Consider the following 144179-nt stretch of genomic DNA (forward strand, 5'->3'; position numbering starts at 1 on the left):
GGGCACTAATCCCATTTATGAGGACTCTACCATCATGACTTAATCACCTCCTAAGGGCCCCACCTTCAAATACCCTCACACTGGGGATTAGGTTTCAATATGTAAACTTGGGGAGGACACGAACATTTAGTCTATAGCAGGTAATACGAGATTGAGTCTCTTCATGGTTAGAAAAGCTTTCCCTACAGCCGGATTATAAAGTAACGACTCCCTTAGTATTTGTCTAATATTTTTATAGTTTCCTTTTAAATTTACATCTCTGGTCTATTTGGAAATTATTTTGATGTACGGTGTGAGATATGGATCCAATTTTATCTTTTTCCATTTATCTATTTTTCCAAATAGATATCCAGTCATTCAAGATCATTTATTTAAAAGTCCATCTTTTCCCAAGTGATCTTAGATGCTATATAGTAATTCCCACAAGTATTTGAGTCTATTTCTGGGCTTACTATTCTCTTCCACTCTATCTATTCATTTGCCAGTACCACAGTGTTTTCATCAGAGGGGCCTTGGAGTCTGTTGTAATGTTTATTAGAGCTAGTCCTCCCTATTGCTTTTATTTTTCAGGATTTTCCTTCATATTATTGTATGCTTATTTTTCCATATGAACTTCAGAATTAGCTTGCATTGCTCCAGGAAAAACAATTTACTTTTATTTTAATTGGAATCACATTACATTTATATATTACTTGGGGAGACTTGACAACTATACGGCATTGAATTGTCCTATATGAAAACCAAATGATGTCTTTCTATTTGTTCAAGGCTGCCTTTTTGGCTTACAGGAGTGTTTCACGGTTTTCCTAATACAGTATTGGCCTACTTCCTGTTAAGTATTTTATTTTTTTGTTTGTTTGTTTCTATGTTAAATGATGTTATATCTTTTAAATGGTTACTGTTTGTATTTTTGTATATGTGTTTTTAGGTAAATTGTATACCATGCTACCTTATAGAACTTGTTAGTTGTTATTCTTGGTACTGATTGTGTTTTCTAGGTGTAGTATTATGTAATAGACATAGAGATATAATTTAATTCTTTCTCAATTCTTATGCATCTAAAAGCTCATGATTATTAGCTTTTATGTCCAATACTATGCTATATAGTAGTGGAGATAGAGGACATACTTTATTTGGCCTTGATCTTAATGGGAATGACTTTAATGTTTCTCCATTAAGTATGATGCTAATTTTTGAGCTGAGGTATAAAATATCTCATCATGTTAAGGAAGTATTTACTAATTTTTATTTTATTTTTATGAAATTAAGCATGAGTGCTGAAATTTGTCAGAGGTTGTGTTACATTTTATTATTTGCCCACAGTTCTTTCTTTTTTCCCTTCTATCATGATTCAGTGTGGAGGGAGCATACCTCACCTGCACTTTGATGTGGGGTTTGACCATGTGACTTCTTTTGAACAATGGAATTTTATCAAATGTGGCAGTGTGTCAGTTCTGAGCCCAAAGCATTCTAAGTTTCTTCTCACTTCTCTTGTGTTTCTGCCTCTACCATCAGAAAGACATGCCTTGGGTAGTTGCTGATCCCAGATAGAGAGACATATAGAGCAGACCTGAATCTATCCTGCAGCCTGAAGCACAACCATTCTTGCCAACCAACAGGCTAGTGAGTGAGAAAAAAAAGATATTTGCTGTTGTAAGCCATTGAGATATTGGGAATGTTTGTGATTCATTATTTTCACAGTATAGCTGACTAATGCAAAGTCCTTTTTAATCATCTATAGATCTAATCATATGACATCTTTCTCCTTAGACATAACTTTATGGTGGATTACAGGAATGAATTTACTGATATTGAAGCATCACTGTCCTGGGATAAAGCCCCCTAGATTATGATGCATTCTGAACTTGATTTCAGATTCTGCTTGCTGGTATTTTATTTAGGATTTTTTCATTGTTAGTCATGAGTGAGATTGGTTTATAGTTTTGTGTGTGTGTTTGCAATCTTTACTAGGTTTGCATGTCACAGTTATGCTTGTTTCATAGAGATCGTTTTCTTTCTTTGTTACAATTTAAATGGTATTGGGATTAGCTGATCTCTGAAGGTTTGATAGAATTCCCCTGCAAAATCATTTGGGTCTAGTTTTTATAGTTCTTTGATAACTTTTTCTCTTTCCTCTACAGAAATTTCTCTATTTATGCTTTCTATGTATAGCAAGGTCAATTTTGGCAAATTGCATTTTCCTAAAGAATAATCTGATTCATCTAGTTTTTTTGTTTGATTTGTATTGAGTTGTGCAAAGTAGTCTCTTTTGATTTTTAAAATTTCCTCAGTTTCCTTGATTATCTCCTTTTTTTATTACTTGTGTTTTCTACCTGTTTTCCTTTATTGGGTTAGCTAATGGTTTATCTATTTTGTTGATTTTTTTTTACAAAGAACCAGCATTTTGATTTATTAGTTTCTACTCCTTATTTGTTCTCTACCTCATTACTTTTGCTTTTAACTTTACAATTTCCTTCTTTACGGTTTCTTTTGCTTTACTTTGTTGCTTTTTTCTAATTTGGAAGATGAGAGCTCAATTTATTTTAATGTTTTTATTTTTTTGTTGCTGCAGCAATTTAAAGCTATGGATTTTCTGTAAACACTAGTTTAACTATCCTCTATTGATTTTATGTTTTCATTATGATTCTTTTTTAGACATTCCGCAATTTTATTTTTTTCCTCTTTTGTCCCAAGAGTTGTTTAATAGAGAAGTTTTAAATTTCCAAATGAAATTTCTAGTTTTAGAAAGAGCAGACGAGCAAGACCTGGAAATAAAGATGCTTGCTCTACTTCAGGTTTCCAGAACTTTTAGTTTAGAATGAAACTAAAAGTTTGGTTATTGCCTGAAACAGCATTTAAAAATTTTCCAGTACAAAGAGAATATTTATTTATTATCTACAAGTGATCAGGATATCTATGGGACCTACCAAGTTTTCATCTAAGGGCAAGAAAGCAATACATTTACTCAGCAAATTAGTGAAGAGTGATGAGAAACAATAAAATTGATTTGTGATTGCATCTAGCCTTTCAATAGCTTTCTTATCAGCTTTGTGAAAATTACAAAAAGGTGCTCCCACTGGGCGGAAGTGGCCTATACAGCCCTGCATGGTTGGAGGATTTTTGGCTGAATATCAACCCCAACTTGGCTTCTGTTTCCTTGACTGGGAACTTTAGCTCAGCCAGAAACTGGATGGCTGATGCAGCAGGCCCTAGAAGGCTCTCTACTCAGACCAGTACGTTCATTAAAATGGTTACCATTGTTAATTGCTGGGCAACTACGGGACAACAACCAAAAAAAGCAATTGACACCACCAAACTTCATTACATTTGAGATATAAGATTTATTCACACAAACAAAAATAATCACAACAAAATATACACTAAAGAAACAAAAGATTATAGTGACATAAAATTTAATATTTTCTCAAGTGTGTAAAAGTATTTTGTTTACTCATACAAAAAGTATTTTGTCTGCTTCTACATAAGATTTCTATTCATAAAAGAAGAGCAAACATTAAAATGCAGCGATAGTTTGCATTTCTTATATGGAAAGAATGTAGGCCAAACCCTGAAGCTTTTAGTTTACAAGTCTGTTACCGTGAAGCCACACACTAAACTAATGATCAAAAACATTATCTGCTTCCAGATCCACGTACGTATACATTCACCAACTGAGCTGAGAAATAAGCATTTCATATTCTCTCCCACCCCGCTATTATTTTTCTACAAGCAAAAGTAAGAAATCATATTTTTCTCCTTTTAATTGACCTCAGAAGATGCACTCTCTGATTCATGAAAAGTGCGAAATTTCAGGTATTTGTCTTCGTCTTCACTCTTACGGTCTCGGACTAGCTTGCCTTCACTGCTGTGGAATTCTTGGCTGGGGAATTCCTGGCTGACTTTGGAATTTTCACGACTATCAATCACATCGGAATGCTCACTGGTCTCATCATTTGCCTTCAGCTGATATTCTTTGGAATGCTCCCGGCTGTGGGTTTCCACACTGTGGTCGTCCAGCTGACTTGTTTCCTGACTGTCCTTCCCACGGCTGTCCCAATCAGAAGCCACGTGCAAGCCCTGGGCAACAAGGACGGCCTTGTGTACATCATCTATGTCCTTGCTTTCCACAGGTGATGTGAGGTCCTCTTCCGTAGCATCAGGATACTGAATCACAGCACAAATGCAAGAAGGAATAAATGGTCAGGGATAAGAACATTGTAATTCTTTCCTGTGCTCTAACTTTTACTCCAGTTTACACTGAACATCGTCTAAGTTTGGCTGAAATAAAAAATAATACTAGCATGTTACTTTGTATTTTCTCAAGCCCTTTCACCTGTCATCTTTTGTTTAATAAGTACTTCAATTAAGTATGCGATGAAACCTATGAGGTAGGTCTCATTATCTTTGTTTCACACAAAGGGAAAGTGAATTGAAAGTTAAACTGTAAAGTGAATAGTAAATGGCAAGGCTATGTGTCAAATCCAGATCCTTTGACTACAGATTCAGTATAATTTGCAACTCTACAATTCCTCTTAGGTATTTAACTTCAAAACCTGACCGTTACATTGTGAAAATAATTGCTGTTTTCTAAAATCTTATTTTAATCTAAAAAAGTGAATAGAATAAATGCTCTAAAGCGAGGATTTGGAGAAATAGCACTGTGATTGAGAGATAAAATTAAAGAGAAATTACATGGACTTAAACATAAAAATCAGCAAGTGGCAAAAGGTTTTGTATTCAATAGTCATAAAGTGATGCTTGCTGAATGAAAGAATGAATGAATAAGTGAACATGCAGACTCTGGTTTCCTAGAACTGGGCTCTATGATAACCGTCTGATGTGTCTGTTAAAGAGTTTACCTGGTCTTCAGATCTGCGAAACTTCCTGGATTTTGACTTCAGGCCATAACTCAAACTATCACCTCGGCCATCATACGTGTCTCTTGTGGGCACAGCTGGTGTAAAAACTGGGGTTGCTGGAACGTCAGTGGAAAAATCAGTGACCAGTTCATCAGATTCATCAGAATGGTGAGACTCATCAGAATTGTCAGGGTCATCAGTAGGATCAGTTTCATCTGAGTCATTTGAGTCAATGGAGTCCTGGTCATCCTCATGGTCTCCATCATCATTGTCATCCACATCATCTGTGTGGTCATGGCTTTCGTTGGACTGACTTGGGAGGGTCTAAGAATCAAGATGGCAGGAAAATTAATGCAACAGGTTTTATTTTCCCTTAGCCTTTACTGTGCATTAGTCCTTTACTAGCTTTCTTTTATTTAGTTTCAGAATCTTTGCGTTCACAACAATATGCTCAATGGCTTTTAGGAACCAAGGTGAGCATCTTGTAATTTTTCTTTTAACATCAGGATAAATAGAATCTCAGTCTGAGGTATTTTTTTTTGCTTTCCCATAAATAAAACATTTTCATAGACATTTTCAAGCCAAATATGCAAGTATAACATTTATATCGATAACTTTGTTTTTCCTTAATTTTAGACATTATTTAATTTGCCAAATTCAAGGATGCAATAAATACAGATACATTATAGTGAGATTTTTTTCTATTTGAAATGAGAATTCTCAGGCGATCAGAGTGCCCATATATTAATGCATGCACCAAAACCTAAAACCACCTCCCTATTAGCTCAGATAATCAAAAGATGACTGCTATGCATGTTTAGTATAAACTGCAGCTCAAATCTGTCAATTGAATTAACCAGTTAATTCTATTAAACTTCTGCATAGCAAATATACTGGGTCACTTATCTAACTTTCCTTATTAGAGATTCTTAGTGTATTCAAACAGAATCTTATGGAAAACAAATTTAACTTATCTCTTTGCTTAGCAAATATGTCGATCTTGGCTTTGGTAGCCAATAGTTAGATATTTATCAGATATAAAGACAGCTTACAAAATACGTTATATAAATTGTAAAAGGCTTAGACAAAGTGTCTAATAACAGACATTAGTAAACATTTCCTGCCACACTAAATTTATCTGAAGAAACCTGGTATCTCTGACATCTAGTAAATACCTGCTTTCTTTCTGATCAAGTCTTAGACTGGCAATTTACTGGAAAATTGGCTAATGGAATTTTGTCAGAATTGAGCCCCGGCAATGTCATGGGGAGAAAGAGCAGCTTCTTTCTTCTCTCCTAGACATGGTGGGCCTCTGATTCAAAGTGGGAACTCACCTCTTGTTTGAGGTTGTCAGTTTCTTCAGAAGACACGGTCTTTGGAAGAAGGAAGGGCACATGTCAGTGTACATCATACATGCTTAACTTTTTAATTCAAAAGTTAGCCTGATCTATCCAAAGCAGATCTTATTTTTCAGGCTTGTGGGTGGATAGCTTAAAGCGGGAAGAAGCCAACACAGCAGATCAGTTGGTGGCCCAAGATCACATTTACCACTGGGCAGGCAGGATCCATCTAACCAGCCCAAATGGCCTGCATGTGGCTATTTTTCTGTTGTGTTGTTCTTTAATTGCGAGAAATGTAATTTTTAAAATTAATTAAAATTAAAAATACCTGTGGTGCTAGGAGATTCTGCTTCTGAGACGGATCAGGCTTGAGCCATATGCTTACAGCATCTGAGTGTTTGTTGTAAAGCTACAAAAAAATTTGCATATTGTCATTATGAAAAAAGAAAAAAGAAGGGGGCCGCCGCGTGGCTGAGTGGTTAAGTTCTTCCGCTCTGCTTCGGTGGCCCAGGGTTTCGCTGGTTCGGATCCTGGGCACTGACATGGCACTGCTCATCAGGCTATGCTGGGGCGGTGTCCCACATGCCACAGCTGGAAGGACCCACAACTGAAAATACACAACTATGTACCGGGGGGCTTTGGGGAGAAAAAGGAAAAATAAAATCTTTTAAAAAAGAAAGAAGCATAGAGATCTCTAGTGGGTAAGCTGAAAAATATACTCCACCGACCTTGCTGGATAAGCATAATATGCATGTGTATAGTCAAGCAGAGCTTTGGAGTCCCCTCTTATGATTTATTTTTTCTTGCAAACTCATTTAATAAATGCTTACATAGCACTTCCTGTGGGCCAGGCACCCTTTCAAAGTGATTTAAATATGATTGAATCCTTTGAATCCACTTAATCCTCTTAACCCCCTGAGATAGGTATCATTGTTATTCCTATTTTACAGATCAGGAAAAACTCAGCCACAGTGAAGTTAAGTGGTAGTAAGTGGCAGAGCCAGGGTTCAACTCCAGGCAGACTGGCTCTTCACACCCATCTTGACACTGTGCCTCCCTGTTCTACGTTTGCTCGCTGAAATTTCCTCTCAGACAAAGCACATCTAAAGCCCAGGCACCTTAAGTGGTGTTGATCATCACTGTTTCCTCTCTCTGTGGAACAAGGAGAACTTTCCAAGGTCGTGCTGTCTAACGTGGTACCCTCTAACCACAAAACATGTGGCTGTTTAGATTTAGTTAATTCAGTTCCTCAGTGGCACCAGCTACATTTTCAGTATTCAGTACTACATTTTGAGTATTCAATGGCTAGTGGCTGAGTGGACAGTGCAGAAATAAAATATTAACTTCATCCCACAAAAGTTCTATTGCTCTAAGTTGCCAAAGAAGTGAATGGAATGGCCTTTCCTTTAGCCAACTTATTTATCTGGAAAGTGATTACAATATGCTAGTGCAGAGTAGGGGAAATGCCCTGTATATGTGTCATCTGATGGGCTGTGTCACCCCGTGCCAGTCACTTCACATCCCTGTCCTTAAGCATGAGAGCCCTGGGGGTTCCGCAGAGTTCCTTCCATAGCCAGCCACCAAAGAGGGGCTTCTCTGAAAGTTTTTGCTGGAAGAAGAGGTTCCTTGCCTAAAAAAGGTACAAAAACTACTGGTCTAGATGAGTTCAAAGTTTCTTTCTTTATATATTTACATAAATGTTATAGTTTACATATATTTAAATAAGTATAGATATATATTTCCTGATGACGCATGCACTCTAGGCTCAGGGAGAAGGTATTTATAGACTTTCCCATATTTCCTACTAGCTCTAAATTTCCAGGGTTCTAGTAGGTTAGCTCTTCACTTATCTCCTAAATGCCGTTTAATAACTTATACTGCCATGGCTTCTTGTGCTATATTTTATTCTATGAAAAAGGCACTAATTCTTGCCTCAAAGAGTATGACCCCTATCTTCTCTGGAAATGTTCATTTTTCTGGCTTATTATTGTGATTCAATATTTGTGTTCTTAAATCAGTTGGAAAACAGACACATCTACACCCCCCCCACCCAAACACACGCAGCAACACCCCTCCAAACGTCTTCAGTAAGCCGTCTAACGGCAGCGAGCCCAGGCAGCTCTCTGCTGGCCTTTGTTCTGTTCGTCTGGAATCGAACTCTGTGTGCCTTTTTGTCCAAGCTCCTCAGGACAATGCCCGTTTGTTGCTGGCTGGCACCATTTCACCTATTGTGGAGGGGCAGGTACATCTATGGCGCTGGTCAAATAATTCTCATGAAGAATCTGATTTGGTCATATGTTTGGTTAGAAAAATGTGATCTAAAGTCAGCTGACAAGCACAATCAATGCAAACAGCATAAACAGACCTTCTTTTTATAGTGGGCTTCTTAGCAAACATCTTAGGAGATGTTGTGAATATGACAGTCATACAAACTGTCCAATATGTGAAGTGAATTGTAAATTTAGCCTTCCACTAAGGAAAACAAAAGATGGAATTTTCTACTTCTAGAACAGTATATTGACTCATGGAAAGAAAAAGCCATGCAACTTCATACAACTCATTTTACGTAAGTGATAATGGCCTAGAGCATTATTTGATTATATTAAAAAAATCTAGTTCAGTGTTGAGTAAATACTTATTAAAAACCATACTGTGCTTGCTACTGGCCTAGATTGAAAGCAGGCAGTCAATATATAGTTTTATAAATGAACAGGCTTGACTATGAAAATAAATAAAGTTGGAGCAGATATGTCTGTGTTGCTTCTTGAAGCAGTCACATAAATAACTATATGATGAACCTAAGAAATGCTTACCTGCTTTTCCTCAGAGCTGCCAGAGTCGGCCTGATTAACCTTAGAAACAGAGAGGGGGAAGAAAGATTACAATGTGAATGTGTTCCTAGCACACGGGAGCATACAATTCCTTTATTTTGAGAAATTTTTTTAAGATTCAGCTGTACTCACTGGAAGGGCATAGGCGATGCCTAAGAGGCATAAGCAAATCACGGCAATTCTCATGGCAGCGATTTTTCCTGCAAAATATTTTGTACAGAATATTTGATCTCTTCATAGCTTACAACACTGATACCTTTTAATGCCACCATATCACAACATAATCACAAGTGAAATATATTTTCTGTAGAATATTTTCTCTTGTTTAGAGAAAGCTTTTCTTTTTAATATTGTGGTCTTTTGAGTTAATATTTGTAATGCCACCTCTATTCTCCATCTCTTACTATTAGGCAAGGATGGGAGGAATTTGACAAGTCTATATTTATTCAACTTTAAAACTGAGAATTCCAGGGATTATACCATTACTATCTGATATCTCTAGCTTTCTAAACCTAAAAACACATCAACAGTAATTTAATTAAAATAACAAGCTAGTGTGGGAATATTTATTTTTCAGAGAAGAAAAACACAAAGGGAGAGAAAATAAAGCTACGAAAGAAATTTGCTGTCTACATTTTTCCAGCATGCATTTCAAGCGTGATTTTTATCTCAAATTATTAAAAAGATGCTAATTAGGTGAAGCAAGGCTATCTCTAAGTTAGTTATTTAAGTAAGGTATTCTAGATATTTGAAACGAAAATGAAAACACTGAAAACAATCAACAGCTTTTTTATTTGTGATAATAAGTCTACTGAGTGTCACACAGGTATTTTGGTGAAGATTTTAGCAAATAAATACAGAAGTAAAATATTCAGAAAGGGTTTTTTCCCCTGAAAACAGGATAAATCAAATCATTAAAAAATAGCATTATCATTGGCTTACGTTAGCACCAAAGATCCTTTTCCTGTGAAATGCCCCATAATCATCTATCCATTTAAAATGATGTAGATAGAATTATTCCAAAGAGGCATAGAATTTAATTTTTTTCTCATTGGAAGAGCTGGTTTCAGTTCTTTGGACGACTCATGGAAGTATTTCTAGGTTTTACGTTCAACTGGCTTATAAAATAGCTGGTCACCTTTCCTCCAGGAGATCTGCAATGTATCTGGCACGCTTATTCAAAAGACTAGAACAGTTTTAGTCTGCTTCACAGCAGTACATTTAAACTCTTTTCCTTACCAGTTCACCTTCCCCCTGAGATGAAACTGAATGCATAGGACAGCAACAAACTGCAGGCTTACCTGGGGCTGCCCTGCTTAGAAGCGAGTCAGTCCGAGATGCTGCTGCTCTCCTCGCCTCCTCTCCTTGCTGCTGACAGCCGGGACCTCCCCGAATTTAAATGCTGCTCCAGACGTTCTCCACCAACACAGGGAGGAGAGATGTGTCATGAGGTTTTTTGCCACCTCCCAGCCCACTTGCTCCCACACTTCCCCCTCTGGTTTTGCGGTTAAGAAACAAACAAACACAGACTACTCTACAGTTTAAAACATTACTTAGGTACAATATCATTAGCCTTTTCATTTAGGGGTTGGACATCAGCATCATGGAAGGGCAGGGGTCCCATAAAAAAAGGGGGAAAATGACTAGTTCTTCCAAAGACTTTATAATTACTGAATCAGAAGAAAAAACGTTGTGTCAGTCCTGAATAAGATTAAATAGAATGGATTTTTCTTTCTTTTGGTTTAAACAGCAGATTAAAGTCATATATATATGCACCCAAATTTGCCTCACAATTATACTTATTTAAGGGTTACAAGGCTATTGTTAGGCGTACAAAGAGTTCAGAGACGCTCCCTCCATCCTTAACTACTCCAGCTCCGTTTCTGATGTCAAGTCTGCAGCAGCTTGTCATTTAGATCAACGGCATTAGCAACATTAAAATCCACGCTCATGCCCATTAAGTTGCATTTACAATGACCTTTCAAGGACATGGATTTTTGTCGCACTGTTTGCATTGTTTGGAGGAGATGAATCCGATACTTGCTGTATAAAATAAAAGAATGGTAGTTTACTGCAGAGGCTGCCGCAGTGAAGCAGTTTGAAACTGAGAGCAGGGCTGCGGCTGGAGCGCCGCCTCAGGAGCCGGAGCGCGGCTTTCAATCCGCTCTGCGGCTGATTAGCTGTGTGACCTTGGGCAATCGCTGAGCCCACCTGTGCTTGTTCCTTCGCCTGTCAAATGCACGTACTGTTACCTAACTCATGGAGTCTTGAGAGGTTTAAATGAATTAGCATGTGTAAAACTAACAATGTGTGGCTCATATATATGCATATTTTAAGCACTGTGTGTGTGTTAACTATTATTAAAGTTTTTAGAAGGTAGTCATGATTTGTAAAGTCTTTAAATGGTATAGGTTGTTAGAATGAGACTAGATGTAACATTATTAAACTGTGTATGTCAATAGTGGAATTGCACACCTCTAAAGGAATGGATTAGATTTCTGAATTGTCTTTTTCTGGTTTTCTCCCAGGATATTCAAAGTTGGTTACTTAATAAGAAAACTTTAAAAAATTCTATATTTAAAAACCTTTACTGGGTATTTAAAAGCTATCTGAAGGAAAGAAAATTACAGATGAAGTTTGAATATTGGAACAGAAATTAGGGGTAGCAGAGCTCTGGCTCCATCTTAAACATTTAATATTGTCTTGAGATTACTTGACCTCTTCACCTGCCTTTCTTAGTTGTCAAATGGAGATTCACTCATTTACCTCAGAGCCCCATTGTAAGAAGTGTGAAGTGAGAGTAAAGTTAAATGGCCCCATTTATTATTAGTTCTATCAAAAGTGTCAGTTCCTATTGACCAAATACTGCTTTAATATAAATATAGACTAAACAATTTCTTGCCGTGTTAGTAGTGTAACTAATGCGTAGGTTTTATGGACATCTGGTAGGGGAAATATGTCTCTTTTAAATTGGGTGCATTCCAAATGAATTGATATAATTGATTTCTGGGTTCTAAGCATTCATTTTAATAATTCAAATGGCAGCTATCTCAATAAAATATAAAGGACACAGGTTATAAAGTTGCAAAACAAACTTCTTATTTGCTTTTAAAAGCTGTATTTTTTTCTCTTTAAACACATTACTCACTCACATAAGTTTGTCATGTTGTCAATTTAGTGGAGGGAAGTTCACAAATTCTAAAAACAACAAGATTTCCACAGAATTCACTATGGTTTACTCTGTGCCCACGGGAATGATTTAATATGAACTTAGGGAGTTATAGGAATAGATTTCACTGGAGCTCAGCCATCTTGAGATGAACCATATGACCCACCCCGCGCCTCTTCCGGTTATAGCTCCAAAGGGCCACACGATGGCAGCGTTTCTGAAAAGGATTTCAAACTACAATCTGGTTCTGTCAGTTTTCTTATTCTGACAGAATAGAACATTCACGTATTTAAGGACAGAACTATAAAACAGCCGTGGGGCCCTCCATTTCTTGGAATGCCAGGTGAGGAAATATTTCCCAACAATGACGTGCTACACAATAGCAGGGAACACAGAGGCCTAGAGAACCAAAGCATTCTTGTTCTGCTCTGTCTGGGCCTTCAGCAATGCCAGGTGGATGCTACTGTCTCTGTCCCCACTTCCCACATTCACTCAAAAGGTTACTGATCCTGAGGTCTCACTCAGAGTGAAGGCTTGTGAATTCATGGCTAAGGAATGTGTCTGGGATGCTTCAGAGATGAGAAGATAAGTGATTTGTAATGGAGACAGTGCTGTAAAACTTGAAATGCTTAGCGTGTCATTCTGGGCTTTGAAGAGGCTCATGCTTCTTGCTTTTTGTAATCAAACGTGCTGCTCTGAGAAAAGATTTCCAGTCGTCATAATTAATGTGTTAAAAGATTAAATCAGAAGGGCTAGATCTGTAGTGTTTCCACACTAGTTTCATTCTTGATTAGGCTAATGCTTGGTTGTTAGAATCAAAAGGTCAAATGGTCAAATTCCTTGTAAATCTTGCATGTGAAAGGAGAAAAGCTTAGCTATTAAACCGGGATGAAGAGTAGTCTGCAGTCATAAAATATAGACACTATACGAGGATATATGGAAATATACAAAGAATTTTAGATTTTTTCTTGAATTACATGAAAATTCCCATATAATAGGAAAATTAAGTCACTGAAAAGATCTCACCATTTTGGTGGACCTTATTATACTGGCTTCTAGTTTATTTGGATATTTCTAATTATATTCTACTTAGTAAAGTATATTCAACTGTTTCAACTCTTTCAGCTCTGTCATTAATTATTTTTCCCCTGAGTCAAGGTGCAGATAAAAATCTACTATCTTGGCACCATCACCAATCTGTCATAGAGAAGTTGGGAATTATAGCTAATCAGAAGCCTACCACAGTATTCATCATCTGTCCTCTAGGGAAGAGGGCATTATTGATTACAGAGGGAAGCAAGGGAGGAAGATAAGAGGGTGATTCTTTTTTAAAGTTCAGACATGAAATTAGAACGTTTCAGAAATACAAAGAAGAAACACAATAAAACTTTTTATCCCAGTGCTCAATAACTTAACAAAATTCAGCTCCTAAAAAAGTAGTCCTACTGTTGGGAAATAGTAGTTTCCTTTAAAACAAAAGAAAAAATTTTCGTTTTGGACCCATAGAATTGTTGTAGAGTAAATAAGTATACAATAACTGTTAATGATTAATCTCTCAGCTCCTTGTCCATAACGACTAATTCTGAGCATATAGGTCTTGCTTATCAACACAATGCATGGGCGCTATGCTAGAATCCATGTATCATACGTTGACAGCTAACATTTGCCAGGACTCAAGAATCCAGCAGTATTTCTTTACCAAAATATTATCACTAACTCCAAGAACATTCTAACACTCTTTAAAAGATAGATTCTTTAAAGTGGACTTAGATTATTAATATTTTTTTTCTTAAAATGGCGCCTTTCTTATCCTCATGGAGCCTATGTATTCATGAAAATCAACTAAGAAATTCGGAACTTGTGTAGCCAATGAGGTGAAGCGGGTGTGGTTAAACAGTAAACTCACTGGGCTGTGCGTAGAGAAGGCATAGGGTGGAGACCCTGTGTCTACAGTGAAGTTGAGGGGTGCGTATTTTGGGATTGGGCTCAGACAGGAAGTCTCTTTGCCCATCCACCATCAATCCAGCAGCATAGAGCTCTATATCTGCAGCAAGGAGGGTGAAGATAGATACAGGACCTGTAATCAGAGAGGACCTGAAGAGGGGGAGGTGGGAAGTGGCAGAGATGTACAGATAGAAAGCCCAGCGGCCACGGGCCCTTGTTAGTACGGAAGAGACATTTTGCTGTGCTGAGCAACCTCTGACTGACATTTTGCAGAATGTATTTGAGGGGAGAAAAGCATTCTTTGAAATCAGTTTATGAGAATTCTCATTTCAAATCTGATATTTGAGTGATTTTCGGTAGAGAGTCCATTATAAGGCTGATATGAAAAAGTGACCATTTCAGTGCAGAACAGAAGAAAATCAGAAGAAAGAGGACAAAAATGGGACAGCAAAAGAAGCAAGTGAATCAGATATTTTTGTAGCCACAGATGGCTAAGGGTTTTTGTTTGTTTTGCCAATTCCAATTAAGGAATACCTCACATTAATGTCTCTATTCCATAGTATAATGTTTATGTTTTAAAAAAATATTATTTAAAATAATTAGTAACTAAAGTTTGAGTTCTTCTTTAATGTTTGAAGTCCTCAATAGAATGTAAATTCTAAGACATGCTCATCCCTTGGCAGTTTACATGCCAACGGATATTTATGCAGTGAATGAAAAAATTTAACTCTATAATAAAATGTACATAATTCTTATGTAAGTTGAGTCATTCCCTATGATTGTTTTTTGTTGCTTTTATAAAGCCTCAAGGTGAACTTCTTCTTTAGGTCCTATTAGGAGTTGCTCTCAGGCAGAATGGATTACACCTGAGAACTTCAGGCACGATTCCTGTGCCCAGAGAGGGCTGGCCAGGTGGATGCCATTTTTTACAGACCATGAGCTCCTATGAGGTTTGGCCTCCTTCTGTCTCTCAGCCTTATCTTTCACCAGCTCTCCTCCTTCTACTCCCTGAAACAAGCACACATAGCCACTTGGAGTTCCCCAATGTGCCACGCAATTTCAAGTCTCCACGCTTTCTCTCACATTGCATGACCCCCATGTCTAGAATGTTCCTCTAGTCCCGTCCACACCTGCCTGTGAAATATTTTCACAACTTTCCAAACTTAGTTCCCATCAAGCATTAAGGCATCCCCTACAGAGCTCTTTGTGACCTAAGTAGAAATAACCACTCCCACCTTCAGGCCCGTAATGCACCTGCCCAGGATCCAGCGCAGCACCTAGGATACTTTATTATCCTTACATGCTTGTCCCTTTACACTGAGGAGTAAACTCCCTCCAGGTGGGGACTGGGTCTTGCTCAAGATTGCATCCAGTCTCTGCTGGGCTCTCAGGAAATGTTCCAGGAACAAGTGAATGACTGAGTGCAACTGTAATAACGCTTCATCCCAAGGGCGCTGCATGTAATTCTGCATTTAGTATCTGCTCCAGGGAGCTGGAGCCACTGCTGGGTTCTCAGAACAACTAGATAGACCTTTAAAAAATGCCATTGCAGAATTTGAAGAGCCAGGATCTTCTCCTCTTATCTGGGGGGCCCTGGCAAGCCCTTTAACGTGTCTGAATCTCAGGTTTCCTGATAGAGTTAATCTGGATTATTTTTAATGCCAGTTTCACCTCTAAAATTCTGTGATTTTGAGTTTCATTTTTAAATTTATGAGAAGTAAAATATTGACATTACAATGGGAAGAGCAAACAAGTTGTGAAATATAGATGGCATTGAGATTGTAAGAGAAATTCAGATTAAAAACCAGAAAGGGAAGATTTTGACACAAAGAATCTCTGATAGTCCAGCAGACAGGTGAAAGTTGAAGAGTCTTTAAGATGTTTTTAAGCAAAATATCATGTGTTTTTGCTATATTTTAAATCAGATAAAAAATTAATGAACATTATTATAATAATATTGATAAAAATAAAACTTTTTTTTAAAAAAGGAGGGAAGTCACTCTCAACATATGACTCTAATAAGTCAATCTTTGATGTTCTGTGAATTTTTTATCTGTACCTCTCCAAATGTGGGTTTTTAGAGGCATTTTCTCAATATGGGTCACATGAATTTCTTTCAGATTGTGTTACATCAAGAGTGGGAGATTGAGGAGAAAGTGACTGAGGAGGTTGGCTTGTTTCTTTCCTGGAAAACGCTGCCTGTGGTTTTAGGAGGCAATTTTGTTGCCAAACAGATCTAGAATATCAGGTTTCTCCGTAATCTGGAGATGTTTTTAGATTTTCCTTTCCCACATGCACATCCTCTTCATTTCCAAGCATCTCTGTCTGTGAGTGCTCTAGACAACCTATTAATTTCACTTCGTATGTGACGAAGTCGCTCGAGTTATCCAGAATCAAAATTTGCAAGCGAATCTGTCCTCTTTTTACCCATTTCATGCTTAACAAATTTCTATTGCTTGTTTTTTCCTCTAAGAAATTTCTTGTAATTATGATGCCCTCAGCATTTACCTTTTCTTCTATAACAGAGTAAGTCCAGAACTTCTGCTTTTGCTTGTTGACAGGAGAGATATTCAAAACAACAACAATAATGATAATTATATATGTTTTTATGGAACACGTATAATGTACTAGATTTTAAAATCTATATTATGTCTAATATTTCTAACAACTATATGAACTCAATTTTTCAGCTAATTATAATAGAAGCCATTCACTGTGCCAGTCCTTCCATGTACATAATTTCATTCATTCCTTACAAAACCTTTGAGTATATACTTACAGGGTCAGTAGAGGCCCAGAGGAGGGAATGGCTAGTTCTGCCTGTCTGGGTAGGAAAAGCTTCTGAGAGGAAGCTGGGATGCAGTACAGAGGGGGTTCTAATGTGCAGAGACTGACTTCTAAGATGTGAATCAAAATTATAACCAAATTTGGTTGAAATAAAAAAACAAATAAACATACAACAAAAGCTATAAGTTACAATTATATGGATGAGAAATCTTATAAAGAGAGTGCATAATCTTGTCTCTAATAGGCTCAAATCTAATAAAAATGAAAGCTCTATTTTTCCACATACGCCACCCAGCTAATGTCATGCTGTGGTCCTGAACCATACAGTGTGAGAGAATTTTGATACATCTCTGCTAAATCCAAACTGCTATGAATCATCAATTCAAAATACGTGATTGCCAACTGGGGGTTAATGTCATTAGCTTCATTCTTTGTGTATGTGTGTATGTGTGTATATGTATAATATATATATAATGTATATATAATATATATTGTATATATACACAATATGTATATATTTATATATATACAAAATGTATATATTGTATATATAAAATATACAATGTATATACAATATATATATATATATAATGACCTTAGATATTAGTTGTCTTGATTCTCTAAACTTTGAGTGAATTGCTTATTATGTTTTAACAAGTACCATGTATCTAAACAAAGGCACATTTCACAGTTAGCCTTCTGTCTTACTACATTTGAATTCCTTATAGCACCCACCATAATAATTATGGCAGGTGCTGCTGGCTGTACACCGAAGTTTCATCTTTGGAGTCATGCTGAGAAGCAGCTGCCCAGCTGAAACTACATTTCCCAGCCTTGCTTGCGTTTGGGTGTGGCTACGTGACTAGCTCTTGCTAATGGAATGTGAACTAAAGTGATGTGTTTCACTTCCATGCTGAAGTACCTAAAAACTAAGTGTGCTTTCTCCATAATCTTCTTCCTTGACTTCAGCTGAATGAAGAGGACTTTGTAGCATTTTTGGGGGCCGAAACCCAAGAAGGAGATACTTTGAGCTGTCTGCTGACCAGGAGACCTGGTATTAGATATTTTATGAACCAGGAAAGTGCTCTATTGCCTTAAGTTCCTGCTATCTCTTACAATAGCAGGTGTTACCTTAATTAATGCAACCCCTTACACACAGTAATGCTCAATTTATTGTCTTTGAATGTTAGCGTATATATTCCACACGACTGGAATCATGAGACTGGATTTAACTCATGGTGCTATAACTTTATACATATAATTTCTATATTATAATCTCTACCTATATAATTTTCTATTCATTTTTGCTTCACCATTCCTAAGACCCTGAATTAGTCTGTATGAAATTACTAATATGTTAACATTGGAGTTGGTTATTTTATGCAACAAGTATGTGACTCATTTAATTCCAAAAGTTGATGGTATATCATCTCATTTAGTTATTCATATAACACTCCGAAAGGAGTATCAGTAGATATTTTAGGTGGTTGGGATAGCAGGTTTCTCTTGAGCTTCTGTTTTTGTTTTTCCCACTTTTACCAGAAGAGAATCAGCTCTGGTAGAGGTTTTAGTGGATAGTGTCCAATGTTGAGAATCAGGGAGCCTGCCTTTATTTTGACTATACCACAAGCTCCATTAAATATTGTTAGTTTGCCTCTGAGAAGAGAGAAGCTACAGCTATCTCTCAAGAAATAATAAACTCATCTTGCAACTTCTGATTGGTCACACAGCGTCATTTACTTTTACTTCTTCATTAGGCCACCTGTCTTTTGGGCTTATTCACCCAGAGGCATACAGGGCAGGTAGAGATGAAGTTAAAATCAACTTATCTAGTTATGTTTAAGAACATAAAGCTGTGTTCTCTGAAGGTTTTGGATGACTCCTCTTCTCTAGTAGGAATGTGTTTACAGATTAATTTTAGTCTTAGTTGCCTTTTAGCAGATCAAATATTATGTGGGTTGTAAGTTCTAGGAAACTTGAAGAATTTTAAAACACTCCACCGTGTTATGGAGATGACCATAATTAGAGGAAACAGTAGGTTGCGTTAGAAACCGTTCATGGTTGGGAGCTGGAGTTTTGACCCTTTCCTGTATATTCCATTGATATTCCCCAACCTGTGGTGGTCTTCTGGTCTGCGGATCATGGTGTGGCCAGGGGTTAGCCAGAGGTCTTAGTGAAGCAGTGAAAGAGGTCACGTATGGCATATCAGTGGAGCTGGTACACCCACTTGTCTGGGTTGGGGCGGAAGTGGAAGCTGGGGTCAGAGAAAAGGGCTTTTTCTACTTTTATACAGTGCCAAGGCCTCTCAGATTGGGGTTTCACTTTATTTTTGTTTATGTGGAGTCGGTTCAGACACAAGTAAAATTGTGGTGTCTTAACCTCTAGTAAGATTTCAAACATACATCTTGCTTCATCAAGCTTGGTCTCTTAAGAATCCAGTTTATACCATAGAGATGATGATATTCTGAATTTAAAGGAGAAAGGTGACACACTTTCATTTAAATCTCATGATCTTTGATTGTTTGGAGACGTAAATTAATGAAAAACACTTCATTTTTTTCTTTTTAAAAGAATACTAAGAATTCTATACACAGGAATTTGTTTTCCTAAAACATATTTTACTTTCATAGTATTTTTGTAAAATTGAGCAACTGACTTATTTCTTGTGGTTCTATCTTATCTCCTGAATTTCAACCACGTGGGAAGGAGGACCAGGACCAGGAAATAAATCAGTTAAACTTTTATCCCACTGCACCAGGTACGTGTGAACACACGGCTATCTGTGTGTGCATCTTTCTCTCACACAGAGAGTTTGAGTTTTTCTTACAAAAATCCATGAAACCTAAAAGCATATTATAATAGTCAAGAGATATGCTAAGAAATCAGTAAAATTTGTAAGTATTGGGATAAATTTAGCACAAAAATATAAAATGTCTAGTTCTATACATTGGCTTATAAATATTAATTTGGTTGCTTTGAAACAACATAAGTATCAAATACTTAAACTAATTTCAGTTAATATAATAAAAAATATGAATTGTATGTGTCTGTTTGGCTATTAAAGATAGCACTTCCCAATCTGGTAATATTTTTCTAGTCCTAGAATCTCCTGAGAAGCTGGAAGAGGGATGGTAAGAAGGCAGCACATTGGGAAAAGAAGGGGTAATTCTTGACTTGTGGCTCCATTTTACCTCTAAGACAACTCAGGTTCTAGACGGGCAGAAAATTACTAAGAATAGAGGTCAGGGAAGAAGCTTGGTTCAAATAAAAAAAGATGTCTTCAACGATAGTCAAATCAGCATATTCAGAAAGCAGCACTGGAATTGGCATTATGAGGTAGGAGATTTCTCCTTGGCATCCAGGTCTTTTAACTGGGTGCCAAACTGAAAGACTTCAGCTGTATCCATCCTTTGTTTTACTTTTCTAGATGAGGGGTCAGCAAGCTCTTGGGCCGAATCTACCCACAGTTTATTTTTGTAAGTAAAGTCTTATTGGAACATGGCCTTGCCCATTCATTTATGGTGTGTCTGTGGCTGCTTTAGGGCGCAAGAGTAGAGTTGACTAACTGGGACAGAGACCTTACGGCCTGCAAAGCCTGAAATATTTACTATTTGGCCCTTTACAGAAAAGAGCTCACATCTCTTCCAGATGAAAGATCTTTCTTATTTTAGTCTATTCTCTAACTCAAGCATCTGAGTCAGACCCTCACCCATTCTAGCTACATCAAGTCATTTTTGAGGTGTGATGAACAGTATTCCACGTGCGCTGTCAGATGCACGGACCCAGCTTTGAACTGTGCAGTACAATGCTTTCTGTTTTGTTTTCACTCATCCTGATAATGCCCTGCTTTAGAGTCAGCATAGGACACTGTATCAATGATATTAGGAATAAATGTTTAGTGATTCTCAGGTCACTTTCTCATCATAAGCAATAGCTCATTAGATACAAGCTTGTAAATGAACTTGAAATTTCTGCCAGGTGTAAATAACCCTTCTTATGTGTGCTCATCTGATATTTCTCTGTCACTTTTTCTGCCTTTTCCAAATAGTTCCTTGTGAGATAATTTTGTAATTATCCCTGTTGTCCTTACCTTCCACTAACTGAAAGACCTTAATATCATTTGTAAATATGGAAATTCTAGTATGAATAATGACATCAATAACTTTAATTTATTTATTGTCTTTTAAATGTTTACAGCGTTTTCAGATGGACGATTTAAATTGATGCATATAACTGTATTTGCCTCTGGGAAAGGGATCTCATTGGCTAGAGACAAGGATGAGAAGTAGACAAATTTTCACAGGAATAACCTTTATAACCTTTAGATTTTGTATGATGTGGGTATTAGTTATCTATTACTGTGTAGCAAAATTACTACAAACTTAGCAGTTTAAAACAATACACATTTCTTATCTCAGAGTTTCTGCGGGACAGGAATCCAGGTATGGCTTAGCTGAGTCCTCAGCCTCAGGGTTTTCACAAAGTTGTAAGTGAAGTGTTGGCCAAGGTTAGAGTCTCACATGAAGGTATGATTGTGGAAGGATCTACTTCCAAGCTTACATGGTTGTTAGCAGGATTCGGTTCCCTGAGGACTGTTGGACTGAGAGCCTCAGTTCTTAGTTGTTTGTTGGCCAAAGGCCTCCCCAGTTTCTCTCCAACACGACAGTTTGCTTCATCAGAGCATGCAAACTGAGAAGGCAATAGAAGGAGTCTTCCAGCAAAATGGAAGTCAAAATTTTATGTAACGTAATCACAGAAGTGACATTCCATCATTTTTGCCCTATTCTGTTAGAACACGTCATTAGGCCATCCCACACTTACAGGGAGGGCATTACACAGGGGCGTGAATACCAGGAGTTGGGGATCGTAGGAGGGACGTTTTAGAGTCTATTTGCCACAACGTATCTTTACGACTTATTTAGTAAAATTAAATTAAAAAAGTGTTTTTTAGACATCCAAGACTTTTAAATGAAAATGAATGTCTCAATGTAATGTGTGAAATATGATTCCACTTTTGTAAATAAAAAATAACACGTGCATATATACACACATATATGTGTCTAAGTGGGTACAAAATGATGGGAATGACACAGGTCAAATGGTTAGTGTCTCTGTCCTTTGTCCAACTGCTATAGCAGACTGCCATAGACTGGATGGCTTATAAACCACAAACATTTATTTCTCACGGTTCTGGAGGCTGAGAAGTCTAAGATCAGGGCATTGGCAGATTTGATGTCTGTGAGAGCCCCTTTCCGTGTTCATAAATGGTCATCTTCTTGCTATACCCTCGTATGACAGAAGGGGTGAAGGAGCCCTCTAGGGTCTCCTTTATATGGGCACTAATCCCATTCATGAGGGCTCCACCCTTATGACCTAGTTGCTACCCAAAGACCCCACTTCCAAATACCCTCACACTGGGGATTAGGTTTCCACATATGAATTTCGAGGGGACACAAACATTTAGCCCATAGCAGTTAGCAATGATTACTTCTGTGGAAGGGAGTGAGACTGGAATGGGTATAAAGAAACATTTATAGTTTGATCCAGCTCTTTTTTTTTCTTCTCAAGACCATAAGAAAGCAATTAGGATCACTCTATAAAGTTGTAGGGGATAAATGGCTTTCTATGTGGTCACTTAATTGTAGATCAGGACTCAAAACACAGTTCTCCGGAACATCAAAGATTTGTTTTCCTATTTATTTATTGGACTATTTATTTATTTCTAAACTAAATTGCTTTATTCAGAAAAATTATTAAAAATTTAAAAATCTATTTATAAGAATGATATAAGTTCCTCTGCTAATGCCTGGCTGACTTCGTTGAGTGGTTATCTCTACCTAGCATGTCCGGTAATTAAGGAGTTTTTTAAACTATGATAAAATAGAAAATTTGTATTTAATTTTATGTTAGGGTTGGCAGATTTAGTCAATGATAATATAGGATGCCTAGTTAACTTTGAATTTCAGATACACAAAGAACAATGTTTTAGTATAAGTCTGTCTCAAATATGCAAATATTTTGTACATAGAATATTTTGGACATACTTATACTATAAAATTGCTCATTGTTAATCTGAAACTCACATTTAACTATATGTCCTGTATTTTATTTGGAACCCTATTCTTTGGGCAATGCAAAAAGTAGTGTAGGTTCTCGAGCAGAAGGATTACGTAGTAAAGAGGGATTTTGAAAGGATCAGTCGCTACTTCATTAGCATCTATGATACCCCAAGATCCTCATTTTTCTCTTTCGGACCCAGGGACTAATCCGTTCAGCAAACACTCATGGAGCCGCGGGTGTGAGACACTGCGCCAGCTGTTGGGGTACAAAAATCAGACAAGGTTCCATCCTCGCCTGCAGGAAACTCAAAGCCTTTTTTGCTGGTACTTGTTACAGGATTTTTTTAGGTGGTGACTAAAGGTAAGAATGTACCCAATCTGGTAAAAACAGATCAAATTATTGTGATGTCTCTTCGCTCTCACACTTCAGTGTTTTTTGAGTGGTTTTAACACAGCTTAAGGGTTTTTAAATTATAAGCTATAATGGATGTTTAAGACAAGAATAGTTTGGAAAACTGGGAAATTAAAAAAATAGTTTTAAAGAGTTTAACATTGCATTATTTTCTTTGAGTCCTTGTCATCTCCTCTATTCTTCTGAAATAGTCATTGAAATATCTCTGTGGAAGTATAAAGAAGTAATATAATTTTGCAGAATGTGATTTACCAGTAAAAGTTTGCCACATTTGACTTTATGACTATATTCCAGGAAAATAGAAAAGTAAAACTCAATAAGGAAATAGTCCGCAACTAAATTTCAATAAATGTCCCAGAGATGGAGCTGTGTGTCAAGGTCCTTTGTACATTGCTTTAGTAAATTTTTCTTTTGCAGTTTTAAACACGTTATTCCTTGAGGCTTATCCCGATGATGTAATATAATTGGATAACTGACCAGTCACTGCATGAGTTCTAGAGTTCCATATTTTTAGACTGAGTAACAGCTCTCTGGCAGGGAAAGGATGACTATGTGTAGCCACAGAAAAGTGGAAGAGAGAAGGGGAGTGTGCCATCCAGGGCCTGACTGCTGTCAGATCCAGTCCTCCCATCCTCCATGCTCGGCTCTGGATCAGAGGGAATGGCCCTGTAGGCTGCATTCCCAAGCCCCAAGTCGTCTCGCCTTTGGCTAGTTTCAGTCAGTGGATGGCACTGACAGGAGAGAGGCAGGCGGGAAGAAGTGGGAAGACTGGCTATTTTTCCTTCTCTTTCTCTCCCTCTCTCTCTCTGTCACTGTGTGCATCCAGCAGCATCTCTGACTGTGCCTGTGCTTTCCTCATGGCCCCAGCTTCCACCTGGTGACCCTGGACCCTGGGCTCTAGTACCATTCTCCTTGCCTGCTCTGCTTTGGGAGGGCAATGGCTACCTAATGTTCTTGCCTCATGGAGCCTGTTTGGCTTCCCAGATCGTCCATCTTCCATGGTATCAATTGCTTCTGTTAAATTCTTTCTGTTATATGTACTTGAAATGGTTTCTAGTTTTCTGGATAGATTTTGCTCAGTATAGGGAACACGGGAATTTTTAGGAGAATATCAGGAATTCAAGGATCCATATTCCTCTCTCCTTGACATCATCTGCAGGGAGTTTCAAATAAACAAAGAAACACCTAACTGTTCCTTTAGCACTATCGCTTTCTCTGTTTCAAGGATCAGAGACCGCTTGCGGTGTTCCAGAGCAGACAATTCCTAAGAGCATTTGGCTAGTATAGCATGAACTTGCACTTTGCCTCAAACCAAGTTTTCCTTTATTTTCTCAGCGAACACAATTTCCTTTTTTTATTCAAGGGGAGGTGCTATCATTTCTAGATCAATAATTTTTAAAAGGAATATGTAAGAGAAAAGAGAATAAAGAAAGGCAGAATGAAATGGGGAAAAAAGAAGTTTAGAGATAAGGGAAGGAAAACGGAAGATGAGTTTGGATGCCAGTTGTATTATCTGATTTCACGTCAAACTTGGAATGCGAGTACCTAGCCGGCCACTTTTGGTCAGCAGAACTGGTGCTGCAGGACGAATTGGATGACCTGGATTCCAACAAGATGACACGGAATCAGATAATATAACTATCCTCTTTGAGAGCAGAGCAATAACTTTGATTAAAAGGGGATTAAGAAATCTATTTTCTCAGAAATGTTACTCATGACCCTGAATGTTAACACATTTCAAATATTTGTACGAAATCATAAACCATAGCAAATATAGGAAACAATGTTTGCTGTGTACATTGTAATTATTAATAATCACGACCTCTCAGTGAACTCTTTGTTTGCCAGCGAAGTAAAGGAAAATATTTCATTGTGAAAGCAGTGAGCTGGACGAATGGGCTGCGATAGCACAGACCGGATGGAGGCAGTCATGTTCCCTGAGTTTATGCAGGTGTACAATGGCTTATTGCAGAATATTTACTTACAACCTTGTGAGCTAAGGGCCTTGTTAGCTGATCTGTTAGGCGAAGTCAAACCTTGAATTAGGATTTGTGCAAGTCACAGATCCGCTCACTTCTTTCTGGCGTTGAATAGAAAGAAGACAAGGCCTTTCTTAAATGCCCCAAGGCATTGTTGGTGTACAGTATGCCATTACCCTTAAGAGCAAGGACTTGACCACCAGGCGACCTCAATTCAAACTCTACTTTGGTCGCTTCCTAACTGAGGCACCGTGAGCAAGTTAGTTCACCTCTCTGGGCCTCCTTTGTAAAATGGGGACAGAAACAGCGCCTCCTTCAGAATGTTGTTGTGGGGATTAAATGTGCTCATACATGTAGAGCCTAGACCGGTACCCAGAACTTAGTAAACATTCAATAAAGGTTAAATATTATTATTATTCAGAAATGATACCTGTGATTTGGAGCTTGTGTTAAATTCAAAGTCTGGGAAATACACTTTCGATAAATGCATAAAGTTATATACCATACTAAAGATAAGAAAACATGTTGGTTTATAACTTTTTCTATCTTACAAGCAAAGGAGAAGAAAAAACTGAGAGCAGGGAGATTTGCCAAATGGGAAGCAATAGAAAAACATTTAAAAATGAAATTTCTTTCTTCAGGCACATTTGCGACACTCATGTTGAAGAGAACTGTGACTGTATGTTATTGTAGCAAAGAAAGCAGTGTGACAGACTGGGGAACCTGGAGGAAAATAGTCACTAAATTTCAGTTGACTACATATGGGGAAATATTAGGTCTGAGACTGTGGTTAACATTCAGCTTTTGTTCCCTCTTTTTCCTAAGAGTTGTTAGCTTACCAAAGTCAAATGACATTTGTTTACACATGGAAAATTATGAGCTGTTTAGGGAAATAAGCACGTGTCTTAATTAGGCAACATCACCTTTTCCATGAGAAGTGTAAATGAGACTTTTAATAGTTTAGATAGAAAACAATTGATAGAAACTTTCTCTCTCTCTCTCTCTCTTACCTTTCCTCTTTTCCTCCCTCCCTCCCTTCCTCTCTTTCTCTTCCTTCTTTCTGATGGATGGTGGTCCCAATCTTCATTTTAACAAATATCAACCAGCAATAAAAGTGGTCAGCTGCATTTTGGGTGGATGTCCATTCTGTCACTATCGTTGCTGGGACACCAATTTTGTAGCAGGCTCTGACCAAGTCCTGCTATAGTGACTTTGATGGTGGGTAGGGTCCAGCAGGATTTCCCATATGACCGCTCTAGAAACAAAAGACTTAATTGGAAATAGCCAAATGGCACTATTTATAAATGCAGTCAGGTTTAGGAAAGTGTAAATAACCATACACATAATTTTAAGCAGTTTACGGTCATACTTTTCCCCTCCAGAACAAAGTTAACACTCGTTGACTCAAATAAGTTGGTGTTTCATCTCACCCGGCTCATCTGGCTGGAACAAGTTCACATGCCAGGGTGGGGATGGTCACATGATACTTCTAGGAAGAGACAGGAAGTGCATATCAGTGTGATTTTGAGTTCAAAGTGTTGAACAGAGCTGCTTCTTCACAGTGAATCTATTGATCTACCCGTGGCGCTTAATGCCAAACACAGGCAGTGTTTTAACGCCAATCTCTCCTCCTTAGAATTTGGAAACTCCTATGGCCTTCGACTAGTTTAATGCCCTTCCCTTCTCACGTGTGCAGTGGGAGCACAGAACATTTATTAAGGATGATTGTAAAGCGACGTTCACAGAACTAGAAATAAGAGCATGCTATCGTGAGTAAGAGCAATGAGAGTGGACGGTCATTACGTGCCTGGGCCTGAGGGAGATGGGGCTGCCCCCAGGGCCCCGTTTACTGTCTTTCTCCTGGTTTTACTGATACAGTCTGTGGAACTGCTACCATATCACAGCTCCTGGAGTCCATCCTACCATGGGACTCTGTACCATTTTGCAAACACTCAGAAGGATGAAGGGCTCAGAGCAGCTCAGTTAAATGTGATTAATCACCACTTCTTTATAATCACTAGTTTATGAGCAGAGGAGAGGAAAAATGAACATAGTAGAAGCAGTGAGGTGTGACAAATGGGCAGCAACAGCACAAAGCTGATAGAGGAGAGGAAGCTGGATCTAAGTGGGATCACCATTCCCTTTTTCCTGAATGCTGACACCAGTTGCTGAGCTACTTGTGCAAGAAGGAGTGCCACCTCTTCCACTGTAACGGAAGGAAGAGCATCTCTCCTGCAAAACTTTTCCAGGTCATCCCAAAAGAAGTGCTACCTGTCTCCTCTAAATTACCATAGAACTCTAAATATGCTCCTTTTTATCGTAATTAACACCTGCTCTTCCTCTCAGTTGGATGAGATGGAGAAAAGGAAAAGATAAATACAAAAATGAGTGTAAATAAACAGATTCGATAATTACAAATAAGTTATTTTGATAGTGTGGTCAAGGAAGGCCTCTGTGGGGAGGTGATGTATAAGCTGAGACCTAAAGAATGAGCAGGAACTGGCTGTAAAAGCAGTGAAGAGAACGTTGCAGAAAGACAGAACAGCATGTGCAAAGGCCCCAAGAAAAGAAAGGCCCTGGGGTGTGTGCTGAGGAACTGAATGTACGCCTGTTTGACTGGAACTCAGCAAACATCCCATAGCAGAAGAGAGGCTTAGGGAAGGCAAATCTGCATCCAGAATAAGTGTCTATTCCAGTAAGGACAAAACATTGCCCCTTGCATGATGGAAGCATTCCAGTGTAATAAACCTGCCACCAGGTAGCCAGCCTATCACCCTGGGGAATGGTGCCCTATGGGGGCTCAGTGTTGGTCTCTGCTGCTGGCAGATCAGGCACTCAGCAGCAGCCGTAGCCAGGTCGACCTTGGTGAGTGGGGGTCCATGATGCTGAGCTTATCCATAACTTCCATCCCTGCCACTGTGATCACTTTGTTCATGAGCCCATTGGGCAATGACGGGGTGGCTGAGGAAAGAGGCTGACTGGTATTCCACAGAACAGGTCATCCTATCCACTTGATTATTAAAATTCTCCTCTGCTGGCATCACCCTTTGGTGAGCATTCACATAGGACACAAACATCTTCAAGATATTTGGCCACTCAGAGGAGTCTATCCATGTACCTCTTCCCCAAATTTCTTTATCCCCAATTTTCTGTCATGTTCTTTCTTACTTCCTAACCATCCAGCCAAATCATTGGCCACGCCCCGCGAAAAAAGAAAAAAAAAGGAGCCTGACTATGACATTTAATTTCACTGGTTAAAATGGTTTAAAAAAAATCTTTTTTTTCTGGAATATATTGCTGGATCAGACACAGTAGATTTATCCATGTCATTTAGCATAATAGAGTGAACAAAACCAATGAATGCATTTCCATTTAAAAACATACTTAAAATTCAACGTAAGATAATCACTTATTTTTGAAAAATACACCCTTATGTTATCATCACCTTGAGGGAAACATGATCTTACCAATATCTTTATTTTTGTACCTTCTACTTTTTGCCTTTGTATCTGAAAATCATGGAAAACCACAACTAAGGAGAAAAGCAAGAAGTAAGTAATATACTATGCAAAGTAGTCACAACATAGTTTTTTATTTAATTCTGTTAAAATTTACAATTATGAAGGGCATAAATATTTTATATTTGTATCTTAATACTATGGTGCAATTAGTTTAATCATTTTCTAGAACAAAAGAAATATGATACATGAGCATGTCCTGGTAACTATGAGGAAGCCATCTGTTCGGTTAACAAAACTGCAGGGACCCAAACAAAGCCCCACCTTCAAGGAGTTTGAATTCTAATGGCAAGACCAAGCATCAGAAAGTTAACAAATAAATATATCATGTAACATCATGTAATGATAAATATATTAAAATAGTGAATTGTGCTCACAATGCTAATCATCAAAATATTTACATTCATATTTGACTGTTAGGAAAACTTTTATTTTTGCCTCTTTAGAAAATCTTGGAAAGCATGCTCCTTTGTAACAGACAATCAACATAGTTTGTGTCCTGTTATAAGGTTTAATTTGAAAAGTAACTTGGAGCTAAAGAGAAGGTATCAAGCAGTTATTTTTGGTTCCAGTTTATGCAATTTTTTTTCCAAATATGTGAAGTTAGGTTTGTGAGGAAAGCTCTTGTCTCTGTGACTTCCTGTTTGAGTAGTAAAACAGAAGTGTAGGAAGGGCCAGTATGACCAAACGATAATGACAGTTTATTCCTTAGAGAGACTTGTTTTTCCGCAGCCCGTAAGCACAGGCTTGGGAGGACGAAAGCCTCACCACAGCACATGTGGACATCGCGCTGAATTGACAGAAACGGCGTAATCCAAGTTCCAGTCTTAGAAGTTGGGAATTACACTGGAAAACCTAACTGAAACTGACACAGACCACAATTATAAAAAGATCAGGGTTTGAGCCCCCTGCTAGAGGCAAAATTCAATAACGTTTCAAAAATTTGTTCTTCAAAAACTGGTCACTAGATGGAAAGTTCTATTCCTGTTATGTAGAAATTCTTCTTTAGCTGGCTGGAAAAATAAAACGTTAAAATGAGTAGCTTGTTCCATAGTAATTTGTTTTGCGTATTAGATAAGACAGTTATCTAAAGAGATACTGAAATATCTAGAATGAAAGAATCTTTTCGGTCCCTTTTCAGTCTTTCCATTGTCTTTCATATTAATGTATCAGGTATTTATTCTTGATTATGTATCAGGATATTTATTATTGATTATATGGCAATCTGTGAAGACAAAGATGAGTACTGACACAGTAGTCTAATCAGGGTTACTTGCTTTTAAATTTGGGAGCACAGATGCAACACATATCACCTAAGCTCCTGTTTTCTGGTAATGTTACATGGGCACAATATTGACTATTTACTTCATTGGCCCTTTTCAGAAGGAATCTGAGCTCAGTCTCAGTGGGTCTATGGAATTGTCTTGCATTAATGTGAGATTCAGTGTAAAATAGTACACTAAGTGATTATCTATTGGACATAGTCCTTTCTTCATATCAACTTAAGATTCACTTTCCAGATGCTCCAAAATCCCTCTGAGCCCTGAGGGGCAGAAACCAACCTTCGCACAGGGCATTCGTTCAGAACTGTCTGCTTACACCAGGGACCCAGGAGCAGCTGTTTCGATATCTTCGTCTCCGTAGTCTCCTCTTGCTCTGTTTCTGTTGAAGTTTTAGTTTTTGCCTCCCTTTTGATTCTTGCAACTGCAATCCTTTTTCTAAATCACTTTGCTCCACTCTGATCACTACCCTGATTCCTTCATTGACCAAAGTATCATTAACACGAGATGTTTGTGTTTAGCAGACTATACTGAAATTTCAGAGTCGTACAGTGGAGTTACAATATTACTGACTACAAGCCAAAAGTTAAAATTTAACAATGGTCATCATGGTCGTACCATGGCCTCCATTGAGCACCCATCCGCCATTTCTCACTGGCTGTCTCTCCTCAGACTTGCTGCCTTCACTTCTGGTCACTGCCTCCCCCTCCCTCTCCTGCCCTTCCCTTGTAATCTGTTGTATTAATTTGCTTGGGCTGCCATAACAAAATGCCAGACTGAGGGGCTTAAACAGCAGAAGTCTGTCTTCCCGTTCTGGAGGCTGGAAGTCCAAGATCAAGGTGCTGGTAGGTTTGAGTTCTCCTGAGGCCTCTCTCCCTGGCTTGTGAGATGGCTGTCTTCACCTTGTGTCCAAACATGGCCTTCTCTCCATGCGTGCATCGCATTCCTGGTGTCCATCCTGTATCTTAATCTCCTCGTTTTTATGGATACTAGTCAGAGTAGATTAGGGCCCATCTTAACAGCTTCATTTTAGTTTAATTACCTCTTCAAAGGCTGTCTTGAAATGCAGTCACATTCTGAGGTACCAGGGTTTAAATCTTCAACTTATGAATTTAGGGGGGGTCACAGTCAGTCCATAACATCTCCCAAGTCTTTTCTCTTCTTCTGTCTCATTGCCAACCTCCAGCCTCCAAATTTAAGTTCCATTTTTCAAGCAGAGCAACTTTGTTTTCTGTTAAATACCTCTCTGTATGTTCAAAACAAAATGATAGCTACTTTCAGATTTTGCTTTTTAACAATACATAGCTCAGGTGAAAATTTTAAAATTATAGTTTCTCCTATAATATAAATAATTTCCGTGGTAGAATTACATAGTCTTTGTGCATAAGAGGGACAAATACCATGATTTATTCTCCTTGTTCTGAAGTTCCCTCAGGGCCACTTGATGCGTGGGACTTGGCTGTGAACATTGGATTTTTCTTGTTCAAATTCATGTATTTTCTCTTGAGTTTACTTACTTAAGTTACGATAAGAACTTGTAGAGATATTAATTCAGAAAGAAAGAAATATCTTGTCAGCTGGACTGGTCCTAGGACTTTTTTTTAAACAGAATGTATCAGTGCATAACGGTTGCCCTACATTAATAAGCCAAAGGAATATACCTGATTTTCCATACCTCTCCTTCCCCCATCTCTCCCGTCCTGACAGCCCTCCTTCAATTCCAGCTTTTGGAGACTTTCAGTTCAAGGGCACTCTCAACACACATCACTCCGGAAATCTTTATTGTCTATCTATACTGTCTACTGTCTTCAATCTTTTATTTTTTATTGAAGTAACATTAGTTTATAACATTATATAAATTTCAGGTGTACATCATTATATTCTGATTTCTTTGTAGACTAAATCATGTTTGCCATCCAAAGACTAATTACCATTATATTGCCTTTAATCTTTACAACATTCCTGCAAGGTAGGCATTATTAAACCTACAGATGAGAGGTTATAGGTCAAGGTACCAGTCTAGGTCTTATGCTATTTAGCTACAGAATCTGAATTTGACCTACATCTGCCAAGTCCTAATCTCTCTGCTCTTTTCACTGCACAGGAACAGCAGATATGAGGGACTCTCACTTTTCAAACTCTCCCAAGAGTTTGGAATTCTCAAAAGTCTTAGTCTTGTCTTCAAATATCTGGATACTGTAAGGTCTATCCGTATTTATGCTCTTTTCCCTCCCTTTTTTAAAATTAAAGAACTGTTGAGGGGAAAATTATCCCTAACCTCACAATCTCCTAAGATTACCCCTGTTAATTTTGCATTTTTCTTTCCCATCCTAGTTGAAGTCGGTTTACATATTGGCATCTCCTTGGCCTCTCCCTCCCGGTTTAGGCAGGGAGAGAAGTGAGTCACGCCAGTCAGTATCATCCAAGGCTGGAGGAGACGCTCAGCAGTTGGTGGGAGGCACTGAAGGGAGGGAGTCCTGGGTCAATGCCAAGGGAGAGTAAATTATTGAGACACTGTTCCAGGAAGCAGCAAGCTAGTGAAAGTCTCAGAAACATGCAACACTCATGAATGAAGAATTAGTTCAAAAGGTGAATCAAGATGAAAAGCCCAGCAGGAGAGGCAAGGGAACAAAACAAGTTGGCCAGGGGCCAAAGGAAATAAACATAGACAGGTTGAAGGATGGCTCGAGAACAAAACCTTTGATTGATGATATTGTCCTTTATGCATTTCTTAGCACACATGATTAAGGCCCAGTTAAAATATCACTGGGACTGGAAGTTTTGGATCTATTTCTGTATAATAAGAAATGATTGTGCTGTAGGTATCTAAGCGCTTGGTGAGTATTATTTGTTCTTCTGAATTCCTTTTTTTCTGAGTCATCATGGTGGAGAAGAGAGACACAAACATAATCAGTAGGAAATTTTTATTGAATGCTAAATCTTCCTAACAACTCAGGAGAGAATTATATTATTATTCCCATTGTACAGATGAGAAAATGGAGGCACAAAAATGCTAGGTAACTTTTCCATGGTTGCACAACAGGTAAGTGGCATAGCAAAGATTTGAACTGATTACTATGCAATGTGTTAAGAGATAAAATAATGATACAGTATAAACAAATGAGGATTGAATGAATTCTGCTTGGATGAGGATCAAGGAGAGCTCTGCTAATGAGGTGACATACCTCCTTTGGTCAACCCACAACTTGGTGCCCATGTAAATGTTGCCTCGATTGTGCTCTCACATAAATAATACCCTTGACACTGCTCTCATTACCCAGACAGACACTGAAAGTAATTCATGGGTAAGGATTCGTCCTGATTTTTCTTAAATAACCCTGAGTCTTACAGACATTCACACTCCATAGGGCTGGGTTGTCCCACTCAAGCCAATGTCTGTTTCAGAAATTCCAGATATTCATTGCTTGCACTGAAATTTTGATAAGAACTAGTCGAGTCAGATAACATCTTAAGACCCACATGACGATTTTAATACCTCAGGCAGTTTGGATAAGAGAAGAGAATACTTTCTGAACAAAATGTTTTCCTGTGACTAGTTCTTCCTGTACATATTATCCTAAGGATAAGAGTAGACTGGGTTAGAAATACTAGTTAAATTCCCTTTTTGTTGGCCGTGGTTCTTTAACAGAACTTTACATCAGAAAAGTTCAACAGAACAAGGAAATGTGATTCTCTTCCCAAAACATTTATCAGTGTGTGTGAAAGATCTAATTTCTTTCTATTTTCCAGTTATATTTATGTTTTATAGTCTTGGAGTAAAAATGTTTACAAGAGTGTCTACCACCAATGCAGGTTAGGGAAAACCATGGCTGACTCCAGTGCTCGGGACGTTGGGGGTTCTGGCTAATGCAGGCTTTTGAAAAGCAGTTTTGTCATTCTGAATACTAATAATCACTACGCCTACCGGTAGATGTAGAAAGTGAGGACATTGGAGGGATTAATTATGAGTACATTGGCTCATTTCTGGACAGAATTTTACTGAAAGGAAACAGTAAAAATATTAAAAATATAGTTATTTTTCTTATTATTTATATTTTTCTGATTATATAAAAGGAAATCTTCCTTTTTTACCAATTGGATATTTTTCATTGTGTTTTAGTTTTTTGAAGTTTTATTATATTTCAATGATATTACTATTAGAGTCGGCAGAGGCTTTCCACTACAAGTTGCGTTCATTTCTCTGAAACTTGGTTTCCTCCTTTGGAAATTGTAGCCTCTATCTCAAAGAAGTGTTGTGAAGATTAAATCAGATAAGACACATAAAACACTTAACAAGTGCTGGAAACGTGGTAAAGGCTCAATGGATGTGGTCATTTCTCAAACAGGACAGAAATGGCCTTGATATCTTGTCTCCGCGTAGCACACCCATACTGTCCTTGTGTGTTGCAGATTGAATTTTCCAGAGAAAATTCCTGAATTCCTGATGCAGAGATTGCAGGAATGTAAATAAGTATTTTGATAGTAGTTATTTGTTTTGCATTAATAGTAATGAAAGATTTTGCTTTTACCATTGGAGCTTTCCTAATGACAAAAAGAGATTCTCTGTGAAGTATGAAATCATAGAGTAGATAACTTCATGCTGAACAAAACTTAGTTTTCCTTGCAGAAAAACACTAAAATGAGAAATGTCCTTAGTTTTGGAAGGGGTTAGGGATCTCAAAAGCATGGGCCTTCCACTGAACCCCCGTATCACCCATCACAGTGTAATTGGTCATGTTTTAATACTGTTCTTCAGCTAAATTTTCTCCTCAAAAGGGGATGATTATTTATTACATTTCTATTATATTGGAGAAGTTTGAAACCTATGTGCTAATTACTAACTGAATAGGTAAAAAATTTTCAAAAATTAATAACCGTTACACCAAAAGAGAATTTAAAATACATGTCACCACTCTGCTCAACATCCTTTTAAGGCTTTCCACACAAGTTACCACTTACATGCAGAGGTGGATGAGTGTTCTCTGCTTTTCCCCGCAGCTCTGTTGCCTAGAGGTATGCTGGGAATGTTCAGGAGAATTCTGCCACACGTATAAGCAATTATTAACAAACCAAGTGTAAAAACAGTTATTCAATCTCTTTCGATTCTTTGTCCTTTTGTCACTCCACAAGATTCACTCCAATGCAGCCATGTCAATATTTCCACGTACAATGAGCCAACCTTCTTAGGATCAGGTGACAGAGTCTTTTATTAGGTGTAAGTGTGTGGATGTCTGTGTGCACCCATGACAGTGAGGGGTGGCATGGGGCAGGGAGACACAGGGTCTAATGGAACTCTTTCCGGGTCAAGACGCCCGCCCTGGAGATGCTGGACTGTTGGGCTTGCCAGATTTTTACACTGTTTCCATGCAAGGACAGTCATGCTTATACAGACCTTCTAGCTAATCATATTTATTAAATATTACTAGCTATACCAATGAATGACTATTTTTAATATCTTTAATGCTATTTTCTAAACCTTTCGATGGAGATTTCCACAGTGATATTTGAAGTGCTTGGTGAAAGCAACTCAGGAATGTGGTCTCCTGATTATGGTCTTCCAAACACTTAAAACCCCTCAGTGTGAAGTACTGCTCAGAGTCTTACAAATATGGACTAATTGCTCCGAGGGTGTTGATTAACGTTCACACACATACTCTGCTCAGGTGAAGTATTCTAAACTGTATTCCTGAAAATTTAATAGCATTGCATGCACAATATAATACCACATCCTTTCCTCAACCTTTAAATTACATTATCTGCCCCATTTTACTCTTATCTCACTTATTCTTTCCCCGATTCATATTGGGGCATACTTACTTCTTGCCGTTTCTCCAGCATTCTCTACATAATCTTGCACACACAGCACCTTTGCACTGTAGTTTGTTCTGCCTGGAATTTTCCCTCAGATATTCATACGGCAAGCTCCTTCGCTAATATTCCCTCAGACATTCACATGGCCAGCTCCTTTGCTAATATTCCCTCAGATAGTCAAATGGCTACCTCCTTCACTTCACTCAAGTATCTCGAACAGATGTTACTTCCTCAAGAGGGCTTTCCTGATCACCCTAGCACTTCTCACTCTTTATCCTCTTCCCCCTTTTTCCCTCTCATAGAACTTACCCCTACCTGACATTTCATTATACATTAATTAAGTAGTTTGTTGTCTGTCTCCCCCACTAGAACGTAAGGTCACGAGAGTAGGATATTTTCTCTTTGGTTCACTACTTTATGACTAGTGCTGCCTGGAAGACGGTAGATGCTCAAAAACTTTTTGCTGAATGAATGGATGAACCTGTATTCATTCAAACTGTAATATCTTTACTTATATTCTGTTATGATATAGCTTTCTTAATTCATTGAAACTCTGTTAGGTGATGCTTAAGTGATTTTTTCCCATTTTTGTTGAGATATAATTGACCTACATCACTGTATAATTTTAAGGCATACAGCATGATGGTTTGATTTACATACATTGTGAAATGATTACCACAATAGGTTCAGCTAACATCCATCTTCTTTTTTTTTTTTTGAGGAAGATTAGCCCTGAGCTAACATCTGCCGCCAATCCTCCTCTTTTTGCTGAGGAAGACTGGCCCTGAGCTAACATCCGTTCTCATCTTCCTCTACTTTATATGTGGGACGCCTACCACAGCATGGCTTGACAAGTGGTGCGTAGGTCTGCACCCAGGATCCGAACTGGTGAACCCTGGGCCACCAAAGCAGTGCGTACAAACTTAACTGCTGCGCCACCAGGCCGGTCCCCATCTTCTTATATACATGCAATAAATAGGAAAGAATAAAAGAAAAAAATTTTCTCCTTGTGATGAGAACACTTAGGATTTGCTCTCTTAATGACTTTCCTGTATATGATACAGCAGTGTTGGCTGTAGTCATTATGTTGTTCGTTACATCCCTAGTACAGTTATTTATCTGATAACCGGAAGTTTGTTCCTTTTGACCACCTTCCTCCAATTTCTCCTCCCTTACCACCCCCTGCCCCCAACTCTGGTAACCACAAAGCTGATCTCTTTTTCTGTGTTATTTTTTTTCTTTAGAGTCCACATGCAGGTGAGATCATACAGAGTATTTTCCTTCTCTGTCTGACTTATTTCACTTAGCATAATGCCTTCAGGCTTCATCCATGTTGTTGCAAATGGCAGGATTTCATTTTTTTTTTTATGGCTGAATAATATTTCATTGTTATCTCTCTCTCTTTCTCTCTCTCTCTATACATACCACAAATTTTAAGTGATTCTTTGAAATGGCATTCATATCACAAAGTAGGCTGGTGGCAGCTGGTGCTATAAGTGACTCAGGCTGATACCTACGACATTCGTTTCTCCATTTTGTTTTTCTATACAACACATTTTTCTGGGGCACTATGGTTCCGGCACTGTGGTAGCTCACTAGCAAGACAGAAGGAGTCTCTGTCTTCATCAGGTATAAAGTCGATAAGGAAAGACAGATTAGTTAAACAATTAAAATCGATCATGGTGAGTGCTATCATAAGATCAATTCAGGATGCTATGGACTGTGGTGTGCTGGAGCTGGCTCCTACTGGTTCAGGAAAGATGACTGTTAAATTTCTAGGAATTTTGCAAGCTGGTTATTAAACACAGCCGTTATGAAAAATTAAACTGTGTAAACCTACAATTAAATGAATTGTATTAAAAACAAAGGTAATAAATCCTCAAAATTTGTCATTTTCTAATCATCAGGCTCTTGAATTGTTATATGACAGTGTGTTACTGTGTCTTTCCCCAACTCTGCATTGAGTGACATAACATTGGTAGTTTGAGATCAACTATGGTGTGAGTATTAAACCATGGAAATTGCTACAAGTCACATTTTTCCCCTCAGAGACCCTATTGTAAACATTTACCGGCACACCATTGCTATGACAGTGCATAGCAGGGGCACCTAACCTCACCTGGGGACCACAGGCAAGAAACCTGGAAGGGGCAGCAGGAGTTAACCAGGTGAAAGTCGCATGGATGGTGGAGAGTATTCCTGTTAACAGCAAGGCCAAACGGGTGAGACAGCTCTTGTCTTTCACGTACACCGTGATTCTGCCTATGTGTCACTGCTGTACTGTAGGTTACTCTCTCTAGAATCTTAACCTTGTTCTGATTCAAAAACAGGTACACGGTGGTGGTCATGGCACACTGCGGTTAGGGAAGAGGAGTGTGTCTTGCACTCTTGCTCCCTTTCTCTCTCCCTAGACTCTCTACGCTTGTGTCCGTCTTTGTTATTGGATGTCTTCTGAAATGGTTGCTTCCTTCAATGGGATCGTAATCTGCCCCTGATTAATATTGGCTGGAATTTAATAAGAGCTAGTCTACAGAGAGACCAAATGTAGATCAGCTAGGGCGTTCTTGGGACAGTTAAGTGGGGGTGGAGGTGGACAGGTTAGGCCGTGGAAATCCTTGGAAAGCATTAACACCATGGGTTGGTAATGCCTGGGTTATTTTGTCTCTGAAGGAAGTCTTTCCTCAGAAAGTTGATGCTGGGATGAGGGAGGTTAGAGGTGGGAGTAAAACATACTTTAGTTAAGGCATGTGCTGTGAGAGAGGAGGAAAACAAGGGAAGCTGGGAGAGAACTGGATAAAGGCAGAGCGCTCCAGGCTAATCACGTGCTGGGTTAGGCCCGGAGAGGTGACCAGGAGTCTGGGCCTTATGACCTGTGCAGTCAATCAGGGCCCGGTGCTCAGAAGGCACCGCCACGTTTGGTTCAATGCTCTGCTGTCTCTACCTTGGAATCCTTAATACTCTGAACAGGGGCCTCTGCATTTTCATTCTGTACTGGACCCTGCGAATTATGCAGCCAGTCCTGCCTGGAGTTACATTTCGAAGAGGGATGGCACTCAGATGTAATCCTCACGAACAACTTGATATGTCATGCGTGGGTGAATTGACAAAATGTGATTTCTTTAAAATCTTTAATGAGTCTACAATTAAGTCATGGATAAAAGAACACTTGAAATAAACAAGGTTTGAAAAGTTTTTAACTGAAAATTTTATTTCGTGAGATTAACAAGACTGTGCCTAATTCGACATGCTTCGTGAATTGCTACCATGAGAAATACAAACTTTTCTTCTGACAAGAAACATTTTGGTAATATTCATTTGGTCAAAAAAATCGTCAAAAGAGAAATTACAAAGTTTTTTTCAACCACAAAAATGCCCCAGGCTACAATTGCTAAATGTGGAGATGACACATTGTTAGTATGTATTGTCAAGGTACATGTCAAAGGAATCACGTGCAATGGTACCATAAGTGATCAGTAACATCTCAGTTTATTCTCAAAATTTTGTTAAATTCTTATTCTTTTAGAATAGTATTATATGTTTTTCTTTGACTTCATATTCTTGAAATAAATCCAGAGCAACTTCTAACATGACTGAAAAATTTTTAACAACCTGAAAATTATTTCAATTGTGTTGGTATTAAGCACTTGTCTGGGAGAACTTCTGTTAGCGTAGTGGACTGAGCAAAAGAGGACACTTCTCTCTGGAGAAATCAATGATCTACAAAGGGAAGAGCTGGAGACACAGACGCTAAGGAGTATCCTAATGAAAAAAAGGCAGTTCAACCCTCAGCCAAGCTCCAGTAATAACATCCATCAGAAGACAAGCCTCACCCAAAGATGGAGAATGTCCAATCAGAGAGGCAGGAGAGGTACCGATTAAATGCTCAGACTCTGGAGACAACCATCTGGATTCAAATCCAGCTTCACTCACCCCCTATTTGGCCTTGGGCTAATGCTTAACGTCCCTGTGCTTCTGTTTCTTCATGTGTAAAATGGGATAATAATGGTTTCTTCCTCATGACTATTATTGTTGAGATCTGTATTTGCTAGGGCTGCCCTAACAGCGTGCCATACACTGGATGGCTTAAACCACAGGAATCTATGGTCTCACGGTTCTGGAGGCTAGAAGTCCCAGATCAAGGTGTCGGTAGGCAGGACTGATTCCCTCTGAGGCCTCCCTCCTTGGCTTGTAGATGGCCACCTTCTCTCTGTGGCCTCACACGGTCTTCCCTGGTGTGTGTGTGTCTGTGTCCTAATCCCCTTTTCTTATAAGGACACCAATCATATTGGATTAGGGCCCCTCCATATACCCTCCTTTTAATTTAATTACCTTTTAAAAAACTCTATCTCCAAATATAGTCACCTTCTGAGGTACTGGGAGTTAGAATTTCAACACAAAATTTTGAGGGGATACAATTCATCCCATAATAAGATTAAATGTGTTAATTATGCGAAGGGTTTAGGACAGTGTCTGATATATATTAAGCGCTCTGTGTAATATCCTTTTGGTGCTTCACTCTTAACGGGAACTGGTGGCCAAAAATCACCTGACAGTCTGAGGGAGGTCTCCAACGTGATGAAGTCCCACAGCTCTCTGTGCAGACTTCGCTTAGTCTCATTTTCAGTCCCGAGTGTCTCCATACTCATTCGACCCAGTGTTTCCAAATCTGGAGCCTTTCTGATTGAACGTTTCCAGGGAATATACCTTTAGTCTACACAGTTGGAGGTGTAGGTGGTGAGGAGAATGAAGCATAGTTGCCCTGATCAGCAAAGTAGAGGAAATTATCTGGTCTTTTCAATGGCTTTCTTGGTATCAGCCTCACACCTCAATCCTGCCATCAGAAACACTTAAGCCTTCACCTCCTGGGCCCTTCTAAGCCTCTGCAGGCATCTCACACCTTCTCCTCGGTGCCCTGGGGTTGCTGCTTGCTATATCAGCCATCTTGGTTACTACCACCTTCCACTTCTTATCCTCCACTGTGTTGCCATCTTTGGTCCACTGTTGTTTCCTTTTCTACTTTCTCTCTTTGAATTTACGAGCTTTCGTGTTCTTCTGTGGCCATGTTGGTGAGTTTGGGAAGAGAAAGCATAAGCCTTTACTTTGACATGTTTGCCTAGATCTTCTCACACCACCTGTTCCATGAAGTTGCTCAAGTAGTGGTTTTTGGCTTCACTTGTACTTCCTTCTGCTATTGGCTTGATTAAGTTGGTTATATTAGATGGGAAGCACGTAGCAAGGGGACGTCTTTTCGATTTAATTCAGACTTGCTTGGCCACTATTGAACTAGGATGATCATACGCATCTGTTCTTGGAACCACACAGACATGATTCTGAGAAAGGAGCGCAGAGCTCTTTCTCAAAGAAACGCTGTTCTGGTTCAAGTGGATTGCCTATACAGACCAGGCTTCCCCAACCCATAACGTTATTTGACGTTGGAAAAATATTTTATTGTCCTTTTACTAAGTCTTTTCTAGTAAAACAAACAATTCAACCAATCAGCCAACAAACACAACTTTCCAGGTCAGCTACAGAGCAGCAGGAAGAAGCACCTCTCCATCTTCCCTTCCTTCCCCCACCAGACAGACACACTGCCGAGTTTAGTTACATTTCTTCTTTATTTAACAACAGGAATCAGAAACTCCACAAGAGTGATGTGGTCAAAAATGGAAGACAAGAGCTAGCAAATCAGCATTTCTCAGTGTAGTTACCGCAGGCCAGTACGATTCCTTTGTGGGGACTAGGGGTTGCAGGCAGTTGTCAGTGATACCACGAGCAGGGTATGGTTGTGCTGAAACTGAGAAATGAAATTTTGCAGTCTGCCTTTTTTTTAAATCTCAGAGAAAAAATAAAGCCTATATGCTTTCATTTAAATCGTAAAATACTTACTAACATGGGGTTATTGTGGGTCTTACATCAAACTTGAATAGGCAGTGTTATTCATGAGGAGAAAACAGAACACTCCCCCCCAAAACTAATCATCTACTACTATCACCACTGAAGTCCTGTCCTTTGCAAAGGAGCTGTCCCCAAGCCTGCAACATCCTGCGCTTGCTAACAATAGTACAACAGAGAAGATAAACACTGAAAAGGAGGAAGGATCCTGTATCCATCTACTGATGGTACATTTGTGTTGTTAGCAACAAAGTAAACTGAGAATCTCATTTCAAGGTTAACAAGCCAGGGGCAGTGCATCCGTTGCTGATTCTGATATGTTTCACCAATTTAAGGTTCACTTAGGATAATATTTAACTAAAGCAATCATAGAAGAGCCCTCATAGGTCATATTTTACCTCGGTTCACTCAGTTCCCTTATTGCTAATAGATCCAAAAGCTCCTCTGCCAATGCTTTCCGTTGTGCCATTTTTAGTGGTACTTTTTCATTTGCAACATTAAGTGCATACAAGGTCCTTCGAATTTTGGCTGAAGGAAAGAAGAAAACTTTTAAGCATTGCCTATGGACCCTGGGAGAAATAACCTTCTGTAGCCCTGCTTATGTGCAGCTCTAATGCTTGGCGTCCCAGAGGACAAGCCCGGGTCATTGACTCCTTGCGAAAGCTATAGCAGTATTAAGAAACAAACTCTTCTTAGAGGTTCAGGACTGGACCCCTAGCTTTTCTGGAAAACACCCTAGAGAAGGCTGTTTCCAGGCATATTGAACATTTATGTTCTGCAGAAGTCACCAGAGTATATCAGTCTAAGAGTTTACATTTTTGAAAATTGTAGACCTAGAAAGTGATGAGCTCCTGCTGTATGAGACATGAGCTCATGTTGACGGAAAAACCTTCGCCTGATTTTGGTGATCATCCGGATGTATCCGGATCTTGTTACATCATAATTAGGCCACAAGTGGAAAAGTGAAAACAAATGAGAGTGTATTATAGAAAGTATGTTTTCTTTTTTGGCCTTTCCAGCCTCCTCTTTTTTCCTTTAAACCTTATCTGAACATCCCAGCAAAGTACCATGTAATGACATTAATGCCAGGTCTTTATTTTTTTGTGGAAGGCCATGGCTTTTAAATGATTTGTGGCCATGACTGAAATGTTCCTAGATTCCCATGAGTATCTTGCAGTACAATTTTTAAAAAGTACTCTTTATACAATTATTTTTCAGACAATTCTCTCTCTCTGTTTTTTTTTTCTGAGGTAGATTCACCCTGAGCTAACATCCATTGCCAATCCTCCTCTTTTTGCTTGAGGAAGATTCGCCCTGAGCTAACATCTGTTGTAAATCTTCCTCTATTTTACACATGGGCTGCTGCCACAATTGGCCACCAACTAGCAGTGAACATCCGTGCCCAGGAACCGAACCTGGGCCGCTGAAGTAGAGTGTGCCAAACTCAACCACTAGGTCACCAGGACTGGCTCTGCATTTTTTTAATATGCTCGTGCTAAGTGTTCGTTGGTCTGAAACAAGAAAAATTCTCTAGGGATTTGTATCATTTCAACTCCTAAGAGGAGAGTGTGGGCAGGCAAATTGATTTCAAGTATAGCATCTATTGAGTTAAATAAGATGCCATTTGTTTCGCCAACTAGGGAAGAATCATTGACTTGGTCAAAAAGATGTAATGTTTGAGTGTTTTTAAAATCCAGTAAAACATAGCTTTCAACTTCAGGCTGAAGAAAATTCTCTTGATAGTTTTTTTAGCGATTATGCAACTGGGAAGAGGCAAGCAGAGAATGCTTTCTTTGTGCTGGACTAGAATAATGCAGAAAGCCGCAGACCTTGGGCAAATTACTCTGCTTCTCTAAGTGAGTTGAGAAGTCTGCATTTAATTAAGAGTTGATGGGGTGAGCAGCACTATTTTTATAGCAAGGATGATTTAAAAGATGTTCCTTGTGAAAACATTACACAAAAAATTTTAGTTTTAGTTCTTGTTAAAATGAGATTGTATTGACTTTCTATCAGAAAGATACAAGGAGCAGGGCAGTAACTTCTCCTTTGAATACAGTCTCCCAACAACAGTACCTTTTAAACATTGTTTAGAAGGTGATATGTTGACATGACTGTTAAGACTGTCATGAAAAGACTTGAGAGGAAGCAGCGTGAAAGCAAGAATGACCGCCTTTCAGAGAGGGGAGTGAGGGGTATCGCCTTTGCTGTAAGCTCGCTTCTGCATTGCCCTCCACAGCTTTGCACTTATTGTTTGAATATGGTTAGGCTTCTGCCTTCTGTGTACTTTTATATCAAGGCTTCAATGTGCTTTATAAATATACACACCAGAACAAAAGTACCTTTAAGAATTTTACAGGATAAATGTAATTTGTTTCAGCTACAGGCTGCCTGAATATGGGACGTCCAAATTCAATAATTTTTCAGGGACTTTTCTTTCTTCTCTCCTGGCATGGCACAAGAACTAGCCTCTGGTTTGGGTCCATCTTAGTCTTCACTGAAATGCTGATTGTGCAAGTTCTTACGAACATTCTCAGATGGGGAACTCCACTGGTCATCAGCACCAAGTTTGGCCGTCAGCACCTTCACTGCTTGAGGTGAGGGTACTGGAGGCTTTAGTCCAGATCCAGGCTGCCACTCCATTCAGAGGTCTGGCAGTTTCCAAGGGTACTGTATAGGACACAGAACTCTGCTTCTTATGGAGACTGCCACCTATTCACCCTTTTCAACTCTGGGAATTCAACTCTCTCCTGGAGTGAGACCAGACCTCCCTTTGACCTCAAAGCCCAACATCCCCACCAAGCGCTAATAGGACAATTGACTTTATTCCTACGCTAGCCCTGACTCCACAAGCTGTTAATATCTCCCTAGACAAGAGAACCCAGCGTTCGGAAAAGAGACGCCATGGATTGTTTCTATTTGAGGAAGTGACTGTTTCATTCTTTTGCTGATGAGTCCGTTTAGCAGTGGGAGGAATTCATTAAGATTTTATTTTATTTACTATTTATTAATGGCTGTAGATTATCACAGACATAACAAGAGGTAGTTGCAGTTCCAGATGTGGTATTCACTGAAGCAGCAAATAAACATAGCCCCTGGCCCGGTATGCAGTTATTCGTCTAGTAAATGCTCTTTGACGTCTCTATCAGCTAAATTAATAAGATGCAGTTTGCTTTCAGGTAGCCAGGATGGCAGGATCCTGACTTGCGGGAGGGCTGTCTATGCCAACTCACTTCATCTCTGTTAGAATGTGGTTTGGAGGGAACTTGATCGTCTTGATACTCCACAGCATATTTTGCTAGTGTATTACTTTAACGAAACTATGCTAATTGGACCTAGTGAGCAGAAACTATCAAGCACCTACAGGCCTTTATAAGACACACATGTGCCAGAGAGTGAGCAAAAAACCCTGCCGATTTCAAGGATCTGTCACATAGGTGAAGTTTCTAGCTATCCACTCATCTAGGATATGTAGGGAATATCCTTCTAAATTGGGATATAAGCTTCTGCATCTTGCATGGCCCACTACAAAGGAGGAGGCACCACACTTTGTAAGCCTCTTTGCATCTGAGAGGCTGCACATACCACATATACGGATGCTGGTGCTATCATATGTTGGAAACCCTGTAAGGCTGCCAAGTTTGAGTGGATCTTGGAGCAAGAAAAGCAACAAAAGCTCTTCAGCAAGTCTATGCTGCTCATGCTTATGACCTGTTAGACTCAATAGTGTTAAGCATTTGTTTCAGACGGGGATGTTGTGCAGAGCTTTCTGGCAAGCTCACAGTGCAGGTCTTTAGGTGTTTGGAAAACTTGTCCTCTTCTGGAAGCTATTCCCCATTTGAAAAATATATTTTAGCTTGCTACTGGGCCTGGCAAAGATTGAAAACCTTACCTTTGAGTATAAATGAATATGTGACCTGAACTACTTGCTATGAACTGAGTGCTATGTAATCCCTTGCACCATAAATTTAGACATGTGCATACCATCCCAGTCTAAAATGAAAATGATATCCATGCGATAAGGCCAAGAAAAGTCAAAAGGCACAAATAAATGGTGTGAATGTGTGGCTTAGACTTCCATGGTGGCTGCTCTTACTGCTTTCTGACTTTCCTCAGACTACACTACAGTCTCGTGGGGAAGTTCTCTATGACCAGCTGAAGGAGGAAGAGAAAGAACAGACCTGGTTTGTGAATGGACAGCATGTGGGCATCATGGAAACGGATGGCCGCTGCACGACAGTTTCACCTAGGATCACACTGAAAGATGGTGACAAAAGAAAATTTTCTAGTGGGCAGAACTTTGGGCAGTCACCTGGTTGTCCACTTAGTGTGGAGGAGAGAGTGCCTGAAGTGTGGATTTACATAACTGGATAGCCCAGCAGATAGGGCTTTGAAAAGTAAAAAATAGGAGGATTGGTGATGAGGTCTGAGGGAGAAGTATGTGGATGCGCCTCTCAGCGTGGGCACAGAGTGGGGGGATATGAATGTTCCATGTAAATGCCCATTAGAGGGTATCTCAGTAGTGAATGAATGCTTTCAATGATTAAATGGATAAGGTTATTCCTCCTAGGGAGGTCAGTCAGCCTCTTCTCCTAGCCATTTGTATGATGGATCAATGGAAGCATATACAGTGGGCATCGCGGCAGGAATAGAGGCTATGTGTGGGCTCACCAGCATGGGCACACTCTCATCACGGCTGATTTGCCTACAGCATCATTATGTGTCCAATCTGCCTATAGCAGAGGCCATTGCTGAACTTTCAACATGACACCATTCATGATATTCAAGTCAATCTCCTGGAACTGTGGAATGGCATCTGAAGGCTCACTTTTGGTACCAACAGGAGGCAAATCCTTTGAGCCCAGGGTGCTCTCTAAAGGGTGCAGCATACACCTCAAACCAGTGGCCAATATAAGGTACCATCTTCCCTAGCTCTGGAAACCATGCAGGCAGAAGCCAAGGGCTGGCAGTGAGAATGGACTTTCCAACTATTATAACAAATACACATTTTGGGGAATTTTTTCTTTCCATTCATGCAACCTTGGTCTCAGTGGGTTTATAGTATTGGATGGAGGAACACATCCCTGAGGGAATTCAATAATAATTCCACTGAATGAGAAACAGGGACAGGCCACTGGCCATTTTAGGCTAATGAAGCAATAGACAGAGAAGAGGTTATTGTACTGGTTTGGTGATGATCCTGATTACCAAGGGGAAATTGAGTTACTGCTATATAGTAGGGGTGAGGAGGACTATTTCTGGAAACCAGGTGAGGCTCTTAGCTACTTAGAACTCTATTACCCCATGGCCCTTGGCAATAGGAAACTGTGGCAACACAATAAACATAGGACCCTCAAAGGACTCAGCTCCTATAGTACTAAAGGTTTGACTCAGGCAACCAAGTTAAGAACCCATCCAACCCATGTGCTTTAAGAGAATAAGGAAAACACGGAATGAGGATTAGAACTACCGCTAGTCGACAACATAGGTCTGTGACCAGTTACAGAAGCAGAGACTGTAACAGCTTTGTCTTTTGAAAATTGCTTCTTTTCCCCATGTTTCCTCCCATTCCTTTTATGAAGAATGCTAGTGGTGGTGAACATTTTAGGTTGCAAGTGGTGACTTGACCTAATTGACCTTGATGATATGGTAGCTGATTGGGGACCCAAATATTTCATGTAGGCAAAGGAAGGGAGTGGATGCTGAGAGGCAAAAGGAGTGGAGTGTGTTAGACACTTTCTGCTGCTCCTCCAGCTCCATCCTCCACCCTTGCCTGTGATTCTCTGTGTGGGTCTTCATCAATGGATATCTTGGCCTCTGGCTTCTGGTTGGGTTTGGCCAGTGGAGGCAGAGGAGAGTGAAGTTGTGGCTCCGTCTTTCTGTAAGGCTGCTGGTTGGCCACCTCCATTTCCCCAAGGCTACAGCTCTTTTCAGCTGGCACTCTCCACATAACTACTTTCTCTAGGTTTGGACAACCACTCACTTCAGGCTTAGAGGGTCATGGATTCCCTCTATTAACAGCCCACGGGTACTGAACTATTTCTGGTTTGTGCCCTAAAACCTACTCACAGCAAATAGTCTCTTAAAAATTCTCCTCAGATTACCTGGTCTGACTATGTCCTGCTGGCACTCTGACTGATTCATATACAGTACTTTATTTGATTTTCACAACTGCTCTTTGACATAGATTGGGTAGATCCTGTCACTTCCATGCTTGGAATTTTCCAGTGGCTTTTCATTGTACTTGAAATAAAACCCAAATAGCACGATTTGCAGATCCCTTACTTGATCTGGTTTTTGCCTCCTTTTCCAAGCTGATCTCTTCGCTCTCCTTCCCCCTTCACTGCGCTCAGCTACTTTAAGACCCCTCGCTGCTCTTTCTCCTGAGATTCTCGTTCCAAAGACCTTGCTGACTGTAATTCAAATTTCAGTTTAAACGCCACCTCCTCAGAGAGTCTTTCCCTAGCCATTCAATCAGAAGTAGTCATCCAAATGCTATCACATCATCCTCTTAACTCTTCTCATAGAACTTACCTCTTGCTGGTATTTTCTAGTCAACTTTTATATCTATAAACTCATGCTTTCTCTTTCTCCTTCCTAGAATGTAAATTTCCTGAGAACTGGCCTTTAATATTTGTTGATATGGAATGAAAAAGCAGGGATTAACTTCATCATATAGATGAAGTAACAGAAGCTCAGAGCTTTTAAATTCTTCAACGTTTCACAATTCTTAGGGGCAGAATCAACACCTGTGCCTTATGATGTTCATATACCAGATTCCATTCTCTATCTGATTTCTTGAGCATAAAAATGCCATGGGACATAGAATCCCACGAGAGAGGGAGTAGTGAGCACACCCTCAACCTGTGTCAGCCCCAAAACTCCTGGAAAAGTAATGATGGCTCTCCTATTTTCTTAGTTCATTTTGGGTTTGGAAATGAATTGTTTCTGATATTAAATTGCCATTCCCCCCCCCCCAAAATTCTGCAGAACAATTTAATAAGATGTTAGAAGTGTTCCATGATTTAGTGGCCAAAATAGCTTTGTTAAATGCTGAGTTAAGCATGTCTCTTTACTGTAGGAATTCCCAGAGCTTTTATTACGCACATTGTGATTTCCAGGAGGCAGTTGTATTATGCACCGTTACCCAAACTGGTGAGGATAGAAAATATTTTTGTGAGAATCCTATTAACATCTCATAGAATATGCATTTCTTGGAACAGAATGGGTAAACATTGAATTAAACCTTTAGCGATAAACATCATGTTGGCAGAACAATTTTATTACAAAGATAAATTTCTTAACGAATTCTTTTGTGTGTAGAAAAGGAAGAATGAGTATATTTGTATTGGCATCTTCTGAATTTTGTTCTTATGTGTGGCTTATTCAGTTTTGTGAAAATCTTATTCTTTTTTTCAGGGACATGTCTGCCAATATTTTATTTCTCTGGTCAAACCGCATATCATTTCTGACAGTCTGACTAACCTGGTAGAAGTGTTGAAACATTTTTAAGCCTATTACAGATGTCTTCTGTTCAGGTCCAGACAATTGCTAAAGAAATCCCATAGTCAGTTGTCTCGTGACTTCCGATGCAGTCTGCACTGCTGTGGGGTGTAGTCTGTTCTGCTAGGACATGAGTTATGATCCTAAGAAGCCTCAAGGTATAAAAACTTGAGTAATACACATGTTCCAATGAGAAAAGGAAACTTAGGACTGGAATGTATAAGAGTAGCAGGAATAAAGCTATTTTTCCCACAGGAATTTTATCATAAAGTGTTTCCAAGCCATAAGAAGACTTTATTATTACATGCTAAAGTCAATTGATGTATCAAAACAGACAGAAACCGACTTGGAAACATCTCCCTTACCTTTTCGTTGATACCATTAGCAGCTTCTCCACTTCCTCCAGCTTTGCCTTGCTCTTATGATTGTGCTTGCAGCATGGTTTAAAATTACTAGGAAATTTACGCAAAGGAATTAAAAAAATGCACATATAAAGAACAGGCGAGGAGCTAAATAGCGTGACTCTTGCATAGTTTTTGTATTTGAACCCCATTGCCATCCCTGTAGCCCTCAGTGTTTAAGAAAGACTCCAAAGCTCTCCTCAAGATTTCTGGGAATTCTCAGGGCCTCTTCCATTTCCTGGGCTCCCATTTTCTCACTCTCTGCCCCATGACAACCTAGATGTGAAATTTAATCCCTTTGCCAACTTACACCACCGTCCTCCATACACATCTACACCATTCATGAGTATAGTGGAATCTACTAGCACAATGAAAAAGAGGGGAATCACATAATTTTCCAAAGAACAAACAACTTTAGCTTGTATATTAAGTATTCCCCCCCTCTCTTTCTCTCTGTTTCTCTCTCTCTCTGAGGGACTTATATATTTTTTTAACCCGAGGGACTTCTATTTCTGGAAATGGCAGAATAATTAGTTTCAATCAATCTTCCCACTGAGAACAACCAGAATATCTGGACAAAGTATTAAAAAAATAAACTGAGCAGCTTGTAGGCATTCAAGACCTAAAAAGTAGTGCGGAGCTAAAATACCATTTAGGAATTCTTCTTCTACGGAGATCTGCTGATTCCTGGAGAGCCATTGAGGAGCAAAGATTCTGAGCAGCACCTTTGGCGGTATTCCAAAGCTAAGAGGACTGAAATTACATCTAGGTCCAGCTAAATGGGAGAAGAAGATGTTGCTAAAACTTACATTTTTATAAGACTCAATTAGAATATCCCCAGCTGTTTTATAATTAAGAAATTCACTTTGAAATTATTTATGGGTCAGAGAGGAATCACAATTGGAATTAAAAACTATTTTGACTGAATGACAATGAAAATATTACATATCAAAACTTGTGTGATGCCTTAATGTAAGATCTAAAACTGTAAAACTCCTAGAAGAAAACATAGGAGAAAACCTTCATGACATTGTTCTTGGCAGTGATTTCTTGGCTGCGACACCAAAGGCACAGGCAATAAAAACAAAACCAGACAAATGAGACTACATCAAACTTAAAAGCTTCTGCACAGCAAAGGAAATAATTGGCAGAGTGAAAGGTAACCTGTGGAACAGGAAAAAATATTTGCAAACCACATATCCGATTAAGGTTTTATCCAGAATATATAAAAAACTCCTACAGCTCAACAACAAAAAACCAAATAACCCTATTTTAAAAAGTGTGAAGGACTTGAATAGACATTTCTCCAAAGAAGATACACAAATGGCCAACAAGCATATGAAAAGATGCTCAACATCACTAATCATCAGGGAAATGCAAGTCAAAACCACAAGGAGACATCATCTCACACCTGTTAAGATGGTCACTGTAAAAAAACCCCAGAAAATAAAAAGTGCTAGCGAGGTTGAGAAGAAATTAGAACCCTTATGCACTAATGGTGGGAATGTAAAATGGCACAGCCACTAGTGGAAACAGTCTGAAGGTTCCCCCAAAATTAAAAATAGAATTACCAAATGGTTCAGCAATCCTACTTCCAGGTGTACATCCAAAAGAATTGAAAACCAGGATCACAAAGAGACATTTGCACACCAATGTTCAGTGCAGCATTATTCACAGTAGCTGTGAGATAGAAGTGACTTAAATGTCCATCAATAATGGATATATAAAATGTGGTCTATACATATATTGGAATATTATGCAGCCTTAAAAAATAAGGAAATCCTGTCATACGCTACAACCTGGATGGATCACGAGGACATTATGCTACGTGAAATAAGCCAGTCACAGAAAGACAATGCACAATTCCACACATATGAGATACCTAAAGTAGTCAAACTCACAGAAACAGAAAGTAGAATGTGGTTGCCATATGGTAATCATTCTGTAATATATACATATATCAAATTATTATGTTGCGCTCCTTAAACTTATACAATATTATGTGTCAATTACATCTTAATAAAACCAGGAAAAAACAAAATAAAATTTACTCTTAAAAAAAAGAATGTAGCTACCAGAGGCAAGAGAGGGGAAAGGGAATTTGTTGTTCAATGAGTATAGAGTTTCGGTTTTGCAAGATGAAACGTTCTAGAGATCCATTGAACAACAATGTGCATATGGTTAACACTACTGTACCACCCACTTAAAAATGGTTAAGACGGGGGGCTGGCCCAGTGGCACAGTCGTTGAGTTTGCATACTCTGCTTTGGCAGCCCAGGGTTTGCAGATTTGTATCCCGGGTATGGACCTGCACATCACTCATCAAGCCATGTTGTGGTGGCATCCCACGTAGAAGAAGTAGAATGACCTACAGCTAGGATATACAACTATGTACTGCGGTTTTAGGGAGAAAAAAACCCAGGAAAATTGGCAACATACATTAGCTCAGGGCCAATCTTCCTCACCAAAAAAACCCAAAAGGTTAAGATGGTAAATCTTATGTTATGTTCTTTTTACCACAATTAAAAAGAAAACCCAGTGGGATGCAGCTAAATCCATGTTTAAAGAGAAATTTATAGCATTAAATGCATATATTTAAAAAGAAGAATGACAAATTTAATAACCTATGCATCCATCTCAAGAAATTAGAAAAAGGACAGTGAAAATAAAACAAAAACAAGAACAAAAATAAAACTCCAAATAAAATAAAAGAAAGAAAATAATGATAAAAGCAGAAATTAATGAAATTGTGACAAAATAAAGAGGAGTCACAAAGGCAAACATTTTGGAAGACTAATAAAATTGATAAACTCTTAGACTGGAGACTGGTTAAGAAAAAAGAGAGAGAATATAAATAAACAATATCAGGAATAAAAATGAGGACAATACTATAATCCTGCAGACATTGATAAGGGGGGTTATGGACAATTTTATGCAAATGGATTGGAAAATGTGGATAAACTAGACAGACGCTTTCAAAAACACACATATAAAAACAAACCCAACAAGAGATAGAAAATCTGAATAGTTACGTAACTATTCAAGTACGGAACCTATAAATAGAAAGTGTTGGGAGGCGACTCTCAATGGCGTTTCTACAGCAAGGTTATCTTTTCCAGGATGTTCGCTCAGCAAACAGCGTTGGAAGCTAGGAATAATGTCCCTTGCTTGGGTAGAGGGCAGATTTATTTCCTGATCAGGAAAATAAAGATAAGGTGTCAGGTTTGCTAACAGCGCCTTTAAAAGATTGTTTCCTCAGCTCCGTATTCCTCAACAGCTGTGACACACATCAGTGTTTGCACAGTGGCCGCTTGGACTGGCCTCTGAATCACCCTCCTGGGCCTTGGGGCAAAGGGCATGCTGCCTGCTGTGCTGTGATAATAAACTGTCTAAATGCATTAGGGCTTGTTTGCTTACCAAACAATGATTTACTTACCAAACAACAATGGCTCTGTAGAAGTGTGGCCAACAGTCACTGTTGCTTAGGGACTGCTTGACTTGGCAGAAACTTTCCCACAAAGCACATGCAGGTCCAGTTGCTTTCATAGGGTGAATTCTTCCAAACATTGAAGAAAAAATTAATGCCAGGATTAACCAAAATCTTCCAAGGAATACACAGAGGGAACATTCCCTATCTTGTTTAATGAGGATGTCATAAACTTGATATCAAAGCCTGAAAGGACTTACAGAAAAGGAAAATTATAGGCCAATCACACTCTTGACCATTGATGCAAAACAATCAAATGTTATAAACTAAATCTGGTAATATACACTAATGACAATATACCACAACCAATTTGAGTTTAATTCAGAAATGCAATTTTTTTAATATTTGAAGATCAATTAATATAACTCTCCAAAATAAGATTGAAAAGAAAAGCGATATGATCATTTCACCAGATGTAGAAAAGCCATCTGATTAAATTCAAAATCCATTTAAAATAAAAATACTTAGCCTACTAAGGAAGGAAGGTCATTTCCTTAATCTGATAAAAGTTGTTTTCAAAGAGCCTATAATAAACATCAAACTATCTTTAAATGACATACTCTTTTAAACATAATCACGATAGCATCTTCTCACCTAGAAAATGAACAGTTTTCCTTATATCATCAAATCTATCAGTATTCAAATTTGTCAAATATTTCATCAATTATTTTCCATACACAGTCTGAATTAGGTCTGCGCGTTTCAACGGATCAATATTGCCAAAAAACTGTGAAGGGTCTGAGATGTTACCCTGCTTGTAAACTAACAAGGTAGCTGGCCACAGTTTCATGGATTCTGGCAGAAGATGCAAGACAAGAGTGAGCGAGAAAGAACTTTATCACTCACGGCAGAGTAAGCAGTATATACTTCCACTGACTGTTGGTTTGTTTGCTCCCCACTCCTACAAGGGTGGAGGGCAGTGGCCAGGTGGAAGCTGCACATAGCGGGTTTGTGTCACAGATGAAGAACCCCAAGCTTGGGAAACACCCGTCTTTCATAATGGACAAGCAAACCTGCCGGCCTTTGCCCTGGAGGGAGGGAGACATCTTTATTCTAGTGGACAGAAAGCAAACCTGTGATCTGCTCCGGTGCGACGCATGATCTCTAGCTTCCAAATCTGTTCACTATAAAAACATTCTTGAAAAATAGTCTGGAACCAAAAGACAGTTAATGCCTCTGCTCACAAAACGTGCAGAAACACAAGAGACCCATGGAGAATTGTCTCTCAACAGATATGTCTCGTGTCTTTTGATATATAGGTTCTCTTTATATCTCTTTTACACCCACCCATCCCAACTTATTTGTTGAAGAAATTGGTCCAGTAGAAGTTTAACAACCTGGAATTTGCTAGTTGAATCCCTGTGGTATCTTTTAACAGTCTTCTGTCTCCTGTATTTCCTGTAAATTGATAAAGTATTGAGCAAATTCAGGTTTGACCTTTCACAAGAACACTTCACGGGTGGTGACGTGTTACTGTATCAGGAGACACCCCATGCCTGGATGGGTCCTTTCTGTGATGTTAGAAGCCACTGAAGATCATTACTTCTTTAGGAGACTACAAAATGGTGATATTCTAATTCTTTAAGACTTCCTTCATTTACTAGCTGCAACACTTCTATAAAAAATTTTCATCGACTCTTTGATTACTTTGAGATACAGTTCACATAGGAAAGGTTAAATGCTTGATTCTTTCCTTTTATTTAACAGCTTTCAAAATATTGGATTGGTGTCCTAATGCCCTTTGATGATTACCAATGAATATGATTGTAAACTCATGGAATCAAACATTGCTGTTATTAGCCACATTGCTATTGTTTCCAAGAGGGTTTTTGGTAAAATTGAAAAGATGATTCTAAGATGCATATGGGAATGTTACGTGCACAGAATACACACATATGAGCAAAAATAAGGAGGAAGGATTTGCTTTACTAGATGGGAACCCCTGGCCACTGAAGTGGAGCATATGATCTTAACCACTTGGCCATGGGGCTGGACCCTAATATGGTAGAATGAAAGAGAGAGAGAGAGAGGAAAAGGAAGAAAAGAGAGAAAGAAAGAAAGAAAGAATGAAGAAAGAAGGAAGGAAAGAAGGGAAAGAAAGAAGGAAAAAAGATGGATCTAGGACAAATGCTCAAGCAGCTAGGATGCTGGGATAACAGACATGGAGAGGGACCATTCCTGGGGAAACCAGGATAGATGGTCACCCTACTTAGCTATTCTGCTCATTGGTATGTACCCAATGGAAATGTGTGCACATGTGAAACAAGAGAATTGTACAAGAACGTCTATAGCAGTATTATTTGTAACAGCCTAGAGTGGAAATACCCAAATATGCATTAACAATAGAATAAATATATAAATCATCATATTCAGATAATGGAGTACTACACAGCAATGAGAATGAATAAACTACAGCTACATGTGACAACATGGATAAATCTCAAAGTACAATATTAATCAAAAGAGGTATACACAGAAGAACACAATCTGTTTCCTTTAACATAAATTTCAAGAATGGGCAAAATTAAATTATAGCATTAGATATAAAAGTCATCCTTGAGGAGGAGGATGGAAGTACTGATTAAGATGGTTTCAAGGTGGCTTCTGTGGTGCTGTCATTATTTTATTTCTTTTCTTTAATGTGGTAAAAAACACAACAAAATGTACCAGCTTAACCATTTCTAAGTGTACAGTACTCTAATGTTAACTATATGCATATTGTTAGGCAACAGATCTCTAGAACTTTTTCATCTTACAAAACTGAAACTCTATACCCATTGAACAACAACTCCCTTTCCTCTCCTGGGAAACCACCATTCTACATTCTGTTTCTGTGAGTTTGACTGCTTTAGATATCTCATGTAAGTGGAATTGTGCATTATTTGTCTTTTTGTGATTGGCTTATTTCACTTAGTATAATGTCCTAAAGTTCATCCATGCTGTAGTGTATGACAGGATTTCCTTCTTTTTTCAGGCTGTGTAATATTCTATGGTATACCACATTTTCTTTATCCATTCATCCATTGGTAGACATTCAGGTTGCTTCTTCCTCTTAGCTGTTGTAAATAGTGCCGCAAAAATATGAGTGTGAAAATACTTCTTTGAGATCCTGCTTTTTATTCTTTGGGATATATACATAAAGTAGGATTGCTGGATCATATGGTAATTCTTTTAATTTTTTGAAGAACCTCTATATGGTTTTCCATAGCAGCTGCACCATTTTACATTCCTATCAACAGTGCACAAGGGTTTTAATTTCTCCTCAACTTCAACAGCACTTGTTCTTTTCTGGGCTTTTTGGGTAGTGGCCATCTTAATTGGTGTGAGGTGATAGCTCCTTCTTTTGGTTTTGATTTGCACTTCCCTGATGATTAGTGATGTTGAGCACCTTTTCATATGCTCATTGACCATTAGTATATTTCCTTTGGAGAAGTGTCTATTCAAGTCCTTTGCATATTTTTTTTTGAGTTTTTTTTAAATTTTTTTATTATTATTTTTTATTTTATTTTTTTAATTGAGTTATTGATAGGTTACAATCTTGTGAAATTTCAATTGTACATTAATGTTTGTCAGTCATGTTGTAGGTGCACCACTTCACCCTTTGTGCCCACCCCCCACCCCACCTTTCCCCTGGTATCCACTAAACTGTCCTTGGTCCATAGTTTTAAATTCCTCATATGAGTAGAGTCATACACAGATTATCTTTCTCTCGCTGGCTTATTTCACTTAACATAATTCTCTCAAGGTCCATCCATGTTATTGCAAATGGAATGATTTTGTTCTGTTTTGCAGCTGAGTAGTATTCCATTGTAGACATGTACCACATCTTCTTTATCCATTCGTCTGTTGATGGGCACTTAGGTTGCTTCCACGTCTTGGCTATTGTAAACAGTGCTGCAATAAACATTGGGGTGCACAGGACTTTTGGGATTGCTGACTTCAGGCTCTTTGGATAAATACCCAGTAGTGGGATGGCTGGATTGTATGGTAGTTCTATTTTTAGTTTTTTGAGGAATCTCTATACTGTTTTCCATAGTGGCTGCACCAGTTTGCATTCCCACCAGCAGTGTATGAGGGTTCCTTTTTCTCCGCAACCCCTCCAACATTTGTTGCTATTAGTTTTAGATATTTTTGTCATTCTAACAGGTGTAAGGTGATATCTTAGTGTAGTTTTGATTTGCATTTCCGGGATGATCAGCAATGATGAGCATCTTTTCATGTGCCTATTGGCCATCCGTATATCTTCTTTGGAGAAATGTCTGTTCATGTCTCCAGCCCATTTTTTGATTGGGTTGTTTGATGTTTTGTGGTTGAGTTTCCTTTGCATAGTTTTTAATGCAAGTATTTGCTTTGTTGTTGTTGTTGAACTGTCCCTTATCAGATATTGGTTTGCAAACATTTTCTCCCATTCTGTTGGTTGCCTTGTCACTCTATTGATTGTTTGCTTTGCTGTGCCAAAGCTTTTTAGTTTGACATAGTGCCATTTGTCTGTTTTCGCTTTTGTTGCCTGTGCTTTTGGTGTCAGCCAAGACCACTGTCATGTAGGTTTTCTCCTATATTTTCTTCTAGGGGTTTTATAGTTTCATGTCTTTAATCCATTTTGAATTGAGTTTTGTATATGGTATGATGTGAGGTTCCGACTTTGTTCTTTTGCATGAGGATATCCAGTTTTCATGGTACCATTTGTTGAAGAGATTATTCTTTTCTCATTTTGTAGTCCTGGCACTCTTTTCGAATGCCATTTGAGCATATATCTGAGGCTTATTTCTGGGCTCTCTATTCTTTTTTCCCCCCAGTTTTACTGAAATATAATTGACATCAGGCACTATATAAATTTAAGGTGTACAGCATAAAGACTTGACTTACATATACTGTGAAATGCTTGCCACGATAAGTTTAGATAACATCTATCATTTCATGTACATATTAAAAAAAGGCTTTTTTCCCTTGTGCTGAGAACTCTTAGGTTCTACTCTCTTAACAACTTTCAAATATGCCATCCAAGGGCTCTCTATTCTGTTGCATTGGTCTATGTGTCTGTCTTTATGCCAGTACCAGATCAGTAACAGATCATACTGTTTTGATCACTGAAAATTTTGTAAAATGATTTGAAATCATGAAATGTAAGGCCTCCAGCTTTGTTCTTCTTTATCAGGATTATTGTGGCTATTTGGGGTCCTTTGAAATTGTGTATGAATTTTAGGATTTTTTTCTATTTCTGCAAAAAGTGCCATTGGCATTCTGATAGGGATCACATTAAATTTGTAAATTGTTTAGGTAGTATGGACATTTTCACAATATTAAGACTTCCAGTCCATGAACACGGAATGTCTTCCCATCTACTTGTTTCTTCTTTAATTTCTTTCCGTAATATTTCATAGTTATTAGTGTAAATGTCTTTCACTTCCTTGGTTAAGTTTATTCCCAGGTAATCAATTTTTTGATATTATTATAAATGGGGTTGCTTTATTAATTTCCTTTTTAGATTTTTATTGTTAATGTATAGAAACACAATCGATTTTTGTGTGTTGATTTTGTATCCTACAACTTTGCTGAATTCTTTTACTAGTTCTACCAACTTTTTTGTGGAATCTGTAGGCTTTTGTACAAAGAAGATCATGTCATCTGTGAACAGAGATATTTTACTTTTTCCTTTCCAATTTGTATGCCTTCTTTCTGTTTTTCTTGCCTATTCACTTTAGCTAGGACTTTTAATACTATTTTGAATAGAAGTGGTGAGGGTGGGCATCCTTGCCTTGTTCCTGATCTTAGAGGAAAAGCTTTCAGTTTTTCACCATTGAGTACGATGTTAGTTGTGGGCTTTTCACATATGGCTATTATTATATTGAGGTAATTTCCTTCTATTCCTAATTTGTTGAGTATTTTTATCATGAAAGGATTTTGAATTTTGTCAAGTACTTTTTCTGCATCAATTGATCGTGTGTTTTTTATCCTTCTTTCTGTCAATGTAGTATATTACATTGATTAATTTTTGTTTGTTGAACCATCCTTGCATCCTAGGAACAATCCCCACTTAGTCATGGTATATAATCTTTTTAATGTGCATTTGAATTAGGTTTGCTAGTATTTTGTTGAGAATTTTTACATCTATGTTCATCAGAGATATCGGTCTGCAGTTGTCTTTTTCTGTGATATCTTTGTCTGGCTTTCGAACCATGGTAATGCTGGATTCGTAGAATGAGTTTGGAAATGGTCCCTCCTCTTCAACTTTTTGGAAGAGTTTGAGAAGGATTGGTCTTAATTCTTTTTAGATGTTTGGTAGAATTCTCCAGTGAAGTCATCTGCTTCTGGGCTTTTCTTTTCTGGTAGTTTTCACTTACAGATTCAATCCCCTTACTGGTTTAGGTCTGTTTAGATTTTTCGTATCCTCACGATTCTAGTAATTTATCCATTTCTTCTAGGTTATCCAATTTGTTCATAGTAGACACTTATGATCTTTTTATTTCTGTAATGTCTCCTCTTTTTTTCTGTCTGATTTTTGTTGTTTGAGTCTTCTCTTTTCTTCTTAGTCTGGTTAAGGGTTTGTCAATTTTGTTGATCTTTTCAAAAAACCAACTCTTAGTTTCATAATATTTTCGTAATATTTTATTTCTTGACTCAGGTGGTGGTTATATGGGAATTTATTTTGTGACAATTCATTGAGTTGTACATCTGTATTTCACATATGCTGTGTGTGTTGCAGACACAATAAAAAATGAAAGTTTAAAAAACAAGTTTCCTCTGGCTATGCTATTACCAGAGATTTTCTTCTTTTCCCCTTTCCATGCAGTATTTATTTCTTGCATTACCCCAGATAAAAATCCCAATCCCTCTTTATTATACGAGCAATTCATCTCTCCCCAGCCCCTGCTCCCAAGCTTGAATAGCCAAACCTATCAGAACAAGGTATTCAGGAATTGAGAGTCCTCCACTTAACTGGCTCCACCTTTAGAGAAGACTGTTTTAACCCTATAAGTATAAAATAAAGTCTTTCCTGTCATATGAAAAGCAACTTCCTTTTTTTGAGTGACACTTCTGCCAATTGTCTATAACAAAACGCACTTCTAAAAAACATGGACATATTGTAACAGTTTGTCTAATGAAAATTCCTGTCGTTCGAGAAATGTTTATACTTTATTTTTCTAGTTTAGCATAGACCATCGATCAAAATCAAGAAGAGAAACACAAGAACTGTCAAAGACACCCATGAAAAAAACTCAGAGCGCTAGACTGATTTTTGTTTGGCTAGTTATTTTGTTTGTTTGCAAAGCAGTGTGATGGCTTTGCAGTAATTTGTTGAGCCTCTTTCTTAGTCATTGAGATGTTATTGCATTTATCAGACTAAGAATTCACCTCTGAAAAGGAGTTGTAATAAAATTACAAGTGCAAAATAAAATAGAGAACAACTTTATCAGTCAACCTGATATTCTGTCCCATTCAAGTGGCTCCATTTCCAAAGCTGATTGAATGGAATCCATCTCCCTTTTATTAGCATCAGGGGTTGAGAACAGATGCCACAGATAGCTGAAAAAATGCAATAAAGTGTTTGCATTTCATGGCAACAAACTGATCACTGGCTTTAATGCTGTAGTGTAGGAGTAAAAAGGCAACTCTGGCCTCCCTCCAGTAAATACAGCCTAATATGTGTTATTAGTTATCTTAGAGGAGAATGACAATTGGAAGAATATTCAAATTTGATTCTCAAGATCATCTATGTAATAGGAATCACTTGGGCAGCACATTAATAAGAATGTTTGAGGGAGGGTCCAAGGAATTTGCGTTTCAACAGGCATTCAGAGTAATTGTTTCCTTTGCAGAATTTCAATGAGCTCTGGAAAAATAGATGGATTGGAAAGATTGATTCTTTTGGTTATTTGCCAGCAATTTCAGCACCTCCTTAAGTGGCGGTAACCCAGAATAAATTTCTACCACAAGAATGTCTTAATAGATTTTAAGAATCAGACATAAATTATTGGGCATATTCACTTTTGGATTCCATGTCCTAGCTATGTTGGATTCTGCTACCTCAATTTATAGCATTAATTGGTGGTATTTTGAAGAGTTTTCTGAAGGTTTTTCATATCGTGCTTACTTCCGTGCTGGAATACATGCCCCAGGAGTGCAGGAATCTTTTTCTGTTTTGTTCATTAATGCATACCAACTGCCTACAACAGTTCCCCACTCAAGGTAGGTGCTTGATAGATATTTGCTGAATGAATGAATAAATGGGGGATATCTACAGATTGAAAGTCAGTTTCTCATTTTGTTGAAGTTCTAGCTGTGTAAACAAAATTCAGAAGTGATTCCTAGGGTTTGTGCAAGGGCAATAGCTTTTCGATTCAAGATGCTAAGAGATGTACAGATGTTTCCACTTAAATTCTCTTGTATGGATTGGTTATGGCATTGAAAGGAAAAGTGAACTATTCCTGCAAAACTAATCCAGGGGAAGGGAAAACAAAAAAAGAGGTAGGCAATGTGATGATCTGCAAGAAGAAAGGAGAGAAGGAGAAAAAGGCTCAGAGAAGCAAAGATGCGCAAACTTAAGAACTTGGCTAGGGATGTTTCCATGTGACAAATGGTGGGCAGCTCAGGTCCCAAATCTCTTATCTGCCTTCTGAAACTCACTAAGAATGAAGACAAACATCTTTTCTTAACACATTTGGTGGCAAATTCTGACCTAAATTACTGTGAAATTCGTAGTCTTTCATGTGGTCAGAATATTTATTTGTTTACTATTGTAATGTTAATATGATCGATTATGGGGTTTTTCTCCATATCCTTATAGAATGATTTGTAATATATGTGTAGAATGTTATTACCTTTATAAAACTGAGAAAATTCTGAGTTCCCAAACACCTCGATCCCCAAAGGTTTCCAGATAAGGGATTGTGGACCTGCGTAACTAACATCTCACAAAGGGATGTGAAAGGGGAATACATTTGTCCAGATTTCAAGAGTGTTATGTGGATATTATGGGTTGACTAGTGGCCCCCTCAAAATTCATACATTGACGTTCCAACCCTCAATACTTCAGAATGAAGTTATTTGGAGATTATGTCTATGGAGGCAATCGAGTTAAAATGAGGTCATTAGAGTGGGCTCTAATCCAATGTCACTAGTGTATTTATAAGAACGGGGAAATCCGGATGCACAGGCAAGCATAGAAGGGAGACTATGTCAAGAGTCAGAGGGAGAAGATGGGCATCTACAAGCCAAGGAGAGAGGCTTCAACAGGTCTCTCCTGCAAAGATCTAGAAGGAACTCAACCCTGCCTGCACTTTAATTTTTGGACTTCTAGCTTCCAGAACTGTGAGACGATAAATTTCTGTTGTTTTGGCAGCCCTAGGACTGTGGGGATGTGACTACAGTGGGTACGTGAGTGCTTTACAGGAAATGCAAGGAGGGGACAGTGTAATTTCAGGTTTAAGAAGTGCTTAAGACCAGAAAGTGCCTTACAAACTAGAGCTGCAGAGCCAGCCCTGATGGCCTAGTGGTTAAAGTTCAGCGCTGTCACTCTTTTGGCAGCCAGAGTTTGTTTCCTGGTTGCAGAACCACACCACCCATCTGTCAGTTGCTATGCTGTGGTGGTGGCTCACGTAGAAGGACTTACAACTAGATATATACAACCATGCACTGGGACTTTGGGGAGGAAAAAAAAAAGAGAAATATTGGCAACAGATGTGAGCTGAGGGTTTATTTTTCCCTGCCAAAAAAAAAAAATTAGAGCTGGAGATAAAGAGTTCCAGGGTTGTTTCAGCATCTCGATGATGTCATCAAGGACCAGCCTCTGTTTTTCTTTTTGTTTTTTTACCATCTTCAGTGTGAAAGCAATGTCTGTCTTCATGGTTATAAAATGGCAGCAATTGTTCCAAGTGTTACATCTTCAAGTGACAAAGTGCAAAAGCAGGAAAGGAAGGTCCGAGGTTCTTTTTGGGGCTATCTCAGCAGAGTGCCCCTGAGTTTCGTCGGTCTGGACCAGGTCACGTGGACATTCTCAGTTGCAAGAAAGGCTGAGAGAGCGAGTCCAGGCTGTTCTGCTACACACCCATTTCCAGAAAGCGGATTAGTGCATGCACATTGGTAAATAGGGAAATGATGTCAGTCTAGCAGTGTGGCGGTTGCATTGCTATAGCAAAAGAGCGGTATATAGCAACATAGCAGGGAAGAATTAATAACTTTCAGCAGGAAAGGCAAAAGCCATTAGCTGTATAGGAAGGAGCCCTTTAACCTTTTTAAAAGAATTTAAAAATAAATGCCTGCGCCCAGTGCTCCCTCCCCAGAGAGACATCCCCTCCCCCCAGCTCGATACAGCTCTGTGCTTGTGGCAGGTTCTCCTTCTATGCCCATTTTATTAGCAGCCTCACTGGCTCTGAACTCCACAGTGCTTTCCATATTGTTTTTTCTTTCTTTTTTAAGTAATTTTTTTTATTGTAGTATATACAGAGAAAAATGCATGAACCATAAGTGAGTATTGGGGGGATCAGGAAGTTGTGAAGCGAATATTTTTTGTAACCATTCACCTTTAACTTTTGGGGAAAAGCTTTACTATATGACAAAAGTAAACTAAGATTATTACTCTCTGTCACAGATGATTTCCTGTGTTTGAGAACAAGGTCTTTAATGGATAAAGAAAGTTCCTGAAGCTTTTTACTAGTAGTATTGGTGACATCTTCTTGTTCTTTGTCTAATTCATTACTCAAGGGATCATCTTCCTGCCCAGTCTTCTTATTTTGGCTGACCAGTTGCTTTACAACCAAATCTTGATACTTTACCAAAAAAGTACGCCGATCCTCTGGAATTTTACTATTAAGAAAAGCAATGATCTGTGGGATACATCTTCCCGGTGCATGAAGCATGCTGTGGGTGGAGAACTGAAATAACAGGATCAATGTGAGGTCCATGTTGTTTATTCTTTTTTATTGAGGTCACATTGATTTATGACATTCTATAAATTTCAGGTGTACATTATTATATTTAAATTTCTGTATAGACTGCATTGTGTTCACCTCCAAAGTCTAGTTGCCATCTGTCACCATACACATGTGCCCCTTTACCTCTTTTGCTCTCCCCCTCGCCTTTTCCCTTCTGGTAACTACCAATCTGTTCCCCATACTTATGTGTCTGTTTATCTTCTGCATATGAGTGAAGTCATACGGTAGTTGTCTTTCACCATCTGACTTATTTCATTTAGCAAGGTCCATCCACGTTGTCACAAATGGCAAGATTTCATCTTTTTTATGGCTGAGTAGTGGCCCATTGTATATATATATGCATATACCACATCTTCTTTATCCATTCATCCATTGATGGGCACTTAGATTGATTCCAAGTCTTGGCTATTATGAGTAATGCTACATTGAACATATGGGTGCATATGTCTTTTTGAATTAGCGTTTACGTGTTCTTTCAATAAATACCCAGAAGCAGAATAGCTGGATCATATGGTATTTCAATTTATAATTCTTTGAGGAATCTCCATACTGTTTTCCACAGTTGCTGCACCAATTTACTTTCCCATCAGCTGTGTATGAGGGTTCTTTTTTCTCCACATCCTCTGCAACACTTGTTATGTCTTTTCTTTTTAATAATAACCATTCTGATGGGAGTAAGGTGGTATCTCATTGTAGTTTTGATTTGCATTTCCCTAATAATTAGTGATGTTGACCATCTTTTCATGTGCCTGGTGGTCATCTGTGTGTCTTCTTTGGAAAAATGTCTGTTCAGATCCTCTGCCCATTTTTTAATTGGATTGTTTGTTTTTTTGTTGTTGAGTTGTATGAGTTCTTTATATATTTTGGATATTAACCTCTATTGGATATATGATTTGCAAATATCTTCTCCCAGTTGTTAGGTTGTCTTTTCATTTTGTTGATGGTTTCCTTTGCTGTGCAGAAGTTCCTTAGTTTGATGTCGTCCCCTTTGTTTACTTTTTCTTTTGTTTCCTTTGTCTGAGGAGAAGTGATATTCAAAAAGATAGTGCTATTACCAGTGTTGAAGAGCATACTGCCTATGTTTTCTTCTAGGAGTTTTACGGTTTCAGGTCTTACATTCAGGTCTTTAATCCATTTTTAGTTAGTTTTTGTGTATGGTAAGATAATGGTCTACTTTCATTCTTTTGCCTGTGGCTGTCCAGTTTTCCGAAGACCATTTATTGAAGAGACTTTCCTTTCTCCATTGTATGTTCTTGGCTCCTTTGTTGAAAATTAGCTGTCCATAAATGCTTGGGTTTATTTTTGGGCTGTCAATTCTTTTCATTGCTTTGGATATCTGTTTTACTGCCAGTTCCATGCTGTTTTCATTACTATACTTTGTAGTATATTTTGAAATCAGGGAGTGTGATGCCTTCAGTTTTGTTCTTTTTTTGTCAGGATTGCTTTGGCTATCCAAGGTCTTGTATTGTTCCACGTGAATTTTAGGATTTTTTACACATTTTAGGATCTGACAGTTTTTATCTTTCAAAATTTTGAATATGTTATTCCACTCTTTCCTGGCCTATAGAATTTCTGCTGAGAAATCTGCTGATAGCTTAATGCGGGTTCCTTTGTGAGCTATTGTTTTCTTCTCTCTGGCCACTCTTAATATTCGTTCTTTGTCATTGGCTTTTGAAAATTTTAATATAATATGCCTTAGAGAAGGTCTTTTTGAGCGAGATAACGAGGTCTTCTATTAACTTCCTGTACTCGTGTATCTAGTTCCTTCCCCAGGTTTGGGAAGTTCTCAGCTAGGTTTTCTTTAAATAAGCTCTCTATTCCCTTCTCCCTCTCTTCTCCTTCTGGGATACCCATTATACTTATGTTGCTTTTCCTAATTGAATTGGGTATTTCTTGTAGAATGTCTCCATTTTTAAAAAATCTTAGTTCTCTCTCCTCTTCCATCTGAATCATTTCTAGATATCTATCCTCGAGCTCACTAATTCTCTCTTCCATTTGGTCTGCTCTATTTCCAATGCTTTCTACTTTATACTTCATCTCATTTATTGTGTTTTCCAGCTTCACAATTTCTGTTTGGTTTTCTATTTAGAGCTTCAGTCTCTTTGGTGAAGTATTCTTTCTGTTCATTAATTTTTTCCTGAGCTCATTGAACTGTCTTTCTGAGTTTTCTTGTAGCTCATTGAATTTCTTCATGACAGATATTTTTTCTTCGCTATCAGTTAAATTGCAATCTTCTGTGACAGGTTTGGTTTATGGAGAATTGTCATTTTCTTTTTGTCATACCATGTTACAATAGTTCTTCATAGTGCTCAGGAGTTGTGTATCTGCCACTGTGTTTATGGTGGCAAACACCTTTCTTACTTGGGCAAAGCTTTGGTTACTTTGGTTCTCAGCTGCTTCTCATTGTATTTGAGAGCCTGCACTTTCCACCCTCCACTGCCTCTGCAAGAGGTGTCATCAGTGCCCTCCTTGTGCCTCCAAGGTTGCTGTTGCTTTGCTGCTTACAACGTCACTGCAGTCGTGGGTGTTGTCACCCAGGTCACTAGGCTGGTGAGCACCTCTACTGCTTCAGGGATTGCAGGGTCATGGGTTCTCCCACTGAACTGGGGAGATAGGGTGAGGGGGGCAGGATCCAGGGTCACAGGCACCTCTGCCATGTCTGGACTTCTTGGGTCTTCAGGTGCTGCTGCTGTAGATTGAGGTGCTGAAGTTGCAGGCACCCTTGCAGCTGGGGGGTGGGCCAAGGTCGTGGGTTCTGCTGTCACTGTTACCTGGCCCTCCATGTGCTCTCCGCAGGCTCAGGTGCTGCTGCTGTGTGCACTACCTGTGCTACTGCTTCTAGATTATCTGGGGGTGTTGTCAACATCACTGCCAGGTGTGCTGGGTTTGCAAATGTCACCACCACTGCTGGTTGGGCCAGGGTGATGGGTGACATTGCTGCCACCACAGGAGGAGGCGTACCTGGGTCATGAGCACTGCCAGGGTTCCTGAAGCCTCTGGTCTCCGACATCTGCACAATTCCTCAGGTCACAGGCACTGCCACCACTGCTGGGAGCCTCAAGGGTTGGATGCAGCCCCCACTGCTGGAAGGGCCAGTGCTGGAGATTCTGGTACTGCGGGAAGGGAAGGGAAGGGGGCTTGGGTCGCAGGTACCACTGCCGTTCCTAAAGCCTCACATTGAGGGAAACCACCTGCCACTGCTAGGGGTGGGGGTGGGACTGAGTCACGACTGCCTCTGTGGTTCCTGCATCCTCTGGTCTCCAGTGCCAGCACAATTCCTGGAACCTCAGGTCACAGGCACTGCCACTGCCACTGCTGCTGGGTGTATTGCGCTCTTGGATGCAGCCCCTGCCACTCAGAGAGCCAGATTCAAAGGCACTGCTGATGGGGGAGGGAGAGAGGCCTGGGTCACAGGTATTGTTGCAGTCCCCAGAGTCTCTGATCATGGGCAGTAGTGATTTCTGGAGCCTCTGGGAGCATGGGCTCTCTGGATTCCTGGGACTGCCATTTGTGGGCGTTATCTCAGTTCCTGGGGCTTCTTGTTGCAAGCGTGGCCACAGTTCCTCGAACCTCTGGTCTTGGGACCACTGCTCCCCTGGTTCCACTGCCTCCAGGAGATCAAGTCCAACCCCCTTCAGATGTACAGATGTGTGGGTCTCTCGGGCTTTCTGGTGTGCTGTGCAGAGTCCTTTGCTGGTCAATAAATATTCTACTGGTTGTACCTTAGGGGGGAGAGACAAAGGGAACAACTGGCCCCACCATGCTGATGTCACTCCTTCATGTTGTTTTAATGCATTTTTATTATATCTTGAGTAGCCCCAGCCATGCTGAGCTGTCTGTCTAGGGCTGTCCAAGTTGTATTCTGAAATATCCATTATTAGCTTTGTTACTGCTCTTGCTAAAAGTTGCACAGATTTTTAGTCATCTACCTTTAACTCTATTTTTCCTATAAACTCTGTTATTTTTAGGATCTAATCTTGCACAAAACCAGGATTTCCAGTCACGATGTTATCGCAGAAACAGCTGAATATGACATTTCCAGTCTCTGTCACAGGAGCAGGGCTCTGCCAGCTGGAAGAGGGGGAGGCAATGATTTTTGGGTAGAGAACAGCAATGTTTGTCTCATTGCACGTATGAACATAATTACCTCCGCTGCCACAGTTTCAATGTTTAACATGATGACAACGGTTTAGAAAAAAGTAAAAATTGCCACAGCCAAATGTGGAGATTGACAACAAAAGTTCATTGGTACTAGATCATCTTTCAAGTGCAATTTGTATTGTGACTAATAGATGTGTGTGAGAGGCTTTTGGAGGCTTTGTGGTTCCTGGTTGGCATCATGTGGGTGTGAGAGAGGGGAATGTGTGGCTGGTCAACCTGGTTAGCAAAGCATTTCTGTCTATAGACAGCATATCTCTGAGCAGCCCCAGACTGCAGGCTGCTTGGAAATGTGGCCGTGGGGATCCACCGGCCAATGGTTGGGCATTCCAGGGCAATTTTTGGAGTGGGGATTACTGTTAACACCCAGGCAGGCCACAAACTTCCAGAAGTAGCTTGCCTTGCAGGAACCTAGAACATATTGACAGATTGGGCTGGCCTGGGAAACGTGATTTACACAATCCCCTCCATCTGACATGCCCCGGCACCAGAACCTGTGCTGCTGGCCACAGAGGAGTAACTGTAGGTCCTCCACGGGGCACGTCTCTGCGTGCAGCTGACTGGGAGGAGGCGAGAAAGATGATCAATCGTCTTTAAACAGCGAAATACCTTTCTCATCTCCCTCACTAGCAGTCACCTAGATTCTTCTTAAAGATCACCAGTGACAGGTAACTCACTCTGTGCAGAATCTACAATATGTAGTTAAGAGAATGGGTTCTGGAGCCAGAATGCCTGGGTTTGAATCCCAGTTATTCTAGTCAGCCAACTATCTGACGTTGACCAAATTATTTAACATCCCATACCTCAGTTTCTTTATCTGTAAAATGTAGGTAACAGTAATCTACAGCATAAAGTTGTTGAGAGGAATATATATATACACACAACATGTAATAACTTAGAGCAGCCTAGCACCATGCAAGTGCTAGGCTATTATTACTATTACTATTACTGTATTTGTTGTTATTAGAATGATCAGTGATCATCCAAATCGGAATGCACAGTCTGGCCAGACAAGTTTGTTCTGTTCTTGGTGTGACTAAGAAATTAAGCTGGATATCAAAATATTTGTCAGAAGCATCTGTTGCTTTTGCGTCCCTTATCCTTTCAGCCATTTGCCATTCTGGAAACTATCTAGCAACTTCTCTCCGGTGAACCATATCTTCTCTACTCTCAGAACAAGTACTTCCAATGCTTCAACTCCATTTGGCTTCCCCTCCAGCTCAAGGGGAGGGCATGTGGTCAGTGTGGCCAATCAAAGCAGCACATTCCCCTGACCACGTGGCTGGTTCCGAGTTGGGCATGAAACAGGATCAGGGCCAGTGGGAGACAAGCGTTTTGCCAGATCTGCTGGGAAAAGTACAGACATTTTCTTTGTAGGATACAAACCTGGGGAGATGTAATTCTGCAGCTCTGGTAGCCATTTGGCAGCACATAATGCCTATGAAAAAAAAGGTGCGGCGTACACTTATACTTTTTGGCCACTTGGCATCTTTGAACAACTTTCCTGTGTTGAGGAATTCGCCAATTTATGAGACCACCTCCCTCTTGTAAGAGCTGGATTCTTACTTCCTAGTCTTTCCTGCCCTAGTGTATGTGTGTTCCTGGCTCTGCCAGTAGGACCACTCTGGCCACACTTCTAGTCAGAAGCCAATGAGGCAAGAAGAAGGACTCCATTCTGAGAAGGCAGTAGCAGCTTCATCTCATTTCTAGAAACACCCCTAGCAATACTTTTCTAGTAGGAGCATCCAGAGCCTGGGAATAGAACTGTTGGGTCCAGTTGAACTGGCAGTGATGTCTCCAGTGGCTGGGAATGAATGTGATTTGGAGTTGTGTTTCTGGCTACAAAGTCTCCAAATCTGGTTCTCAAGTTTTTCTGAAAATACTGTGAGCTAGTGAAAAGCCTTTAATAAATTTATGTTTCTGCTTAGCCATAGCTGGGTCCTGTTGTTTGCAACTGGGAACTTTGAGTAACAAAATTAAAAATGGAGAAGACGGATTCAGAAGATGGAGAGAGACCAGGTCTTGGTGACATCATATGAGTTCCTGGATCCAGCCACAACTGAAGCCAGCACTCCCTTGAATTTTTTAGTTACATGAACCAGTGAATCCTCCTTTTCTTTCAGCCAGTTTGGGTTGGTTTTTAAAACTTGCAGCACAAATAATCCCAACTGTTACAATATTGTATTCTTCTCTATTCTTTTTTTTATTATGTAAATTTCAGGTGTACATCATCATATTTCGATTTCTTTGTAGATTACATCATGTAATCATTCAAATACTAATTCAAAGACTAATTCAAAGACTAATTACCATCTGTCACTGTACGCATGTGCCCTGTGACCCACCTCCCCACTCCTCCCTTTTCCTCTAGAATCTATCAATCTAATCTCTATATCTATGTGTTTGTTGATGTTTTTATCTTCCACTTATGAGTGAAACTATATAGTATTTGACTTTCTCCATCTGACTTATTTCTCTTAGCTTAATACCCTCAAGGTCCATCCAATGTTGTTGCAAATAGCAAGATTTCATCTTTTTTCATGACAAAGTAGTAGTCCATTGGATATGTGTACCACATCTTCTTTATCCATTCATCCATTGATGGGCACTTAGGTTGTTTCCAAGTCTTGGCTATTGTAAATAATGCTGCAATGAACATAGGGGTGCAAATATCTTTATACATTCATGTTTTCATGTTCTTTGGATAAAAGCAAAGAAGTGGAATAGTTGGATCATATGGTAGTTCTATTTTTATTTTTAGAAAGCTCCATACTGTTTTCCATAGTGCCTGCACAAATTTACATTCCCACAAGCAGTGTATAAGTGTTCCCTTTTTTCTACATCCTCTCCAATGCTTGTTATTTCTTTTCTTATTAATTATAGCCATTCTGATGGGCATGACATGATATCTCATTGTAGTTTTGATTTTCATTTCCCTCATAATTAGTGATGTTGAACATCTTTTTATGTGCCTGGTGGCCATCTGTGTATCTTCTTTGGAAAAATGTCTGTTCAGATCCTTTGCCTATTTTTCATTTGGGTTGTTTGGTTTTTTGTTGTTGGGCTGAATGAGCTCTTTATATATTTTGGATATTAATCCCTTACTGGATATATGATTTGCAAATATCTTCTCCCAATTGTTAGATTGTCTTTTCCTTTTGTTGATGGTTTTCTTTGCTGTGTAGAAGGTTTTTAGTTTGATGTAGTCCCATTTGTTTATTTTTTCTTTTGTTTCCCTTGCATGAGGAGACACGATATGCAAAAAGATACTGCTTAGGCCAATGTCAAAGAGCATACTGCCAATGTTTCCTTCTAGGGTTTTTATGATTTCAGGCCTTATAGTCAAGTCTGTAATCCACTTTGAATTATTTTCTTATATGCTGTAAGATAATGGTCTATTTCCATTCTTTTGCATGTGGCTGTCCAGTTTTCCCAATACCGTTTATTGAAGAGACTTTCTTTTCTCCATTGTATGTTCTTGGCTCCTGTGCTGAAAATTAGCTGTCCATAAATGTGTGGGTTTGTTTCTGTGCTCTCAATTCTGTTCCATGGATCAGTGTGTTTGTTTCTGTGCCAGGACAATGCTGTTTTGATTATGATAGCTTTGAGGTATATTTTGAAAGGAGACATTGTGAAACCTCTAGCTTTGTTCTTTTTTGTAAAGATTCTTTGGCTATTGAAGATCTGTTGTTGTTCCATATAAATTTTAGGATTCTTTATTCTATTCCCTTGAAAAATGTCATTGGGATTTTGATAGGATTGCGTCGAATCTGTAGATTGCTTTAGGAATTATGGATGTTTTAACTATGTTAATTCTTCCAATCCATTAGCATGGAATATCTTTCCATTTCTTTGTGTCTTCTTCGATTTCTTTCAACAATGTTTTATAGTTTTCAGTGTACCCATCTTTCACCTTCTTGGCTAAATTTATTCCTAGATATTTTATTCTTTTTGTTGCAATTGTAGATGGGGTTGTATTCTTAATTTTTCTTTCTGCTATTTTCTTCTTACTGTACAGAAACCCAATTGATTTTCGTACGTTACTTTTGTACCCTGCAACTTTACTGTATTCGTTTATTATTTCCAATAGTTTTTTAGTGGATACTTTAGGGTTTTCTATACATAAAATCATGTCATCTGCAAATAGTGACAGTTTTTCTTCTTCCTTTCCTATTTAGATCCCTTTTATTCCTCTTTCTTGCCTGATTGCTCTGGTTGGGACTTCCAATACTATGTTAAATAGGAGTGGTGAAAGTGGGCATCCTTGTCTTGTTCCAGTTCTTAGAGGAATAGCTTTCATTTGTTTACTATTGATCATGATGTTAGCATTGGGTTTGTCATACATGGCCTTTATTATGTTGAGATAGTTTCCTTCTATACCCATTTTATTCAGAGTTTTTATCATAAACGGATGCTGTATCTTGTCAGATGCTTTCTCTGCTGTATTGAGACGATCATCTGATTTTTATTCTTCGTTTTGTTAATGTGGTATATCATGCTGATTGATCTGTGGATGTTGAACTATCCTTGCATCCCTGGAATAAAGCCAACTTGATCATGATGTATGATTCTTTTAATGTATTTTTGTATTGGATTTACTAGTATCTTGTTGAGGATTTTTGCATCTATGTTCATCAGGGATATTAGCCTGTGATTTTATTTTTTTGTGTTGTCCTTGTCTGGTTTTGGTATCAGGGTAATGTTGGCCTTGTAGAATGAGTTAGGAAGCATACCCTCCTCAACATTTGGAGGAGTCTGAAAAGCATAGGTACTAAGTCTTTTTGACTATTTGGTAGAATTCACCAGGGAAGCCGTCTGGTCCTGGACTTTTGTTTTTTGGGAGGTTTTTGGTTACTGTTTCAATCTCTCTACTTGTGATTGATCTATTCATATTCTTTATTTCTTCTTGATTCAATTTTGGGAGGTTGTATGATTCTAAGAATTTGTTTCTTCTAGGTTATCCAATTTGTTGGCATATAGCCTTTCATAGTAATCTCTTGTAATCCTTTGTGTTTCTGTGGTATCCATTGTTATTTCTCTTGTTTTGTTTCTGATTTTATTTATTTGAACCTTCTCTTTTTTTCTTGGTGAGTCAGCTAAAGGTTTGTCAATTTCGTTTATCTTTTCAAAGAACCAGCTCATAGTTTTATTGATTTTTTCAAATTATTTTCGTCTCTGTTTTATTTATTTCCTCTCTGATTTCTATTATTTCCTTCTTTCTACTGACTTTGGGCTTCGTTTGTTCTTACTTTTCTAGCTCCTTCAGTTATAATCTTAGATTTTTATTTGAGATTTTTCTTATTTCTTAAGGTAGGCCTGTATTACTATAAATTTCCCTCTTAGTACCACTTTTGCTGTATCCTATAAATTTTGGTATGTCTGATTTTCATTTTCATTTGTCTCTAGGTATGTTTTGATTTCGTCTTTGATTTTTTTGTTGACTCAATAGTTGTTTGGTAGCATTTTGTTTAATCTCCACATGTTTGTGGCTTTCTCAGTTTTCTTCTTATAGTTGATTTCCAGTTTCATACTGTTGTGGTTTTTCTTCTTTACTCTTATGTGCTTTACTCTATCTTTTTATGATTCTGTTATAAAATTTAAAATGAATAATACTTTTAAAAAAACAATCCCTATAATACTCATGCAGGTTGTTCATTACTGTGATCAAAAATTCTAACAACAGGGCCAGACATCTGTTTGCTCTTTAATATCAGATGAAGTCAGAAGAGAATTTGATGCCATTAATTCCATTTTTCTCTCCTGTAAATTCTTCAATTGTTTTAGCTTTTCATTTTGTTTTAAAACTAACTCATGGGAAATGAAATAAAATACGTGATTTTTCTATCTGAGTTCTAAGTTTTGTTAACTTAAAAACAAGTTTGCTACCTATTATTCATATTTAAACATTAAAAACTCACACACTTGCATATACTTTTTTTTTTTTTGGTGAGGAAGATTGGCCCTGAGCTAACATCTGTTGCCAATCTTCCTCTTTATTTTTTCTCCCCAAACCTCCCCAGTACATAGTTGTATCTCCTAGTTGCAGGTTCTTCTATTTCTTATATGTGGGATGACACCTCAGCGTGGCTTGATGAATGGTGCTGGGTCCGTGCCCAGGATCCAAACTGGTGAACCCCAGGCTGCTTAAGTGGAGCACGCAAACTTAACCACTCAGCCATGGAGCCAGCCCCAGCATACACTTTTACAATAATCTGCCTACATTGAATTGCAAAAGCAGAAAGTATGTATCCACTTACATTGATGGTCTCCTCCCAGTGGAAGTGTTTCTGGAAAGCAGAGTGTAATTTGCTGAACTGTTTGACATCAGGTTCCTTTTTTTGTCAGAATTTCTGGCACATGCATTTTACAAAATGTTGGTCAAAGGATGTTGCTCCCCACCCCCCCGCCCCGTCCCAAAGTTATTGCTTCTCAATGTTTGTGAAATATAATTATACACTTTATTTTTAATTTTTTTTTGGAACACAGTTATGTGGGTCAATGAGTTTACTCACTGGCATGTGATTTGGATTTCCACAAAGCAGTCAACCAAGATAAAACCAAAATGAAAATGTCAACTTATTTGAATGGATACCTCTGTGTTATTTAGAAAAAGTTTGAGAGCATGTTGACATGAAATATTGACACAAACATGCTGTTGGACTTTTATTCTTTGGGTTTAAAAGTGTAGTTGAATCTTTTTTTTCTGAGGAAGATTCGCTCTGAGCTAACATCTCTGCCCATTTTCCTCTGTCTCATATGTGGGGACACCTGCCACAGCGTGGCTGCCAATGAGTGGTGTAGGTCTGTACCTGGGAACTGAACTGGGGCTGCTAAAGTGGAGCACCCTGAACTTAACCACTAGGCCATGGGGCTGGCCCCTGTAGTTGACTCTTAAGATTACAAAAAAATAAATACATGAGCATTTTTAAAAAAGACTAAAAACTATAGAAAATTCAAAAGGAAAATGTATACATAATGTTGTTTTTGTTAGCGCCATCCAGTTAATTCCAACTCCTGGGAACCCTCTGTACAGCAGAATGGAACCCTGCCTGATCTTTTTGCACCACCCTCTCACCTTCCCGCACTGTATCAGACAATGCTCTACTACTATTCGTAGAGTTTCCATGGCCAATTTTTTCAGAAGTGGATGACCAGGTCCATCTTCCTAGTGTGACTTGGTCTGGATGCTCTGCTGAAATCTGTCCACCATGGGTGGTACCTGCTAGTATTTGAAATACCAATGGCATAGCTTTCAGCACCACAGTTACACTCAGCTGCCACAGTGTGACAACCGAGAGACAACAGGTAGTATAGTTGTCTGACAGGGAAACGAACCCAGGCCTGGTGGTGAACGTGCAGAATCTTAACCAATAGACTGTCCAGCTGGTGTACATAATGTTACCATCAGATATAATCATTGTTATTTTGGAATAATGTCTTTAAATATTTTAACTGGACATAGATTTTTTTATACATTTTTTCTTTTTTGAGGTAATCATGTCCATATAATTTTGCATAATGCTCTTAAATTAACTTCATTAGAAAATAATTTTAAAATATTGATTTTGCTTTATCTGCAATTTTGATAAAATTAGTTCATTACTTGACATTGTTCCTTTCCTTGGGATATAGAAATCCACAAAACTATGGAACTATACTCCTAATTTATAATCATTACAGATGTAGAATGAAGTCTTAAATTTTATAGTCTTATTATGTATTTGGTATCGCCAAGTTAAAAAAATGTAAATAGGGGCTCTGTGGCTGAGTGGTTGAGTTCGATCACTCTGCTTCATCAGCCCAGGGTTTCGCTGGTTTGGATCCTGGGTGTGGACATGGCACCACTCATCAAGCCATGCTGAGGTGGCATCCCACGTGCCACAACTAGAAGGACCCACAACTGAAAATATACAACTATGTACTCGGGGGCTTTGGGAGAAAAAGGAGGAGGAGGAGGAGAAGAAGAAGAAGAAAAGAAGATTGGCAACAAATGTTACCTCAAGTGTCAATCTTTAAAAAAAAACCCTCAAACCTGTAAGATCCTTAAGACCTACACCTTTAAAAAAGTAAAAAAAATTCACTTAATCCTCAAATTATCCTGAATGGTATATAAAAAAGGTAACGTTAGCTTTATTTGGGGTGGGGTGGGGAGAAGTAGGGTAGAATACATACTAGAAAGTCAGGAGACCAGACCACCCAAAACTAATCAAGTCTATGACTGTGATGATTACTTTTTTGTGTCAACTTTGCTAGAGTACGATGCCCAGTTGTTTGCTCAAACACCAGTCTAGACGTTGCTGTAAAAGTATTTTGTAGATGTGATGAATATTTACAAACAGACTTTAAGTAAAGCAGATTACCCTCCATAATATGGGTGGGCCTCATCTAATCAGTTGAAGTTCTTAAGAGCAAAAACCGAGGTTTGCTGAAGAAGGAGGAATTCTGCCTCAAGGCTGCAATGTAGAAATTCTGCCTCAGTTTTTTTTTTTTTTTTTCGCTTGAGGAAGATTTACCCTGAGCTAACATCTGTGGCAACCTTCCTCTATTTTTATATGTGGATTGATGCCACTGCATGGCTGTTGATGAGTGGTGTAGGTCCATCTCTGGGAATCGAACCCGGGCCACTGAAGCAGAGCACACCGAACTTAACTACTAGGCCATGGTGCCGGGCCACTGCCTGAGTTTTTAACTTTTTGACTCAAGCCTGCTGGCCTACCCTACACATTTTGTACTTGTCTTTTCCTACAGTCATACGAGCCAATTCCTTAAAATAAATCTCTCTATATATACATATACATACATGTAAATCCTATTGATTCTGTTTCTCTGGAGAACCCTAACTAAAACAGTAATCTTGGCCAAGTGACCATGAGTTTTAATTCCTTCAGCTGAAGTTTAGGAGATGGCATTAGATCAAACATTCTTAAATTATTATCTGTGGATCAATGTTCATTTTGGATAAGCTTCTACCCAGTCTGTGAGAAAATGAGAAAACAAGTTGGTAAGCTTTTCAGATAAACCAATTTATTTGAATATATTTTTCTTTCTCTTTTCCCCCTGAAGATTATAGTCTTCTACTTTTTTTTGGACTGAAAATATCCTGTCTTGAATGAAATGATGCTGACAGCTGTTGTTAGTTGTTCTGTCTTGTTTTCTCGAGATACCAGACAAAATACAAAGTTGGCAACTTTACATCAGTAACCAAAATTTGGGAAATTTTTACTAGTTCACATCATTGAAAGATCTGGGAGCCACTGACTTTGATGACCTCATTCGACTCTAAGATCTAAGGCTCTAACATAAAATATTAGGGACTCAGAGAAGTAAGGTGCCCACCTAGTTAGAGAGTCACAAAGCAGAACAAACACACAAAGTAAAAAGAAAACACAAAATTTATGAAGACAAAGAAATTATTTGTGGATTTTTAGCCATTTTGGATTATTAATGCCACTGGTATTCTGTAAACGCCATAGAGGCAAGTTGCCTATGAATTCACAAAATCTACCTTCCCCTTTCTGCTGGTGAACCTTTCAGCCTCAATTCCTGGAAGAAATTACCATTTAGCATGACCTCACTTGAGCCTTCCAATTTCTTTCATGGTGAGGTACAAGAAGTATCTAAACCAGCCTCACTCATCTCAGTTTTTAAATTTTCATCTGATGGAGCAGGGTAACCGGAAAGCCAGATCCTATGGAAGGAGAGAGGGAACATTTCTTTTTCCTTTTCCTTTCAAGGACCTTAATGTCCTCATACGTGGACAGCAAACAACTAAGGAAAGCGGGTTTTAGAAGTCAGCTTTGCAGCTCAATAGGTACTGAAAACCAGTGAGTAGTCCTTCGAGAGCTGACTCTTCAGTGGGTGTAGAGGTGAAATTACAACTACAGTCACTGACTTGCAGGCAAATAATGGGGAAGCTGAGGAGCTGTGCAAGCAGCATTCAAATCAGGGCTGCAGCGGCTGCCTTGGTAGATCAGTCACTCGCCTGTCATAACCCTTGTGGATTATCCCCATGCAGGGAGAACTCGAATGAATTCACTTAGATAGAATATTCTTGAAGAGAATCATTCAAAGCTTTCCCCCCTTATCACACATCACAGAAAAGATTTATAAACCCTAAGTAGAGTTCAAGATATTTTTCCAAATGGAAATATATCTACTTTTAACTACAGCGTTATGTTTTTGGGGTCTTCTAAATATTCCCCACTAATTGCAATTTGTGCTGAATTCTTCACATCTGTTGATCTGATCCAATTCCATATAAAAGGCACAGCTTATCATTATAGATCTAGATATATTTGATGAAACACAGTTGATCTTCATTGAAAAGTTCTAAGTTTCATTTTCTCATTCATTGGAACGTCTCATCTTCTTACACAGCCTCTGTTTTGGTGTATGTGCCACATAATAGTTTTTTTATTTTCGACTCCTCCTTTCCCTTTTTTAAAAATATGAGAAACAGAAGATGTATATTTAATCCTTTCCCATCCTCATTCCCTTACCCTGTCTAGGGTTTCCATTTATGTTGTTGTTCACAGCATTGAGCCTATTTCGCTTCAGGGCATAGAATTATTCACCACTGAGCAATGGAAAACACTTTTCTCCCAACAAGGACTGTAGATCAATGGCTCCGGCTAAATGATGTCTTTGTCTGAATCTTCCTTTTTCATGTTTATCTCAGTCACATTTCCATGAACTCGGGCTAACTTGCAGGGCACCTTTGCCCAAGGACAAACAGAGTTGGCTGGAGGAAACTGGGAGAAGTGATAACAGAGTGAGTCACCCGTCTGGTGCTCCGGCGGCTGTGGCATTCATGATGTAAATTCCCAGAATGGGTCCGCTTTATCAGCATTTAAGAGAATAGAGAAATGTTATAAGACTCCCAGAACCTGGCCATAAATCTATTTTCAGTCTGCTTTGTTTACGGCAAAGGGGCATTCAAGAAACAGGCAAGACAAGAAAGTGGTGAAGCAATCAGCTATAAATAGTAGGGCCTATGCTTCTTCCAAGACAGTGTGTTCTGTAAAGAACTCTGAATATTTGGATTCTTGCAAAGAACTGTGTCTAGTTTAACTTAAATTTGCAAGTGCAGAAGAGAAAAAAAAACATCCCAGAGAGCATAGCACATTACACTGATGTCTAGTGTTCTGTTCTGTTTTGTTTCGTTTTTGTTCTAGTCACAGGATAGAAAATTCCCATTTTGCCTGGATTGTCTGCTCTTCCAGGGCTGCTCCATAAACTCCACTCACACCCATTCCCTCATGGAGAATCTGTGCCAGAAACTGAGGCAGGAGCATTGTCAATACGAAAGAAGCATATTCCTGCCCGTAGCCTAGCAAAGGAGAAAGACAAGAGAACTGAGAATTGTAAATTACGGTCCAGTGGGATGAGAGCTACACGGAGTGTGATTTGGGAAGAAAGATGAGGACTTAGGGTAACTGATTCATCCTGATTTGCCTGGCAGTTTTCTGCTTTTAGCAATGAAAGTCCTGTGTCCTGGAAACCTCCTCAGTCCCAGCCAAACCCAGACAGTTGGTCACCTTATTGAGGTACCCAGTTGAGGGTAGCTGGGGATAGTAATGGGGGCAATCATATGTAAGGAAAATTCCCAGAGGAGAGAAAATGTGTAAGCTATGTCTGGAAAGACTGAGGTAGAAAACGGTAAGTGTGATAAGCTGAGTAATGGCCCCAAAGATATCCCGGTCTTAATCTTTGGAACCTGTGAATGTTACCTTTTATGGCAAAAGGAGTTCTGCATATGGGATTAAATTAAGAATCTTGAGATGGAGAGAGTATCCTGGATGATCTGGGTGGGCCCTAAATGTAATCCTAAATGTCCTCATAAAAGGGAGGCAGAGGGAGATTCAGCAACAGAAGAAGAGATGTGACAACGAACGTAAGAGGTCTGAGTGACGTGCAAGGAAGGGGCCACCAGCCAAGGAAAGCACATGGGCTCCAGAAGCTGGAAAAGGAAAGGAAACGGATTCTTTCCTAGAGTCTCCAGAAGGAAACAGCCCTGCTGACTCCTTCACTTTAGCCCAGTGAAACTGGTTTCCAGTTTCTGGTCTCCAGATTGTAAGAGAAAAAATTAGTGTTGTTTTAAGCCATACGAATAGGACACTGATACAGTGGGAACGCAGAGAAGGGCATTCTAGGGAAGGGAATAGCATGACAAAGGGTGTAGAGAGCAAGGGTTGTTCAGGATACGGCAAGTTTGGCCCGTTTGGCAGTTTGGCAGCAGAGCTTGCGTGGAAACACAGCAGGAGAGGAAGCGCCAAGGGTAGGAAGGGGCTGGATCCCCAATGACCTTGTGACTCATACTGAGGAGTTTTTCCTCCATCTTGAAGACAATGGAAAGATATTCAGTGATTTAAACCAAGGCCTTAATGGGATCATATTTGAATTTTAGATATGTCTTTTTGGTAGGAGGATGGAAAGTGGATTATCGAGAGGAGGAAGAAGATCCAAAGAAGCAGAGAACCCATTTAGTGATCATATTGTCCAGGCAGCAAAAGGTAAGAGACTTGATTGCCAAGGGGGTGGAAAGCTGGGTGATTTCGAGAGGTTCTTAGAAGGTGGATTGTGCAGGACTTGGTGACCACCTCGTAAAGCAAAGGAAAGGTTGAAGTTTTCATTTGCGTGCTGTAGAGGACGAGGCTGTCACCGCCCAGATGGGAATACAGGAGGAGTAGTGTGTGGACAGGCTGTGGTGGGGAGTGATGGGTTAGCCTTTAGATATGTTGAATTTGAGGAGCCAGTGATATGTACAAGTAAAATTTTAAGGGGATGGTTCAATCAAGAATTTCCAGAAAGGCTTTGAAAAAGGAAGGTTCTCTTTGGGGCGTGGGGGCGGTGAGGGTAGTAGAAGTGGACCAAAGACGAGCTCATTGGTAATGCAGACCTGCCCCTCAGGCACGGCTTTTCTTTCTCGGTGTGTCCAGTCCATCTCTTGAGCATCACTGTTCAGTAGGTGACTGGCTGGTTCAGATCAAAGTCTCACTGAGCTCTCCACTTGGTCTCTGCCCCTCCCACCTTCCTGCTCCCTACTTTGTCCTCACGCCCCACTGCTTAGCTCTGACCACGCTGCACTTCTGCTCGGACTTCTTCCACAGCTTCTCCTGTGACTCCCATTCAGGCTCCAACCTACCTTTTAGTCTGCTCGCCCCGCCTCCCACCCTCTATGTCAGCAGATAAAAATTGTTAAAATAAATTATTGTTTAAAAAGTTTAACATTGAATAAAATCGAAGAAAATAATGATTAGATTTAAAAGTAGACATTTGATCTTCAAAAAAATATTACCGTCTTTAACAACAGTGTCCATTAATTGTACTAACATTGAGTTATGTGTGTAAAGCTCCTACACACATTTTTTTTGTTCTTGAGGAAGATTAGCCCTGAGCTAACATCTCCTGCCAATCCTCCTCTTTTTGCTTAGGAAGACTGGCCCTGAGCCAGCATCCATGCCCATCTTCCTCTACTTTATATGTGGGATGCCTGCCATGGCATGGCTTGATTAGCAGTGCGTAGGTCCACACCCGGGATCCAAACCCACAAACCCTGGGCGGCCGAAGAGGAACATGCGAACTTAACTGCTGCACCACCGGGCCAGCCCCTGTAAAGCTCTTTTGGCCTTGCACGAGTAGGGAAATGGTGAGGCTCTAGTTATATGCTAACTCCAAAGAGAAGTTGTATATTAACTCTTTCTTGTTTGATGACTCTAAAGACAGCTTTGTGAACAACTTTTGTGTGTATGAGTGTGTATGCCAGTGTGTTCTTAAAGGTGTTTCAATTGGTAGCAAATCTAGTTTTGGTTTTAAAGAAAGTGTTCTAGTTTGTCTTTATCTTGTATAGTTCATTATGTATAGATGGCAATTCTGATGCATAATTGCTCACATAAATTTAAATACTACCTATTTACATTCTGGTTCTTGAAATAGAGTGAAAAATCATCTTTCAATAGAGGCTTTGCTTTGTCCGTTGTCATTTTATTTGTCCTCCTGAGGATTATGGGGAAATGGAAATGCTTTAAAAATGAGTGCATCTTAGTTCAATTCAAAATTTTAATGCCATCTATAATCTTTTGGGTATGTCTCAAGACAGGAAAGATTAAGATTTAAGTTAAAAAAATCTAAGGTACACTATTACATCACAAAAATGTTGCTATTTCCATACTCAAAAACAGCATGGAATACCTAAAACAGGCATTATAACCACCATTATTTCATTTTTGACTGTTGGAAATACATTTCTATTTCAAAATTCTACTTCCTTTTTCTCCACTGGAATTAATCTTTGCCTCCTGTGTTTTTAAAAAGTGTCTTGTGTTATGAGTATTTTAATATTTATCTTATTTCTTTTAGGGAGATAAACTCCTTAAAGGTAAGACTATGTCATAGTCAACTTTGCACCCTCGCAGGCCTATCTAGTACAGTAGCCACACATAGCTGCATTTGATAAATATTTGTTGAACTCAATTATTTACTATTATTCTTCATCATGGTAGAGTTGACTTCACAGTTCTCAACGTCTTACTGTGCCTTTCTCATCATACCTAGATGTTGAAGCCACTAGGGTATAAAGACACAAGATCATGATAAGAATAAAAATCTAGTTCTGTGCCATACTGATGTTCCTTTATGAGTTTTCCACTGTTGTTAGCTTCTTTTCAAAGTGATGGAAATTTCCACAAACATTTAAAAAAATTTGACCTAAGAATTCTTAATCTCTTTAGGACTCTTCTTTATGAACAATGGAAAAAAAAACTATAGTTGTATAAAAGATAATGCATAGCCTCTCTTAATTTGTAGATTGACTTTCAAAACTCATTGAAACTTTCTGTAAAAAAAAAGTGATTGATACATTTTGCTTTGGGCTGTTATCCACTGAACAGTTGTATTGAAATCTTAACCCCTAGTACTTCACAATCTGACCCTATTTGGAGAGAGGGTCTTTATAGAGGTAATTAAATTAAAAGGAAATCATTAGAGTGGACCCTCATCCAATAGGACTGGTGTCTTTATAAAAAGGGGAATTTGAACACAGAGATGAACCCACATAGAGGGAAGATATCCTTGTGAAGATGGAGGATGGGAATGATGCATCTCTAAGCCAAGGAACACCAAAGACTGCCGGCAAACCACCCGAATCTAGGAAGGGGCAAGGAAGGATCCTTTTCTATAGATTTCAGAGGGATGATAGCCCTGACAGCACCTTGATTTTGGACTTCTTGCCTCCAAAACTGTGAGACAATAAATTTCTGTTGTTCTAAGTCATCCAGTTTATGGTCCTTACTTGTGGCAGCCCTCGGAAACCAACACAGAGGCTTATACAACGTGTACCTCATTCCACCAAATCTTTTTTGACTTGAACTATTGCAGAATAAAAGTATGTGTTAACAGTTCCACATTTAAAGAAAGTTAAAAAAATTTAAGTGTTCCTGGTTTGGATAGAAAACGGGTCCTTTTGATTCTTAAAAGGACAAAGATTCAAAAATAGTGGAAACTTCTGCTAAACAAAACTAGCAGTCATGCTAGTAAAGCCTATCATTATTGGACTATATCTCTGAGAAATTTCCTAGATGTGATTGGCAGCTGTTACATGCCACCTCAGAGGAAGAGATGGGATTTTTACCGAGGAAGAAGAGCCCTGAGCTAACATCTGTGCTGATCTCCCTCCACTTTGTATGTGGGTTGCCGCCACAGCCTGGCTGATGAGTGGTGTAGGTCTGCATGTGGGATCTGAAACTGTGAATCCGGGCTGCCAAAGCAGAATGTGTGAACGACCAGTGCCGTGGATGGGATATTTTTTATGTGAGGTGCAACGATTAACAATCTTAATCATCACTTAGACTAAGGTTACTTATGGTCATTTGTGTGAAAAATAGATTTCTTTGTACTTCTGCTTCATTATATGCTTCAAACTTGAAACTAATTGTTTAATATGTCTTCCCTGTAATGTTGAAGGTGCCAAGAGGCCAAGGATCATATCTGACTTGTTTTTGGCTGAATCTCAGTGCCAATGAAATGTACGAGGTGTCCAACGACTGTGGGAGGAAGGAACAGAGGCAAGGAGGAAGACGGGAGAGAGAGGAGAGCAGAATCAGATGACACTTTCCTGGTCATTCAGCCACAACATATGGGCAACATTTTAATTCTAATTCCTTTTTAAAATAATATTGAGTCATATTTAAATGTTCTTTGACTTTTTGGGAGTGAAGACATTTTTATTTTCTCAGCATGGGATTGTAAGCCTGTGATGTGGTTCCTTCATTAGAATGTTAGTTATTCACGATGTTAGTCTTTTTATTTCATCTTTTGAATGTTGCATTTCTATCCCTATTCTCTCTCCTGGCCAAGTATCTTGCAAATGTCACCACAAGGGAGATGCGATGGAAAAATAATTGTAAACAAAGATAATTGTAAACAAATCCTTTGTGGGTCAGTAGGCTTTTGTCATATTTAAGGAACATGTCACAGCAGTATATTGTAATTGGGGAATCAGGAAACTTATGTGCATTCTGCCACCCACACGCTTTGACGATGAATAAAGCTTTTCCACAGAATTTTTTCTTCAGAATCAAAACTTCTCTATAACTATTTTGTACTGATTACTTGATAACTATTCTTAAATGTAATGGACATCTAGGGATGAGAATTTCTGTCCTATAGTGAAGTGCTATATTGCTTACATTTCTATATAAAAGCTCATTCATGAGGTTGTTACTTTTTGTCATTAAAAAACTAAAGCAGGTGTCAACATTCTCCACTGGAGACTATGACTTTAAGCAAACAAAGGACACATATTTTATGATTACATTTATGTGGAATGTCCAGATAGTGCAACTTCATAGAGACAGAAAGCAGATTAGTGGTTGCCAAAGGCTGAGGGGAGGGAAAATGGGGAACGATCATTCCTTTTGGGATGATGAAAATGTTGTAAAATTAGATAGTGGTGATGGTTGTACAACTCGTAAGTATACTAGAAACTACTGAATTTTACACTTTTAAGGAATTTTATGGTATATGAATTATATCTCAATAAAAATGTATTTTAAAAAGCCCCCCCCCATATGGACTTTTAAAGTTATTATTTTTCCCCTTTAGAATCAGTCTTCAATGGAGACGATTCATTCATTTAAATCAGGTTGACAGCGCTTAAAACAGAATTGAACTCCCCCTTTTCACTTGCACTCAGAGCTGTTTCTCCTTCTTTGAATATCTAATTTGATGGCAAAGTTTCATACGATGGGGACGAATTTAATATTGGAAACAGCTAATGGTGAGTGCACCCAAATATAATTAGTGAAGTACGACTATAAAATGACACTTTCTTGTGTGCTCATAAAACAGCTCTGCATGTCACTTCCAAAAATTATTTCAGAAACAGTTGGAACAAAGTTAGCATTTTTGGATTAAATGTAAAATCACCCATGGTGACGTGGAAATAAAACAATTACTTTCACTTATATTTTGAGGTATTAGTGAAATAATAATCATATTACTTTATAGTTCTACCTCTTGTTCATGATAAATGATGTGACAGCCCAGGAACGTAATTAGACAATGAGTCCCAGTGAAAGTGTAACGGTGCCCTTCACCCGGGCCTACTGGGCTCAACAAACTCCCTTCACTTCTCCTATGAGCACAAGTAGCACAAGTGGCGGTTTGGGATAAGGATGCTGAGAGTCTTGGAAAAGCAGGCATGTGTGTGGAGGTGGCTTCCCCCACCGAGGTTGAGTGAGCTCACCAAAGAAGAGAAGGAGGTGACACGGTGCCCTAGACACTGTAGTCCCTAGCCCAAGGCCCTGCCCTGGGGGCTTCCACAGACTGCAAAGAACCCAAGGTGTCTGTGCCTCCTCGTCCTCAGCAGTCCACTCTGATAGACTGGGTAATGGACAGAGTGTCCATTTCCATGCCAGGCCAGCAACAGCACCACTTGCATTCCTGCCCCGTGAGAAAGCAAATCTGAGTACAGATGGTCCCCGACTTGCCATGGTTCAACTTGTGACTTTTTGACTTTACCATGGTGTGAAAGCGATATGCATTCAGTAGAAACCATACTTCGAACTTTGAATGCTGATCTTTCCCGGGTTGACGATATGCTGTATGAACCTCTCTTATGATGCTGGGCAGTGGCAGCGGCCACAGCTTCCGGTCAGCCACGCAATCATGAGAGTGAACAACCGATACACTTACAACCATTCTGTTGTAAATTAAAGTGCATACGATTTATGGCCCTTTTGGAACATTTCTTAGAGCCCTATTCTTTCACATCTCATACTCCATGACACTTCAGATTCTCATTTGCCAACTTCACTTCCCCCTTTTGCTAGGATTTTCCCTTCCTCTTGCCTCTTGGGTTCTGTAGCCTTCTGTCAGTATTGTAGTGCTCTCCAATCCTGCATTCCAAAAGACTAGAAGAATTTGGCAGGGACAGACTGACTTCAGAGGAAGTGGATAGAAATTGACTTGATAAGTTAGCAGTCAAATGGCATGGTCGGGGGAGGAGACTCTAAATACTCCCTTACCAATATTTTTTATTGTGTTTGGTTTATAATTCTAATATCTCCCACCATAGGTTCTAGTGTCTATGCTGCTTTCCCTGTGGTGTTTGGTATGCTCTATCCATTTCCCACAGTATCCTAGCCACTCATCCATACCCAAGGTATTCTTTGGTTGTTGCCATTCTTTAGATCACACCTTTTTAGTGCTCCCATGTCTCTGACATCTCTCTATTTCACTGCATTGTCTTCTTCTTGCATCACAATTTAGTATATCACCTCAGATTCAAGCCATGCATCCTTTGCCCCTATGCTGCATTTCCTGAATGCTGGGTCAGAGACTAACAGATAAAACAAAGACAGAGCAGAGGCAGGGACAAAATAAGAGGAAGTGCACCCGTTTAGGCAGGAAGGGTCAGTGTGCAAGGTGGGATAGGCATAGATGCAGAGAGCAGCAGGCACGGATGGAGCGTTTGCCGCTGGGGAAGATCATTTGAAGACTGTTCTGCAGTCCCCCAGAACAATTCAAAGAGACCGGCTGTAAAGATGACTTGAAGAATGGAAGAATCATTGGAATAGTCGCACAGTCTTTCTAGGGGACAGTTTTGAAGTTGGCGAAGCCATCTGAAGTTTTACATTATGCTGTGTTTAGAAAAGAATCACTTCCAAGACTTCACAGCCATGTCTCCTACGTCCTGTGCCATTGTCCTTCAGATCTGAAATAAAGGTTGATAGTCATCACTAATTATGCAGATGTGCCTTTTCTTTTTTAAAACATAGTGCCCCTGAAAGACTAGACAAGGGGCTAAGGCACTGATATATTTCTAAAATGTACCTTGGCTTGTAAATATCTAGGAAACCTAAATGTTCTGCCATTTTACTTTCTCATGCAGGCCATTGAGAGCTGTTTCTTGCCCTAGTGAAAAAACACAGGAGTGCTCCAGCAAGAATCAAGAGGCTAAAATAGGCAACAAAAGAGCTCTCAGAGATGAGGTCCTCAGGAACCAGAACAAGCAAACCCTCACCTCTTCGCCTAGCCTCTCGCTGTTTCTCTGATACAACAAGCGCATCTCCTGCTCTTTACTTTCACATCTGAAGCAAATGTATTTCAACTTCCTTTTACCCATCCAAATACCCCATTCTTTAAGGTCAAGACCAAGTCCAAGCTCTCCCAAGATTCTCTTTGCCCCAGCTCAAATTAATATTTATGTTCTCCGAAGTCCTATTGAAGATTTTGGTTCTTGCATCACTTGGAACTTACATCTCCTGTAATCATGCCATGGGTGTTAAGTTTGTCTCTGTAGCCACACAACAAAGTTTTCTGAAGACTGGAATTATTGTGCATTTTTTGTATTTTCTACCCATTTAAACGTACACAATGCGTAATGAATCTTTGGTAAATATTAACCAATTATAGCTCATCAACAAGTAAATACCCAAAAACTCAGAATAAAAGATTGTTCCTTGGTAATAAAGAGTTGATAAAGGCCCGAGTTTTGGGAGAGATGTTCAAGATCTGGACTAGAGAAAGTTAAATATTTTGTGAAATTCATGCAATATATACCTAGGTCAGGAAATATCAATTACAGTTATTTTTTAGAAAGATTTTTTCCACACAAGCTGCATGCTGAAAAATTGCTATATCAAATTATTGGTTAACCTATTTTTCAACAGGAAAACAAATTGAATACTGGCAGAAAATCTGCAAGGTTGACTTTCCATAATTTGACTGACTTTTCTCACATTAAGTGGCAACTTCTGCCTAGATTTTATATCCAACCATAGTTATAGTTTCTTAAGCTGTTGACATTACACTTACTCATAAAATGATCAAATGGAACATTAATCAACTAATGGGTGCTGTGTGAAGTAAAATATAAAACAGGCAAAGATCAAGAATACAACAGTAACCACGACAGGGCAAGGAGGCAACGAAACTAAGGCCGGGTTAACTCCAAAATTAAATAGATATATAAAGACTGTATAGTTTGAATAAATAACATGTTGAAAATGTTTTCTGAGTCACTGGTTAAAAACATATCTGTGTGGCAAAGCAGGCAAAAAGGTTTGCTCCCCTTTCTTTCTTTAAACGGCCGGGGCTGGGAGGGAAGACTCTGGACCACGGTGTTCATTTCTGTTTCAGTAGGTGGAGTTCACTAACCAAAATGACAACAGACACTCGGAAATGGGGACTTACTCTATGGCATCTGTTCAAACCTCTTAAAACCAGGGATGTTTTCCTGTCTGATGTATAAGCCACCCAAGAACAAATGAAAAGCAGATGCTCCCTGGTTCTCTGAGGATATTTATAGCTCAGTCAATACTTCCCAATCATCTCTACAGCAGAACATTATGAAGAGGTAGTGAGCATTTTGCAATAATGAATGCCCCATTCGAGCAGATTTCAACTTCTCTGTTTTGAAATTAGACTACACATTTTCTTTCCTCAGTGGAAAAAATATCTTTGCAAAAGGAACTTGAAGCATTTTCCATACTATATACGTCCTAATTACACACTCACAGGATTTAGTATGTTAACCAAAAAGAAGAAGGACGATTTTAGGCTTATGTGCTGAACTCCCTCCGTTGGTAAATTCATATATTTCAGTGTCTGTTCTTCAGAACAATAGGTGGAAATATGAAAGACAGCAAAATCCATGAGAAAAGAACGCAAACAGGAGTTCCATCAAAGGACATAAACATGCCTTTTGGATTTGTAAATTTATTCTACCAATATTTATTCTGTAAAATGTGCATAGAACAGGTATTATGGGGATTCAACAAAAAGCACAATTGTTGCTGTTTGGCATCATTGGGAAGAGAGCACTTCAGCCCTTGAAAATGGAAGTTGACAACAGAAAATAATACAACTGGTGCTGCCTATACGTATACAGAAAATGGTAATTCAGGAGAGAGATTTAAATTTAGTTTGAAATAATTATTCTTTAATATTAAACACATTAAGGGTTGTCTCAACAAGGAATGAATTATGGAATAGTGGACAATGGGAAGGGATTAACTTACATAGAAAAACATCAATATCCTAAAGGAGATAACGTCCTGGACTAGTGATCATGAATCAGGAAGAATGAGATGTGCCCCCATAAAATGAGTACAACTCCTTTGTTTTCTGAAGCAATCTTAGAGTGCTCTTTCTACATAATAATTGTCCTCTATCTTCTTGAAACTGTTTTTCTAAGTGACACTTTATTCCCTGAATAGGTTTCTTGTAACTCTTCCTTTCCTTCCTTAAACTCAACCTTCCTTCATGAAGCACTTCCTACCAAACAAAGGAGAGGTGGTGATGAGGCCATCTCCACCTACAGGTGACCGAAGCATGTCCTCAGCTTACTCCTCTCACCGCCACACAAAATGCTCTCATGACTTTTCTTGAATACAATACAATTGGGGGTTATTTAGTTTGTGTAGTGTTTCTGTTTAGTTCTTTCCCTTGTTTCTGTCTGTACTAGTGTTTCTGTCCAAGACAATCCTGAGCTTGAAACAATATTTAACACGGAATCCACTCAGCAGATTAATGCTTCAGGGGGTGATTGAGGTTAGGAATAAATATAGTCCCTTAGACACCTAAAAAGGAACTTTCATTTTAACATTTGTAAGTCACAGCAGGGCTTATTGAGAAAGTTTCCAACCCTAAAGTACAACCCCAAAATACAGGTGTCATCTTTTTAAAAAATGAGGCATTTCAAACTTTTTCTCTTTACCAGCTCAAACAACTCAGAATTTTTGAGTGTATTAGCAAAAATGATTCAGTAGAAGTGAAAATTTTGGTAAAGTAGGGGACACAGGAGGAGTGGTGGAACCTAGAATGTTCTAAGGGTGCAGATGTGGCAGTAGGACACCAATACTACCTACAAATTACCTGGAGACTTCAGGTTCCCCCAGCACTTCTGCTCTTCAACAAGGAGATGTCTGTTTTACTTCTTCTCATCAGAAAATTAGGTTTTCATGGATGGCAGGACAAAAGTTGCTTCTGGACACCCTCCTTCACTCTCCATTTCTTTTTGGCTGGCAGACCAGAGAGGTCCACAGAAAGGATAGCCCCTGAGGTCACCGCCCCTTTATATTTTACTGACTCTAAAACTGAGGAATTTCTTACCTGGACTCATTTTGCCACTGGGTTCAGTCTACTGAAAGTTACTAGTAAGAAATCCCCACCAACCAAATTATTAAAAAGTTAGCTCTTCGTGTAGGAATTTCATAGGCTCTGGACTCAAGTTTGTGGATTTATATCCCATCTTTGTTTCTTCTGAGCTATTTGGTTATAGGCAACTTAACTTACTCTTGCCTCAGTTTACTTGTCTGTGAAGTGGGAATAAAATAATAAATTAAGGGATCATTATACTTACCATAGACACTGAACTCTAGCCTCGGTCTCTTATTAACTTGTTACTTGTCTTCAGAACGTATGGATTACTCTGGATCAGCTTAGAAGCTAGTGTTAGGGAGGCTTGTTTTCCTGAGATGATCCAGCTCTACAGATGAAGTTGATAATGAGTCTCAAGACACACAGATGGCATCAGTGTGAATTACGAGGCACTACCTTCTGCCCATTGCACAACGGGCAGCTTTATTAGTCAGTGAGAAACAAAGACTCTCAAAGATGCTCATTTCCAATTACGAATTCACCTTGGACGCTGGTAGCTCTGTCATATGGGTCCTGTGATACTGTTGGCATATTTCATTGGCCACACTCCAATCAAACCATTGGTACTTCTGGGTCCACTACTCTGCCTCTACAGAATTTTCTCTCTCATTTGGAATGATCCATCTCAAAAAATACTTCTAGGTTAATCTGTGTCTTTTCTTGTCTCTCAAGACTTCAAATCCATAAGAATGATAGTGTTCTGTTAATGAGATTAGTAATAGTAGGTGTTGATTCATAATAACAGCAGTAGTATAAGTGGCTGAGACTTACATATCACCTACTGTCTGCCAGAGACAGTGTTTTATATATATCAATTCTTTGAACCTTTCCAACACCCCTCTGCAGAAGGTACTATTCTAATCACCTTTTTTTAGACAAGGACACTGTGGCATAGCTTGTTAGCAATGTGCCAAGTCTTACAGCTAATGATTGGCAGGGCTGAGATATGAACCCAGGCGATCTGGTTCCCAAGTTCTTACTCTTAGTCTCCATGATGTACAGCTTTTTTACTAACAATGATAAACATCATTTATTTTGTGCTTCCTTTGGGCCTGTCACTATGTTAAAGTAGTTTATATGCAATATTTCACTTATTCTTTACAACAACCCTGTGGGGAAGGTTTTTGCTTAGAAAAGTTCAAAGTCTTATCTAAGATCATGTAGGTAGAAAGTACTAGAACCACTCTTCTCCAAAGGCCCTAACCTTAACCTGTGTGCAAAATTGTACCAGGTGTATGCTCCTAGCTTCCTCCAAATGGAATGCAATGTTCCATTTAAGTTATTTATTACTTTTTATAACCTTTCCATAACGTCATATCAGGAAGATGTCTTTAAAATAATCTAAGGCAAATAATTTTTTAAAATTCAAATATTTATTCTTAATTTGTAATTGGTGAGAAAATATTTTCTGGATAGGGAGGGATTGGTATGTTCCTAAATAAAAGTTCAGGGTGTGTGTGGAGAAGAATGAGTTATGTGTTTTGCCTGGAGGCTGTGGGAGGGTAATAAATCTGAAATTAGACAGGAAATAAGCCTGGAGAGGTAGGATATGGCCAAATCATGGAGGGCCTAGAAGACCTGGTTTAGAGTTGTAGCAAACTCTACAGACAGTGAGGGATCCACTGCGAGCTCTGTGGGGAGCCAGTGTCCTAGCTGACGGAGAGGGATTCCTGGCATGGTGGCGACTGAGGTAGAGAAACAGAAGTAGGAAGATTAGGCAAAGGCTATTGCGTAGTTCTGTATATCTACCAAAAGATGTGCAAGAATATTTACAGCACTTCATTCATAGCAACTGCTTTATTCATAAAATCCATAGAGTAGAATAATAAATAGCAATAAAAAAGAATAAACTGCAGCTCACACAACAATATGAATGAATCTCACAGACACAAGGCTGAGTGAAAGAAGCCAGACACAAAAGAGTATATGCTTGATGCCAATGGCGTGAAGTTCAAGACCAGGGAAGACAAATCTGTAGTGGGAGAAGTCAGGCTGCGTACCTCTGTGGGAGCAGACGGAGTTTCTTCGCTGGGGCATGAGTCTTCTGCGGTGTTGGAAATATTTTATCTTTTGATCTGGGTGAGATTACATGATTTTTACACACATGCACATACATATGTACCTGTGTATAGACATAAACATTTGTTGTTGCACACTTATGATTTGTGCACTTTATAGTACATATGTTTTACCTCAATAAGAAGATTTTTAAAACGAGTATTGCATAGTTCCGTCGACTCATTAGAAACTTTCCAGTGGAGAGTCCCTTTTATGTTTCTCTAATTAAGAAAAGAAAGCATACTTCTTCTTTTCCTACTTCAGTTGGTTGGGTTGGGTGGTCTCTCTGTGATTGACTGAATCAGTGGCAGGGGTGGTGGGGTTCAGCGAGAGATGGAGAAAGGAGAGGCTTCTGAGGTGATGGAGGAGAGAGGAAGAAATGAATTCGCCTCTCTGGACGTGATGCAGTGCAGGCTGCCCACTCTGAGGCAGCTTCTTCCTCTTACAGTGATTTCAACATAGCTTCCTTGTTTTTATTTTCCTCCGCCAATGCCACTGTCTCATGTGAGTGAAAACGAGACAGGTCACTGTGATTAGCTCATTTTCACATTAAATAATGAGGGTTTTTTTTTTTTAGCTGAAGCTAATTGGTAATTTGTATGTAGAACGAACAGAGGGTTTGTAGTAGTTAGACCATGCGAATGCCTACGAAGGTGTAAACCGAAAACAAGTTGACTTTCTTGCAGTGTTATCTACATGGAAATTTACCATTCGGAGATGAGCACATGGTTTTGTAAACAAGCAGATAGAAGCCAGACTCAGATACATTTATAGTTTTTACAACCAGTAAATTTGAAATTCTTTCAGATACAACAAATATTTGCTGAGCAGGTTCTGTGTGAAAGACAAGGCACTGTTGTTGTGGGAAAACCAAGATAAATGAAGTGTTGTTCCTGTCCCCAAGGAGGATACAGTCTAGCAGGGGCGATCAGACTGGTGCCAAATAGCTGGCTAGCAGGAGAATACAGGATAACCACCAAGAGAAAATACAGAGCTCTTGGGGGTTCAGAGACAGCTGGGTGGGATTTCAACAGAAAAAGATGGACAAGGATCTTTGGGGAGAAAAGGGAATGATGCTATCAGTAGCTACTATTTCTATGCTACATTCTGCAAGATTCTATCACATGCTTTCTCACTGAGTCCTTAGAAAAACTCTCTAAAGTAGCTATTGTTTGCTTCGTGTTCCTGATGAGTACATTGAAGCATGGAGAGGTAGTGACTTTCCCAAACCAGAAGACCTGTCTCCGTGGCCCTTCTTTATAAAAGCAGACAGTTACAAATGTGGACACTTGAGCTAGACTAACTGCCCTTGACTCTCAATTCCCCCTGCTTCCTGTTTTGGGGACTTCTTGTAAGTTATTTCGCTTTTGTGTGTATCTCTTTCTTCATCTGTGAACTGAGGTTTAAAATGAAAACGTACCTTAGTAAGATTAAATGAGTTCACCTACATGAAGCCTTTAGAATAACTCCTGTATGTATTAGCAGTATGCAAGTGCTTGCTATTATTATTTTTTGAAAATAGAACTTATTATAAAAATAATATATACTTTATAGAAAACTGGCAAAAGACAGTAAAAGAGTTTGGCACACTTGCTAGAGGCAAGACTGACACATAAAAATAAATAATGTTCCTTTATGGAGCAGTAATCTCTTTGAAAATGTCCTACGAAAAAAGACACGATTCAAGATAGCAGCAAAAGCTATAAAGAATTGAGGAATAAAGCTAATAAAAATGTGCAAAATGTTTATGGAGAACACTGGAAAATACAGGAAAAGCTCCATAGGAATGCCTTTCCATTGGGTTGGGGCAGGAAGACTTTGTAGATAAAGGGAATACCAAGAGTAAAAGCAGCCAGTAGGTATTTTTAGGGACTAGTTTGGTACAGAGTGGGGTACACATTCCAGGGAGTGAGGTTCAGGCAGAAAAATTCATTTTGAGTAAGGTCACGGATGGCTTTGAATATCAGATTAAAGGTTTTGCAATTAATTTATAAGTGGCAGGGGACCATCACAGACTTATGAACAAGGACTAGGACTGACCTCAGAACAGGAAGGTACTCAGCAGAAAAGAATTTAAACAACAGCCTGGGAATTTCCTGGGGGCCAGGGAAAGATGAAAATGTATTGATTTTAGAACGGTTAGAAAAGAAAACGAGCCCTTTAAAAATAATTCTAGATAATAAATCAATCTTCTTGACTATATATCCTTATCTGTGAATTACCTTTTTTTAGAAGTGAGTTGAATCCGAGTAAATTGCTACTTGGTTACCGTGTGAATGTCTGCTATGATAATAAGGAAATCGTAAACTTCAGGGTTTGCATTTCTTTGGATGTGTTTGGGGAAAATGGCAATGCAGTAGATACACACTGACACGCCCTAGATGAGAATACGAATAATTCTCCTCAAAAAAATTCCTTGGCAAAAGTTGGAGCTTTTTGGAGGTAGCAATACTAAGGAATAACATTAACGCTTTTTTATTTAATGGGACGGAATGCGAAAGACAGGGGTTACACAAAGGCAGAAAGGGAAGGATAATGAAAACGTATTGAATGACTACTCTCTGCTCCACATAATAGGATTCACTAATTTAATCCTGACGACAATACTGGAGGCTGGGAATTGCGTTTCGATTTCACAGATGAAGGATTAAACAGACTTGCCATCAAATTTCTTTTTCGTTATGTATTAACAGTCGATCCTGGATGAGTTTCTTAACCCTTTTAAACCTCAGTTTCCTCACTGATTAAAATGGGGGAATAATAATGCCCAAGTCCTAGGGTTATCGTCTGGATTAAATACAATAACATACACTCAAGCCTTAGTCCGCCTGGCTCATAAGCGCTGACACGTATGGACTTACCACGCGCCAGGGCTAAGAATTTAAATCCGTCGTCTCATTAAACTTCCATACAAACTGTACTGTAGGCACTCAATTCTTATTGTTCTTCTAAGTCATGTTTTATTATTATTTTATTATAGCTCAGAAAGATTGTTACATGTCCAAGATTAAGAAATTAAGAAGGCAAAACTGATACTCAAACTTAGCTTTGTCTGAGGGCAAAATCCAGAAACTTTAAGGAATATCCTGTATCAGAAAATGATAATAATACCAATAAATTGCCTAAATTCTTTTTTTTCTCTACAGAGCATCTGATTTGGACTCTGATGAGAGAATAAGACATTTGCTAGGTACAGGATCAAGTTTTTGTATTTAAAAATGGACTAAGGGCCTGGCCCAGTGGTGCAGCAGTTAAGTTCGCACGTTCCTGTTTGGCGGCCTCGGGTTCAGAGGTTCGGATCCCGGGTGGGGACCTATGGATCGCTTGGTAAGCCATGCTGTGGCAGGTGTCCCACATATAACATAGAGGGAGATGGGCACAGATGTTAGCTTAGGGCCAATCTTCCTCAAAAAAAAAAAAGGACTGAAAGGAAAATGTGGCGTAGATTGTAAGAACGTGTACGTGAAAACAATCAATACTGCTGTTAGAGGAGGGACTGTGGCTCTTGTCACTATGATAGTGATCACCCATTAGTGTGGTATTAGTACAGAACAGTGAGTATATAGGGCCCAGTGGGAAGGATCCAAGTGACATTAGACGGGAGATAAAGCGAGGCAAATGAGAAGATTTGATACTTTGCTAATTTTAAATTCCACATTTAAGTTATAAACCAGATCTCCTCCACCGTGTGCATGTGACACAATTGTACATATATAGGCAGTATCCAATTTACCTGTATTGGGTGTTCCCATGGATAAGTGCACTATTTTTGAGTGATGACTTTGACAATCTGGTGGGGTGGAGGGATGGGGAAGAGATCTCTGAGAGCATGATGAAAGAGCAACAGATGCTTGCCCAGTTACAACTGAGTGCATTTTAGGATTTCGGATTTCATTTTTTCTGAGTAGGTTTACAAGTTTAGGGACAGAGCTGAACTGCTAGAGGAGATTTTGCAGACTGTCTGGGAGAAGGACTGAGATGAGGGAAACAACTGAACTTGGCATCTGACAAGAAATTTACAGAAAAATAGAAATGTCTAGTGGGAATTTGTATTATGCATTTTTGCTGTGTGGTATATGATGTCAACTTTTCACTATCTCCCATGAAATCTTCAGTACAATTTGCATTTTGAGGGCTGTTGCTTAAAAGAATGTTTTTCGCTCATTTTTGTTTGGTGGGAGGATAAAGAGTTGGGTCCTACTTTAAGAGGAGGAGAACATACTTGCCAACACTATGATTTTTTTTTTCAGCCTACAAAAATGGTGGCTTTGCAACAGATGTTAGCTTAGGGCCAATCTTCCCCTGCAAAAAAAAATAAAAAGAAAAAGATGGCCTTGAACTTTCATTTACCCCTAGCATTCTCAGTTCATAATTCTTTTCCCTCAAGAATTATTTCTGTTTATATATCCTTGTATCTCTGAGAATATGATACCAATTCCTGCGCTAGTTGGGGCAGGTTGGACAAAATGCTAGGTCAGAAAATATCAAGTGACTGACACAACAAAATGTGGCACTATATGACTTTAAATAGACCCTGATTGGAATTGGTGTATGTGGCCTCTTAGAGTGAATTCTGTCTTTGTTTGATACACAGACCAAGAAGTTGGGGGACCCTTGTACCACCCATACCCCTTTAACTGAGAATCTCCATCCTGGGAACTGGGAACAGCTTCTTTTGGGAGATACATTAATTTGCCAGACGGTGAGACATCTCAAAGCCTACAGTGACACATATTAATTCCCTTAGATCAGCAAGAGTAGGTCCCTTTTGTGGATCACTCCCACAAAACATCAGTTACACTTGGCTATATAACTAACTTGCTTAGCTAAAGCAAGAAGAGAATCCCTTCCCTCTATGCTCCTTGTACTGTCTGCTGGGGCCTCAGATGGATGCTGAATGTCCTGTTTTGTCCTCTACTGACAAAATTTGCAGCTGGTGAATTCGTGATCTATTCTCTCTGGTGGATCAGGACCCAGTGGTCCTTTCCTGACTTGGCCTTACCTTGGCTCTTGCTGACACTGCAGGTCACTTGAATCTCTGCCAAGTCATCTGTGCAGTCCTCAATCCAGGATGTATACATAATCTCCTGAGTCACCATGGCTGTGCTTTGGCAAGATTTCCAGTCCTCTGATCAACTATCTCTTCTGTCCCCTTGGACAGAAACTCCCAGGAGTGGAATTCTCCACTCCTGGGAGTTTCTGGATTCCTCTCACACACTTGAGAGCCAGTGGCCAAGCACAAGTGCTAATTGGGTTGTCTGTGTGCCCAGTCACAGCACGCCACCCCATTTCTGTCACTTCCTGGGGAACATCTTTTTGGATGTCGTATTTCCCCGTGAGTCTTCTTGGCTGTTCCCTGGAAAGCCAGGCAATTGTTGCTTCTGCTCTGGGAACTCTCCACCCCATCATGAAACTTCTATGGGTCTTCTAGCTCTTTGCCTCCTGGGCTGAAGTTCAGGAGAGTCTGGACCATACATCTCTGACCTCCGGTGTCCCTGTTCCTCTTGCTGGAGTCTTCCTCCTTGCCTCCTTCCTCTGCCTGTCACGGTCAACTTCATGTTTGTCTTCTCACTTCAGCGTTCCAACTCCAACCTTATTCTTGGCTTTAAAAGTATATCATGTATATGGGGGAGCGGAGAGGAAACCTAGCTTACTAAGAAAAGAACATACATTGAAAAAATTTAAAATATATTTTACCTGTTTCATGTTCAAAGCCCACAAGGAAACTAATGGACAAGAAAAGACAGATTCGTCATTCTCATAGCCTTTACTACCGCCTTGTAAGGAAGATGCCCCCAGCTAACACTCAGAAAAATGAATGAGGGTAAATGATATAATAGAAATATAAAATGTTTCAGGAGAATTGGAGAGGGAGATTCCACTGTGGTTGAAGGAGGGTGGGAGTGGGGAATTTCTTGGGGAAGGAAGGAGAGGACATAGAGAACAGATGGGATGAGGGAAGAGGTCAAGGCAGAAAAAAAGACAGTGACAGCAAAGTAGGACAGAATGACGGAGTGTGGCGGTCTGTGGTGTGCAATAATGCGGGGTGGGAGGCATGGCTGAGAGCCCGATCTGATCCCAGGCTCTCTGGGTCTGCGTTGCATTCTGCCTGGAAGAGCAGAAGTTGGCAAATCTTCACCAGCCTGAGTATCCTTTCTCTGCTAATCTTTTATCTCTTTCAAGTAAACTCTGTTTATTTGTCTAATTAATACTTTCCACCTCAAACTTGCACAGTTGGATACTTGGAACTTTTCTCTTCTGACTCATGAGGGAGGGAAATTCATAATTCAGTTGACTTTCATAGAGCTATTTGTGGGACTGTCTGGTTGGAGTGGAATAATGGCTCTTTTCTTTCTTTGTTTCTCACCAGCCAGTGTGGTTTGTGATTTAATAACCAGGCAGAGCGCTGAAATTAATACTGGTAATATTTTAAGCTCGAATGAGGAGAAGGGAGGTAGGAAGAGTAAATTGTTAGTTTTTTGTGTGGGCAGCTTTCTGTCTCCTTTGGCGAGAATTCAGGCCAGGCAGGTTCACTCCACCAGCTTAAAAAAATGAGCTTGAAAAAGGAAACGCTCTTGTTCCTCCTTCATTTTTCCTTTTAATCGCAACTCAATTCCTAGATGAGAGGATAGTTTGTGCCTCTCTGTAGCCTTGAAGATGTATTCAAAATGAAGTGTTGGCCTGTCGAGATTAATTTACTTAAAAAAAAAAAAAAGCTATGATTCTGGGTTTTTTTGGTGAGTGATATAAAGTTTTTTTTCCCAAAATTATATCAGTGGAAGATAGATACACTTCTTTTTTCCTTGTAGGTAGTGTTGGGGTGCTCAGATAAAGAGATGAGTGTGAAAAATAAGACTGAGATGAGATATCTAAGCAGGGGCACTTGACCAAAGTAAGATTCATTCTCAACTGATTTTTCCTTAATGTCTTTGAAGAGAAGCTATTTTTCCCCTAAAAGAGCACAATCCTTGCTCTTGCATTGGTGGAACCAAGAAGAAAGGAACCTTGACCACTCTTTATTTTTGGGAGGACCATTCTTTACTTCCCGGTGTCTACTGGGAAATATTCATAGGATATAGACTATACATTCTGGAAAAATGAAGGAGTGCATTGGACAGTCAGTGTCAAGGAAAATGGAGGTTTTCCTGCTATCGTTTTTGGTGATACTTGGTATATATCATGTTAATGGACTTGTCATAGAACTGAATTAACGACCGTAAGGACTCCCTCAGCTAACCTCTCCTTTAAAAAAAACTTATTTTCTTTTTGCTAGTTGCTTAGAATTTTTTCATTTCTAACAAAATGAAATTCTCTGTCACTTAATATGCATTACTTGATTTCATCCCAACAATGATTATCCTCATTATGCTGATGATGAAATTGAAGCTAAATAAAGGACAAAACTGGGATTCGAACCCAGGGCTTTGTAACTCTGAACACATGTTCTTACTAGCATCTTCTATCCTGTTTTCCCCAAGGCAACTGTGTTTATGTAGTAGGGCCTTTAGTGACTATTTTTTCAGGATAAAAATAATTTGAAATCTTTTAAGATAGGAGAAAGTAAGTAAACGTATCTAAAGTACCTTCAGGAATCTCCTATTTAATACTCAAATCGTGCATGCTCCCATCAAGCATGATCATAGAATCCAGTCATCTTATCAGATTCTTTTTTCCTTAGTATCTCTGTTCTGACCGTTATTGGTCTCCTTGGCCATTTCCCATAGGTCACTTCTAACCATCTGATAACGGACAATCTCCTCCTCTTCTCCTGGTCCAGATTTTCCCTAAACCTGGACATGAGCCACTTTCTTATTTCCTCAAAGCATAACTACCACCAGGTAGTAGAATTTAGAAAAATTTTCAAAAGTCTCATGAATTACAGAGGGAAATTATCACGCAGAAAAGAAAGAAAACCATGAAACTCTATATTAGAGATCAAGAGATGCAAGTCCAAGATATTTGTGACATTTACCAGCTTCGTGTCTTCACAGAGGGCTGTCTATCTCTATGCTGCACGTGCTGTCAGTGGCAGGCCCGGTACCACTCCAACTGGGTGCCTCCATTCTTGTGTTCCCCGTTCCCCACTCCCTGGGGAAATTGACTGTCCATGTCCACCCTCAAGTTAACATCTTCCTCCTCATTATGATCACTGCTGAGTTGCAGAGCCTGCACTAAAGGCTGCTTTCTACATGAAGACTTAGAGCTGTTTGGCTCCTCATTCCCTCACTTCTCTCTCAAGTGGAAGCTTGACTTTTGCATAGCCAAGAAACCCACTAAGTTTTGTGCCAAACACAGTCTTTCCCTAAAGAGAAAGTCTTTCACTGCATGGAGGAATAGAAAACTACAGGTATATTTAAACATTTCTCCGCTTTCTTTAGAAATAAAGGAATGTTGAGTTCCAGGCTCTGAGAATCTCAACACTCAAAGTTCAAAGTCTGTTTTTCTTTGTCACTCCTCTAGGCAAGGTTGATACCTTACCTGTAATACATTATGAAATATTCCGGTTATTTTCTTTTCCCTATGAGTAGAGGAGATGACTTTCTACTATTTTTAAGAGCAAATTACAGGGGGGCATATGATGTACGCAGGGAGACATATGCGCAATTTGCCATCAGTGGGTACTTTGTAGAGGTCTTGGGACTCAACCACATATGGACCACTGACATTTTCCTGTTGAAATGTTTTGTAAGTGATTGCTGTTAGATTTGTCTTCAGGATTCGTCAAGAGCTAGTTCACTTAGCCGATTAAAACAAGATACTCTTCAAACAAATATTTGAATGATTCTTGAATGGATAATCTTGGTTCTGCTAACTGGCCACAGATTCTCCTTAAATTTTTTTTTAATTGGATAATATTGTAGTTATACTTCGTGGATTCGAACAAATTGTTTACTGTGTGACCTTGAGCAAGTTACTTAATTTCTCTGCATCTCAATTTTCTTGTTTGCCAATTGATAGTAATAATAATACCTGCCTTGTAGAATTGTTGCGAGGATTAAATGGAATAACAGGAGTAAGGCCTTGACTCAGTGCTCGAGACACAACTAGTGGTCAGTCAACGTTAACTATGATTATTAGTATTAGTAATACAAGTAGTAGTTTCACCTGATAGGGTCACTAATAGTTCACGCAACAAGAATGTAACTGCTGGGGGGCTGGCCCCGTGGCCGAGTGGTTAAGTTCTCGCGCTCCACTGCAGGCGGCCCAGTGTTTCGTTAGTTCGAATCCTGGGCACGGACATGGCACTGCTCATCAGACCACGCTGAGGCAGTGTCCCACATGCCACAACTAGAAGAACCCACAACGAAGAATACACAACTATGTATCGGGGGGTTTGGGGAGAAAAAGGAAAAAATAAAATCTTTAAAAAAAAATAAAAAAAAAAAAAGAATGTAACTGCTGGGTGATCAAATGATGTCACATCCAGGAGGGTTAAAATTTTCTCTCTAGAGTCAGAAAACTTGGCTTCAAATCTTGGTTCTATGGCTTGCAAGAGGTGCAACTTTAGGCAAATTGCCCAGCCTCTCTAAGCCTCAGTGTCCTTGTCTGCAAAATGAGGATGATAATGGCACCGACCTCACAAGGTCTTGTGAGGATTGAATGAGGGAATTCACGTGAAGAACCTGGTATTCTGCCCTGCATAGAGTAAGCTCTCGAAGATTAGCTCCTTCTCTGTTCATTTTCTTCATTTTGTCTTTCTTATGTTATTATTCTTACACCTGACTTACTGCTATAAATAGCATCAGTATCCTGAAAGGACTGCCTCCTCCACGGTACAGAGAGTCATCTAAAACTGTGCAGGGCTGAGAAACACTCGAAGGTCAAGAAGTCAAGAAAAGGGTATCTAGTTAAAGTTCTCGGAAAAGTATTTTGCTTCAACCAAAAATGACAAGTTTAGGTCAAAGAAGAATTCTTGTGGAAGGTACTAGGGGGACTCTTCTAAATGTTCACACAAATAGTCAAGGATGTGGCTTATTGCCTCACCTGGAGGGTGGATTTCCCTGCCCTCCTGGGCTCCAGTCAGTTCTGAGTCACAGCTGTGTCATCCCCTCTTCCCTCCTCAATGCCAACTTCCTGAGGCTGGTGAGCATTTTCTCCAGGGACTCCTAGGGCTGTAATGACCTTGTGATTTTAAAGGGACACCAGAGGGAGTGTGATGTTGTGAAACAAAGCTCCGGCCCAGGAAATTGGGGATTTGGCTTTTGGCCCGGACTTCAGCACTCATTTGTCGGTTGACCTTGGGCAAGTCATTCACTTTTTGCCGCTTCAGTTCCCTTAAGTGTAAAGTAGAGAGAATAATGTCTACCCTTCTGAACTCATAGGATCATTTTGAAGGTTCCATAGCAACATATGCAGAAGTCATTTGAAAAATTTAAATACCTTTACACATTTACAATATTGTTTGCCTGTGTAACATGGTTTAGTGTGGTGGAGAAAGCAGGGGCTTGGAGATGCGAAGACCTGAGATCCAATTTCAGCTCTTACACCTGTGAACTTTGTGACCTTAGTTCAGTCCCTTACTTTCTTCGAGTCTCATTTTCCTCGTTGGTAAAATAAGTATAACAATGATTATCTCAAGGGGTAGTTATGAGTATTAAATGAAATGAAACTTCTGCAAAATGTTAGTTTTTCTTTTTCTCTATTGAATTTATCAAGGTTTTTAAAGTTTTTTTCCCTTGTTAATATTTGTCTTACTAAAATAGGTATAGGTGTGATGTGGAATGTTATTCCTTTTCCAGAACTGTGTGTGTGTACATATATATATATATATTTATTTATTTAATATATAAAACATTTATAAAACTACTTCATGCTTCCTGAGATTTCTTAAGTATATATATATTTTTCTTATTAATGTATAAATATTTTATTTACATGTATATGTTTATGTGATGTGTTGTATATATATACCATATCCATGTCTATTTATCTATTTATTGAGAGACACAACATATCTCATGCACACACACTACATATTTATATATATGTAAAATGCCAGAACTCATGAAACAGTTTTATAAATATATTCTTAGAAAATGATCCATTTAATGATTCACGAGTTTCCTCTAGACCCTAACACAATGACTGACACACATCAATCTTTCAGTAAATGTGTGCTGAAGTAATAAAGTAGTATTCTATAATGACCTAATTTGTTTATTTTTAAAATGCAAATACGATATTTGTAATTCTCTGTCTAAAATTCCTACCCCAAATTGCCCACTCTAACCTAGTCAGCCTCTTGTATTTACTTTAAGAAATATCCTCCTAATATAAATATTAACTTTTAGGTTCTTGAACATAGTAATAGAAGTTAATATCAATGGAATATATTATTTAATCAATTCAGAATTCTTTGTCATATTTTGACTCTTTCCCAAAAGATGTGGAAAAAACTGGTCTTATAAAACTACCATATTTTATGCTCCACTTGATAAGGATGCAAATTCTTTGAATTAAAATTCATGTATTTTTTTCTTAGTTAATATTTACATAGAATGAATTTAGGTTTCTGATTACTGTCTCAAAAATTTTTTTTAAAATAGATTTGTTTTTTAAAGATTTTATTTTTCCTTTTTCTCCCCAAAACCCCTCCCCCATACATAGTTGTATATTTTTAGTTGTGGGTCCTTCTAGTTGCTGCGTGTGGGATGCCACCTCAGCATGGCTTGATGAGTGGTGCCATGTCCACGCACAGGATTCGAACCGGTGAAACCCTGGGCTGCCAAAGCAGAGCACATGAACTTAACCACTCGGCCACAGGGCTGGCCCCTCAAAATTATCTTTAAATGCAGCTTCTTATGGCTTTTTTTTCACTCCCCAAAGCTCCAGTGCATGGCTGTATATCCTAGTTGTAAGTTGTTTGAGTTCTTCTATGTGACCTGTGCCACAGCATGGCAACGAACAGATGGATGGTGTGGTTCCATGACTGGGAAATGAACCTGGGCTGCTGAAGTGGTGAGTACTGAACTTTAACCACTAGGCCATCAGGGCTGGCTCTCTTATGGCTTTTTTAAAAAATTAAACTTTTAATTTTGAGATAATTGTAGGTTACATGAAGTTGTAAGAAATAAGACAGAGAAAGCTCTTGTACTCTTTACTCAGTTTCCCCTAAAGATAACATCTTGCAAAACTGTAGTACAATATCACAACCAGAATATTGACACTGACATAATCAAGACGCAGACCTTTCCATCACTATAAAGACCCCTCATGTTGCTCTTTTATAGCCACACCCCCTACCTGCCCAATTTTACCCTCTCCTTAACAACTGGCAACCACTAATATGCTCCCTATTTCTATAATTCTGTCATTTCAAGAATGTTATATAAATGAAATAATATGGTATGTAAATTTTGCGGATTTTTTTTTCACTCAGCACAATTCTCTGAAGATTGTTGCATGTATCACTAATTCGTTCTTTTTTATTGCTGAGTAGTATTCCATGGTATTGATGTACCATAGTTTGGCTAACCATTCACCTGTTGAGAGACATCTGAGTTGTTTCCAGTTTTTTGTTTATCATGAATAAGGTTGCAATCAATATTTGTTCAGGTTTGTGTGTGAACGTAAATGAAAATAAATGTCCACGAGTGCAATTTCTGAGTTTTGTAGTGATTGTAGGTTTAGCTAGCTGTATAATATCTTTATGCTTTTTCAAAATTGTTTAGTTTTCCTAGTGTAATTGCCTTTCCATATAAATTTTAGAATAATTTTATCTATATCTGAAAAATATTTTGCTGGGGTTTTGATAGGAAGTGGATTATACCTGTATATCAATTTAGGGAGATCTGACCTCTTTACTATGTTGAGTCTTCTGATCCGTGAACATGACATGTCTCTCCATTTATTTAGATATTCCTTGATTTCTTTCATCAGCACTGTGTAGTTTCAACATACAAGTTCTCTATATTTTATTACACTTATACCTATATATTTCATTCTTTTTGGGAAATTGAAAATGGTGTTGTATTTTTAATTTCAGCGTCTATGTATTCATTGCGAGTATATAGAAATACAATTGATTTTTATATGTTGATCTTGTGACCTTGCTGAGTTAATATATTAATTCTAGAAATATTTTTGTAGAATCTTTGGAATTTTCTACACAATTATGTTGTCTGTGAATTACAACAGCTTTATTTTTTATTTTATGAGCTTTATATCTTTTATTTTTTGCCTGATTTTATTTTTCTTGCTTTAGTCTCATGACTAGAATTTCTAGCACTATGTTGAATAAGAGTGGTAACAGCAGATATCCTTGCCTTCTTCCCCATCTTAGGGAGAGAGCATTATGTCTTCCACCATAAAGTATAATATAAACTGTAAGTTTTTGTAGAATCTCCTTCTCAAATTGAGGAAGTTGCCCTTGATTCCTATTTTCTGAGAGTTTTTTTTTTATCATGAATGGCCATTGAATTTTGTTGTTTTTCTGCATTAATTGATATGACAATGTGATTTTTCTTCTTCAGCTTATGAATATAGTGGATTGAAATGATGATTTTCCAATATTGAACTAGATTTGTATCCCTGGAATAAACTTACTTTTTCATGTTGTTCATTTATATATATATATATATATATATATATATATATATAAATTGCTGAATTCTATTTTCTAATGTTTTGTTAAAGATTTTTGAGTGGAACATGTGGGCCCATAGCAGACTTGTGTCACTGGCCATCACAAACAGCCACAAAAGGGATCTGTCCCAGCTTCCAACATCTGAAATGATTGTGTGTTGTTGTGCCTGGGGCCAGCCCCACCCATCTGTGCTCCTGAAGCAGCTGTGTACCACAGGGCAACATCGCCAGATCTTGTCAGAGGCCTGCCCTGCTCAAAAGAGAGCCAACAACAGCAGCACACCACAGGGAGCCACACCAGAGGCCTGCAGCAATTGTGAGCCCCCAAACCTAGCCACCAGCCACACTGGGGGCCTGACTCGCTTACCAGCAAAACAGCAGTAATTGTGTGCCATTAGACCTCACAGCCAGCTGTGCTGGGGGCTTGCCCCACCCAATAAACTGAACTATAGCAGCCGCATGTGACCAAGACTTACAATCAACCAGCCCAGGGACCAGCCTAGCCTATCCATACACCTGCAGCAATAGCAATCCTGCCAAAACAGAAGGGCATATGCAGCCCACACAGGGGACAATCCTGGAGCATTTTGCATGGGAGAAAAAAGGGGAGTACATTGCTGGGCCCGAAAAGGCACCTGTTAAATTAGATCATATCTCCAAGATTAGGAGACTAAGCTGATATACCTAATATATCGAAATAAACACAAAAAAGTAGACAAAATGAGGAGACAAAGGAATATGTTCCAAATAATGGAACAGGACAAATTTTCAGAAAAAGAACTAAATGAAACAGAGATAAATAATCTACCTGATAAAGAGGACAAACTAATAGTCATAAGAATGCACACTGATCTCGGAAGAATAGATGAATGCAGTGAGAACTTCAACAAAGAATTGGAAAATATAAAAGAGAATTGATCAGAGCTGGTGAATACAATAATGGAAATGAAAAATTCACTAGAGTGAATCAACAGCAGAGCAGATGACACAGAAGAATGAATCAGTGAGCTGGATGAAAGAGTAGAGGAAATCATCCAAGCTGAACAGAAAAAAAAAATAATTTAAAAAAATGAGGACAGTCTAAGGGACCTTTGGGACAACATCAAGCATACTAGCATCTGCATTATAAGTGTCCCAGAAGGAGAAGAGAGAGATAAAGGGGAAAAGTACTTATACGAAGAAATAATAGCTGAAAACTTCCGTAACCTGGGGAAGGAAACATACATCCAGGTACAGGAAGCACAGAGAGCACCAAACAAGATGATCCCAAAGAAGTCCACACCAAGACACATTATAATTAAAATGTCAAGAATTAAGGATAAAGAGAGAATCCTAAAAGACGCAAGAGAAAAGCAACAAGTTACATACAAAGAAAATCCCATAAGGCTATCAGCTGACTTCTCAGCAGAAACTTTACAGGCTAGAAGGGAGTCACACAATACACTCAAAATGCTGAAAGGGGGGCTGGCCCTGTGGCTGAGTGGTTAAGTTCACGCGCTCTGCTGCAGGTGGCCCAGTGTTTCGTTAGTTCGAATCCTGGGTGCGGACATGGCACTGCTCATCAGACCACGCTGAGGCAGCGTCCCACATGCCACAACTAGAAGGACCCACAACGAAGAATACACAACTATGTACTGGGGGGCTTTGGGGAGAAAAAGGAAAAAATAAAATCTTTAGAAAAAAATGCTGAAAGGAAAAAACCTACAGCAAAGAATACTCTACCCAGCAAGGTTATCATTCAGAATGGAAGGAGAGATAGAGAGTTTTCGAGACAAACAAAAACAAAAGGAGTTCATCAACACTAAACTGGCCATACAAGAAATGTTAAAGGGACTTATTTAAGTGGAAAAGAAAAGGGCACAAATAGGAATAAGAAAATTATGAAAAAAAATCACTGGTAAAGGCATATATACAGTAAAGGTAGAGTGGGTCAACCACTATAAGGCTAGTACAAAGGTCAAAAGACAAAAGTACTAAAATTATCTATATCTATGATAAGAAGTTAAGGGATATGCAAAAATAAAAAATAAAATATGACAGCAGAAACATAAAACGTGTTGGGGGGAGTAAAAGTGTAGGGTTTTTAGTACACTTAAAAGATCAAGCTTAAGAGACCATCAACTTAATATAGACTGCTATTTACACAGGTTATTACATAAGAACCTCATGGTAATCACAAAACAAAAACCTATAATAAATACAGAAAACATAAAGAGAAAGAAATACAAATGTATTACTAAAGATAGCCATCAAATCACAAGGGGAAAGAGCAAGAGAAGAAGAAAGGAAGAGAAAAGAACTACAAAAACATTCAGAAAAAAAGTAATGAAATGGCAATAAGTTCATACTTATCAGTAGTTACTTTAAACGTAAATGAACTACATGCTCCAACCAAAAGACATAGGGTGGTTGAATGGATAAAAAAACAAGACCCATCTAGATGCTGCATGTAAAAGACATACATCAGGCCTGGAGACACTCACAAACTGAAAGTGAAGGGATAGAAAAAAATAATCCATGCAAATGAGAATTAAAGAAATGTGAAGGAGCAATACTTACATCAGAAAAAATAGACTTTAAAACGAAAACTGTAACAAGAGGCAAAGAAGGGCACTACAAAATGATAAAGGGAACAATTCAACAAAAGGACATAATGCTTACAAATATCTATGTGCTCAACATAGGTGTACCTAAATAAATAAAGCAAATATTAACAGACATGAAATAAATTGACACTAACACAATAATGCTAGGGGACTTTAACATTCCACTTACATCAATAGATAGATCATCCAGACAGAAGATCAATAAGGAAACATTGGCCTTAAGTGATACACTAGACTGGATGGACTTAGTAGATATATACAAAAAATTCCATCTAAAAACTGCAGAGCGCACATTCTTTTAAAATGCACATGGAACATTCTCCAGGATAGACCACATGTTAGGCCACAAAACAAGTCTCAATACATTTAAGAAGATCGAAATAATACCAACCATCTTTTCTGACCACAACAGTGTGAAACTAGAAATCAACTACAAGAAGAAAACTGGAAAAGCCACAAATATGTGGAGATTAAACAAAATGGTACTGAACAACAACTGGGTCAATGAAGAAATCAAAGGTGAAATCAAAAAATACCTAGAGACAAATGAAAATGAAACTACAACATACCAAAATTTATGGGATACGGCAAAAAAGGTACTAAGAGTTAAGTTTATAGCAATATAGGCCTACTTCAAAAAACAAGAAAATCTCAAATAAGCAAGCTAACAATACACCTAAAGGAACTAGGAAAAGAACAACAAACAAAGCCCAAAATCAGTAGAAGGAAGGAAATAATAAAAATCAGAGCAGAAATAAATGAAATAAAGACTAAAAAGACAATAGAAAAGATCAATGAAACTAAGAGCTGATTCTTTGAAAAGATAAACAAAATTGACAAGCCTTTAGCTAGACTTACCAAGAAAAAAGAGAGAAGTCTTAAATAAACGAAATCAGAGATAAAAGAGGAGAAATTACAATAGACACCACAGAAATACAAAGGATTATAAAAAGAATACTACAAACGCTATACATCAACAAATGGGATAATATAGAAGAAACGGACAAATTCTTAGAAGCATACAACCTTCTAAAACTGAATGAAGAAGAAATAGAGAATCTGAATTGACTGATCACTGTCAGGAGATTCAAACAGTAAGCAAAAACCTCCCCCCAAAACAAAAGTCCAGGAGTAGACGGCATCCCTGATGAATTCTACCAAACATTCAAAGAACACTTAATACCTGTCCTTCTCAAACTCGTCCAAAAAATTAAAGAGGACAGGACGTTTCCTAACTCATTCCACAAGGCCAATATTACTCTGATAGCAAAACCAGGCAAGGACAACACAGAAAAAGAAAATTACAGGCCAATATCCCAGATGAACATAGATGCAAAAATCCTCAACAAAATACTAGTCAATCAAATACAATAGTATATTGAAAGGATCATACATCATGATTGAGTGAGATTTATTCCAAGGATGCAAGGATGGTTCAACATTTGCAAATCAATCAGCAGGATACACCAAATTAACAAAATGAAGAATAAAAATTACGTGATCATCTCAACAGAGGCAGAGAAAGCATTCAATAAGATACAGCGTCCATTTATGATAAAAACTCTGAATAAAATGGATATAGAAGGAAAGTACCTAATATAATAAAGGCCATAGATGAGAAACCTACAGCTAACACGACACTCAATGGTGAAAAACTGAAAGGTATCCCTCTAAGAACGGGAACAAGACAAGGATGCCCACTTTCACCACTCTTATTTAACATAGTATTGGAAGTCCTAGCCAGAACAATTAGGCCAGAAAAAGAAATAAAAGGGATCCAGTTGGAAAGCAAGAAGTAAAAGTCACTATTTGCAGATGATGTGATTTTATATATAGAAAACCATAAAGAATCCACCAAAAAACTATTAGAAATAATAAAAAAAATACAGTAAACTTGTAGGGTACAAAATCAACATACAAAAATCGGTTGCATTTCTATAGGCTAACTACCGAATAGTGGGGAAAAAAATCAAGAATACAATCCCATTTGCAATTGCAACAAAAAAGAATAAAATACACAGGAATAAACTTAACCAAAAAGGTGAAAGACTTATACACTGAAAACTATAAAGCAGTATTGAAAGATACTGAAGAAGACACGAAGAAATGGGAAGATATTTCATACTTGTGGATTGGAAGAATTAACATAGTTAAAATGTCCACACTTCCTAAAGCAATCTACAGATTCAATGCAATCCCTATCAAAGTCCCAACAACATTTTTCATGGACATAGAACAAAGAATCCTAAAATTTATATGGAACAACAGAAGACCACGAATAGCCAAAGCAATCCTGAGAAGAAAGAACACACTGAAGCTGTCACACTCCTTGATTTCAAAATAGACTACAAAGCTATAGTGACCAAAACAGCATGGTACTGGCACAAAAACAGACACACAAATCAATGCAACAGAATTGAAAGCCCAGAAATAAAATCCACACATCTATGGACAGCTTATTTTTGAAAAAGGAGCCAAGAACATACAATGGAGAAAGGAAAGTCTCTTCAATAAATGTTTTGAGGAAAACTGAGCAGCCCCATGCAAAAGAATGAAAGTAGACCATTATCTTATACCATACACAAAAATTAACTCAAAATGGATTAAAGACTTGAATGTAAGGCCTGAAACCGTAAAGAAATCATGTTAGACTCTTTGACATGAGTCTTAGTACTATCTTTTTTGAATATCACATCTTCCCTGACAAGAGAAGCGAAAGAAAAAATAAACACATGGGACTACATCAAACTAAAAAGCTTCTGCATAGCAATGGAAACAAAATGAAAAGAAAACCTAACAATTGGGAGAAGATATTTGCAAATCATATATCCAATAAGGGGTTAATATCCAAAATATGTAAAGAACTCATATAACTTAATGGCAAAAAAACAAATAAATCAATTAAGAAATGGGCAAAGGATCTGAACAGACATTTTCCCAAAGAAGACATACAGATGGGCACCAGGCACATGAAAAGATGTATGTTCAATGTCACTAATTATTAGGGAAATGCAAATCTAAACTACAGTAAGATATCACCTCATGCCCGTCAGAATGGCTATAATTAACAAAATAAGAAATAAGTTTTGGAGAGGATGCAGAGAAAAGGGAACCCTCATACACTGCTGGTGGGAATGCAAATTGGTGCAGTTGCTAGAAAAAACAGCATTGAGATTCCTTTAAAAATTAAGAATAGAGCTACCACATGATCCAGCTACTCCTGGGTATTTAGCCAAACAACATGAAAACATAAATGCTAAAAGATATTTATACCCCTATGTTCTTTGTAGCATTATTCACAATAGTCGAGACTTGGAAACAACCTAAGTGCCCATCAACAGATAAATGGATAAAGAAGATATGGTGTATTTACAACAACATGTATCGACCTTGAGGGCATTGTGCTAAATGAAATAAGACAGAGAAAGCCAAATACGGCATGATTTCACTCATGTGTGGAAAGTAAAGACAACCTCAACAACAAACAAACACATAGATACAGAGGATAGGTTGATGGTTTCCAGAGGGTAAGGGGGCAGGGGGAAGGGGGAAGGGGAGAAAGTAAAAGGGCACACGTGTATGGTGACGGGTGGTAATCAGACTTTGGGTCATGAACATGATATAGTCTACACAGAAATCGAAATATAGTGATGTACACCTGAAATTTATATAATGTTATAAACCAGTTTACCTCAATAAAAGATTTTTGCATCTATATTTATGAGGTATTCTGGTCAGTAGTTTTTTTTTTTTGGTACTATCTTTATCTGGTTTGGGTATTAAGGTAATACCAGCTTCATACAATGAATTAGGAAATGTTCTCTCCTCTTCTATTTTCTGGAATAGATTGTGTAGAATTGGTGTTAATTCTTTTTCAAATGTTGGATCAAATTCTTCGGTGAAAGCCATAATTTCTGCTTCAATCATCAAACATCACTTAGAAATTATGTGGAGCAAAGTCTATTATATTTACCCATACTTTTGCTTGTTATATTCTTTCTTCCTTCCTGATATTCCAAGACTCCTTCTTTTATTGTCCCCTTTCTGTTAAGAGAACTTCCTTTAGTCATTATTTTAGGATGTGTCTTCTGGTAACAACTTTTCTTAGTTTTCCTTCATCTGAGATTCCTTCATCTTGATTTTCTTTTTACTCCTGAAGGATCTTTTCACTGGATATAGGAATGTGAGTTGACAATTATTTTCTTTCCTTTTTTTTTATTGCCATACATCAAATTATAACATTATATAGCTTTCAGATGTCCATAGTAATATATTTCGAATTCTGTGTAGATTATATCCTGTTCACCACCCAAAAACTAATTGTAGTCCATCACCACACATGTGAGCCTAATCACTCCTTATGCCCTCTCCCCTCCCCCCTTCCCATATGGTAACCACCAATTCAGTCTCTTTTGCTATGTGTTTGTTTGTCATTGTTTTTAATCTTCTACTTATGAGTGAGATCATATGGTATTTGACTTTCTCCCTCTGACTTATTTCGTTTCACATAATGCCCTCAAGGTCCATCCTTGTTGTCAAAAATGGCCGGATTTCATCATTTCTTATGACTGAGTAGTATTCCGTTGTATATATATACCACATTTTCTTTATCCATTCGTCCCTTGATGTGCACCTACGTTGCTTCCAAGTCTTGGCTATTGTGAATAATGCTGCAATGAACATAGGGATGCATGTATCTTTATGCCTTTGCATTTTCAAGTTCTTTGGATAAATATCCAGCAGTGGAATAGCTGGATCAAATAGTAGATCTATTTTTAATTTTCTGAGGATACTCCATACTGCTTTCCACAGTGGCTGCACCAGTTTGCACTCCCACCAGCAGTGAACAAGGGTTCCCTTTTCTCCACATCCTCTCCAACACTTGTTGTTTCCTGTCTTGTTAATTATAGCCATTCCGACCGGAGTGAGGTGATACCTCATTGTACTTTTGATTTGCATTTCCCTGATAGCTAATGATGTTGAACATCTTTTCATATGCCTGTTGACCATCCGTATGTTTTCTTTGGAGAAATCTCTGTTTAGATCTTTTGCCCATTTTTTAATTGGAGTTTTGGGGGTTTTTTTTGTTGTTGAGATGTGTGAGTTCTTTGTATATTAACTCCTTATCTGATATATGGTTTGCAAATATCTTCTCCCAATCGTTAGGTTTTCTTTTCGTTTTGTTGATGGTTTCCTTTGCTGTGCAGAAGCTTTTTATTTTGATGTATTCCCATTTGTTCATTTTTTCTTTTGTTTCCCTTGCCTGGTCAGACATGGTACTTGAAAATATACTGCTAAGACTGACGTCAAAGAGCGTACTGCCTATGCTTTCTTCTAGAAGTTTCATGGTTTTGGGTCTTACATTCAAGTCTTTAATCCATTTTGAGTTGATTTTTGTGCATGGTGTAAGATAATGGTCTACTTTCATTCTTTTGCATGTGGCTGTCCAGTTTTCCCAACACCATTTATTGAAGAGACTCTCCTTTCTCCATTGTATGCTTTTGGCTCCCTTGTCGAATATTAGCTGTCCATAGATGTGTGGGTTTATTTCTGGGCTCTCGATTCTGTTCCATTGATCTGTGTGTCTGTTTTTGTGCCAGCACTATGTTGTTTTGGTTACTATGGCTTTATAGTATATTTTGAAATCAGGGAGTGTGACACCTCCAGCTTGCTCTTTTTTCTCAGGAATCCTTTGGCTGTTCAGAGTCTCTTGCTGTTTCATATAAATTTTAGGATTCTTTGTTCTATTTCTGTGAAAACTGTTGTTGGAACTTTAATAGGGATTGCCTTGAGTTTATAGATTGTTTTAGGAAGTATGGACATTTTAACTATGGCAATTCTTCCAATCCAAGAGCATGGAATATCTTTCCATTTCTTAGTGTCTTCTTGGATTTCTTTCAACAATGTTTTATAGTTTTCGGTGTACAGATATTTCACCCCTTTGGTTAGGTTTATTCCTAGGTATCTTATTCTTTTTGTTGCAGTTGTAAATGGGATTGTATTCTTAATTTCTCTTTCTGCTACTTCATTGTTAGTGTATAGAAATGCAACCGATTTTTGTATGTTGATTTTGTATCTTGCAACTTGACTGTATTCGTTTATTATTTCTAAAAGATTTTTAGCAGATTCTTTAGGGTTTTCTATATGTAAAATCATGTCGTCTGCAAAGAGTGACGGTTTCACTTCTTTTTTTCCAATATGGATCCCTCTTATTTCTTCTTCTTGTCTGATTGCTCTGGCTAGGACTTCCAATACTATGTTAAATGAGAGTGGTGAAAGTGGGCATACCTTGTCTGGTTCCTGTTCTTAGATGGATAGCATTCAGTTTTTCTTCATTGAGAATGATATTTGCTATGGGTTTGTCATATAGGGCCTTTGTTATGTTGAGACTTTTTTCTTCTAAACCCATTTTATTTAGAGTTTTCATCATAAATGGATGCTGTATCTTATCAAATGCTTTCTGTGCATCTATTGAGATGATCATATGATTTTTATTCTTCACTTTGTTAATGTGATGTATCATGTTGACAGATTTGCAGATGTTGAACCATCCCTGCATCCCTGGAATGAAATCCACTTGATCATGATGTATGATCTTTTTAATGTATTGTTGTATTTGATTTGCTAGTATTTTGTTGAGGATTTTTGCATCAATGTTCATCAGTGATATTGGCCTGTAATTTTCCTTTTTTGTGTTTTGCTTGTCTGGTTTTGGTATCAGGATAATGTTGGCTTTATAGAAGGAGTTAGGAAGCCTCCCCTGTCTTCAGTTTTTTGGAAGAGTTTGAGAAGGATAGGAATTAAGTCTTCTTTGAGTGTTTGGTAGAATTCACCAGGGAAGCCATCTGGTCCTGGACTTTTATTTTTTGGCAGGTTTTTGATTGCTGTTTTAATCTCCTTACTGGTGATTGGTCTATGCAAATTCTCTACTTCTTCTTGGTCCAGTTTTGGCAGGTTGTATGTTTCTAAGAATTTATCCTTTTCTTCTAGATTATCCAATTTTTTGGCATATAGCTTTTCATAGTATTCTCTTATCTTTTGTATTTCTGTGGTGTCCATTGTAATTTCCCCTCTTTCATTTCTGATTTTATTTATTTGAGCCTTCTCTCTTTTTTTCTTGGTGAGTCTAGCTAAAGGTTTGTCAATTTTATTTATCTTTTAAAAGAACCAGCTCTTGGTTTCATTAATTTTTTCTATTGGTTTTTTAGTATCTATATTATTTATTCCTGCTCTGATTTTTATTATTTCCTTCCTTCTGCTGATTTTGGGCTTTGTTCTTCTTTTTCCAGTACCTTTAGATGCACTGTTAGACTGTTTACTTGGGATTTTTCTTCTTTGTTGAGGTAGGCCTGAATTGCTATACACTTCCCTCTTAGAACCACTTTTGCTGTAGCCCATAGATTTTGGCATCTCATATTTACATTTTCATTTGCCTCCAGGAATTTTTGATTTCTCCTTTGATTTCTTCATTGACCCAATCTTTGTTCAGTAACATTTTATTTAATCTCCACATTTTTGTGGCTTTTCTGATTTTCTTCCTGTAGTTGATTTCTAGTTTCATACCTTTGTGGTCAGAAAACATGCGTGATATTACTTCGATCTTCTTAAATTTATTGAGACTTGTTTTGTAGCCTAATATGTGATCAATCCTGGAGAATGTTCCACGTGCATTTGAAAAGAATGTGTGTTCTGTGATTTTTGGATGGAATGTTCTATATATATGCACTAAGTCCATCTGGTCAAATGTGTTGTTTAAGGCCAGTGTTTCTTTATTGATCTTCTGTTTGGATAATCTATCCATTGGTGTAAGTGGAGTGTTAAAGTCTCCTACTATTGCTGTGTTACTGTCTATTTCTCTTTTACGTCTGTTAATAATTGCTTTATATATTTAGGTGATCCTATATTGGGTGCATAGCTATTTACAAGTGTTATATTTTCTTGTTGGATTGTTTCCTTTATCGTTAAGTAGTGCCCTTCTTTGTCTCTTGTTACAGTTTTTGTTTTAAAGTCTATTTTGTCTGATATAAGTGTTGCTACCCCTGCTTTCTTTTCTTTGCCATTTGCATGGAATACCTTTTTCCATCCTTTCACTTTCAGTTTGTGAGTGTCTTTAGGTCTGAAGTGTGTCTCCTGTATGCAGCATATATATATGGGTCTTGTTTTTTTATCCAATTGGCCATCCTATGTCTTTTGATTGGAGCATTTAGTCCATTGACATTTAAAGTAGCTATTGATAAATATGTATTTATTGCCGTTTTGCTACTTTTTTTCCCTGGGTGTTTTATTAGTTCTTCTCTGTCCCTTTCTTTTTCTCTTGCTCTCTTTCCTTGTGGTTTGATGGCTTTCTTTAGTATAACATGTTTGATTTCTTTTGTCTTACTTATTTGCTTACTTATTATAGGTTTCTGATTTGTGAATACCATGCATATACTATATAATATTCTATGTATATAACAGTCTATATTGAGTCAATAAACTCTTTAGCTTGACCTCTTTCTAAAAGCTCTACTTTTTCACTCCAATTTTCCCACATTTTATGTTTTTGAAATCCTATCTAATCTCTTGTTTTGTGTGTGTCTATCCATTACCCTCTTATCATTGAAATAGGTAATTTTAGTACTTTCGTCTTTTAACCTTCATATTATCTTCACAGGTGGTTGATCTGCTACCCTTACTATATTTTTACTTTTAACAGGGCTTTTATTGCCTCATTTTTTCGATAATTTTTGTATCCATGTTTGTGCTTATCACTTCCCCACTTAAATAAGTCCCTTCAGCTTTTCTTGTAGAACTGGTTTCTTGGTGATAAACTTCTTTAATTTTTGCTTGTCTGGGAAGCTCTTTATCTCTCCTTCCATTCTGAATGACAACCTTGATGGATAGACTATTCTTGGCTGTAGGTTTTTTCCTTTCAGCACTTTAAATATGTCATGCCATTGTCTTCTCGCCTGTAGGGTTTTGGCTGAGAAGTCTGCTGATAGCCTTATAGGCTTTCCTTTGTATGTCACTTGTTGCCTTTCTCTTGCTGCTTTCAGGATTCTCTCTTTATCTTTAATTTTTGACATTTTAATTATAATGTGTCTTGGTGTGGGCCTCTTTGGGCTTATCTTGTTTGGAGCTCTCTGTGCATCCTGTACTTGGATGTCTGTTTCCTTCCTTAAGTTAGGAAAATTTTCAGCTATTATTTCTTCAAGTAAATTTTCTGCCCCTTTGTCTCTCTCTTCTCCTTCTGGGACACCTATAATATGAATTTTAGTGTGCTTGATATTGTCCCAGAGTTCCCTTAGACTGTTCTCATTCTGTCTAATTCTTTTTTCTTTTTTCTGTTCAGCTTGGGTGATTTCCTCTAGTCTTTCATCAGATTGTTGATCTGTTCTTCTGTATCATCTACTCTGCTATTGAGTCCCTCCAGTGAATTTTTCATTTCCGGTATTCTATTCTTCATTTCTGATTGGTTGTTTTTTATATTTTCCATTTCCTTGTTGATCAGCTCACTGTGTTCATCCAGTCGTCTCTCAATATCTGTGAGCATCCTTATGAGTTTTTATTTGAACTCTTTGTCGGGTAGATTACTTATTTCTGTTTAATTTGGTCCTTTTTCTGGGGTTTTGTCCTGTCCCCTTGCTTGGAAAGTATTCCTTTGTCTCCTCATTATGCCTCTTTCTCTGTGCTTATATCTATGTATTAGGTGAGTTGGCTATGTCTCCTGATCTTGGAGAAGTGGCCTTATGTCAGAGATGCTTTTGAGGTCCAGCAGTGTGCTTCCCTCTCATCACCAGTCCAAATGATACAGGAGTTACCCCTTTGTGGGCTACTTGTGTCCTCCTGCTGTGTCAGGGTTGCTGTTAATGCAGGTACCCAGGGAGTCTAGTCTTTCCTTCCCTGGCCAGCTGTTTGTAAATCTGGTTTGGGGAGCCTCAGCATCATTGGCTGCAAGGTCTAACAGTACACTCCTGTTGCAGTTTCCCTGTTAATTGGGTAGGTACCCAGTGTAGCTGGTTGCTAGGCTCAGGGGCTTACAGTTGCTGTTGGTCTCAGGCCTACAAGCCTATTGTCAGTTCTCTTAGGAGTGCAGCTGAGTGGGGCTGGCCCTAGGCATGGGAGTACTCAATTGTTTCAGGCTTTGGAAGGTGGGGCTGATCCCTTTTATGGCTATTTGTGAAGCACAGGTCTTCTGATAAGCCTCATCCCCCACAGGATGACACACACCGTCAACACAGTGCTGGTCCATGCACACTTCCCAAACCCCTGGAGCACATGCTGATGCCCCACTGCAGAGGCCCCCACCTCTCCACCAATGCCCCCTGTGGTTCACCTGGTCCTCACAAGGCCCTGCCCAACAGAAGTTGACACATTCGCCTGCCTGTAGAGGATAAAGGTACCCAGTCAATGCAGACCAACAAGAAGCCTTGAGGGCTTGCTGTTGGGTGGGCTGGTCCCTAGAGCAGGCTGCCTGTCCTGGCTAAGGTAGATTAAATCTTTTCTATAGTGGGTGTGGCAGACCACTGGGCTAACAGGCTAGGGGAAGAATTTCAATGGTGTCTGCCAGGGTCTGTGTTGGCACGCCTGGACTAGGTCACAACAATGGCCTCCACCAATGTCTCAGTCTCTGGAGAGGTCTCTCCTCTCACTGAGACGCACCCAGAGCCTACCAGGTGAGTCTCTTTTCACCAAAAGACCATCTGCCTTCTTTCTGGTGATTTTAGGTTGCTGAGACAGATGAGTTTGCGTGTGGGCCCTTTAAGATCTGGGTCTTTTTTGGCTTTTGTCTGAGAGCTTTTCTGGGGGTATCCCTGCTGCAGTTAATAGCTAGCAAAGCCAGATAGTAAGACCCTTGTCTCATTTGTGCTGAGTCTGAAGGATGCTTATAGCAGTATCGGTCCCCGCTCAGGACCTCACTCCTCCAGGGAGGGCTGTGTACTGTAGGGTGGCTCTCACCTGGCTGGCTGAGAAGCTCCATTGCTCCTGAAGGTGGCTTTTTTTCTCTCCAGAAGGAATTTCTGCTTCTTCCACCTTAGTCAGGATTGTCCCTTGTTGTGGGGGTTCTTTTTATCCAGTTTTCAGTTTTCTTTCCAGGGTAATTTTTTCAAAAATAACTGTAACCTGGTTGTGTTCGTGGGAAGAGCTGAATTCAGAGTCTGCCTATGCCACCATCTTGACAAGATCTTCAGTTATTTTCTTTTAACACTTGAAAAATATTGTGCCACTTTCATCTGACCCCAGGATTTCTGACGAGAAATCGTCTGCCATTAGAGTTGTTTTTCCCATATATAAAGAGAAAATGTCTTTTCTCTCTGGCTGCTTTTAAGATTTTCTCTTTGTCTTTAGTTTCCAGAAATTTAATTATGATAGGCTTGGCATGGATTTCTTTGAGTTTTTCTTGTATAGAACTCATTTAGCTTCTTGAATCTGTAGGTTTATGTCTTTTGCCAAATTTAAAAATTTTTTAGCCATTATTTCCTCAAGTACTTTTTAAGTTTGGTCTCCTTCTTCTCTCCTTCTGGGACTCTGATGACACAAATCTTAAATCTTTTCATATAGTTCCACTGTTCCCTGAGGCTCTATTTATTTAGTTAGTTTCTATTTTCTCTCTTTCAGAATGAGTAATTTATATTGTTCTGTCTTCTAGTTCACTGAGTCTTTTCTCTGTCTTCTCCATTGTATTTTTGAGCCCATTCACTGAGGTTTTTGACTAGTTTATTGCATTTTTCAGTTCTAAAATCTCATTTTGTTCTTTTTTATTTCTTACCAAGGCTTTCTATTTTTTCGTTTGTTTTAGTTGTGTTGGTAATTGCTCATTGAAGGATTTTTATTATGGCTGCTTTAAAATCTTTGTCAGATAATTCTAATATCTCTGTCATCTTGGTGTTTGTATCTATTGATCGTCGTTTTACTTTCACTTTGAGATCTTCCTGTTCCTTGGTATAACGACTTATATTTTTAGATTGAAAACTGGACATTTTTATATTATGATAATGAGACTCTGGGTCTTTTTTAAACTTTTTGTTTTAATTGGCCTTTTTGACAGTTACCTGGCTTCTTTCTTTTCAGCAGAGGAGACTTCTGCCCATTACTGCAAGGTGGAGGTAGAAGCACAAGTCCCCCATTTGGCTCCCACTGGACATTATATATAGTCTCCAGTGACACAATGGGTAGGTGGCATCATTACTGCTGGGCAGTGGTGACAGTCTTGACTCTCTACTAGGCTTTCTCTGGTGCCACCCTAGCAGGGCAAGGGAGGAGTGCCTCACTACTGCAGGGTGAGGGCAGATGCCCAGACTCTCTGCAGAGTCTCCATTGACACCAGTGGAAGGGATGTGTAGGGGCTCTTTACAGGACAATAGGGATGAAGGCCCTGGCTCCCAACTTGGCCTTTGCTGACACCACCCTGGTAGAGGGATGAGCATGCCTTATTATAGGCTCTTAAAGGGGAAAGTCTGGGCTTCCCACTCAGCCTTTGCTGCTGTGGGTAGGAGTGGGGTTTGAGTTTTTCTGCAGTGTTTGATTGGAGTAGAGCAGTCATTGTCTTAAAGTCTTCTGTATTGCCAGACTGCCCCTTTCTTCATCCTTTGGTTAGAGAGAGGGCTTTTGTTGGGACTTATTAGTCTGTTCCTACTGGCCTTTCTGGGTGGCTGGCTTCTTCAGCCCCACGTCTGGTATATATGAGACAAAAAGAAAACCCGAAGAATTTACCATGTTGTTCCTCAAGTCCCAAAGTCCCTAGCCAGTCTGCTTAATTCTCTCCACCTTTCCGTCTTCTTGTTTGTTTTATATATAATGCCCAAAGTTTCTAGTTGTCCTCAATGGGAAGGGTGGGGAAAATTATGACTATACCATCTTCCCAGAAGAGAACACCCCACGTAATGTATTCCTTTATAAAATAAACGTCCCATGAAAATGTTCAAAGGTACGACTTACTTATCTATGCCATCCCTTTCACTTAGCTTTCCCTTAAGCGAAAGCATTCCTAAAGAGATTGAGATGGAGATTCACAAGGCCAAAATGTGTTCTTAGGATGTTAATAAATCTCACAAGTAAAAGGCAAATAAGTTTAGGAAAGGCTGTGCTAAATCGTTTCCTTTACTGCTGATTTCCTGAGGGCTTTTAATGTGTTAGTATACATTCCAATTTTCCCAGGTAATAGATTCTTGAACAAGGGAATAAATTAATAGGTTTATTATTTTAGAGGAGCAAGCAGGTAGTAGTATACAGAGTAATATAGATAACCAAGAAAATTATACTTTAAAAAAATTTTGCATTAAGATTGAAGTAATCTTGGGGCCGGCCCAGTGGCGCAGCGGTTAAGTATGCATGTTGCACTTTGGTGGCCCAGGGTTGGCCGGTTTGGATCCCAGGTGCAGACATGACATAGCTTGGCAAGCCATGCTGTGGTAGGTGTTCCACACATAAAGTACAGAAATGAGGGCACGGATGTTAGCTCAGGGCCAGTCTTCCTCAAAAGAAAAAAAACAGATTGAAGTAATCTTTTCATCCCACTTGCCAGTAAGCAAAAGTATATATTAAAATGCATGAAAGAAAGTAGAGGCTTTAAATCACTTTATAGGAAGATTTTTTCATTAGGCCAGCATGTATCACTCCTGATTACAATTACATTCCCTGACTCTATCCTTATCTTTTTTCTTTCTTGGTGAGGAAGATTGGCCCTGAGCTAACATCTGTTGCCAATCTTCCTCTTTTTTTTTTGTTGAAGAAGATTGTCCCTAAGCTAACATCTTTGTCAATCTTCCTCTATTTTGTATGTGGGATGCTGCCACAGGATGGCTTGGTGAGTGGTGTGTCGGTCTGCACCCAGGATCTAAACCTGCAAACCCCAGACCGCTGAAGTAGAGTACGCAAACTTAACCACTATGCCACCAGGCACCCCCCCCCAACCCTATCTTTGGAATATCTTGTTCATTTTCTCAGATTTATGATACACTTTCTGGGCTCTAACTCCAAGACTTTTTAATGAACTCTACATATACTTAATGAAATGGAGAAGTTGAGGGAGTAATATGATGACTGAATGGAAATCCAAGGCACATTTGAAGGTCCCTCAATTCAATTCAATTTCAGTTAAAAAACAAACAGTGGAATGCTCTAGTAACCTTGTAGAAAGGCACTATTTTCAGCCTTCTGATAAACTAGTCAGTCTGGGCTTTGATTGCAATAAAGAGTTGATTAATAAATAAGACTGTCAGAAGTAACTGAATGTATTATGTATTTAAAAAGTAATTTCTTGCAGTGATATGTTTGAATAGCTGGGCAAAGAAAATAATATGTTTTCTTTCCTTTGATACATGTTGGAGGGGGGTGGAGACTGCATAAAGTGGAACAGGAAAAAAAGGACCCCCTAAGGAAGGATGTGGTGAGATGGTGTAACCGAAAAATTCCATGTGAAGAAGATGACAAATTCTACATTGTCATTGTCCACAAGAGCATCCATTTGTCTGGGCCAAAGATTACAAGTTTGTGTTGGAGTGTTATACATGCCCCTTTCTGAGTTCAAAAATATTTTGAAAGCTAAAGAGAACTGTTGGTCCCTTCCCTTAAATTATAGCTTTCGTTTGGCTTATGAATCCACTTATAAGTATGTTTTCCATACCATCTGGCTTCTGTTCTTACTCTTGCCTAAAATCACAGGCAAAGGGATTTGAAGCGAGCCTCCAGGCATTTAGTGAGCTTGTGGCCATCTTGTAGGAGCATTCAAATTCCTAACGGCATCCTCTTTAAATGGACCTTAGTAGTTAGGAAGGAATATTCGAAGACATCTTAGTGCAAACCTTTTCTATTTTTAAATATTTGACTGTGAAAAATTTCAAACATATAGAAAATACAGAGGGTAGTACAATGAACGTCCATGTACCCCTCGACCAGCTGCAACAAATAACAACTTATATCCAATCTGGTTTCTTCTATACCTCGGTCTACTTCTGTTCCCATTCAGGGTATTTTGAAGCATAGCCTAGGCATCATATCATTTCATTTATAAATATTTCACTATGTATTTCTAACCGCAATACTGTTCTCATACCTGAAAATAATAATTTATTAATTTCATGAATTATCCAGTCAATATTAAATAGTCCCAATTGTCTTATATTTTATTTTTACAATTTGATTAAATCAGGATCAAAATACTGCCCATACACTTCCATAAGTCTCTTTTAATCTATAGGTTCTCTTTCTCTCTTTCTTCTCTCCCTCTTTGTAGTTTGTTTAAAAAATGAGTCATGGGGCTGGGCCTGTGGTCTACTGGTTAAGTTCACGGGCTCTGCTTCAGTGGCCTAGGGTTTCACCAGTTCAGATCCTGGGCGCGGACATGGCACCACTTGTCAGGCCATGCTGAGGCGGTGTCCCACATGCCACAACTAGAAGGACACACAACTAAAATGTGCAACTGTGTATTGGGGGGCTGTGGGGAGAAGGAAAAAATATTGGCAACAGTTGTTACCTCAGGTGCCAATCTTTAAAAAATGAGTCATTTGCACAGAAATGGTTCAACATCTGCAAATCAATCTGCGTGATACACCACATTAACAAAATGAGGAACAAAAACCACTTGATAATCTCCACAGATGCAGAGAAAGCATTTGACAAGATACAGCATCCATTCATGATTAAAAAATGGGTATAGAAGGAAAGTACCTCAACATGATAAAGGCCATATATGGCAAACCCACAGCCAATGGGGAAAAATGGAAAGCCATCCCTCTGAGAACAGGAACAAGACAAGGGTGCCCACTCTCACCACTCTTATTCAACATAGTACTAGAGGTTTGGGCCAGAGCAATTAGGCAAGAAAAAGAGATAAAAAGAATCCAAATAGGCACTGAAGAAGTGAAACTCTCACTGTTTGCAGATGACATGATTTTATACATAGAAAACTCTAAAGAATCCATTGGAAAACTATTAGAAATAATCAGCAGTTACAGCAAAGTTGCAGGGTACAAAGTCAAGTTACAAAAATCAGTAGAATTCCTATACTCTAATAATGAACTAACAGAAAAGAACTCAAGAATGCAATCCCATTTACAACTGAAACAAAAAGAATAAAATATCTAGGAATAAATTTAACAAAGGAGTGAAAGACCTATACAAAGAAAACTATAAGACATTACTGAAAGAAATTGATGATGACATAAAGAAATGGAAAGATATTCCATGCACATGGATTGGAAGAATAAACAGTTAAAATGGCCATACTACTAAAGCAGTCTACAGATTCAACACAATCCCAATCAGAATCCCAACGACATACTGCACAGAAATAGAATAAAGAATCTTAAAATTCATATGGGGCAACAAAAGACCCAGAACAGCCAAAGCAATTCTGGGAAAGAAGAACAAAGCTGGTGGCATTGCAATCCCTGACTTCAAAATATATTACAAAGCTATAGTAATCAAAACAGCATGGTACTGGTAAAAGAACAGACACACAGATAAATGGAGCTGAACTGAAAGCCCAGAAAAAAACCCACACATCTATAGACAGCCAGTCTTCAACAAAGGAGCCAAGAACATACAATGGAGAAATTAAAGCCTCCTCAGTAAATGGTGCTGGGAAAACTGGACAGCCACATGCAAAAGAATTAAAGTAGACCATTATCTTTCTCCATGCACAAAAATAGACTCAAAATGGACCAAAGATTTGAAAGTAAGACCTGAAACCATAAAACTTCTGGAAGAGAATATAGGCAGTACACTCTTAACATCAGACTTAAAAAGAACTTTTCAAATACCGTGTCTACTCAGACAAGGGAAACCAAAGAAAAAATGAACAAGTGGGATTTCATCAGACCGAAGGCCTTCTGGAAGGCAAAGGAAACAAAAGTAAAAATGAGAACACAACCCACCAACTGGGAGAAAATATTTGCAAATCATCTATACAATAAGGGGTCAATCTCCATAATATATAAAGAACTCACACAAATGAACTACAAAAAAACAAACACCCCATTCAAAAAGTGGGTAGAAGATATAAACAGACATTTTTCCAAAGGAGACATACAGATGGCCAATAGACACATGAAAAGATGCTCATCATCACTAATCATCAGGGAAATGCAAATCAAAACTTCACTTAGGTATAATCTTATGCCCATTAGAATGGCTATAATCACCAAGACCAAAAATAATATATGTTGGAGAGGTTGTGGAGAAAAGCGAACCCTCATCCACTGCTGGTGGGAATGCAAACTGGTGCAGCCACTGTGGAAAACAGTATGACGATTTCTCAAAAAATTAAAAATAGAAATTCCCTATGGCCCAGCTATCCCACTACTGGGGGTACTTTCCAAAAGAACTGGAAATGAACAATTCAAAAAGCCTTATGCACCCCTATGTACATTGCAGCACTATTCACAATAGCCAAGAAATGGAAGCAACCCAAGTGCCCATTGACTGATGATTGGATAAAGAAGATGTGGTATATATGCATACACAATGGAATACTACTCAGCCATAAAAAATGGTCCCATTCACAAACACATGGATGGACCTTGACGGCATCATGTTAAGCAAAATAAGCCAGACAGAGAAAGACAAACACCATATGATTTCACTCATATGAGGAATATAAACAAACTTATGGACAAAGAGAGCAAATTAATGGTTACTGGGGGAAGGGGGGTAGAGGGTGGGCACAAGGGGTGAAGGGGCATATTTACATGGTGTATGACAAACAATAATCCACAACTGAAATCTCACTATGTTATAAGCAATTATGACCATGATGAAAAAAAAAATGGGTCATTTGTCTGATTTTGCTGATTGCATCTCTGGTATTGTCTAATATATTTCTGTGTTTTCTGTGAATTGGTAGTTAGATCTGACTCTAAATCTTGGTCAGATTCAGATTGGCCTTTTTAATCAAGACTATTTCATAGCTGGTTTTGTGTACCTTCATCAAGATGTATCTGTCTTTTGTGAGGTTAACAGGGATTGATGACCATTGTGTGGATCTAGTAATTCATTAGGGTTGCAGAGTGGTGATATTATATTTATTTCATTGATTTCTAATCTCCCTTTGACAACAGAATGATTTATTTCCTGTTCTTCCTTCCCCTAACAAGAATCAAGGCCCTATTCATGTTTCCTTAGTCACGGAAATCTTATGTTTTCAGAAATCTTCAAATACAACTTCGAATGAATATTCATAGATTTTTACCAACAAGCTCTTTGACACTTCACCATGGATTTTAAATTAATGTCATATGTTCCTGGAACATAAGAACCAAAGTAACATATTTCTTCTTAATAATGTGGTGCATTAATATTTTTAACTCATAAGCAAATTCATGAATTAATCAATCCAACTAGTAAGCACCAAAAACAACCTATAGGTTATTGGTTGGAGTGTTAGCTGGTATTTTTTTTAAAGTATTATTTGACAAGATCTCTCAAAATTAAAAATGCAGAAAATCCTATGTGCTAGAAATTCCACTTATAGGAAATTTATCCCATATAATTTCCATAAATTTGCAAGGATCTATGAACAAATTGTTCATGAAAGTACTATTTATAATAAAAAATTGGGAAAAAAGCCTTGTGATTTTGTTTAGCAGAAGACTGATTAAATAGTTTTATGTCCATATGGTGCAGTTATGCAATTTTTACAAAGTATTAAGTAAATTGACATAGAGAGTTCACAGACTGTGAACTGAGCTTTTGTGGTCAGGCAGGAAATGAAATTTTATTACTGTGAACTATATATAATTCTACAATTAAAACAAATTAGAACGTATTATTTTTAAATAAAAGTGAAATCTTTTAAAGTAATCTACAGCTTTAGATAAGATGGGGAGAAAGAGTTTGATGTGAGTTTACGATTTCTGTAAGGACATTTAATTCACATGGAGGATCTTATGGTTGGCAATTGTTACATTATGAAGAATAGTCTCACTTGTAATCCTGAACGTAATTAATCAATGACAATGGGCAGCAATTAGGAAGTTTAGCTCCTTGGATCAACGATCCATGTCAGTTGGAAAGGGCTCAGAATACTGGGTTAGGGCACAACATTATGTAAACGATAGAGGGACAAATGAGTTCTTGCTAGAGAATGATCAGCGATGAGATGGGGAGATTTCAGCTAGACTTTGATACAACAGGATAAATGGGACACGTGAGACTGGCATTCCAGACAAAGATGACAAAGATGTAAAGGTGTGCTCGGGCAAGGATGTGCAGACTACTTTGGTTGGTGTGAGAGTTCATGTAGGGGGGAAATGCGGATATGGTTAGAATGATATATCTGGACGTTGAAGCCTGGTTTGACGATGTGGACTTTAAAGGCAATGAGAAATCACTGAAAATTTACAGAGTTGATCAACAGAGGAGAGATCACTGAACTGCATAGAGTCAAGGAAGAATGATCACTAATCATATTTTATAAGACTACAAGCATGGAATCATCCTGGAGGCCAGATTTGAGCAAGAAGAGAAGCCAAGGCCCTTTTGCATTCTCAACTGAAGCTTTTACCACCTGCCTGCCAAGGGAAAAGTGAGAAGAAGGCTGTCACCTTTTGCCCTTTGCTTATTGCACTAATTGGCTATTTTGATGAAACTCCATTCTGTCTCTCAGCACCTCTAGTCATTGTAAATTTTTCCACTGGAACAAGGAGAGATAGCAGCTGACCGCTTTATTCATCACAGTGACACTGTTAGCTTTCCACCTTCCTAATGAAATTCTCCAGTTGGCTGTGAAAATAGCAGGAAGCCAGCTATATTTAGCAAAGGAAAGCAACAAGTCTAAGCAGTGTGCAGGCAGGGGGAAAAATAGAAGCACTAAGTCTTATGATTAGTGCAACCAGCAGTACTACTCACAATTTTCCATATTTTGTAAGTGGCAAAAGCAGAGTGTTTTGTTTTTTAAACCAAAGTAAAGCCTACAGCTTCCTTCACTATTATGTCTAAACAAAATGTTTTATTTACTCAAGGAGCAGATATTTTTAGATGTTAAAAGAATGACAGAATAATGTACTTTTTGAAATAAACCAGCCAGTAAATATAGTTTTGCTAATATTCACTACTTCCTTTTTGATTAAAACATTTCATATTTAGGAACTGGTGTAATAAGTATTTTCAGTCAATTTCCTGTAAGACTTTTACTCTCCCATAATCCTGCATTAAATTTTCTCCATTTTTATGAGGTCCAGCAGCTTCACTTGAGTTAAAAGTTTTAGGTTGTTTTCGCAAGACTTAATGAGACTTGTATATAAAATTTTTTATGCTTAGAATTTCAGATCCTTAGCACCTCTGACGTAACTTTCTATCACCACTCTCGTGTTTCCTGAGAGGCATGCATTCTTTGCTTAAACCCACAGAGAGAAATGTGGAGGAATTTACTAATTTATGAGATCAGTTTTACTGTAATGGAAAAGTGCTTCCTTCTATTGAACTGAAATCTTTCTCCTAATTTCTACTTACAAGGGCTGCCCTCTACATAGAAACAGACAATGTCTATTCCTAATGTCCAATGTCTATTCCATATTAGCTCTTCAAATTTTTGAAGTCACTGCCACTATTCCTATGCTCTTCTCTTCAAAGAACTCGACTTCATTGAGACAAAAAAGAACGCAACTTCACTGCCTTCATTCCTCCTCAGGCAATTGGCTTTCCAGCTCATGAAGGAACAGATATAATCTGACCAGAGTATATGTTTAATGCGCTAAAATAATCCCTAGTTCTCACCTTTGGGTCATATTGAGTTTTGTCAATTCATCTTCCCAGATTTTTTTTTTTTAAGATTTTATTTTTTTCCTTTTTCTCCCCAAAGCCCCCGGGTACATAGTTGTATATTCTTCGTTGTGGGTCCCCCTAGTTGTGGCATGTGGGATGCTGCCTCAGCGTGGTTTGATGAGCAGTGCCATGTCCGCGCCCAGGATTCGGACCAACGAAACACTGGGCCGCCTGCAGCAGAGCACGCGAAGTCAACCACTCGGCCACGGGGCCAGCCCCTCATCTTCCCGGATTTTAAATTAAAGGCACAATTGTGATATACCCGTGTGTTCAGTTAGAGGAATATCTTTCTGTTATCTTTCTAGGACACCTGCTTTGTGAATACAAGATCTGTTGCCCAGAGCACCTGGCCTCTTCTTTCAGCGTGGGCTCCCATTCAGCACACACAGAAAGTGTTTGCTTAAACCTTCAAAGGGTTGATGTTTCTTCTTCATCTGTGGTTTCGCTCTGGGTCTCCAAAGTAAATAACCAAATTAAAAAAGAAATTTGAAAGGCTCTATAAACATATGACCTCCAAGTAAACCTCCAAGGCCAACAAATGGCTGGTTGATTGGTTGATTAGTTTGTCTAGCTAGTAATATTTTTAAGAATGTGTCAGAGTAATTTTAGATACATACATACTATATTTAACTACAAATTATCCTCCCCAGCATTGGGTTTGCTATTTTTCCAAATCATTTCCTCTTTGGTGGGCTGCTATGGCGGTCAACTTCAGGAAGTGCCCTGAAAGCTTGATCAAAGGAGGATAAATTGAAAAATCAATATAATAATGCTTAATCACTAGACCCATTGTCCTCATTACTCTCGTTAAGCTTCCACATGTCACCAGAGGACAATTATTAATAGGAAATCGTCTTCCTGGATAATATAAAATACAATTCTTTCATTAAGTTATTTCTACTCAAAAAATTCTAGCACAAAGTGAGAGCAAAATTTGGCAAAAACGATTGGAATAAATCTTGAACTTTTTCTTAGAATAGATTTAAATTATATTTGCGTACCATTGGTAATGCTAGTGTTCATTTTAATATGTAAACCTCTCACTTCCTTTGTAACATTTTTTCCGTGTTTACATAATTATAACTGGGTGTTCTGAGTTATCCATCAGGAAAGACTTGTGTCATATTTTAACATGTGTCTAACCCCAAATCCTAAGTACACAACAACTATATTTAAAAAGGGAGGGAATTGTGTGGATCCCAAATGGATGCCAGAGTGGCATCCACAGAGTATAAAATATATAATTTTTCTCCAATTTGTAAACAATGGAAGTCATCAGAATCTTCAAACATTTCATTGGCCTATTATGTCCTAGGTCCAGCCAAGGGTTGAGTTCATAGTGAATCTAACATGCTCAGTAACCCCTTAACTAACTCCTCCTAGCTGGGGTTTATCATGATTTAGACAGTTGGTGCTGGTCCTTTTCCACAAGTATGGCTGTGGAAAGCAGTTGGCGTCAAGTCTTAAAGTTCATTCTAGAAAGCTCTCCCTCATCATCTTCCCCCTCAGCAGTCTTTACCTCTCCTGACCAAGCAGAGATGCATTGTTCAATTAGCCATTCACTCTTCTGTGCTCTCTCATGTTGTCACAACATATTACTTCACTCATTTTGCTAATAAAATTTACATTTATTTGTCTTGGTTGCCCAGCAGATGTTAACTTCTTGAACACCTTAACTTAATAATTATTGATTTTACTCTTTCTGGCATTATTTAGACCAGCTTTATTTTACCATCTCTTTTATTACTATTATTTGTATAAAGTGCTTTCATAAAAATGAATTTTTGGTATAATACAGTGTCATACTCCTCCCTTAGGGAGTAATCTTGTTAGACCTCTGATTATAGCAATATAGGGTTTTGTAATCTTAAGAAACTGTTTTTCATGGTTTTCCTACATCAGTTTGGAATACCGCTTCCTGATTTATGAGGGCAAAGCAAATAAAGAGTACTTGTTTTCATAAGACATTTTCACTCTAAGTGGCACTTCTCAAAAACACCACGGTTCTATGATTTTGGGTTCCCATATTTATTTTAAGTTACTGCTTGGGAAAAGTTCCATATTATAGTAATGAAAAGTAAGTCTTCTTTCAAGATGAATTTTGACCCTTGTTGGAGGTATTAATGCAAAGTTGCAAATAGTTTCCCCTTTCCCTACTCCCCAATCTATTTCACATTATTCTTTTCCTTGACATGTTATAAAAAATCACTTGTGAAAAAAGTGGCCGGGTGAGAACTTTAATCCTACTTGAAGCTGAGCTGTGTGCTGGCTGCCGCGTGTAGCAGAAGAAAAACTTCACGAGCAGCCCCAACTTAGAGAAGACAAGATTTACAGGCACATGAAAATTATTGAATGAAATAAGAGCATCAAATTGTAGAACACACTTAAGTGCCCAGTGAGTAAAATACAAGCATTATATTTTACGTTCACATAACTTCTTTCTCCAAGTTTCTCGAAGGAATTTAAAGAGTGAATAGGAAGAGCTAACAATTGTTGCCATGCACTATGTGCCATCTGCTGAACACAGAGCTTTGGTGAATTACTTACTGAATCCCAGCAACAGCCTCTCTAGGGAAGTACTATTGTTATTTCTGTCTCAAAGGAGAGAACACTAAAGCCTACAAAAGCTAAACCGTTCATTCAATATCACAACAGGACAAAGTGGCCAAGTTTAGACCCATCTCTGACTCTGACTCAAAACTCACAGGTGCTCTCAACCTCTGCCCTTTGTTCTTCAAACTGCAGCTCACAGCCCACTCGGAGAGATTGTCAGAACAATTTAGTGGGCCACAACCATGATTTTAAGAAATAAAATGAAATAGAAATTAGCGTGGTACATCCCACATTCATATTGTTTTGTGGAATTTCTGTGTGTGTGTTTGTAAGTGGACTAGGTCGTGGCATGAAACGTAATGCTTATTATGTGTTAGAGGCAAAAAAGTTTGCAAAGTACAGCCACACCGTGCTGCCTCTCATAGAAATCTTAATCAGGCCTATGGAGATGATAGAAAAAGAGACTTTTTTCAGTTGATGGATGAAGAGATGGAGGGCCAGAAGTAAGGCAGGACTGTGTCTTAAAATGAGAAATATATGGAACTGGGAATGCAGCTTGGCTTCATTGAGTGATAGCAATATGCAACATACCATGCTACATGCTATGGGGAATTTAAAGATATTGAAGACGCTCTTCTCAAGCTTCCAGTCTAGAAGAATAGGTAAAGTTTGCAGGGAGAGAGATGGTGGCTAAGAGAGGCATCCTAAGTATTATGAAGAGGCAGAGTATGTGTCACTAAGTAACTTATTCTTTCATGATTTTAGGGCTATTTGAAGAGTCCTTTTATTCCAGATAACCTCCCTACCTGCTTTCTAGGATGCCTGAACTAGTAGCAAAACTTAATTCTTGTGGGGGAGATAGTTTTCTTTTTGAGGGAGGTGCTTTCTTAAAACGCAAATAATTTTTGGAGGAGTGATGGCTCAACTTTGAAGGATTGGTCTTTAATATGAAAGAATTGTCCCAGATTAGCGGGTTTTATTTGACAGCAAGGAGGTGAGATCCTAAATACCTAGGAGTTTATTGGGTGCAGGAGTAAGAATGTCTTTTGAGTGAAGTGTTGCAGGATACTAGTTATCCAGGGAAAATAAGAGGAGAAGACAGAAGCTAAGAAGGGAGGCCAAATTATACAGTTCTGCTTAGGACTGGTGCTATCTAGACTCGTGCACTCAGATGGCTGGAAAATAGACAGAAAGGGAACAGAGTTTGAACTCACAAAGGAACTTGCAGTTGGCTGGCACTGCTTGCCCATCAGTTCTTGCCCCACTCTGCCGTCCAGCCTGTGTTGCAGACCACACATTCTCAGCTGAGATGATATTGCACCCAAGGAATGATTAGTTCTTGGGGGGTGAAAAAAATCATACTCTTTTTGTGTATATATACGGATATATATATATATATATATATATATTTGTAATATGTAAGCCAGTATATGGTATATCCATGGCTTTAAAATTTCATGGGAGAGTGGGGAAGAGTTAGGAAAAAACATGTCTAAAAAATCTTCTCGGGGGAGGCAGTAATAAAAAGAAGGTTGAGAAACACTGATGGGGAGGGGTTCTGAACTAAAAGGTCAGATTTACTCTGTACAGAAGAAAATGAGAAGAGACAGAAAGAAGGGAGCTAGTAAGTCTGTGGGTTTCAGGGAAAACGTTCAAGGGGAGTGTGGCAAGAAAGACGTGGGAGAGCTGTGGGGAGAGAGGAAATGAAGAGAAAAGGGGAAAGCGATTTAAAACATATTACCGTGGATTGTGAATAGAATTCCCTTTGATGCTGGTCTAAAGCAGTAACTAAGGATTAGATACACTTACTTAGTTTTGACTTTTGAACTTTAGTGGTGGCATCAAGAAAATCAATTCTTTGAGGTGAATAACCATCTTTTTCAATCTTACGTAAAATGTGCTTTTCAATCTTACGTAAAACGCTATAAAAATGCCACCATCATAGCTTCTGTAGCACGCCTTCAATAATATAACTCCTTAAGACCATGTTATTTAGAAGCTACAACAATTGATTGTGTTTTTTTGAAAGCAGCCCCTGAAGAGACTGGGCCTCATGAACCCTGGACTTTATTTGGGTTATGGGGTTTATTTAATTATCCTGGAAGCAATTTAGGCTGAAGCATCTATATGAAGGTGTGTTTTTGAGTTCTTTAGGGGAGCCTCAAAGGCATTAAATTGTGTTTTGTGCAACTTTGAACACCTATCTACGTGAATGCCACCAGTCCAGGGAAGTCCCAGGATCTGGTGTCAGAGTATCTACAAAGGACCCAGGCATCCTCAGTGTTTCCTTGGCTTTAGAAAGGAGCCATGTCTTCTAATGATGTAGAGAAGTGATTCTTCAGAGATCTACTGCAAATCAGTGTCATTCTTGGGAAGTGGGTTCAAGTCTACCTTGTTCCATTCACTAGCTTAAAATAATAGCGTCTACCCTCAAATGAACAGTAATGTGGCCCATTCTCCACTGTCAGGGAGGTACTCAGAATCACTCATTGTGTTGTGAGTAAAGTCTTTTCATCATCAGGGAAGGTTTTGTAGGGAAGGAAGACATTTCCTCTACCAGCTCTGGGTCCTTCTGCTGGACAAGGAATTAAATTCACACGAGACAGAATAACAGGAGAAAATTAAACAAAGCTTTATAACATGTATACATGCGAGAGGCTCAGGCAAACTGAGCAACTCAGCCAACTGGTCGAGGCTGCCTGTTTAAGTGTCTTCAGCTACAGACAAGGAGGGTGTTGGGGGTAGTGGTTTGGGTCTTCAAAGTGGAGGAAGGCAACCCACATGGAAATGGAAAAGCAAATGTTTGGTAAATAGAACTTTGATAAGAGTGGGCTTAGCAAACATCCTCCCAGTCTACCAGAATCCAAAATTATCTATGGTGATGACCTGTCCTGGGGACAGACCTTTATTTTAAATTTCTTTTAGGCAGTTAGCGGGGAAAGGTCGAATGTTCTTGCTGAGTCTGAGCCTTTATTGTCTGCAGCTCGAAATAGTCCACATACCAGAGTGGCACATCTTGGGGTGGCCTGCCCTGAACCCCATCAGTTTACAGCACTGTACTAAAGTGTGAGGATGTTTGTTAAATGGATTACTGTACAAATATCAAGTTAGACTTCTCAAAGATAGTGCCAGACTCCAAAGGTCAGAAAGATGATGGGGCTTTTGCATTAAATTAGGAGCACAGATGTTCCAGTTCATTTAATAAGGAATGCCTTACCAATGATAAATACCTGAATCACCTGAACCAATTATACAAGTTAAAGGAGCAAAATATGGCTAGGATTCAATGCACTTGGGTGCTTCCTTACTACCTTTTTTTAAAAAAACTGCAGTAAGAATATTTAACAGGAGAGCTACTCTTTTAACAAATTTTTAAGTATACGATACACTACTGATAACTATATCGGCACGATGTTGTACAGCTGATCTCTAGAACTTTCCTTGCACAACTGAAATTTCATACCCATCCCCGCTCCCTCCAGCCCCTGGCAACCACCATTCTACTCTGCTTCTCTGAGGTTTTTGAGGCTATTTTAGATATCTCATGTAAGTGGACTCCTTCCTACCCTTAAGTTGGCATCTGAGTGTTGGTAAAGGAATGAGAGAGAAGAGGGAGAAAGGAGCAATAAATGGGCAAGGGCAGGCAGGCACTTTCCAGACATAGTTTGGAAATATTCCAAATTGTGTAGGTAAAAATAAATAGCGTTTTTTGTAAATTTCTTGTTCCCCACTTGTGAGTTGTCTGATGTGATCATGACCTTGTCAGCAAATTCTATTTTCATTGTAACTGGAAAATCTTTTACCTCATACTCACTTTGGGGAAATTTTAGCCCATACTGTTCTAATTTCTTCCTTCACTAATTTGCCTTCTTCTCCTTTGTCTGAGAAGCTTCGCGGAAAGTTCAATTCATTTGTCCAAGAGTTTCTTCCTCAAGGTCATTCTAAAATTTCGTTGTATTATATAAATTTCACTTTAGTAATTGCTATTTCCCTTGTAATAAATTCTGTTCTCTTTTCTTAAACCTAAGTTGTGAGGTAACACAGCCGGTACAACCTGAATTCAGATGGTAGCGATATGATTGGAGCAGTGACGGAAGAATTCTGTGGAAGTGGAAAGAATACCTGATATTTTAAAAGTGGACTCTATGGTATCTCCACTTCCTCCTAACTATTAAGTGGTTAATATAAATTAAAAATAAAATTTGTTTTGTTTTGAAGCTCTTTCAAGAATTTCGGAAAATATCTGAGAATGATTCAAGGAAATCTGTGATGTCCCATAAATGGGCATGGAAATTAATGAATCAGAAACAAAGTAACTTCACTCTAATGCTCTCATCGTTGGTGTATACCAGATGTGAGCAACAGTATAAATTATCCTATACTCTAGTAGTTAGGAAAGTGCATCAAGGTCAAGATTTACATTTAAAATTGGCTGCATTTTGGGGGGAAAGACGACACTTATATATAGTCTCTACACATTCTCCTCCAGTTATTATTTATAGTTAAACTCTATTCAATATATAATTAGTTCCACACTTAGTGCTGTAATAAAGACTACAGGAGATACAAAAGAACTAAGTGGTTCTCTGCCAGGGAGAAAATTATCATTAAAAAGATAAGACGGCACTCGTAAGGAACTGCTTCAGGAAACTAAAGAAACTTAGTTTCAAAGCTAAAATACTTCTTTAATCACCCATGTGTATTTTAGCAAAAACCTAGAACACGACGAGAATATAAATTAACCTCAAGTAGCTTAATAGCCAGTGTTTTTGTGACTGTCTATTGAATTCAACATGGCAGCCACAGGAAGCACAGGAAATGAGGTGGGACAGAGAGTGGGTTGGGGTGACGCTGGTTTTGTTCCACTGTGTTTCCATGAAGGTTTGCATAAAGTGGCCTTTAGGATGTTTGCTGAAACCCACCTACAGGGGAAATGTTGTTGTTTTGTTTGAACTTGAGGTAAAATGAGCTGCCATGTCCTGGACTCAGCGGCCCACCTCAGTAAGCCAGCCAGGAAGGCACCATCTCTAGGGCTTCCCGGCCTCTCACCCCATTGCAGGGGCCTGGCTTGTGTTGCCCTAACTAAGTACACCTCTTTTTGACACCCTGAATCGTCTTCTTATTCTTTTACCCACAAGGAAACAAATATTAAAAATACAAGAAGTTTTTATAGCAACAAGAAGAGGTCAACACAAAGTCTGTAACTTACAAGCATCAATGGAAACTGGTGTTATCGGAACAGCAGTGATCTCTGCAGGGCTGGCTCCATGGGTGGGCGGCCTGTGCTGTCACACAGACCCTGCTCAGAAGGGACCCCTACTTGGTTTAATGTTCTACTGTTGCCATCTTGAAATTCTTAGTAATTATCTTTGAACTTGTGTTTTGTAAGTGAAGTCTGTTGGGACGATGGAGCATGCGCTTGAGCAGATGAGACACGCTGAAGGAAGGAGCTTTATAATTTAGTACCTTCGCCAGCACTTTGCCCCTGCTTTCTGAACAGGAGGCCCTGCATTTTCACAAATCATGGAGCTGGTCTTGTCTCTTTGTGGATCTCTACAGTTTTTTGTTCTACTAATAATAGCACACCTTTTGAGAGTTTTCTCCAAGAGGTCATGTTCATCTACTAAACTTGTATCATAACGTTTTGTTGCAAATAATCTTGAGACTACTCTGTAGGAGTCAGTTTATGAGAATGATTGTCTTAGTCTGTTCAGGCTGCTGTATCAGAAGGACCATAGACTGAGTGGCGTGAACAGCAAACAGTTATTTATCATGGCTCTGGAGCCTGGGAAGTCCAAGATCAAGACACTAGCAGGTTCAGTGTTTGGTGAGGGCCTGCCTTCTGGTCCATAGACAGCCGTCTTCCAGTAACTTCACAGGGCTGAAGGGGCGGGAGAGCTCTGTTGGGTCTCATTGATAAGGGCACTAAATCTCATTCATGAGGGATCCACTCTCATAACTTAATCACCTCCGCAAGGGCCCCCCTCAAAATGCCCTCACGCTGGGGATTAGGTTTCAACATATGAATTTAGGGCTTCATATTCAGTTTATGGCTATAGGAAATGGTGTTAACTATTATTAGTATCAGTGTTAACAATTCTAAAATCAAAACTACTTAAAAGAGTAAAATGTGCCTGTCAAATATAGTTGCCATGGATACTGAAGGTATTTCTAAAAGATTTTCAAAAATGTCACATATAGCTTCCCAAGATGACTATTTCAAAGAGATTTCTCTTGGATGCATACTGATAATAAAGAAAATCGGTCTCATCAGTATAATTATTGATCATAATTGGAAAAAAAGTATTTATAGAACTGAAGGAAAGCTGAAATCTTGCTGTCTGATCTGACTTTATATCTTAAAAAGAATCAACTTTTCCGTAGACCTGCCCTGGGCTAATGACCTAGCTCAAGAATATGAAACCTCTAGCAACTAACATTATCAACTCAGGATAACCTCAACTCCAGAAAAGAAGATCCATATTCAGCTAATTCGAAATTGTACCTATATATCACATCTAATTACAAGGGCACAAGTTGCTTAGGTAGCAGGATGAGCTTTTGAAAAGTCAGTTACAAACGCCCAACTAGTAATATTGGGCATTTTTTTCTGTTGTGAGCTTACCAAGAAAGAACAAAAGCTTGTCTACACCATGTCACCTACGCCACCAACCATCACCCCATCCCCACCCCCCAAAAAAGGGGGAAAATAGGAATTTCTAAGGGTCAATATTCCTTGAATCTCATTATTCTTAAGGAATATCTGAGAGGTCTTCAAAAATGCAAACTCCCTGTGTGAACCAACAGAGATCCTGGTTCTTTGATCTGCAGTGGGATCCGGGAACCAATACTTTTAATTCTTGGGAGGACTTTCTTCATTTGCCTGAGTTCCTCCAACTTCCCTGGCTGCTGCTTCTTGGCATTTTTTTTGGTGCTTCCTCCTCACTTCTCTTACCTCTAAATTTTAGTGTGACCAAGGGTTCCCACCTATTCTTAGACTGCGTTTCTTTTCTATTTTCACTCATTCCCTGGATGATCTCATTCACTCTCATGTCTCCCAAACTGTTCATATGTGGATGGCTCCCAAATTCATATTCCTAGCCCAATTTTTCCATAAATCTCAGAGATTGAGTGTCCATCTGCATCCATGACCTTGCCGTTGGATGTCTAATAGGTATTGTCTTAGTTTCGGTTGCACCAGAAACAGACTCTGGAAAAGGATTCAAGTAAAGTAGATTTTTTTGATTTTTGGTTTTTTTTTTGAGGAAGATTAGCCCTGAGCTAACATCTGCCACCAATCCTCCTCTTTTTGCTGAGGAAGACTGACCCTGAGCTAACACCTGTGCCCGTCTTCCTCTACTTTATATGTGGGACTCCTGCCACAGCATGGCTTGATAAGTGGTGTGGAGGTCTGTACCCGGCATCCGAACCGGTGAACCCTGGGCTGCCAAAGCAGAGTGTGTGAACTTAACTGCTGTGCAACCGGGCCAGCCCGTTTGTTATGTTTTATTTTGGATGATGGAAATGAAAGTAAGGAAATGGGGAAGTAAGACAAAGAAATGAAAAAATCCAATAAAGGATTCATTATCAAACCAACCATCCTGTGGGCAAATGGAATGTGCCCCTGCTGGGGGAACTCTGGGGACAAAAACACAAGCCTCAGAGTTATTCTAGCCAAAGGGTGAGGGAACTGGGGTATTTATACTCCAAATCCTGTCAGTGACTGATTGACAGCTGCTCCTGGAGGGCATTAATTCCCTGACACTTCCAGCCAGTTTTGGTGGTAAAGCAGACTCCTGCGGGAAGAGTCCTCAGACAAAGGTGTGAAGTTCTGGAATTGGAAGTCGGGCCGATGTGCCCTGGATTGGACAAGAAGACAGGTGTGGGCCATCAACCACCTCTGCCACAGGCACTTCAGACTTAACGTGTCTTCGATATTCACTATTTCCAAACCTGCTCCTCCCACAGGCCTCCCAATCTCAGAGGTGCAGCTCCATCCTTCTATTGCTCAGGCTGAAAACCTTGCAGTCAATGCTGAGTCTTTTCTTTCACGCTCCAGATCCCATCCACCAGCAAATTCAGTCTACTCTACTTTCAAATACATCCTTAATCCAATACTGCTTCTGCCTTTGCCCCAGCCTCTACCCAATAACCAAGTGATCCTTCTAAAATGTAGGTCAGAAGATGGCACTTCCCTGCTCAAGACACTCTGATGACTTTCCATTCCACTCAGAGCGAAAGCCAAAGTATTTCCTAAGACCCATAAAATCTTATAATTTGGCACTCCCCTCCCCACCCCCTTCAACTTCATTATATCTCTGACCTCTTCTTTGACTACTCTCTTTTCACCAGTCACACAAGTCGTGCTTAATGTTCCTCAAACATGATAGACACACTCCTGCCTCAGGGCCTTTGCATTGGCTATTCCCTTTCCCAGGAGTGTCCTTTCACCTGATATTGTCTTGGCTTGCTTCCCTACTTCCTTCAGCTTTGTAGTCAAAAGTCACTTTGAGAATTTTCCTTGCCACCCTACATAAAATGTTACCTGTTCCCACTTGTTTCTAGACATCTTCCCCAACTTAGTTTTTTTCCTTAGCATTAGTCACTATATAACATACTACATATTTTATTTAATTTATTTTGTTTATTGCCTGTATCCAACCCAGAACTTAAGCTCCTAATGGCAGGAATTTTTGCTTGTCCTCAATGCCTGGTATCTTTTTCGCACTCAATAGATATTTGTTGAATAAAAGAATGAAATTCACACTATTATACTTTTTTGAGCTCATTCAAATCTGAATCATAAAGCGTTCCCAAATTAATTTATATGTGGTATCAGACTAAAGTTTAACAAGCCCATTTCTCCTTGGCAAGAAAATGATTCAGCAAGAGAGTGGACAGAGATTGACCTAAATTGGTATAATATGCATGGTGGCTCAAGTTGGTGCATTCTTCCATAGGTGATGAAAAAATGTCTCAATGTTTCCCCTTGTCTAACCACAGCCTTCGTTAGCAAGGTAGTTATTACTTAGGTAGTTGTGTGTCCCAGGGCTTGACTTTGTGATTTGCTTTTGCCAATGGGTAATTAGCAACTACGAGGCAAGCAGGGCACCGGAAAGGGCTTACGCATGAGACTATCAGAGAATGAACCGGAGCTGACCTCTGGAGGATGCAGAGCCATGAGGAAGAGAACTGAGGCAACAGCCTGCCAAACACCAGACATGTGAGGGAGGCTGTGCTAGACTATCCAACCCTCAGCGAGCCAGCCGGCTGACCACAGTGACCTGAGAGCCCAGGAGAGATGAGCTGAGAAGTCTAGTCTGGAAGAACCACCCACCCAAAAGGCCTATAAACTAAATAAAGTAGTCATCATTTTAAGGCCCTAAGTTTGAAATATTTATATATATATTTCTTGATAACTCAAATCTACATTGGTTTTCACATTTTTCAGTTGTCCCTTAGTTCCTATCATTTACTGTATCTATTTCAAGTCTATAGAAGGGCCTCTACTTAAGGGCATATGCGAATTGCCCTAATTCCTATCCAAGTATTTTAGAATTAAGTCCTACTCTTAGAATTTGATGTATATATCCTATCCCTCCCCATCTAAACCATATGATTTGACCTTCCTTATTTAAGGATTTCCTGACAGCAATATATTATCATTAAATAAAGAAGATTGGCTTAATTTATTCCCAGTATATAACCTATAAAAAAAATAGCCCAATTATTGAGGCTGCTTGTTATAATAGGAATGCTTGGTACCGTATTGTTATGAATGACCTAACTCAATTCATCTACTCAGAATTTTCAAGCTCTTCTAAGTATTTGTATCCTCCAATAATTAGGAGAGGCTGGGAGCTACAGGACTCCTTCACAACATTGCTACCATGGTGAAAACAGTCTCAGACAGAATCTGCTACACGTTTATGCATTTATTAGCAAACAGACAAAAACCACCAAGGCACGAGAAGACCTTACTCTCCATCTCTTTAGGCTCCCCAACAGGCAGCCTGTATGAAAAATTCATTCTTCCACAAATGCAGTAACATTCTGATGACAGGCTCAGCTAACCTTCCAGTTAGGTTAGGAAACAGAATCCTCCATTAATTAGGAGGTTTAGGTGACCTTACTCTAGAAGAATTAGGCTAGTGGGTGCATCAGATTCTTTTACTCTGTTCAGAAAAAGAGTTTCTTGTACACTCTTTCTAGCAGTTTATCTTGTCTGGGGTTCACTCAGTATTTTGAATCTGTAGGTTTTGTCTTTTGCCAAATTTGGAAAGTTTTCATCCATTATTTCTTCAAGTACCTTACCAGCCTTGCCCTCTTTTTCCTCTCCTTGGATTTCCATGACACAAATGTTAGCGCTTTTATTGTAGTCCTACTGATCCCTGACGCTCTGTTCATTTTTTTTCCAGTCCATTTTTTCTCTGTGTTTAGATGGAATAATTTCTATTGTTGTCTCTTCCAGTTCACTGATTCTTTCCTCTGTCCTCTCCATTCTTCTACTGAGCTCATCCACTGAGTTTTTTATTTATGTTATTTTATTTTTCAGTTCTAAAATTTTCGTTCAATTCTTTATATCTTCAGTTTCTTTTCTGAAACTCTGTTTTTCATTTATTGAAAGTATGTTCATAAATTGCTCATTGAAGCACTTAATGATGGTTGCTTTAAAATTATTTGTTAGACAATTCTAACATCTCTGTGATCTCAGTGTTGGCATCTGTTGATTGCCTTTTGTCGTTCAATTCAAGATCTTCCATTTCTTTGAATGATGAGTGATTTTCAGTTGAGTCTTGAATATTTTTATAACATATTATGAGACTCCGGATCTCATTTAACTTCTGTCTTAGCTGACTTTCTACGACTCCACTCCAGCAGGGGAGGGGTGTGCCCTGCCTCCTCAGGGCCAGGTGGACGCAGAAGCCCAGCTTTCCCACATGGGCTCTGTTGACCTTGAGTGTGTGTGTGTCTGTGGCTTCCCATTATTCCAGAAGTGAGATTTCTGGCTCCCCACGTGGCCTCCTCTGGCATCGTGGGTGACTGGCATCATTACCACTAGGTAGTGATGAAAGTCCTAACTTTCCGCTAGACCTCCTCTGACATCATCTCAGCAGGGAGGGGCTAAGTAAGAGTGGATCCAGGCTCCCCATGTGGTCTCTGTTGATAGCACAGGGTCAGCTCCCTATAGGCTGGCTGAGATGAAAGTCTTGGCTCCCCTCTTAGCCTTCTCTGACACCACCCCGAAGGTGGAGGTGGGGCACCTTGTTACAGCCTCTCCAGTGTGGACGTCTAGGCTCCACACTCAACCCTGGTGTGCATAGTGGGAGTGGGGCCAGAGATTTTTCTGTGGTGTTTGGCAGAAGTAGAGCCATTATTGTCTAAAATTTTCTATCTTGCTACACTGCCTCATTCCTGTTCCTTTGATTAGAGTACAGGCTTTTGTTGGGGCTTTTTTGTCTACTTCAGTTGGCATTTCGGGGTTGCCGATGTCTTCAGCCCCAAGTCTGAGATATACGAGGCAAAAAGAAAACTCAGCGAACTTAACTCCTTGTCATTCCTTGGGTCCTATGGTCCCTGGCCAGTCTGTCTTTCTCTCCACCTTTCAGAGTTTTC

At 38.8% G+C, this 144179-nt stretch overlaps 1 protein-coding gene and 1 long non-coding RNA gene across 2 annotated transcripts; one reads left to right on the forward strand and one right to left on the reverse strand.

Annotated features, from left to right (window-relative positions):
• Positions 1-3321: 3321 nt before the first annotated feature.
• Positions 3322-10915, reverse strand: SPP1 (secreted phosphoprotein 1). The gene is made up of 7 exons (XM_014842441.3): positions 10332-10915; positions 9163-9230; positions 9013-9051; positions 6528-6608; positions 6194-6232; positions 4860-5183; positions 3322-4164 (listed from the first exon to the last, which is right to left on the reverse strand). The coding sequence occupies exons 2-7, from the start codon at positions 9214-9216 to the stop codon at positions 3760-3762; spliced, it is 942 nt and encodes a 313-aa protein (XP_014697927.2). The 5' UTR covers positions 9217-9230; positions 10332-10915; the 3' UTR covers positions 3322-3759.
• LOC139044836 (uncharacterized) lies at positions 8576-84921 on the forward strand. The gene is made up of 5 exons (XR_011502146.1): positions 8576-8765; positions 23190-23350; positions 80782-80870; positions 82717-82735; positions 84319-84921. It is a non-coding gene; the product is annotated as an uncharacterized lncRNA (long non-coding RNA).
• The last annotated feature ends 59258 nt before the right edge of the window (positions 84922-144179 follow it).

The sequence above is a fragment of the Equus asinus genome, chromosome 3 (genome assembly GCF_041296235.1).
Source record: "Equus asinus isolate D_3611 breed Donkey chromosome 3, EquAss-T2T_v2, whole genome shotgun sequence".
Lineage (NCBI taxonomy): Eukaryota > Metazoa > Chordata > Mammalia > Perissodactyla > Equidae > Equus > Equus asinus.

Bases quoted from the DNA above. Each gene is read 5' to 3' on its own strand.
- SPP1 (XM_014842441.3), bottom strand. From the start codon at position 9,216: ATGAGAATTGCCGTGATTTGCTTATGCCTCTTAGGCATCGCCTATGCC. The intron at 6,609-9,012 runs GTAAGCATTTCT...ATTTTTTTGTAG, and splicing joins GCAGCTCTGAGGAAAAGCAG to CTTTACAACAAACACTCAGA. The intron at 5,184-6,193 runs GTGAGTTCCCAC...CTTGATTCTTAG, and splicing joins CTGACAACCTCAAACAAGAG to ACCCTCCCAAGTCAGTCCAA.